The sequence below is a fragment of the Dermacentor variabilis genome, chromosome 3 (genome assembly GCF_050947875.1).
Source record: "Dermacentor variabilis isolate Ectoservices chromosome 3, ASM5094787v1, whole genome shotgun sequence".
NCBI classification, from domain to species: Eukaryota; Metazoa; Arthropoda; class Arachnida; order Ixodida; family Ixodidae; genus Dermacentor; species Dermacentor variabilis.
Window position 1 is genome coordinate 104,435,400 of NC_134570.1, and position 144,179 is coordinate 104,579,578.

Sequence of the window (144,179 nt, forward strand, 5' to 3'; positions counted from 1 at the left end):
GTGACATAACCGCTTTCCACGTCTTGCGTTCGAGATCGGCGTACATTGCTAACATGTCGGCGAGCGTCTTGTTCAGTCGTTCGGTTGGGCCATTCGTCTGCAGGTCGTAGACAGTGGTCCTACGGTGATTTGTCTAGCAGTAAAGCAGGATGGCTTGAGTAAGCTGAGCAGTAAAATCAATTCCTTTGTCAGTAGCGAGAATCTCTGGCGTATCACATCGCAGCACTATGTGCTAAAGAAAATTTTTGGCTACCTCGGCCGTACTACCCTTTAGGCAGAGTTTTCTTTTCGGCTTAGCGGGTAGGGCAATCTGTGGCTACGACGATCCACTTATTTCCAGGTATCGACGTCGGAAAGAGCCCCTGCAAATCCATCCCGATCTGCTGAAATGGTCTGCAAGGAGGCTCGATCGGCTGTAGCAATCCCGCCAGCTTTGTCGGTGGTGTCTTGCGTCGCTCGCGGTCTCGACATGTCTAGACGTAACGACCGACGTTAGCGGTCAGGCGCGGCCAGTAATGCCTTCCCTGTATCCTCGACAGCGTCCGGTAGAAACCGAGTTACTCAGCAGTCGGATCGTCATGTAGGGCATGCAGTACTTGAGGACGTAGTGCTGAGGAAACAACAACGAAGTTGACGCGGACTGGTGAGTTATTCTTTACGAGTAGCTCATTTTAAAGCTAAAACGAAGACAACCCTCGCCTAAATGGCCTAGGGAGAGCGTCGGTATTCCTTTCCGCATTCTCGACAAGGCTCTTTAGCACCGGGTCTGCTCGTTGCTGCTCAGTGAAGTCTTCCTCGCTAATTACTACAAGGAAGCCGCCGTCATTATCGTTGCCTTCCGGCGGCGGGTCAATGGGGGCGCGTGCAACGCAATCGGCATCAGATTGTTTTTGTCCGGACATGTAAATTACAGTCATGTCGTATTCTTGCAGTTCGAGGTCCACCGCGTCAGACGTCCTCAAAGGTCCTTTAATTTCGCTAACCAATAACACGCGTGATGGTCGCTGACGACCTTGAACGGCCTGCCGTATACGTAAGGGCGGCATTTCGCTGTTGCCCAAATGATGGCGAGGCATTCCGTTTCGGGCGTAGAATAATTGCATTGCGCTTTCTACAGCGACCGGCTAGCATAAGCTATCCCCCGTTCAAGTCCGTCTTTCCTCTGGACTAGGACGGCCCCGAGCCATGGGCTACTGGCGTCCGTGTGGATTTCGGTATAGGCGTCCTCGTCGAAGTGTGCAATTACCGGTGGCGACTGCATGCGTAGTTTGAGTTCCTGAAATGCGTCGGCCTGCGGCGTTTCCCACTGCTATTCGACATTGCATTTAGTTAGATACGCCTATGCCTCAGCGATGCGTGAATGGACTTTGATAAAACCTCTGTAGTAGGCACACATGCCAAGAAATCTACTCACTGCCTTCTTGTCGATCGGCTGCTGGAACTTTGCGATGGCAGATTTCGTCTGCGGGTCAGGGCGGACTCCTTATTTGATGATGACATGGCACAAGCACAGAAGCTCATCGTAAGCGAAGCGGCACTTCTGCGGCTTCAGAGTGAGCCCCGATAACTTGATTGCTTCCTGTTCTCTCGCAAGCCGTCTAAGGTGATCATCGAAATTTCCCCACGAAGACAACGACATCGTCCAAGTAAAAAAGAAAGGTCTGTCACTTCAATACTGCTATCACCGTGTCCATCACGCGCTGATACGTTGCAGGCGAAGAGCACCACCCGAGTGGCATGACCTTGAATTCGTAGAGGCCGTCTGGCGTGATGAAGGTGGTATTTTCGTGATCTCTCTCGCCGACTTCTATTTGTCAGTATCCGAAGTTGAGATCCTTCGACGAGAAGTATTTAGCGTTGTAGAGCCGACCAAATGCGTCGTCCATCCATCGGAGGGAGTATACGTCCTCAAGGATCTTGTTTAGTCAATGATCATCAACGCAGAAACGTAGGGTTCCTTGCATTTTCTTCACCAAGAGAACAGGAGATGCCCGCGGGTTTTTCGACAGCTGGATGATGTCGTCGCGCAGCATTTCGTTGGCTTGTTGGATCATAGCTTCAGGTTCTCGTGTCGGAACGCGGTAAGGCCTCTGGCGGAGTGGTGTTGCACACTCTTCGATTATTATGCGATGATTTTCCACTGATGTTTGCGAATCCTCGATGACGTCGAAAACAAGTCCTTGTATCGTCAGAGAAGACTTCCGAGCTGTTGCTGCTTACCCACGGGGAGACTTGAACTTTTGTCGAAATCTCATTCGGGAGCTATGGTCGTCAGGGTGAATGGGGCAGAATCCGAGAGGACAAACGCATTGCCGGTTTACACACTTTCCTCGATGTATGCGATCGTTGTGCCATTGTTGACGTGCATGAACCCCTGGCTGAGGTCTTCAGCACGACTTTCGCTTTTCCTCCATGCAGTTGAGTGATTCCTTTCGCGACGCAAATTTTACGATCTAGCAGTAGACGTTGACCACCCTCGATGAAACCTTCTTCTATGTCTCCGAGCGTTTCGCTGCCGACAGAAATAACAATGCTGGAGCGAGGCGGGATGCTCACTCGATCTTCGGGCACTCTAAAGGCGTGGGGACTATCAGAGCTGTCCGGTCGTATCGCTTGACCTTCTGACAGCGTTATCGACTTCTACTTCAGGTCGATGATTGCGCCGTGCTGGTTAACGAAATCCATGTCGAGAATGACGCCTAGTGAACACTGTTCTAGGATAACGAAGGTGGCAAAGTAAGCCCGGTCATGAACGGCAATTATTGCCGTGCACATTCTAGTCGGCGTTATTAGGTGTCCTCCAACGGTCCAAATTTGAGGGCCTTCCCAGGCAATATTAACTTCAGCTGGCTGGCGATGGGTCCTCTCAGGATGGAATAATCACTTCCTGTGTCTAGCAAGGTGGCGACTGCGTGGCCATCGAGAAGCACGTCGAGGAAGGCGGTTCTTTGAATTTCATTGCAGTTAGGCCTTAGCTTCGGATAACGCTGCATCGTGTTGACCTGAAGCTGTAACGTCATGTCGTCAGGTCGTCTTTCGTTGGCGCATTCTCTGCTTCCAGACTTCATCGTAATGGCGGCGTCTGGTTGATATGTCGTCGAAGCAGGCTTTTCGGCGTCTTCGTCGGCGGCGAAGAATTTTCGTCAGTTCGACGAACAGCAGCCGCACCTCCATCGGCTGCTACATTTAGTTTTCTGGATATGGGCTTGCGGACCGGCCCCCGGCTGCGCTACTGTACGATCGGCTTTGCATAGACAGGTAGCGGCTTAGTGAAGGCGAATGAGACGGTCGTCGTAGTCTCCACTGCGTGGCGGCGAGGTAGTCAACGACATCGCGAGGCCGTTCCCCTTCCTGCGGGCATGGCGTTGACGGCGAACCCTCGCAGTCTCTAGTCACGGTATTGGCATCGGCGGTAGCCGCGGCCTGCTTCCGCCGCGGCCTGCTTCCGCCGCAGTGACCACCGCCCGTCGCACAACGGGCGTTGGTCGGGGGCACGCCACGCATTTTTCTTCGTTGTGTAGCGGCACATGGCACCTGGCACCATACTTAAATTGAGGACGACGCAACGAGCTATGAAAAGAAGAATGATTTGTGTAACGTTAAGGGATAAGAAAACAGCAGATTGGATGAGGGAACGAACGCGAGTTAATGACATCTTAGTTGAAGTCAGGAAAAAGAAATGGGCATGGGCAGGAGATGTAATGAGGAGGGAAGATAACCGATGGTCATTAAGGGTTACGGACTGGATCCCAAGGGAAGGGAAGCGTAGCAGGGGGCGGCAGAAAGTTAGATGGGCGGATGAGATTGAGAAGTTTGCAGAGACGACATGGCCACAATTAGTACATGTGGCCGGGGTAGTTGGAGAAGTATGGGAGAGGCCTTTGCCCTGCAGTGGGCTTAACCAGGCTGATGATGATGAAGATGATGATGATAGTGATGAGGATGATGACATGGCACCTGACGGGAGAGCTGGTGGTGGCGGCGGCGGACGGCAGAACCGTGGCGTTACAGATCCCTGGCGCGAGTGCGGAGGGGGACTTTGACGGTGGGCGACGGCGACGTAGGCTTTCGCTTCCGGCACTGAAGGGGGCAATTCGGGCTGCACTTCAGAAACGTCCAGTGACCAAGGACGCATGATGTTGCGACGACGGTAACATCTTGCGCAGTTCTTCGCCTACAATTGCCCTGATGGTGTATTGTAGGTCACCGGAGCCCAGTGACTGGATTGCGTACAGCTGCATGAGTAATTGGTGGTTATATTGCGTAGTGCGCATTTCCAGATTTCTCGCAATCGTTGTTGCCTCTGCCAATAAGTTAGCTATGGTCTTCGGTGAGTTGCAGATCAGTCCTGTGAAAAGTTTCTGCTTTAAGTCTTGCATCAAGAAGCGGGCTTTTCTCTCCTCGGACATTTCCGGGACGGGGTGCCGGAAAAGACGGGTCATCCCTTCCGTGAAGATGGCGAAGGTCTCATTGGCTAGTTACCTTGGACTTCCAGCAGAACTTGGGCCTTCTATTTTCGGACAACGCTCGTGAAGGTCCTCATGTAGTTATTGCGGAACAGGTCCCACGTTGTAAGCGTGGTCTCCCGGTTCTTGAACCAAGTCTTCTCGGTATCTTTGAAGGAGAAGTACGCATGGCGTAGCTTTTCCTCAGAGGCCCAGTTATTGAAGGTTGAGATCTCGAAGGTTTCGAGCCACGCTTTCGGATCCTTCGACGAAGCGGCACGGAAGGTAGGAGGCTCCCTGGGTTGCTTAAGCACGATGCGGGACGCTAGGACTGCCATTGTGGTTGTTGAGCCGGCCATGGTCTTCCTGGTCGTATCAGGCACAAGTCCGTATCTGGGCGCTGTCTTTGCAGTCTGCGGATAGCTTGCTGGTCTTGGGCGACGTTGGGAACCCGCCATGATTTCTTAGTGACTGTGGTGTTGGGCTGTGAAACCCGAGGTCACTGTATTCAATCCCGGCCGCGGCTGCTGCATTTCAATGGGGCGAAATGCGAAAATATCCGTGTACTTAGATCTAAGTGGATCTTAAAGAGCCCCAGGTTATCCAAAGCACTGGAATCCCCCCCCCCCCCTGCAGCGTGCCTCATCAACATATTGTGGTTTTGGCACATAAAAACACATAATTAAATTTTTTGGACGACGTTGGTGTTGTCTTCGGGGTTCGGGCTTCGTTCGCGGCTTTGCGGGGGTGTTCGGTACATGAACGCATTAGCACCTACACCAGGTGTAACGTCATAATGATGGTGAAGAAGGCAGCAAAATTGCAATTCACGAAACTGGCGTTTTATTGGGCGAACCTGTGCCCTCAAAAGCAGGCTACACTCAAAGAACAACGATAGCGGCGAACACGGACGGCGATCGTCGAAAATATGATCTTCGGTCAAACACGCCGACTTTTGCACATGCGTCATCGTAGGTTCCAAAGTAATTGCTGGTTTCCGCATTTCGTTCAGAAAATTCTACTGAACTCGCGTCGCACATGAAATTATATTGCACAAGCTTCGGTGACAACAGACAACGGGCCGAAACACCGATAACATTCGAAAAACTTCCGATACGTATGGGCCTTTGTAGCGCTGAGCGATAGCAGTTGTTAGACGAGCATACGCAGTCATCTGAAAAATATAAACAAGTACACCTGTCATCATTTTATGGCAAATAAACCGCGCCAACGCAAGTAAACTACGCCAAGCCCAAGTGACGACGAACAGAACGCATTAATATAACTATAAGATCTGCCAGGTCCACTCGTTCTTCAAATAAACCCCTATTAGAATCATACATGCAGCCCTGGTTTAGGTTCTCGAGAATTAACAAAATAAAGAAAACGAGACTTCAGTGCGTATATTACCCCGTCTTTTTTATTTCACTTCACGATAAACCCAAGGTTATTGTTATACTGAGAGCGTTTCAAGCGCAGCAATAATGGCGTTAATCACGAATTCAAACGAGTCAAACAAAACCCATTCGAAAAAAAGGGGACTATTGATAACATTTTCTATCACAAAGGGAATCAGATTACCTCCACGTGCTTTTCCAGATTAATAATGGTGTAGTTGTGATCTTTGGTTATGAACATGAGCCGGCGGTAATCGATAAAAGGCCTGGGGCTTTTCCTAAGAGCCACAAGCAGAATTGGCGGTGAGGTGTACTCAATCTCGCTGAGAACGATTAACCCTAGCTTAAATCTGCTATCGATCTCGGTTGTCAAAATTCGCCTCTACCTAGGTGAAAACCAGCACGGCCTCTACCATATTGGGCCATCCAATATCATGTTCTAGCAAGCAGGTTCCCACCTGGCCGACCGAAAAATCGACTTCGCTGTCACCAATGAGCTCTCGCAGCCCGCTTCGCTGGCGTGTATGTAAATCTGCGTCTGCACCTATGTCCGCGTGAACCTACGAAAATGGAAGTTCCGTTCGCGCCATTGGATAAGCAAATTCTGTTTACGCTTCGGGCTCACTTATTGCGATGAACAATGGCTTCGCGCTCTCGATACGGCTTCATTAGGCTTGTATGGTAGATCCTCAGTTCTTTACGTCTGTCCGATATTTTGATGCCATAGTTCCCGTCTGAAAGCATCTCCACGACCTACGCAGCTCCTTCCGAAACAAATTCTAGCTTGTGTTTTTTGAACGCCGTCAGCAAAAGCAGCTTAACGCCTACAGTGAAAGTTCGCTTCCGAGCGTTCCTATCTTAGCTTTAGCGTTCCTGATTCATAGATGAAATACCCAGCCGTTGCCATTCCCGTTCAAGGATCGAGCTGTGTATCTTGAGGGAAGAACGAGCTGATCGTACTGTACTCCCTTCGTGTGCTTGTAGTGTCGGTACGAAAGACCACCGCGGCGCTGAAAAGGGGTGTTCTTCCTGGCTATCCCCATTTTTCATGTTCTTTCATCTTACCGAGGGATACATCGCTCTTGTTTCGCCGTGATTCCCTGGTTGTCAGCCTTCAGTAGTCCTATAAAAGCTACTGAATTTGGCAGCACCAAATTAGTCTAATTTCTCTGCTAGCCCTTGGTGCGGTATTCCCACTGAACATAATTCCTTGTCGCTAGCGCTGTCTGCGCCGCTTTCACTAGCGATGTGCTGTGCTTCCTGAGTCTCTATGTCATAAGACATATGTTTGATTCGTTGCGGTTCTATATCTCCGCCGCCATCTCCCCAATCTTGGAACAAGTGAGAGCTTCGACTGTAGCTGGCCGAAACTCGGGACCTGCTTGTTCAACAGCATCTACGGGGCATTTGAAGATAAGCAAGGATAATATTTGGACAGATTTTGCGATACTGTGACTTCAGTCAGCAATAGTACGAACGGCCCCTCAATCTTCACGCTGCCTATGCGCAAGCAAACACTATTCTCCTCATCTATCTGCCGGATCCACGCACATATTCCGGTTAAATCCTCAGGTTTCAAAAACGCAGGGTGGACAATCTCTATTATCGCAGCTTAGTACCTAAGTACCTCACATGGCATTCCATTCACTGCTAGGTCGCGAAGGCAGGGTTCTAAGAGGGCGAAGTTGTCGTCGTCGCTATTCGCGAGAAAAAAAAATTCTTGGATTCCGACAGCTGATCGAAAGGTGTCCAGGTTCCTTGTAACGGAAAGAGGCGACCGGTTTTCTAGCTTCAAACGCTATTCTGTTTTTATTACGTATTTCGCTGCGGTGTTATTCTGGCTTGAATTATCTCTCGGCGCGTCCTTTGTCCCGCCTCCAGCTTTCTCGTTATGAAATGGGCGCCCGTTTTCCTCTTTGCTGAACTTAGTGAACGACAGTTTGCATGTTTTCTCGTATTCGCCACGTGCGGCGAATTCATCTGCTAGCATAGCAGCACGTTGGAAAGCTGTTTAATTCGACCTATCTTGAATCCATAGGTGTCTTCGCTCAAAGACGCATAGAGCTGCTCAATGCCAATTAGCTCAACAACCTTGTCCGGACAACCGAACGCGTCTTCTCCTTTTAGCCGCTCAATTGGCTTTCAATGTTAAAGTAAAACCTTGAGAAGACTCTCCTCGTGTTCAAGCTGCCTCCCGAGTACGACGCCGGAAAGCCTCTGCTGAGAGCCGATATTTCTTTCGCAACGCAGCTTTTTCTTTCCGATAGTCATCTGCATCGTCAATCGCTAGCTCTGCATTTAGTCGGTTGCATCGCCAGCAAGAGCGATCCGAATCTGTTATTGCCAACTTTCCAGTGCCAACCCGGTTTTTTGAAGGTTCGTTCAAAATAAAGGAGAACAATACCATGTCGTTGTTCACCTTTTACGAGGCATAAGGTCCCTTACTTTTACTTCTGCGCTTCCCGTGAACATCTTTAATTTACTGCGAGGTTATTTTCAGATTGCCTGACCAGATCCTACGCCACATCCAGTTCATTAAGCGTTACTTTTTGAAGTCTCTGTTCATCTTGTTCAATTCATTCCCCAGCTTTCTCTTCTTCATTTATTACGATATGATTTGAATTCTGTGAGCAAGGCAACATCACGTGATTGAACGAATCTATGGTAAATTTTATTTTTGCCTTTTATTCTTTTATGCGAGCTGTTTGTAATCCAAGGCTTGCGTGTTCTTTTGCTTCGTTTTGTGCTATGTATCAAAGGGAAATGTTTTTCATAGCAGGCTATGATTTTCTTTGGAAAGATACGGTAGGCCTGATCGGGATCACTTTCGGCGTAAGCATTGTCCCATGCTATCAGTTCAGTATCAGAATAAAAATTATTGAGCGAAGAGGAGTTAATTTTGCGATAACATGGGTTGCTATTTCTTGTGCTTTTTGGGAGCTACTGGTATAAACGTGAAAATCGGGAGATGATCACTGATATGAAGGGAAAAAACACCTGTTAAGTACTGGTCGCAAGGAAGGCTGGCGATACTGATATCAAGAAGTGTGGCGCTAGTTCTAGTAATACGCGTAGGTAACGTAATCAGATTTGCGCAGGCAAAAGTACGGAGGATGTTTTGAAAATGTTCACTCGATGCGTCACCACTGAGAATATTGATGTTCACATCGCCCATTAATAAAAAGGATGTGCGCATTGAGTGTAGAATAGGCAGCAAAGTTTCCATGAACTCAAAGAATTCGGACTTAAGTGCTAATGGTGGCCTATAATCTGCTGCAATAACAACATTCGTAAGTCTTACTGCTAGACACTCTACATTGGCTGTAATACAAGTTAGTTCATCAACAACATCACAAGCAATACAATTTTTATGTACAGAGATATACCTCCTCCACGGTTAGTGGACCGCGTAATTCCGTGATAATTATATCCTGGTATATTTGGTGGGTTTTCGTTTGCAGAAAGCCAGGATTCTGTGAACAATATGGCATCAAATTTTAGCGATAGGCTATTGAAAAACATGCATAAGCTGTTCATTTTATTTTTAATGCTACGAGCGTTTAAATGGAATGCACTGAAGCAAGTAGACGACACGTCAGTGTTGCAGTTTTCAATGTCATAGTATCTACATTCCGCCATGGCAGCCATGACTGTTAGGTTATACCCAACACACAAATGTTATATCAATGCCAACCTTAACGTTGCGTTTTATCCAGATCTTCTCGGCAGGCAATCTTTAACATGTCTAATGATTCTGATTTCCTTGCGAAGGTTTTTCCGCCATGCCTCCAAACGAATTTCCATCCTACTTCTTGCTTTTTTTTGCATTTGCGGCTCCCAGTAACTGCTTGTCCTGCCTTGTTAGGTGCTCGTTGACATATATAGGGCCAGTTGCCCTAAAGCCAAGTACTGTCGTAGACAGGCGTGCCTCCTTCGCCTTGGCCAGCATAGCATTTCGCTTGTCCCACCGCACAAAACGTACCACAATGTTCTTTGCGCCAGTCTTATTTGTTCCAACTCTGTGCAAATGTCAACCTCATCACGTGCCAACGGCTCACCCACGGCTACACAAATCTTTTGGACAGTGTCAAAAGGCTCTCCCTCATCAGGCACACCTTTAATTTCAAGGTTGTTCGCCCATGAGTACTGCTCCAATTCTTCAATTTTCGTCTGTAGTTGTTTATTTTCAGCAGCGAGTCTTTCGTTGCTGTTTTGCGTTGCGACAAGTTATTCACGTAAAGTCTTCATTTCCAAGGTGAGCGCATTGACACTGTCACAGCTTTCACTGCAATGTTCCACACTTTGTTTGAAGGAACGAAGTTCAGCACGGATTTCACCTTTGAAATCCTCGAATGCTTTACCCAGATCCCTCCCGCTTGCCATGACAAAATATTCAACGGAAACAATGTTACTCCTATTTGGCTGAAGTGCATGCAGCAACAATGGCAGGACTTGAAAAGGTAATACGATCTTACCTCTACAGAAAATTGACTGGTGAGTGTTGTTGAACCAACACGCACTGCTGCCAAGCTGGAGGAAATACGCAGGGCAGTCAGTATATGTAGGCAGCGTCCAGTAGCTTGGTGGGTCACAGCGCAGGCGCGGGGACGTCGATGTACACTAGCTGATACTGGGGGATAGCAGTGCAGAGATAGCGGACGAAAACGGCGCCTGCCCTCGTCAGGTAACTGCCTTCCTTGCCCAGTTTCAGCCACGCAAAAGCCAATGGATCGCACCGAGCAAGAGTGCACCTGTAAAGAAAATTGACTGGTGAGTGTTGTAGAACCCACACGCACTGCTGCCAAATCTTCTGCCTCATCAGCCTAGTATGAACGAGAGATAGAGAGAATATTTTTATTAGTTAGAAAAGAAACTTGTACATATAATTAAAGGCGACCCCTGTGGTTCTTCCAGCCAAGTGCCTAGATTAAGTTAATTGTTTCGCTACTTAATAAGTAGACCAACAAGATATCGTATAAGGCTTTACGGTGGGCAGGGGTTCCTCTTGGAAGGATCTAGTCGGTTAGTGCACCGACTAAGCTTTGTAGCCTGGCAAGGCAGATTCCACGCAGTGAGGATAGGCCAGAACATGTTCATAGCAGATGGCAGAGCTGTGGCTGGTTTACCCGTGTCGCAAATTCCGAATTCCAGCGGCTTCTAAAGTTATTGGGCTCTGAAAACAGCCGCGACTGCCGCACTGGTGCACACGCGGTGGAGCGCCGCGCATTCCCGGCTAGAAGCACAGGAGGGAGCTGCAGGTGAGTATGAACAGCGTCTAAACCTTCTGCCTATGGAGCTGCAACAGAAGTGCGGCAAGGAGAATGGGTGTGTGGGCAAATATGCTTCCCGTGCGAACGCGTCCGCTCGCTCATTCGCTACTGCGCCCATATGGTTCGGTGTGCAAGAAATGTACACCTCAATTCTAATGTGCCACATAACCGTCACTTCTTCGTCGATGGTGGTTGCCAGCTGGTGTGCGTCAATCTCGCTTAGTTCGCACACGGCGCTTTGCGCGTCTCTGTACACATGTAGGAGGCTGTGATGCTCGAGGTTACATTTTTTGGATGCTTCGACAACCTCTAGAATCACTTCTGCTGTGCACCGGTCGTTCTTAATAGCGTGCTATAGGCAGTTGTTGTCTTGTTGCTACCGTCGTGGTTCATTCAGGCAGTACTGGCGCAATTCTGTGAAACAGCAGCACTCATGTAAATGCAGTAATCTCTACTATCGTGAATGATGGCTCTGCAGAAACGGTAAAGCCTCGAACTATGTTCATTTTCTCCCACGCTGATTGTGAGGCGATGAACAATGGCTGCCATCACTGGCAGCCATGGCGCCGAAGTTGTTGGGAGAATAGGACCTTGTGGATTCTGACCAACCTGTGCTGTATTGTTTCTCCTCAATACGTATAGCAGCTAGTCGCCACACCGGGTTGCGTCCTGCGTCATCGCCCCAGTTCTTCAAGCGCGCTGAATTGTGCCTCGCAATAAAGTACGCAGTTTGGAACAAGCTCCGACAAACCGTACGCTATGCTTATATTTTGACAATGAGTTGTTTCGAGGTGCCAATGCATCGTTGCCGTGGTTCGTGTGTAATAGCAGAGTTCGTTGTGCACAAAGAAACCGATATGTGTACGTCATATAAACATAGCGATATGAATACGAAATGGATAATGAAAGCAGCTCCCATCCCATCATAGGTGATCATGAGTAGGGTATTTCGTGTGGACGCCCGCTTTTACTTGTGAATATGTAAAAAATCTTAATTTTATATTGTGTGCACAAATAATAAACTCTTTTTTGTGTATGAATAAAACCGAGTTGAAAGTTGGTGCTTGTCTTGTGACATTCTCCGTCTTTGTATCGTGCCTGTAGTACTGTTAAAGATGCTCTATTTATTAACCTATTTTAAAGCCACTTATAGATATTCAATAAGCTGGCTTTTGTAGGATTTGTAATATGAAGAAATGTCTTCATCTTCTCGAGGCTTAATCTATTATATAAGAACATGTATCGATGTTGTGAAATTATGAAACTATGGCTTGACTGTTATCAGTGACGGTCGTCCACCCGTTTGGTTACAATGAGTCCAAAGTGACAGGATGGTGCCTAGCAACAAGAACATCAACAGTATTTCTATCTCGTAAATATCCCACTCTAGAAGCGTCACACGAAAACGCCTTACATTTCAAGTCTAGCAATGCCTCATATCCAATGCCGTCGTCCATCATCACGATCTACGGTATTGTGGAAAATTTCCCTATTTCGGCATCGATGCCGTTGCAGTTGTGCGAGGGAGCAGCTCTCACTGAGACGCTCCTTTTGGACATCAAGACTTAAGCTTATTGATCTGCCCTGCCACACGTAAATAACAGCCTCCAATGTCGAACTACGTTTATATATCCAAGGCCGTGACGCATCAAGACGCGGTACGTTGTCATGCCGGTAATTAAAATAAAAGTGCGACATTTGTATTTGATTCACGCGTTATGCGTGAAGCCCAATACAACTGCCCTAGTCCAAGTACTCAGGTAATTGAGCGCAATCTTCACGCCGTGGCATAGTATTTGCGCATGGAGGCGCTGTTTTCTGAACACTCAAAACTCTGCCAACTTGCGAGCTGTTCATTTAAGGCCAGGAATAGAAGCTCGGCGTGGCAACTGTGTTTGAGATGGATAATGATTGGGTCCCTCAATAGTATAAATTCAAGGTTTTTAGGTGCCGAAACCGCGATTTGTTTTGTGGCACGCCGTAACAAAGTAATTTAGACCATCCGGGGTTCTTTAATGTGCACCTAAGTCTAAGTGCACGAGCGCTTTTTTGCATTGGTCCTTTATCGGACAACAACGCTGGGAACATCGCTTTCAACAACAGCAGCTGCGAGCGAACCCTCTACCTTTTAATGGGCAGCACAATATCTAGCCAGTGAGCTACTGCGGCGGCCCCTCTTGCCATTCAATATTACGTCCGCGACACGCGCACGATTCAACCCGCCTGCAACCCCTATGCGCCGCGACACAGCCACCGCATGATGATGATGATATTTACCTCTATTGGCATCCCCTTCGGAACGGGCACCGAGAAAAAGTCACCTCACCTGCTTGAGCTAACCAGCATTATACGTGCATAGCAGTCTAGCACTCTGCCTATCTCTCCTTGATCACTTCACTCACTCATTAAGGGCCCTGTATCTGTAGTGTTAGTATGGACGTAAGCATTCTTGTTCTATCAATCTCTTTCCTGCTTTTTTCCCACCAATATTCCAAATCCCTTTCATATCTGGACTCTTGATCAGTAAAAGCTTCCATGCGCTTCGAATCCCAGCACTTCAGGAAAGTGCACGTTTCTCATTGGTCTTGCTAGGTGAATATCTCGCATTCCATTACAATGTGCTAAATGGGTTGCAGAATTTTCCTGCTGCATACCCATACCCCACCCTGTTTCTATTATGTGCACCGGTACGATATTGTAGGTAGCCAGCTCAGGCCTCAAATAGCAAGACACTGCCCTTTGCGTCATCATGGAGATTTTCACTCCTGATTTCTGTCTTGCCGTTCTTGTAAATAACCATTAACTTTCCTGTCTTTCCTGTTTCCATCATTTGCATCCGGTTTACCGTATGGGCATGTCTCACTTTCGTTTTGATGGCTTCGGGCTGTATACTTCCACATTTAATTACCACGCTTTCGAGGTACATATATCTGTGCATTTAAGCCACTCATTTCTTTTCATCTATGCACATTATGCCTTCTCCACAATTGATTTTGTTCTGTGCTTATCTTATATTAGGGAAAGGGTAACCAATATCCCCTGCACTGCCTCATTTGTGGTTTAGGCTGGGCCCCCAAAGCCAATCGGCCAACCATCATTTGCTTAACTTCCAACCCCGACAATATCTCTGGTTTTAAGCACAAAATGTGCTCTTCCACTATTAGAGCTGACGCCATTGATGCTGCCCGAATTTTCCATCTCACATTTATCGTAGCCCTAGAGTGCTCCGGGTTTCCGTATTCATCCATGTTCATCCTCAGAGTATCTAGGCGGGAGTTTGAGTAGGAATTTCCTTTCTTAATGCACAAAACCAAGTGACTTCAATTGCTTGACTATGGGTATGACTAGCAGTTCAATTGCTACTGTGTCATTCTCGCTCGTGTTTTCACTGAAGCTTATAATTACTGGCTTCTCTGTGGCAAAAAAATATCGCCTCGTTGCCCCTCACGTCCTTAGCGCAAGCTTCAGTCCCCAAGTTAAATTTTAATGGGAATTTCATGACGAATAAAAAAAAAACCATTGAATGACTCTACTTCAGCGCATGAGGTCTATAGTACAGCACACACTGAATATGAGGAAACTGCGAAGGAAAGCTGCCACATCTGGAGTTCTTGTAGAGAGATAGAAGAGAGAGGAAAGGCAGGGAGGTCAAGGTGGGTGGCAGGTTCAGTTTCTACCCTACGGTGTGGGCGAATATTTAGTTTCACCCGTGCACGGGAGACATCAAGCACGAAACAGCTGTTTCTTACAGTTTCATACATGTTTCTACGTATTCAGTGGCGGTGTGCTAGGCTCAGCATTAGGTCCAGTCCCTTTTTGAGCAGCCGTAGTCAGTTTATGGTAATTTGTCCACTTGAGAAATCAACGCATAAAGAGAGAGGAACGCCATGCAGACAGATGTAAATATTACCTACCAAATTATCTTGAGAGCAAATTTATCACTAGGTCCCGCTCTTCATGTGTTCGTAGTAAACAGCGTCTCATTCTCTCAACATCGCAGCTCATGGCTCTTTCAGTTGATGGCGTGGTCTTTACCAGTCGCTGCATATCTTCTCAAATTACTGCGAGTAGTCGCGGTCCATATTGCCGTAGTTATAAAAAAATTACCGTGTGTTCAGACAACAGCAGTTAACTATCCACATTACAAACCCTGGATAGCATAATATCTTCAGGCTCCTTCATGGAATGGAAAACAGGCCCAGAAAAATGTCGCTGGCTGTTAGTTAATAGGTCCAACCAACCCAAGGCATACCGAAAAACACCGCTTTCTATACTCGGTTCAATGAAGCTTGCACTAGAGAAATCCATGACCTTGCATTTAGCCCACGGGGACAAAAACATTCATTACGGTTGACAAAAGAAGAGCGAACATGTTTTATCTTTTCATCTATCGCCGTCATTCTCCTGTTACCGCTTTCATGTTGGTTTCTTTTGCTTGTTGTCCGGCGCTTGGCTCTCACTTTTCCTTTTCCCCGCGTTCATTTCTTGTTTGGCGTAATTCCAGTTATGCATCCGTCATGTGGCTTCTCCACGAATAGAATAAACACAGCTTCACGAGGCACTTTAGACCAGCTTGATAATCCGATTTCGCGTTTGTTACCGGCAGCCGCCGTCGTATTACGTTGACGCAAGCAAAAGGAAGAATGGCTCAGGGTAGACAAGGCCTCATAGGCAAAAATAGGTCCACGCAGCGAAGCAGCGGTACGCCCCTTTGCCGTGTTTCATCTAGGCGAGACCTTGCAAACCTGTTTTGCCTCTCTTTAGGACGCGCGATAATTATAAACAGGAACAAACTAACACGGTTGTAATTTCTACGCACAAGATAAACATCGGCGTTTGAGAATTCTTTTATTCTTTGGGGGATTCGTACGAGCGGTTCTTGCTACTTCCGTAAATATTGTATACAATCTATGCAAACATGTTATCCACTGGATCGAATGCGCTAACTTTGGTACGATGCTAAGCACCTTTGTTTACTTGGTAATTTACTTTGTTGAAATTTACTTTTTTTGCTTGGTAATTACTTTGGTTACATGGCAATTCGCAACATCGACACTGTTTTTTTACGCGCAATTTAACATTTCACAGTTTACGTATGCGTGACGTAAAAGAGTTGAGCAGTCTGCCCTAACGTGCCTGTCTTGGAAGCGACCAGGAATGCTAAACACCCGACAGATTCATAAAATCTAGCCCCGCGTCTATACACCACAGCCATTTTTGCTTGATGGTAGGCGCAAGTTACAGCCAAATACCAGATGCTGTTTCTATGCTTTCCGACCCTTTATATAAATTGCTGGTTTGATGGCACCACCAAATTAATTGAACTGTTGAATATAGGGCACCATTAATGAAAAAGTACCAAACATTCATCAAATATTCCTGTCTAGCGTGATTCTCAATATAAGCACGGCTTCATTTAGTCCTTCAAAATGAAATGCATTGTGCAAACAGTAACAAATAATATTATCTGCAGTGAGCAGAACATGACAAATTTTTCTCACAGTAGATAACTGATGTAAAGGAAGGCTCACAATGCGTCCGAATGATTGATTATTATAAGCATGAAGGTGCATTGACGTACTAACTTCAAGCAGCGAGCAAACACAACATAACATCATAGTAGATCGCTAGAGGGGCCGAGGCGTACCCAAACGCCCAGGACTGGGCATTGTACTGCATTTTGTTAGCGGTGCTTGGCCATGCCCGGGCCTCTTCTACTCAAAGCTAATTTCCTGCGTTTTACGTGCCTGAAGTACGACCTGGTTATGAGGCATGTCGTAGTGGGGGCTCCGTTATGATTTCGACTGCGTGGCATTCTTTAAAGTGCAGCAAATGCACTATAAACCAGTATTTTGGTGTACCGCTCACGTGCGTCAGGAGTACGAACACATTGGAATGCGGCTCTCGTGGCCGGGATCAAAACCGTAAGCTCGAACCCAGGAGCACAACGCCATCAACACTAGACTCCCGCAGTGGGTGGCCTGATGGGCTGGAGCATGCGCCAGTGACGTGGTTTCATGCAATGAGGAGCCTGTCGAGACTTAGAGCACAGACGGACGTGCTTGATGTAGATCAAAGGTATTTTGTGCAGTTATAAAGGACAAGTGTGGAAAAACTGGCGCTAGAAAGCTAATAAAGTGAGGAAACAGTTATCTTGAGGCACTCATCTGCAACACTCATCCTGAGGCAATTCTGTGTAGCTTGTGACCTGAACGGGCACCGCTGTGCCAGGACTTGGGAGTGAGCGTCCCATTCACAGTGCGTACGAGCACGGACGCGTCGGGCGTTAGCCAGTGTCGTTGGACGCGCTTATGCTATCGTTCAAAATGTCCTTCCATCATCGTGGTATGCCTACCACAGAACCATGAGCATTATTATTTCCGTTACACTCCCAAGCTGCCGTGGCGCCTCCTGGCCAACGCGTTCATGCCTCATTGAACATCGCTGTATTCTGCAACCGGGAAACATCAAAGAACGCATCGTGTAGTTATGTTGACGCTGTTTTCTTCCGTGATGATAAGGGTGTGTACAACATATATATTGCGGGAAATTCGTAGCCGCATCACAGCATGACACAAAAAATGATGGAAAAAGTGGAGGTTGCTTTGGGGCAATTGAATGGCATCCTCTTGAGATGAAATCTCTAAGAAAATATATATTTAATACATTGGTGCACTTTTCAAACAAACACAAAACAAATCCTAAGTGGACATTTTCTTAAACGTCTCTCAGCTCGCAGTGTAGTGGCACTAACATTCTACAGCCACCAGTTTCCTGGGACCATGCCTTCTATGTGGTATCATGTGAAGAGCCCAGTACGAACATACATCCATCACTTGTGCCGCTGCCTTTCACATACAAGGTGAATGCTTCACTACATTGCTTGAATGTCCCAAGCTTATCATGTGGGGAACTCCAGAGAGGGTACCTTCGTTACCTGCTGAGTGAATGACCGCATTGCTGAAGTTCTTCATTGACTCACGCAGGCGACAGGCCCACTCGTTTCCATTTGAGTAATTTGCATAATCGAGGCAAGCAGAGGTTGAAACTCAAGCGTGCCAAGAAACAAACAAGCAACCAAACAATCTTAATTCTGTCATGGTCATATAATAATAATACCTGTTACAACCGAGGAACATTCTTGCGTTGTAAAATTCATCCCTTGATTAACCTACGGGACAGTTCAGCAATTTTCCTGCTAAATCTAAACATTCTAATATTTTACACCGCGTACGACCAAGAAAACTTCGAGCGTTGCAAAATTGCTCCCTTTGTTAACACACAACACTATCGAGAAACAGCCGCATTAAATTCAATTAAAGGAAGATAGAAATATATGCTCAACATATCAGAGAAATTTACCATTGATGAAAGAAATATCTGTACAACCACCTTTCTGCTCAACAATAAACAAATGAGTTAATGCTCAGGCCATGAATTGATGAGAGCCACTGTACTTTCAAAGCCAAGCCCCCGAAAGTTTCCACGAATCATAGCATCAGTTTCGAATGCCAGAAATGACACAATGGGCATCCCCACGCAGGAGCTCTTGATCCCTGGAAACTTTCAGAAACCCCGTAAAAATATGCCGTTCCTTTTAGATTTTATCCCACTTCTAACGTTTTATGGGTGCATTTAATGATTTATACTGCTTTTCTTTCTCCAACCTATAAGGTGAATTACATCTGCAGGAACTTCTTTATTAGTAGATAAGTTCAATGCCTACAATATGAGGAGAGGAAAAAAAACTCGTGTGCAGTCTTTACCATGACCCCAATGGGCTACACACCTGCCCAGTGAAGGTCATACCTTGAACAACGTTTGCAATGTCATTTCCATGTACGCAGGCGACAACGCTACATGTGTGAATGGACACATCGAGATGGGTTAAAATGTTGGATTAGAGGCAGGGATGATTCCTTTTTCATGGCGTTTTCTCTGTCATCGGTTCTTTTTGTGTTTGCCACGGGGAAAAGGCTGTTGCCTTAATCAGCACAATACAAGTCAGGCTAAAGTCATAGTGGCTACAGGCGTCATTTGTGACATGAAAAGACGTGTGTTTTATATAAACTTCCTAGTTCAACAGGTCAGTATTTAGTCTTCTTTATCGCACCGGAAGTACAATATTTTGTGTATTTTTATTGTCATCATCTACTACACAATAGAAAAGAAGGCGCAACATTACAGGTGCTCGAGAATCAGTTTAAAATAGGGTATGATACGTGTTCTCAAAGATATGGATCAATCATTGTCTTGTTTTGAGGGGAAAGTTTAGGCGAAGAGAAAGTTGCGCTCGCAGAGGTAGCTTGAGTCTGCACAAGGCCACTCTGTCTGGCAAAATGCCAAGAGGAAGTCAAGCACGGAGCCGTTGGTCGGATCAGGCTCTCGGATTTTTTCATGATGGCTTCATCGACTTGTTTAGCTTGTACCGAACCGCATTGTGTACAACCCCTAATTAGGTGTCGGGCCGTTGGAGAGCACGCCACTTGGCAGTCAGAATGTTCTTGAATATTTGGGTCTATACGTCGACTCGCTTATATTTATCGCCTGTGATCGTGGTGGGTTGCGAGGTGTTATTGTGGTCAGTTCTAGTCGTCGTTTTTTGCAACGAAGCTGTTTATGGCTAAGCTTCCTTGCATTTTTCTTCTCGCAGGCTCTCGCAGGCTCTCTACTCGCAGGCTCTCCGCGTGGCCAAGAGGAGTTAGTGAACTAATTGAATTTCTGAAAGTAAAATGCCTCATAAAATCCGTTAAGTACGACTTACACAAAACGTAGAGACATGATAGCGTCGCATTGTAATCTGAATATTTGAGAAACCATAATTCTGCTACGGGAAAACTCAAACACAAACCCCTTTTCCTGCTGAGGTTTGAGGTATGTCTTAATTTAAGAGCGTTGCGGCCCGCTCGGTTCCTTGAAACACCATAAAAAAAGAGCCACAGAGCTCGTCTACGTGCATAGCTCTTGCCGCCAGCATTCCACAAAAAATGTTATGGCTACATTCGCTGCAGTTCCCGGGAAACATCAGAAAGAGTCAGGTATATTTGGCTGTTATCGCGTTCCACTTTTAAAGGTGAAGCTTAAGCATTCTTCTATGTGAGCTTACCTTTCGTCACGATGACCACTGATGAAGACAATAAATGTGTTCGTACCTTTGTTTGTTGAAAATTCTGTTCACGTCGGTGTCGTGTGCTAGACAGCTTCACCTGGTCATCCACATTCGCAGAGTAGAATGGTTCCTGATTTTTAAAGCGAAGCTTTTTTTAGCTCTTCCTTCAACTTTTCAATTGTTGCGGCTGCTATTGTTGCCTTGCACGCCGCGTCGCGGTAGTTGAAAGCTTACGGTAGTTGTACAACCTGATCCCGTTTCGACGGAGTCGGGAAACGGGTGATTAACCTTACACCTCTGCGCTCGTGACTGTTCACCTAACATGTCACGGAAGAAAATGTGTCGTTAGAAAGCATTTCTTCCTCTCATCAGTAAGGGAATGAGTGAATGAATTACACGTCTCTCTGTGTTCTGTATATTACGTAGGCAAACACACGTGGTGCAGGCAAGGTAACGTTTTACATCAGATCACGACTTTCGCATGCGTCAACACCACCCCAAATACCATCTATGCACGCGAACACCACATAAAGGTTCGCTTACATCGATTCCCACAGTGCGTTGTATCTGGATGTATTTCTTTTGATTGACTTCTCTGATGATATTAGGAAGACTGGCCACGTTCATCACCGGTTTTTCTGGAAATATTACCTTTCTAATGCATATAGCGAAAGGACCAGGAGAATTGAGCAAATAATGCTATACGCACACACGTACAACAAATTACGGACACTTAGTGTCAGCGTGCTGAAATCGATTAAGAGTGTAGTGGGTCCAAGAAGACGATTGGCACATTGCACCTGCGATGTTCAGCCAAGAAAACGAGCACTTGAAGAAAACAAAGGATAGTACGTAGAAACCATAAACCTCAAATGTATAAAAATGGGGAAATGGGGTGCAAGTACAAGGCACAAATGCAAAAACATATGTATTGATTTGATTATCGACATATGTGTACATAACTTTCATTCGCCAGTTCTATCCGGCAAGAAATAAACCTCGGGCCTGAACTTGCGGCTGAAGTGAACCCTCTGCTTACCCATGCGACTCCTATTCACTTTGTGGCGTGGACTGTTGGTACACGTGACCACATGGCGAAAGCACTGCCATGTTTAACGCGACGTTCTCTAGCAGCAACAGCTTCATTTGCGCTAGTTGGTTCACCTTGAAGGTTTTTTGAAGCAGCGCAATCGGAAGATGTCAAGGAAACAAACACAACAAGACTAGAGCTAGTCTTGTTAGCAATGACGAAAGAAGCCTTTTAAACGCGAAGCTTTTGTTCACGAACTTCGTCGCGTTTTTGTGACCGTCGGTGCTGTGACGTGGCTGTTTAGCCGAATAGGCCAACCAATTACAACGGAGGACGCGCGCATTTCACGTCACTGCCGCTGGGTTCCTTGTGCCACCACCAGATGGTGCTCACTCCCACGCATCTGCCGCAACGGTTATGCGGGTAAAAAAAAACAAAACCGGAAAAACGCCGCGACTACCCGCGATCCACATAGTTTCATTTTTGACTAGAGGGAACTGTAGCGGCAGTGTATACGGAGCTGGAAGAACGCCAGTTAAGCCAGCGTTGGAATAATATATGTTGTATGGATTTGCCTAAACTTCGTCCTTCTGGCTTTAAATGGCTTCGTAACTTTACTAACTGACCACTTTTAGGAAAGCACCGCGTTAGAAGCAAATAAGCCATATTAAAATTTTGCGGCGGCAGGATTCCAACAGAGGACCTCAAGCATAGAATCACAATACGAAAACCATTACGCCACGGACGCGTGGGCAAGCACAACCACCGCTATTATCAGTGATCACGGGCGCTTGCAGTACCTCGTCACCTTCTGCATTAAAGAAATATAAATCGCTATGAAATTTAGTCCATTTTCGGTCCACATAAAGCCCAATAAACGAAACCACATGAACGTCTGAAGCTCCGGGTGTGAAGATCAGACAAATCCATATGCTACACATCATTCCCAGGGTGGCTGAACGATCGCAGCGCCACACTACTCTCTAGCACCTGCAGGAAACTCTATACGACAACCTGTATGGAGCTCGCGCCTCCAATTTGAAGGCCTACTCACTAAGCTGTTCGCCTGCGCCATCTATAGTGTGAGTCGGGGCTCTGCTTGCCAAGAGAGATGTGAATATGCTTGCCGTTCTATACAATGGGAGCACCCAAATTCGTGTTTCGGCTCTTTATTCGCTCGCACAAAGTGATATATATCCGTATAGGCTCCGCATAGCCGACTGTTAGGCTACTATGATGCCATCTTCCGTAGCGACGCGACTGCGCTAGAAAGTGGCTCTTCGGCTCGGCCAGCTCACCGCGTATTCCTTCACGCGCACTGTGCTATGTACTGTACTATAACGGCTGCGGCCGTTATTCAACCATCTCACGGTCCCTGGGCATCTGCTGTCGTTCTCGATGGCAATAACAACGGGTCTATTTGTTTCTGCGTTCACTACCGTCGATTAAACAAGGCAACGCGCAATGACGTCTGTCATCTGCCGCACATCGACAACCCCCTAGACAGCTTTCAAGGAGCAGAATACGTTTCGTCCTTAGGCATGCGTTCTTTCTTACTACTGGCAGGTCCCTATGGCTGAAGCTGATCGCCAGGAAACTCCATTTATGACACCTCACGGCCTATATGAATTCAACGAACTTGCTTTGCGATGCACCTGCCACGTTTGATCGACTCACGCACAATACGCTGCGTGAACTGAAGTATTGCATGTATTTATGTTATCTCGGACACTTCGTGGTTTTATTTCCTGATTTTCCTACCCACTTACTTCGCCTTAGACATTTTTGACATGTCTAATCAATGCTGGCTTGCAACTCAACCTAAAAAAAAAATGCCGTTTCGCCGTGCTCGCGCTCACCATCCCAGACCACATCGCGGCGTCGGCGTTCTAGCCGACCTCACGAAACTTCGTGCTGTCGCTGAGCTCTCGAAGCCTGCTAATATCAAAAGAACTTCGTAATTTCGTGGGCCTATGCTCATATTTCCGCCGCTTTGTTCACAATTTCGCATAAATCATGTCGTCCCTTGACCCCGCGCCTGCGCAGTAGCGCGGATCTCTTCTCGTGGTCTTCGTCTTTTTACTTTCCACCTATGCTTCACAATTTCGACCCGAAAACTGCAACTGAAGTACATACATACGCCAGTGAAGTTGCTCTTGACGCCGTCCTCGTGCAACGAAAGCCCGCCAACTCCGAATACGTCATCGCCTATGCGAGTCGCACGCTGACAGAACGAGAAGCCAACTACTGCTTTACTTAAAACCAGTGCTTGGCTAAAATATGGGCGCTTGGCAAGTTCCGTCCATGCCTATACGGCCACCCATTGGACTTCCTAACGGAACACCACGCGCTTTACTGGCTCGCCACGATGAAAGAACCGTGTGGCTGTCTAGCACTCTGAGCACTCCGCATCCAAGAGTGAGATATTCGTGTCGTCTACTACTGCGGAGGCAAGCGCTCTCACGCAGGCGTCCTGTCCCACTCGCTTCTACTTCTAGAGTCGGCCTGTGGAACCATTTCCCCTCCCTCTATGTCATCTTTATATCTTGACTCATCTGGCGCCGAACAACGCCGTGGCCCGAGGATCTCTTTCCTTTTGGCCTATCTCTTTTGAAAATCGACCATCCATGCATCGCGATCCCTCCGACGCCAAGCTCTTGATTTCGCCATTCGTCTTCGGCTACGCCGAGGACATTCTCTAGTGGCTACATTCTCGGTGAGGCCAGAACGCGTTATACGTAGGGCGATGCGAAAAGAATGAACTATGCAGACAGGTGTGCCAGACTTTATGAGGATAGAAAAACCAGCAACATATATACATATCATGGCTGTAATCGTTGCAGAAACTGCTTCTTTTTATTGCCGCAACGCTTTTGTCTCTGCGCTTACCTCGTGTAACTTGTTTTTCGATCTAACCGAGAAACAGCCAAATCATCACTAGAAGTTTTAACCGCCCTACACAAACTGCAAGCCGGTCAGGCGATACTTTTGAATTAATTAAAATCTATACCTACGAACCTAAGCCAAAACGACAAAGCCTTAGATGACATCACAAAAAGGCTAAATAAAATTGAATACAATTTCTCGACCCTAATTCCGCTTCAAAGCGAAGTAGGAAACATGCATGCATTAGCGTCGCAAAAAACGCAGTTAATCTCTTCGCTTACGGCTAGAATACATGATGCGGAAGATCTAACTCGCCGATCAAATCTGTTATTCTTCGGCCTAAAAGATTGCGTCACTGAGTCGTGGGCAGAATACAAAAAACTAGTAATTGTCGTTTGTCGGGAATACATGAACGTATCAATCGAGCCTAAAGAAGTCGGAAGAGCACATCGCCTAGATCGGTCCAAACCTAACGTAAACAGACCTATACTCGTTAGTTTTTCACATTTCAAAGACAAAGAGCGCGTTTTTTCAAACGCGGGCAAGCTAAAACAAACGAAGTTCCGTGTTAGCGAAGGCTTTTCACCCAACATACGCCTTGCGCGGGAAAAGCTATCCAAATTCGCAAGACCTCAGGGCAAGCTATTTAGACTACGTGCAACAGATTAATAATCGATGAAACCACATTTGTGCACGATCGCGGCTCACAAAAAGTCGTTTCTTCTCCGCATTAGCCATCGCCCTGTCGTCCTGTCTACACCTAGTTAAAGCCCACCCCTATTTCCGTCTCATATAGAAACGTCAGGACCATCATACCAGAGTGCGACTAACTTACAAGTACTATTGAATCTACTGAACGTAAACTTGTTCTCGCTGAAATGTGGCTAAACTCGACAGTTTATGATATTTAACTGTGGTCCTATTTTCCGGAGTTTGACATATTCCGCCGGGACCGCAAAGGCAGGCGTGGTGGTGGTGTGTTCATAGCTGCCCGCAGGAATTTACATTGCTCTATTATTAAAGTTCAGTCATCACGGAAGGTATCGTTTGTATTGTGCGGCGTGCTTCAGCCTCCAACGCTTGTCGGTGTCTGCTACCGGCCTCCTGACGCAGCGGCACATTGCGTCACATAATTTTACAATCGTCTGAATGCAATTTATACGCTCAAATCAATATTCTTGGGGATTAAGATTTTGCTAATATTTCCTGGGCTGATTTGGCGTTATTTTGTTGTCGCGTGCCTAACATTTGGACTAACACAACTTGTTTCAGCGCCTGCGAGAGTGACCGAACATTCGTCAAACATTCTTGATCTTCTACTTACATCCCACATTGATAGTTTATTGACCCTTTCATTCCTTAGCGGTTTAAGTGACCATTTATAGTTATAGGTTTAAGTGCATGCTTCGTGTATAGTTATGCGACCCAAAACTACAAAGGAAAAGAAAACGTTAATGCTTTACGACAAAGGGAATCCCGAAGTATCAATGACGAGCTTTCTACTTTTTCTGACTAGTTCTTGCTTGATGTTTCTCAGCGCAGTGTTGAAACTAACTGCTGCCTGTTTAAACACAAGCTAGACGACCTAATCAAAGCCCATATTCTTACCATAACCATTACAGCACGATCTCATTCCACGTGTTTTAATACAACATCAAAACGACTAAACAACAAAAAAACGTCAATTTTGGTACGCAGAACTGGTCGGCAAAACACGTGCTTGGGAAGCTTATCGCGACACCGAAAAGCTCTTCCTCTCACCCACTGCTGATGCACAACAATCATCTTTTACTTCAACTTTACCTTATATGATACGAAATAATCCAAACGAAGTTCTGGATTTGCATGAAACCTACCCCCTCTAACACTCTATACTTGCATGACGAGCAAGATCATGAAACTCCTGCGCACAACGTTGCGCATGTACTTAATACCGCTTTTGTTCAGTATGCACCCGTTAACCATCTGACACCTTGCGTCCCCTCTCCCAACAGATCATCCAATGATGCGAGAAATTACGTTCGACGCTCCTGGCATTTCTATATCGACTCTCTAAAACTCACATCTTCCGCAGGGATTTATGGCATAAAGTCGAACATATTGAAAAATACTAACCACGTTTCAAGCATTATCTTGTCGTACATATTTCAGCAGTCCCTCTCCTCTGGCATGGTCTCATTGGATTGCAATATGGACAAGATCATCCCGGTTCCGAAAGAAGGTAGGCCATCATCACCTAAAAATTACCGTCAAATATCCGTGACAAGTGTTTGTTTCAAACAGATAGAACACGTTCTTTATTCTCAACTTATAAATTTTCTCCTTTCCGTAATTTTTTTCACCCAAACCAGCATGGTTTCCCTAAGGTCTCTCGTGCGGCACACAACATGCGCTCTTTGTTAACGTTATCAGTTCTAGTCCCGAGACTAACACTCAGTCGATGCGTTGTTCCTTCACATCGACAACGTAACAAGCATGTGACGCCTCCTCGGGCATAATCTTCATTGGCCCGCAAGGCTCGCTGGCCTGCCAGGCTCGGTAGGCAACATTGGTCGCCGCACCCAATAAACACCGAGGAGCACAGGTGCTCGGCGGTCAGTCATCGTTCATCACCGCCACGCTGCGGAGCGTCTGTCTAACGGTGAGTGCCTCGAGCTTTCCCTCGTTCACGAATACGGGCGGCTTGTGAGACTGGTGACGAGTACCCACGGATTGTCTCACGCCGCCGCCAGCGGCGAAACACCGCCCCCCATTGCTGCCGCCATGCCGCTGTACGGAAGGGTCGAGCCGTCGAGGGAAATGTGTCCGTCTGGCCAATTTACGTGGTACAAGTACACGTGTTCTTCCGGGCAAACGACACACCCAAGGCCAAACAGCGGGACATTTTCCTGGCCAGCTGTGGTACCCGTGTCTTCAGTCTCCTGCTCGACCTTCTCAAGCCAGACACGCTGGGTGAGCTGCTCGCAATAGTGCGCTCGCATTTGAAACCAGCACCGTTCACACTAATGGAGGGCTTCCGCTTCAACAACCGGAGCCACCGGGAAGAAGAGACTCTCGGGCAGTTCGTTGCTGGGCTACAAGGGTTAGCGAGTGCCTGCGTTTTCGGGGACCAGCTGGACTCGCTGCTCCGGGACCGTTTCGTCTGCGGCACCAACAACCCCGCCATGGAGACGCCACTCCTGTAGCTTCCCGACCTTTCACTGGACGACGCCGTGAAGGCAGCGCTCGGAATGGAAGCTGCCGCCAAGGGCGCCGGAGAGATTGCCCATGTGACTGGCTCATCGTCGGTGGAAGCGGCGATCAACAAGTTCGCAACAAAAAGTTGTACCTGCGGCTGCACTAAAGTGTACTAGAATGTGTTGAGTGGCGCGACCGGCCGGCGCGGAGAGGGCCGGTGAGCGTGGAAGTTGGCGGTGGCGCTACAGTCATGTGCGCTTGAATGCGTCTTCGCGGTCAGCCTGCCGTTTGTTGCCACGTGCGGAAGTTTCTGCGTAAAGCTCGCGTGATGTTCAGATTAATGCATCGTTCCTCTTTAGTAAAATGAATTATGGAAATGCTTTGTGACCTCACGTACCCCATAGAAAGCTCCAAAACAATCGCGATCTTGTTTAGTTTGCACACGACGCTGCGACACGGAATTACGTAACAGCCTTGCGGAATGCAGTGACTGCGATGTTGTTGCCTTAATGCCATGACACACACTCACGACGGGGAATAGGCCAGGGTTCGGCGAGGAGCGTGCCTCGGTCGCATGGATGCTTTCGTTGTCTTTTAGCGCACGCAGTTCTTTAGAGGGGCTAGCTAGTGGACTTAATTCCATCATCAGTGCAAGTAGAGCCTTTGTAAAAAATTTAGAGCCGACGGAGTTTACTTCCGAGCCACACCGCATAGCTCGTAATGCATTTCCAGCGTTCCATATCTCCTGAAGGTAAGATTTTTGGTACCGTTACCTCTAATGGGCTGAACGCCCAAAGTTACTACAGGAGCCCCACTACACGGCCTAGAAGCAAACCCCGTGAGCTCTCAGCTTTTGACAATTGCTGTACCTAGTAAAAGTGCCGGTCTAGTTCATGTATCTAATACCAACTTTCCGCAAACTTGAGAGAAGCGCCAATAATAGGTCAGGCAAACTTTGTGCACGGCAACCCAGTCTTAAGACAGCAGTAGCCGCCCCCCTCCCCGCTTAAAAAATACATGAATATGCATGTCACAACTAATTTTATTTACATATACTGTGCCCCACTCAGTCCCAACAAAATCTTGCATCTCAATTTTCTACGCGCGGCTCAACTTCAAATGCTGCTGTGCTTTCCTTCGGGCGAAATCACGAGACATGTTGAGACCTTTGACCAAAAAACATGCATTCTGGTCACAAGATAAAACCCAATCAAATTTGAGGTGAGCTCCTCGAAGTGCTGATCGCATGCAATACGGTGCATACCTGTCTCGTTCAGAAGAGCAAACACAACCCCGATGCTGTCGTGATGCAGTTCTCCAGAGCTAAAACATCCTGTGAAAACGTCCTTAAGCGGACTGGTAAACTTGAAGAGGGTCAATGCAGGTTAGAGCAAGCCATCAAAATCTCATGCTTTTGTAAATGTGGCAGCATTGAAGTTTTTGCCATCGGGAGCTGGTAACAGAAGCTGATCCATGCACACACGACATATTGTTTTCAAGATACACTTTCTTGCAACATACCCTGCAATATAGTACGTAAACCTTGAGTCACTCCTCTCATTGTTATAAGAGTGTTCAGTCATAGCATCTTTTTTGTTAAGCGCTCTTTCAGCTTCATCAAGATTACCGATGTTGATCAGCATATCAATAAGTTTCTGCTGCTTGTGAGAACCTGCCGCTTGGTCCTTCACTGATAGAAGCGAGCTAACCATAACCTCAGGCACATTTGACCCAGCGACGCTCTCTGCCAGATTGTAATAATTGAGGCAGTTGACGGTAATTAGGAATTGCTGTGGGCTTGGGTGGGCATTACAACCTGACGACTGCCTTACTATACCGAATGTACTCTCAAGCTTGTCTTGGCTCAGGCGCGATGTCATCACATATGAAAAGCCAAGCTCTGAATGTGTATAAGTCAACAGCTCCAAGGTACTTGTAAGAGTGACTCTCAGTCCATCAGCTGTTGATTCACTCAGGAACTTCCCCTTCTTTGCATGAGCTTCCCACTTATTCAAGAAGTCCAGGAAATTAACAAGCTCCTGCACTGTAGGTAAGTCAGACTTCAAAGCTTTAGATGGGAAACGTGACGTCATTGTGGTGATCAGGCACGTCATTCTCCTGTAGAAAAGTAACCAAACTGGTTTCAAGTTAGCTGAAGTGACGGTATCAATCATGAAAAGTATGTGACATTGCAGATAAAGAAAATGCCAAAAACATCTAAGCACTGAAAAAAAGAAATGACAATAATACGTTGAATTATAGCCACAGTAGCTGCATTTCGACGAAGAACGTGAAATGCAAAATAGCCCATGTGCTGTACAGCACGAGCGCCCTTTAAAAATACCTAAGTGGGGATCTCATATAACCCATATAGCTTTTGGATCTTGGAATGTATAGGCCTATTACAAAGTGACAGGATAAGAATGCAAAAGGAAGTCCAAGGTGATAATAATTTCGAATATCAAGGGGAGCGCTGAATTAACAATACACACCGGAAAAACATATCTTTTGCTGCAATGTTTCCACAACCTTTTTCAAGCTGGGGCTTGTAAAGATGCAGGCCTCTTAGAGTGTCCGAGCTGAACAGCTGAAAAACATAGGACACTCTCATCTTCACGAAGTTGTTAGGCTCAAGATGCACTTTTGTCTGTGGGGGCATTGTCTTTAGTGTTATATTGTTTGCACCTAGATTGAGGGCTTCCTTGAGTGGCTCCAGGGATACCTATATGAAAAAGTCAAAACGAAGACGAACAGGAATGAGCTGTTACATCTCGTGTTGTGATGCAAATGCAAAATAAAGGAATGGTCTTGTTCATATGAACCACAAGTGCTCAACACACTTTATAGCCATATTATAGACAAACATGTTTGCGCCAGGGCATAAAACATATTGCACCAAAGCTATAGTCATGCCTACCATTGTTTATTACGAGAATAGAACTTACTGTTCCGTCTGGTGTGTCGAAGGTCGTTTGCAGAAGCCGATTGCGAAGGTTCTTCACCAGATGAGGGAAGTCGGAGAGGAAATGCAGGAAACGTTTGTTGTCCAATGGGTGGAGGCTCTTTGCTACATTTCCTTTACTGTTGCCTTCACACCCATCACTCGCCACATCTTCCGGTTCCATGGCGCAGCATCACATGTTACATAATCAACAAACAGACCTGCTTGCTCAGCGAGAGCTGTGGCGTTAAGGATAATCTCTGCAAGAAGATCTCCTTTGATGTTGGTATAGGTTGCAATTGTGCCCAAGATCTGAGTCCACTTTCGAACTAAAGGAACGAACATAACCACAAAGCCCATGATTTGACAGCAGGTGTACCTGCTCTTTCGGTGTGTAGGGGCCCAAGTCCGCGAAGCATGCAACTTTGCCAGCACTGTCAACGGAGAAGTGCTCGCACAGAAACATCGCGTCTACAATCAGCCCACCGTGACACCTGAAAGGATCCATTACAGAGGTTTTCTTCTTCAGTGCGTTGAGCATGTTCTGATTGAACTCAAAACTGCCCATGTAATTTGACAAATACTTTCTGATAGTACATCTGCTTGGAAGCACTAGGATCTTTTGTCTGCGGATGTATTCATAAAGCCACGGGCTTCGCATGTTCAGGAGAATGCACTCAAGCATCCACTCTTTGTCGTATGACATGCCTCGAGTGCTTTTTTTTGCAGCTTGAAAGCACTGCTTTACAGCCAGCTGTTGCTTAGGGGTCAAAGATTGAATTCTGACCTGCAGAATGCTCTCGGCGGTGGCTGCAACAGCTTTCTTCATGCTGGCGATAACACAACTTAGTGTTTTAACCTTTGATGCAAGTCTATTAGCTTTTTTGTTCGAAGCTTGGAGTTTGCACAAACTGCTGCAAGTAGGTTTCGTCCCTCGGCATTTCAGGCGTGACTTTCTCGTCTGCAGGGTCTTGCGGAGGTACTTGCAATGCATGCAAGGCAACCCTGTAAAAAAATAGAAAAAGAATTGGATTCTGCGAATGCCTTACCAAATGCGATACAGTACTCTAATATTTCTTGTCGCATGATAAAATTTACTGAAGCAGGTATGATCATATACGGAACTTATTTGCAGTAGTTTTAGTAAAGTGTATCTCCATGGAGTGCGCTACATTTCGTGAGACAATGAACATTTCTATCTTACCAGCATCTGGTGATCTCCCTGAGCAGTTCACACTGAAGAGGGCTCCTCTTCTTGACTCGATTTGTTCATGAAGAACTTTTGTGAGCTCACACGAAGTCACAAACGACGCTTCCATCGCTCCACAGCATACAGGAATGTTTGCAGCTCTTTGCAAGAGCTCTGTTGCTTGTTGCACGGTCATCAAACGACACTTATTTACGAGCTTTTCTGACACGAGCACTTTACACTCGACGATGTCCTGGTTTGAACAATCAAAAAACACGGCTCTGTCAATTGCGAGCTCGTTTCAGCGGGAGTCCAGTGTCCAGGCCACGTATGAAACTCCAGGAAAGTTTTGAAATTGATGTGGTGCCCATGACTTCGAAGGAAGCGCGAGGTTGCGAAGATCAGCTAGACCAACGCAGTCAGCTCAAGCATCGTTTCCTTCATGTCCCACTGTACCGCGATCAACGTCGTCTGATCGAGTAGGAGATAGAGCATCCGTGCGACAACGATTTATCTTCTTTTCAGCAGTCACTATTTGTCGTCGTTTCCTCTCCAGCCTCGGTGCCGGGGTTTTCACGCTCAGGTAGTTGGGCAAGTTGGGCAAGATTGTCGGCACCGCATCAAGGGAAAGAGTTGGTGATCCTCTAGGAATTCGTACTTCAGCACTATTCACAATGTTCACATAGTCTCTTATTATGAAACGCGACTCAAAATTCAGCTCGCACACTGCACAGTCGACGTCCAGTGGTTTCTCAGACCTGTGTAATTTCCGTTGCCAAACCAGTCGCCGTTCCTCGTCAGCTGGAGTTTTGAAAAGGGAAAGCTTGTGGTTATGTCCAGTTCGAGCATATCCCGTCTTGCACCCTGGCGCGTAGCAGTAATTTAGCCGTTGCTTGGGAGGCATCACAGATGAACAGCAGGCCAGCGGAGATTTCTCGATAGGAAGAACTGCCAAAACCAAGCACAACAACCATCCCTAGCAAGCAAAGCTCTTCAAGTGCGGTCGACGACAGCGCCGCCGCAACTTTCTACACAAGCTGGGGCCTCGGCTAACAAACCGGTCTCCGCTCCTTCCACTTAAAACGTTCTAGTACATTCTAGCTGCACTTACGAATGTCAATGAGCGCACCTTGTACAATTGTGTGCCCAAGAAGCGATCAAGAGATAGCGCCACTCGGCTAGTGACACGCTGGACAAGAGCTGCTTCTGCACTCTCCGCTTTCGCAGTCTCTTGAATCCACCTCGTCTTCAGCATCTCGAAATATCTTGAAGACGCGTGGTTTTTTTTTTCGCGTTAGAAAGCATACTGCAGCTATCGCAATAGCTGATAGCGCAGCGCAGCTACAGTCTTCGCAGGTGCTGCCACCGCGGGCGCTGCCTGTCTTGACGCTAGCAGTCGACATGGCGCAAAAGGGCACATTTAAGGTGTTTTAGCTAGCTTGATTAGTGGGAGAAGCCTGTAGCTTTCAGAGTGCTGCAGGCAACAACTAAAAACAGAGGAAGGAAGGAAGGATGGATGGATGGATGGATGGATGGATGGATGGATGGATGGATGGATGGATGGATGGATGGATGGATGGATGGATGGATGGATGGATGGATGGATGGATGGGCGGGCGGGCGGGCGGACGGACGGACGGATGGACGGACGGACGGATGGACGGACGGACGGATGGACGGACGGACGGACGGATGCCGCAAGGCACGTGAGGTATGTAAAGAGTGTTAATCGCATTAAAATTTTCTAATGGATATCTGATCAAGATCGGCCGAAGCACGGGATACTGAGTGAAACTGCGAGAGTGCTGCAAAGTTAGGAAATCGAATGCGCTCGCCGCTAAATTATTTATAACAGTACCCGCACCACTGCTTATAACATGTGGAGTTATGGTGAGCAGGAACAGTACTACCGTTCAGGCGCGATGGTAGGCAAGGACAAAGTGTTCTGCGCCATAGTGCGTCGCTTTCAATCCTATCTTTCCATTTGCTTTATTTCTCTGCGATTTATTTGTCTCAAAATACTGAAGGCGAATGCATGGCCGAAAAAAGAGTGATATCTTATTCATAAAAAATTAAAAGAATAAGAAACTGCAATAATAACAGCACTCAGGTAGAAAACACAATAATGATACATGAGAAACATACACAAAACATAATTTTACTAGGTAGACGTTCTAGTGCACCACTAAAATATGCTGAGATAAATACGGATAGCCGTAACGAATTCCAATCTTGCACTGTTCGAGGAAAAGAAACTGTGCTTAAAACTGTTAGTTTTGGCAAAAATTTGAGCCAGCCAATGTCCATGAACATTGCGAGTCCTCACTGGAGGATGCTTAATGCACTTCCGAAGTTAGATTTTTTTTACCCTTATATTCTATTATAAATCAATGTCAATCGACCACCCTTTCTGTGGGCTTCTGTATTTGAAGCTTGTGCAAATGCATTAAGTGTGACCTGGAGTCTTTTCTCCTATATTTACCGAATATAAACCTAACTGCATTTCTAATGACTTTTGCAAGCTGCATAATGTCGTTTTTCGTGTGCGGGCCTCATACTGGTGAAGCATATATTCGAGTAAAGACCGCACACCAGTACCAGAAGCCAATTTCTTTATGGGTGGCAGACAGTCCTTATTTTCTCCGGGAAACCCTTATGGAATACATGTGAGAATACATTATAGCTAGGTTAGGGTAGAACGTAAAGACTGCACACAGCTAGATGCGCGGGGCATTCCCATGACTATGTTTAAGCAGTGGCATAGGCATGCGGCCGTATTTGAGCACATTGCTGGTGTAACAATTACTTTTAAGCTGCTCGAATAGCTGGCAGCGCCAAATATTCGCTGAGATTCGGTAATAATCTGTCAGGACAAAGCAAATTTCAAGTTCCCGCGGCCAACAACTTCACGCACCCTAACTCTCCCCCAAAAAATTGGTAGGAAGTACACGCAATGGTGGCAGCCCAGTAAGGCATTCCCCACGCTCGAACACTGAATTGAATTGTTCTTGAATATAGACCAAGAAATGTGCAGGAGCTGAAGGCACACAATGCCTTGTACCTGTAGCATATATGTATATATCCGTAGGTGTAAATACTAAAGCGCAAGCTTCTCTATGTCGACGCACGTGTTTTTTGTGCGGTTAATACTCTTTGCATTGAAACTTTCTGCATTATGTTTATCCCCACACACTGCGACTCACGTGGTAACTCTTAGATGAGCCGTTGCTGTTCTCCAGAATCCAATGCGTGGTGTCTAATTTGTGAGGTCAACGAGAGAGAGAAAAAGCTTTAATCTTGAGAAATGTGTAGGAACCGGCCGGAAGAGTTTGCGTCTAGCTTGTTACTGCGCAGCTAAGAGTGAAGGGTTAGCAATAGACGATATAAGCAAGAGAGAAAAATGAGGCGACGATAACGGCCTACCGTGAATGCAAGTAATCAGTTAAACATACGGAACAGGCAACATGTACAGTGCTTACACATGCACTACAGGTGCCGTCTGTGGAGGCAATGCTTGCGCACGCCATATTATAAAAGATATAAAAGATGCGAAGGGCCAGAATAAGAGCAAAGGATGACGACAGTTTTTGGCACGGTGTACAGCAGGAGTCAATACGTCGGCGACACAAGGAAATAACCGTCACAGAAATGCAAGGGGAACACGAATACAAGTAACAAACACCGTCACGTGCCAGAACACGAGGGCCAAGGGTAAGCACGAGGGTTTTACGTTCAGCACCACAAATAGCAAGACTGCCCTCACTCAGCCCTTCCCATCCTGATTTGTTTTTATTACTCGCCATTCCGTATTCGGTCGTCATTCAGACCTCTCGGTCGCTTTCTGATGCGTCTTTACAGGCTGAGCCCGAATGATCATGCACCTCGTGGGCAGTTCAAAAGTCCAAACGTAGTTCAGCATTCCTGCGCCTAAGGCAAAGGTATGTTGTAGTGTTCCACCCCACATAGCTATTTGATTGTTTCATGCAGTGCAGTTCATTGAAAAGTGCTATTTTCTCCTCCTGATAAATTTAAGCTAGCGGCCACGAAGAGTGCCGTTTACATAGTCTGCTTTCCTATAGTTTCCTTATTTTTTTTATCTTATCGCTGCAAAGCGCTATTATTGTTTGACTACTGCGAATGTCTCACCGCATCTTGCATACGGTCTTTGTAAGGGATGCTTCTGCAACGGTGAATCACTTTGCATAGCGCTGGTCCCGTCGTTTCCCTTTTGCGTGTGTTTTGTTTTTCGCGATGTGTTTGACTACGTAGGACATGTCTGAAATATCGAGAGATACAAATGGCTGTATTACATGTTACACGATTATTAGCCTGTAACATTTCTGTGTAATGGGTTTGCTTGTTTGTTATTAATCTACACGGGTTTAATAACGATACTTTACTTTCTTCCCCTCCTCCTTCTTTCTGCAGTTTTTGTATGAGTGCTGTGTTTTTACAATCACTATTTCTGTATCTATGCCCTCACGCAGTGCCCTTCTGTACATTTAAGTTATTTTGAAACAAATAAACCAACAATAAACAAATGAATAAATAATACAAAGTCGCGAAGTTCACCCTTTCATACGGACTTCCTTTTATCAGGTCTCTTTTGGTGCTTCTTGGTAACCATGTTCAATGACTGTTGCATTTCAGTTATTTTCTCTTTAAGGGCCCGATGGCATTGCATAAGAGAACGAAAAAGGGGAGTTATTGCCAATGTGAGAATGGCAATAACGTAGAAAATACAAGTGGAATACAAAGATACACATTTTAATGGGAAAGCAAGGCGTTATACTGAAGTAATTGGGCGAAGAATTACGAAGAACGTAAAATAATACAAAAAGCAACATGGTAGTGCGCTCACATTAATGGTGCCCTTGGTTGAACTTATTTCTGTTCATTTTAGAATGGTCCACAATTTATACTCTCTATATTTGGGAACGGAATTGTCACTGTACCTAGCTGCTCTTGCAAATTTGTGAGAACAGTCAGGCGAATACCAGCTCTGCCTTAGTAAAAATATGAAGTCCATCAACATGTGCTCGTTTCAGGTTTCTTTATCTTTTAAATTTGATTTAGACGCCCACAGCACTGCAAAGCTTTGGACAAAAGGTGCGCTTTCATAGTTTAACTCGACGTTAGAAAGGCCCTTAAATTGGAAAATATCTTGCCGGAGTGTATCGATTCCATAGAAGTAATACGCAAAACAAAAGGAGGGAGGAGGGAGGAGGGCATGAGGAAAATGTATTGAAAGGGCAGAATAACAATTAGCACACTGAACAAAACACAGCACATAACGTTATATTAGCCAAGTAAATGCACTACCGAAATACTGGAGTAGTTCTTGATCGGCAATTTATTGATGCATAGCTATCAGTAGAAGGACGCAGGGAAATAAATAAACAAGTTATCTATTAAAGAAGCCAGGAAGAGCGCCTAAATATCTAGAACTCCTGGCTCCTTCGTCTGCGTGCGTGTTATTGTGCACTACATTTCTAACGGCTGCGGAATCACTCTTAAATGAGTTAATTGCTGCCGTGCATGTTTTGTTAAAGGAAAAAACGCAGAAATTCACTTTACTATTCAAGGTATTCGGCCGCCATGTCCTCCGTGACGCCGCCAAGACGCGGAGGTGGCCGGCCATTGGTGAAGGGGCGGACACTTGCCACTGCGGCGTTCTTCTTGCTGCCGTTGCTGACTCAAGGCTCACATGCAGAAAGCTTTCAGAACGCTTCGGGCAGCGCTTCTTCGGGAGCGACTGTGTTTACAGCCACGACGATGGCCACTAGTGTGGACCAGGCGGATGCATCCGATTTCCTGCGAGAGCTTCGAGAAACGGTTGCGCGTGGTTTCGCCAGCATGCCGGCCTCCCTCAGGAGGAAGATGCTGGAGGCCGAAGTGCGGCCGGAGTGCAGTATTGCCCTTCTAAGGTTCATGCGGGCCTTCCTCAACTTCGAGCCGTGGGCACTCAGACGTGAGCGAAACCGCTTGCTTTCTTCTTCGCCTTTCTCTCCCATCATTCTCTCGCTCTTGCACTATTGCCTCGCTGTGGGAACCCACAAAGACAAAGAAAATGCGGTATTGAACAAGGCTGGGTGCCTATAATTCTACAGTGAAGGGGTGCTGCGAATATAATAATAATAATAATAATAATAATAATAATAATAATAATAATAATAATAATAATAATAATAATAATAATAATAATAATAATAATAATAATAATAATAATAATTTCATTTCCATCAATGCAACGTTGATGATGAAAATGAGAAGGAAACTCTTTACCCGCTTGAGGGCATTACACCTGCAGCTGCCATGTTTTCATGCGAAATTATTAAAGTTAGGTTGTACAGCCCATGGTTTGCCTAGCGGCGCATCGTAGATCACTGCCATACTACGGACTAGTCGTTCTCGTTACATAATTGCTGTATGATGTCATTGCTCATTATATACTGATTATGCATGGACAAGTGTGCTCAGTGTAATTTACAATGCCCCACAATCTTCGGAACTTTCTTTTGTAGAATGTATCCAGAGCAGAGTTTTCATACTCTTGCGGCTTATTATGTTTGAATCCCGCTTGCCTAGAGGGGCAGTCATGGATTTTGTCGTCACTTTTCGCGAAAAAAGAAAAAAAACAACATTAAAGCAGAAATCATCTTTGATGATTATCTATGTCATGCTTGCATTTCTTGAAGCCCTGTATGACACAAATATGTGTAAGCGTTCCATTTCTTAAGCTCTATGATTAACTTCTATTTTATTTTCTTTGATTCCTTGTTAGCCTAGTGGTTGTCATCCAGTATAGATAGGAGCAGCCTATGGGTACTGAAGTATGAGACGTACTTGCAAGTGGTTAGACAGATCCCGATGTCGAATACATGCTGTAGGACACCGCCACCTTGCGAAGTGGACGCGTGGTTCCAGGTGCTTAGGGTGACGCCACGCACTTTTCTCATGCAATGTGGGAACCACTGTTTGGCCGGGTTCGAGAGGTCCCCGTTGGAACCGATTTTCATTAAAAACCGCGCTTCAATGTTGAATATTCTAGTGAACTGAGGAATTTTATTTTTGTATCGCACGTGTGAGGCTGACGATGGAGCCGTGCCAGCTGATAACGTGGGACAAGCTTTACTATTCCTATTCAAGCTCCGCACCATTCACGATTAGATAAGGCTGATTATTCCCCAGCGGTCTTCTAGCTGCATGGAATTCTTATCAATATTAAGAATACGTTTTCCTTGTTCAGTTGCATTGGGGTCCGTGATGACCAAATCATCATCGCACTACTACTAATCAATTCTTGGCCGTGCTAGGTGCGTAGCAGTGCCGTGCACTGTACTCGTCTGAGCGACATCGTCTAGCGTGATAGGCTCGTTTCGGTCGTCAATTCCCGAATCCGATATATGGTCGAACAGCGCTAAATTTATCAAACCCCCAAACCTAAAATATAACAGATTCCTCTCAGTGTTACTCCCAGTTTCTGAACGAGCCTCTGTTATATGCAATACTAGCACACTACCTCGACAACACATCGTTTCTTCATTCGCCGGTATCGTAGACTCGAGCATACTTGCCGCCCGCAAAGGCTGCACCAGTCACGCACGTGGTGCGGTGGCGTCCTTTCTTCGTCTGCGCGAACGCAGTAAGAGTCATCCGAATCGTGGTGCCAGTTAATCTACGAGGAACGACGTGGACGAAGAGCGCATCAGCGATCGTGAGTTGCTCAGTAGTTGAAATCCTGAAAACCTTACGGCATTAAATTCACAGCTGGCACTCGGAGCGGCGCGAAGGAACACGAGTGGAAGCCACATACGCGAAACCTGACACAACTAAATCGTCACTTATATAGCGTGGAGTAATGCATTCGTCAAACTGTAATATACACCACTCACGCGTCACGTGACGTAAAGGACACTTTCGAAGAGTTGCATTCATCACACTCAAGAAGTAGCGAAAAAGAGCTTCCGTAAATGAAAATATATGCTGCTGCTATCGGTACTTCTTGCCTGAAAGGCGCCATCGAAAGAAACCGGCGGTGGTGCGAGGTCCGCCCTGACGTCCGCAAACCACGTGCGCGCTTCAGGCTGCCGGCAGTAATGGAAGCCGCGCAGGCAACACGTGACCTCATGGCGAGAACCAATAGTACAGTGGCTAGAATTCTAGCCACTATGCCAATAGTGTGCAAGGGCGTCCGGCGGTTTCGCGCGACGGGAAACGGCGCGTTTGCTCTCCTCTTTCTCCTTCGCCTGCGCCACATTCAGCCGCGAGCGTAGGGTTGGTAGAGTCGATGAATTATTAATCGATTAAATGTATCTGACAAAACCATGAATCTTCAGTCCATGTATACGTCTCATTTAATCAACTCAATTGATTGTACTTGTTCGCTTAGTAGTTTTCGAGGGTTTGACAGGAGTTGCGCGAAAATTTTGAAATCTCACTGGAGCACTGGCGTACTGGCGGCGCACGAACAGTGACTTTGCGGCCTTGTTCTAGCGACTGCCGACTGTTTTTCCGAGTCCCATAGTGGCGACGAGTGCTTCCTATCTCCAACACCGCGCCCGACAGCACGCCGCCCTAAGCCAGAGACGTGAAATGCCCTCGCGATCCAAGGCATACCATAGCGAACCCAGCCGTTGATCGTCGTGCCACTCAAAGTGCGCTAAAGACGCGCCACAGCACGCACTGGTTTAGATCATGTATGTTAATATAGCGATGGAGTTCATGTCGATACCAGCAAATATGTAGCGTCAGAGCACATATTCTCGCATGCTGCCGTTGTGCGACCATTCAAAGAAGGTTTCGGTTTCACTCAAACATCCCAGTCAATTGACTTTACTTTGCTCTGTAGAAGAAAGCATATATGCTTTAAGATCCTAAACCAGCAATTTTCTTGTCCCTTGTGCATATTGGAGATTGACGGAAAATAAGCGTACTGGAAAACACACACAACTGCTGAGAAAGACACAGGACACACATATTGTAATTGACATACAGGAATATTGTAATTTTTTGCCTATTTCAGAGGGACTTCACGTCTCACTTCTGCGTTTTTCTCCTTGTTTAACTGTACTGTGTAAGGAATCAATAGTGTCATGCATCTTATTTATTTCTGCACTAAACGCCCATTTTATAATATATACTTTTTATATTTTCTGAAGCCACCAGTGTGAACTATACTATGATTTAGTGTTTAACAAGTCAAAGATTATACTTTATCAAATGTTTATACACTTGTATTTCGAACTTGGTTCCACCTCTCAAACATTAAAATAGCGCCCTTCAAATGCAGATAACTGGTTTTCAACCCTTTTAAAAGGGCCCTGCAAGAATTTTCATTAATAAAATATTTGATCAGAAACCCTGCATCGAAACCGATTAACTAATTAAAGGCTGGAATGCTGAATGATCAATCGTTATTTGAATAAAAAAATTATTCGAATGTCGCTTTGCGTACGTCGGCTTCCTTCGCCTGCTTTTGCTCGCACATGCAGCATACGACGCGCGGCAACTGTATTGTCGCCCTTGGTCTTTATCATCATCATAATCATCATAATCGGCCTGGTTACGCCCACTGCAGGGCAAACGCCTCTCTCATACTATTCCAATTACCCCGTTCATGTACTAATTCTGGCCATGTTGTCCATACACACTTCTCAATCTCATCCACCCACCTAACTTTCTGCCGCCCCCTGCTACGCTTCCCTTCCCTTGGAAACCTGTCCGTAACCCTTAATGACCATCAGTTATCTTCCCTCCTCATTACATGTTGTCCTCATGCCCATTTCTTTTTCTTTATATCAACTAAGATGTCATTAACTCGAGTTTGTTCCCTCCCCCAATCTGCTCTTTTCTTATCCCTTAACGTTACACCCGTCATTCTTCTTTCCATACCTCGTTGCGTCGTCCTCAATTTAAGTAGAATCCTTTTCGTAAGCCTCCAGGTTTCTGCCCCATACTTGAGTACTGGTAAGACACAGCTGTTATAAACTTTTCTCTTGAGGGATAATGACAACCTGTTGTTCATGATCTGAGAATGCCTGCCAAGCGCACCCCAGCCCATTTTTATTCTTCTGATTATTTCGGTCTCATGATCTGGATCCGCGGTCACTACCTGTCCTAAGTAGATGTATTCCCTTACTACTTCCAGTACCTCGCTACCTATCGTAAACTGCTGTTCTCTTCCGAGACTGTTAAACATTACTTTAGTTTTCTGCAAATTAATTTTTAGACCCACCCTTCTGCTTAGCCTCTCCAGGTCAGTGAGCATGCATTGCAATTTGTCCCCTGAGTTACTAAGCAAGGCAATATCATCAACGCATCGCAAGTTACTACGGTATTCTCCATTAACTCTTATCCCCAATTCTTCCCAATCCAGGTCTCTGAATACCTCCTGTAAACACGCTGTGAATGGCATCGGAGAGATCGTTTCTCCCTGCCTGACATCTTTCTTTATTGGGTATTTGTTGCTTTCTTTATGGAGGACTACGGTGGCTGTGGAACCGCTATAGATATCTTTCAGTATTTTTACATATGGCGCGTCTACACCCTGATTATGTGATGCCTCCATAGTGCGCTAAAGGCGCGCCACAGCATGCACTGGTTTAGATCATGTATGTTAATATAGCAATGGAGTTCATGTCGATACCAGCAAATATGTAGCATCAAAGCATATATTCTCGCATGCTGCCGTTGTGCGACCATTCAAAGAAGGTTTCGGTTTCACTCAAACATCCCAGTCAATTGACTTTACTTTGCTCTGTAGAAGAAAGCATATATGCTTTAAGATCCTAAACCAGCAATTTTCTTGTCCCTTGTGCATATTGGAGATTGACGGAAAATAAGCGTGAGGGCCCGACGAAAGTGAGGTTCCGACTGAATCAAATGCTTTCTCGCTATAATTGAAAGCTATATATAAGGGTTGGTCATATTCAGCCCATTTCTTTATCACCTGATTGATAGTCTGAATATGGCCTATTGTTGAGTAGCCTTTACGGAATCCTGCCTGGTCCTTTGGTTGACAGAATTCTAAGATGTTCCTGATTCTATTTGCAACTACCTTAGTAAATACTTTGTAGGCAACGGACAGGACTTTATACGGCACATCAAGTAGATGGCGACGCCCACGGCGAAAATGCGCCTTGAGTGTCCATGTAAATGCTATCACAATAAAAAGAAAATATTGGGTTAGTGCCGCTATAGTACCACCCATAGTCATGCCGCATGCTCGGGCCATGCGCTATGCAACGAACAGATCTATAACCAGTGATTCGGATGTTCGCGGACTCCGGAGGCAGCCGCTTCACCACTCGAGAATTGTTAGGCCCCCGTGCGGTGTCATGTTGCTACTAAAGAAAATTATTTTATCTTCGGGCGCAAAACGCGTCCACTGAGACTAGGTGGACGCTCAATACATCTACAGCTATAACAACGGACAATTTGCAGAAGCATTCTGTGAGGAAAGTACTTTCCAACCAAAGGTGATTATCTGGGGGTAATGCCATTTTCTAAGAAAAGGAATGAGTGTTCCTAGAGTGACACCAATGCGCTTGTTTCTTTTTTTGTCTTCGTTTTTACCTTGGCGACAGTATAAGCGATTGACGAATGGGACTAGCGCACGTTCGAGGCCGCATTATCACTAAGTCGTGAAACGCAAGAGACTCAGCCCTATTCAGCGAGCACAGAAACAATCAAATGTCGATAATGTCGCAGACAATGAAAAGTCGCAAAATGCATCGTCTACAAACATTGTATAACATAGTTAACAACCACACAAAAATGAGATTTCACAACTACATGCAATTTAATAAATCGCGGCTGACTAGACGAGGTAAGCCCAATCAAACAATATTATTGCCGCGTGCTAGAACAAACGCATATCTTTCTTCCTTCCTGCCCAAGACAATTCGCGAATGGAACGCCCTTCCGCAAAGCGTGGTCAACTCAGCCACTCCCGATTCCTTCTTATCTGCAGTACAGACGTGCTTTTAATGTCATGCATTCATTGTATCTTTTGCTTGTGTTACATATTCTGATATCTCTTTTATTACGCCTTTCCTATTGGCAGCAATGTGACGGCATCATCGTCTTTATTTTGAGTATTTGCATGTTTGCTGTGCCTATTAAACTGTCGTTTTATTATTTTTTATTTCCCCTTGAGGAAAAAGTTTGAAATCGCGTGATGTTTGCGCCACTCTTGCCTGGCCTTCCAAATGGAAGCCGGCAGTATTGTGAAACAAAAAATAAAATAAAAATGTAACCTACAGCATTCGCCAGGCTGCGCCTTTGCCAACCTAATCCTGTAGTGCGGCCGCTGCACTAAAGAGGGCGCGAACTATTTTTCAAGTTGTGAAATTTAATGTCTGTCGAAGTCGTCGCTCACGCATGTCTCGTAACTACCCGTTGCTGCTAAACCTCAACTGAAGATTACGCAAGGAAGGTTACAGAATAACGTTGAGAAATACACAACTGATCTCCATGGCTTACTGTATAGGCCCAAACGATCGCTGGGTACGTCGTACACCTCAGTGGCAACGAAAACTCTGGTGATGTCGAGCTATGTCACTTCAGTACGTCTCACCGAACCATTTCCAGCGTAGACGCTATGTCATACGAACTAGACCGGCCAGCTTGAAAACCAGTGCTAGCAACTGCCACCGAGCATACACCTAACATCAACCCAAACTGTTCTTTCATGACAGCGGGGCAACCGCTCATAGATGGTGCGACGGCCTACGCAATATGGCCGCACCTGTGAAAGATAGGTCCATACAATCCGGGTAATTAAGAAATCCACTAGTTTTCTTTCTCTTTCCTCTGGTAAATACATATTTTTTTTCCTGTAAATACTTCGCACTTTGCTTTCGCACTGTTCTTCACTCCACTAAAACGAAGTACAGTGAGGAATCACTAACTCTGTACGCAGTGTTCGACGCGACCGGAAAGTACCCGACCGGCCTCTTCCAGGGATCTCATGCTGACCCTGGAGCTTTCGACCAGTGTCTAGAGACGGTAGTGCATGACAGTTACGGAAACGTGCTGACACGTGGCCAGTACTGCAACCTGCTTGTCTACTCCAAGAATGGAACTGCCACCGAGGCTGCGATTCTGGCCGTGTCAGACGTCCTTCACCCGAGGGTAAGTGACGACGGTGTAGCAGCTATGTCTCTGAAATAAACCACTAGGGTAAATAAAAAATTAAAGGATCCCGGTAGCACCCTGAATTCATAGACAGTGTTTATTTTAAAGGTAATGCATACTTTTTTTATAGATAGCACCTTTAACAGAGCGCACTTCTAATCCTTGAATAGAGTGCTCGAGGAGGCGGGCATTGTTTGCAAATCGAAATACATAATTGTGTAATGACCGAAATTTCACTTGTTCATTTTTTTAACTCCTTCATGATAAATATTGCAATGTACGAATTGCAGCCGGCCTCATTGCGTGACATGCCCGCTTCGAACTAATTCATTAGATAGCAGCGGTTTCAATGTAAGGGTCGTGAAACTAGCAGTAAAGGGGTGCTGTTTTTCCAACCGCCGTTTGAATTAACTGCCGTTTTCTGCATCGAATTACAAAAATATCTGAAATACCAATGTATTTCGTCGCCCGCTATGCGTGTGAGTAACTTGAAACGGTTGCCATCCTGAGAATTAGGAGACTTGGCAGGTATTATTTTAACAACGAGTGCAGGGGCCACTGTGGATTCTCGCCTGCCTTGCCTACCCTACCTAAGGGAGCTTCTCAGGAAGACACGTGGCCACAACACGAGTATAGAACGTCAAATTGACTTTCATTTATTTTTCAATTTCAATTGCGTTTCTTCTTTCTCAGTCATTCTCTGAAATTTCTTACTTTGCATAAAGGTTACACTTCTTTCACAAATAATAAATAAAAAAGAGCTTCCATAGTGATAACTGTATAGGGGCGACCTGTCAAGGTTAAGTGATGGAAGGACTACCCAGAAATAAGAAAAATAAGAAAACTGAAAGCACTACAACACTGTTATTGTGACAGCATAAAAATAAAGGTTAGAACAAGTTAAGTCCATTCGTTCACGAAATAATTAAAAAAGAAGGCATATAGCAATAAAAATAAAATACAAATATGAAGGTACCAAGCATAACAAGAAGCATATCAAGAAAATAAAATCAAAGTACATATATGCACTTTGGTATAGGAACACCTCAAACGATAAAAAAATAAAAAAAATAGAAATTTGACAGATCCCACGGGCTTTGGGAGTCTAGTATGTTAGGTGAAGCGTCTTGCAGGTTCCTCGCTTTCCAGCATTGCTTGGCGTTCCGCAAGACGATACCAGGTGGACCAGCCTGTTCCCACGGTTCACTTAGCTGAATAACTGACACTTTCATAGAGCTGCAATAGACACGGAACGCTACTGCTACCGCTCATCTGGCCACTGAATTTCGCTGCTAACAATTTGCGCATGGGAAACAGTCGGGATTTGACATTCACTAAGGCCGCGGAGGATGGCCTTTCTGTTTCCCTTGTGAGTTTGATTTTCGGGCGCGCACTTATGCGTGTTCTGTAGCAAAGTGCCCACATCCAAATTCCAAGAAAATCTTTGTTTGCACCAAGCAGTTCATGTAATGGCTGCTTTCGGTACACTGAAGATTACTTTTGTAAGCAATGATTTTTCGCTTTGATTTGCATTATCGTACTATGTTCGTCACCCATAGCAAGATTTAATTCTAAACGAAGTAATCTGGAGTTTTCAATCTTAAATCTTTCACAAGCGAACTGCGGTGTTAAGAAATCTATTAGGTCGACAGACGTACGCAAACGTCAGAAATATCACACAAGTTCTGTTTTCAAACGCTCACGTAAGGTATTTGCATAATCACAGGGACAATATGCAGTTATCCTGTAATTTTGTGTGACAGTTTATAAATAGATTTAATCTCAAGATACTGAACCCTAACCCTAACCCTAACCTGGTCGTCAAGAATAAAATTAATCCGGACTGCGGGGTTTCAATCTTTTGTAGTAAGTGTGGGGGTTTACTCGATTTAGAATACATGCTTTGGCGCTGCTTGGCGTTGGCCGGTGATGGTTCTCAAGGTGAACAGTGGTGGCAGTGGATGCTAAACAGTGAGGTGCTGCCGGACCAACTCAGGGCAGTCTAGAGGGCCCGTGTGATGGCAGACGGGCTCGGGCTCTCGGTCCCGACGAGGGAGCCGCCCGCAGCGGTCCCAGACTGATACCTCAGGACCTAAATACCATACAAGACACTGAATATACACAGACGAGAAATGAGTGTTGTTTTATTTCATACACCATTCAGAGCTTATTTATGTCTCGGAAAGGTAGACATTATTTCGTGCGTAGGTATTGACGTGCAGCAAGGGCCGGAAACAGAGCCAGCATGTGGCAGCAGCGACAAATTAATAAGCGGACTGCAACATATCAGTCACCCAGAATCTGCGCATGTTTTATTGGACGTATCAGTGCTTTTTGCGTGTCGGTCGCTGTGTTGCAGTACGATCACTTGCGATCATGCCTGGCAAACGTCGTGTTGGGAACACCCTTTCCTCTTCCTTAAACATACACAAAGAAACACACAATTTGCGTGAATAGATAAACATTCTAAAAACCATTAGAGTATAAAATTAGCTTCTTATAGCATGGTGAATTTCATTTTAAACGCAGCAGTGGCGTAGCTACTGAAGGCATAGAAATGTCACACTAGATGCTTCACGAAGTGAAAGCCAAGCTTCAAACGGGCAACGCCTTATTTTACGTTGAGATGTTCCAGGAATTTAGTAGCTTATGCCGCGCAACTGCAATTTTTTTTGTGATACGCCTTCTCGCAAAGCGCTAAAGACACGACTACATGACGCGTTTCGCACTAATTCAAAAGACAATGAAAAAACGGTTGTCGGCTTGTCGGTCGGCGGTAAGCGTAATTTTCGACTGCGGCGCCATCTTAGGCAGGGACACGAACTGGCCCTAAGGGTCCGGTCCCTGGTTTTTCTGCATATTGAATAGTTGTGTGTGTATGTGCGTGTGTTTGACTGTGTGGGACTACGAGATGCTGGCCGTTCAACGCTAGCCTAGGATACGCTGATGTGGTGCACGAACCTAAGCGAGAGAAACATGGATTGTGACGTCATAAGCAACTACGTGTTATACAGTCACTCGTGAATATGGCTATTTTTTGTTATGTATGGGTAAAACGAAGATGATATTTGTACTTCGGCAAAAAATTGTTGAAGCTCGATTAACTGTACAACGTCACACAGTTTGTACGTAGCGTAAGCTCCTATAAGCCAGGTGCTGGGCAAAGCCGGAAAGTCCCGGAGATAGCTCGATCTAACAGGGTGGGGCATCAACGCGTGAGTGGTCACTAGGAAAGAAGACCAGCGGCATGGGATTCCAATACGTGTGATTCAAAGAGCTCGCTGGTTTTGGAACGACAAAAGCATGCGTTCGATCGTGGCCTAATGCACTTCTACAATGTTAACACCGCTTTCAATACAATATTACCTTCCGGGCCGGGCGTCTACATCTGTAATACAAACCGCCATCTTCCAAGCGGGGAAACTGCACTTGTTGTCTTTGTTGAATGACCTCGCAAAACTAATCTCCTGTTAGTACTGTGCAGCCAGATCTGTGCAGGAATCTCATCTATTTACATGACTAATTTCTGTTTGAATGTTACATTCGCTCGAAGAAGGAAATAAAGGGAGTAAAAAGACATCGAGGCCTGATGGTTACACAACCCAGTTATAGAACAGCAGATGTTCCATTCCCACATCGTTCACTAATACTTTACATTTGTTAAAGGAAAGACTTCGCTTTCATAATTAGCAGATTTGACGGTAGGCGATGAACTGAATGCATGAACCGACGGTGAACTGAAGGATGAGGAAAAGGAGCAGGACGCATTCAGCAGCGTTGGAGGCGTCGCTGAATACATCATGTCTCAATGATGCACTAGACGGTACCGATGGAAAACCATCGGCGTTCTTCCACGCCTTGGGAAATGATTAGATATGTATTAACTCTGATTCTATAGGTTCGTTCAGACCAATGCATGCGCCATGGTGCGGTTTGTACACACACCTGCTCAACAGGTATGCTAACTTGTGTGCCAGAATCTTCAAGCCAGCAGCGGAACCCAGAATGCTGCCTTGGCTCCAGCTGAACTGAATGAGTGCATGATGCCGCCAAACGCGCTTGCGTCTCTAGAGACCTTCGACGGGCAATTCCAGATTCCGTTACTTGGGCTGGCAACGTTGTCCACATAAACAAAGATGACTGCGATATCTAAGCTCAAGGAAGCCAACATGGCGGCTTTTGTGCTCGGTGCTGTGCTCACGTTCCTCTTGTGTAGCATCGATCGAGATGTTTAGTCGAAGCCTAAAGGGTCCTTGCTGCTGATCACCTTATTCTGATTCATCTCAAGGATTTCATCGACGAAGCCGCGGAAATGTTTGCGCTGTGCGTGCAAACTTGCGCGCTACCCAGCGATCTGCGTCATGTATTGTGTAAAAATAAAGAGTATTTCAAACAAAGTACAGCTTAAAAAATAAAGGGATGTGCCTGAGAGTAGCAAGCATCTCCGAAGTATACAAGCACTTCTTAGCGGCGCTGCTCCCCTGGTACAGGTGCGATACTTGACTATTTTCGACTTTCGTAGGCAACTCCACCCGGGGACTCGTGTTGTAGTATATCACACATAGCATCTCGCAATATACAGGCAGTTACGTCTGCCGGGCTTTGAGGGATAGATACGGATATTGTGCTAAATATGATATTACGATAAAGAGGAGAAATAATCTAATGTTACCTGATCATTGTGTCTTGAGATAAAAACAAACGAGAGTTCCGTGTGCGAGTCGGTGTCCACCTTTTTTTATAATAGTTAGCTGATACGTGTGATAAGATTGTCTTGGTCCCATGACTAGCCGCCCTTGTTCGTACTTGCAGTAACCAGTGTTCAAGATAGGGCTCGGCTCAGGAACACAGCAGACATCTGCCGCCCGCAGGAATTCCCTAACTTCGGTGAAACGTGAGAAATGAATAACTACCAATCGGACCAAGTTGAGTTTCTTCCAACATGTTTCCAAAATTTAGCAATGGCTTTCTTTTAGCTAAAGTCGCTTGTATTACTGTAAATGCTGGACTTCGAAATGAATCGACACTATACTAATAGAATTTAGCCGTGTGTGCAGTGTCGGAGAGCAAACTAGCGGCGCTGTGGGCTGTTTGCAGTTGTCTCGAAATTTCTTGTGAGCATTTAAACTGACAACTCATCGCGCGGAATAAAAAAAAAATCAGCATCTTGCATTTGCACAGCTAAGCTAAAGCAACTATGAAAATATCTTGCCTTGTGGTATACATAACCTGTGCCATGATCACTTTCAGGCCTTCCAAGTAGTATCATTCCTGCTACTGTGCCTGCAGACAAAGTACATTAGCGAGAATATTCCTCCTGCCTAATTTATCAGTAATACTCATGCTATGGTCCAAATTTTAAGCATTCATCACCATTGTTGTGTATAGGGGGCGCTGTCAATTATATCAAGTGTATATAAACGATTGCCATCATTATAAAGTCAGTTCCGTGGTTCCCCGCCAATGCATAGTCTTTTCTTATCAGTTGGCCCTTCGCGTCACAACAATCTGGCGCAGTCGGCGAAGCTAGCGAGCTAGCGACGAACTGTTTTCCCTTACCTGGCTCCGTGCTGTTCCAAGGGGCGTCACCTACGTGACGGCAGCGTACGGACTGCCGCCATTACCACCTTTCCTGGAGACCGACAATTCCATGGGAGCAGTGGCGCGATGATTTCACAAATTTTCTTGAAGCGACAGGGACGGACGCGCAACCGCCACTACGGAAAAAGGCCATTCTGCTGCAATGTCTTGGGGTCGAGGGACGCCGTGTTTTTCGCACATTGGGCCCAGAGCCGGCACGAACGTCAGACACGACAAAAGCCGGGCCGGAGACAAGCAAACCAGCAGTAAAAGACATGACGGAGGCAAGTGAAGGGGATAGTTACACGGAGGCGTTGGGCCTATTGGAGCGGCGGTTCTCAAGCACCGTCAACGTACTGGTCGAGCGACGTCGATTCACGTTACGTCGGCAACTGCCGAATGAGCCGATACGAGAGTACGTCAGTGCTCTCCGACAGTTAGCAAAGACGTGCGACTCCGGGCAATTCTTGGAAGCGGCTCTACGAGACAGGGCTGTTGACGGAGTACGGAGCACTGACTTGCGACAGAACTTGCTCGTGAAGGAGTCACAACTTACGCTCGCAGAGGCAGTGGAAATGCTACAGACGTACGAGCAGGCAGCGGAGGGGGCTGCGATCTATGACCAAGGGTCGTCACAAACGGACATAGTGCAGTATGTATCTCAAGGCAGAAGCCCAGACAGCGACGCGGCAATGACGCCGGTGCGCAAGTGTTACCGTTGCGGCTCTACAAGGCACCTAGCTAATTCACAGGAATGCAAAGCACGGGGGAAACGTTGCTCCCAGTGCCACAGAATGGGACATTTTCGAGCGGTCTGTGGCAGGTCGGCGGAGTGGGACGTGCGGACGGTCCGAAACGACGGCGCTAGCGAGGAGGACGTGCTCACTGTGCTGGCGGTCAGACAAGTAGAACGAAGGACTTTGGTCCTTGACGTCGTTACTGAGAACGAGCCACTTCAGTTGCTGGTAGATACTGGGTCGTCGGTTTCTATTTTGCCAGACCACGTTTATCGAGCCAAGTTCGCCAACAGCTATCCTTTGACTGCGGCTTCAGCGACGCTGCGGGATTTTTCACAGAAGAAAATTCCGGTCTAGGGATGGTTCATAGACAGAGTTGTACGCGGGAACAACTCGGCTTGCCTTCGATTTTACGTTGTTCCCCAAGGCATTGCATTACTAGGACTGGATGGGGTCCACCAGCTACAGTTGCACATCATTGGTTCTACACTGGAGTGTTTGCAAATCACGGTCAGCCCCCAGTCGCTTCCTCCCGAATTATGTGAGTTTTCCTTTCTTTTCGCTGATAAGTTGGGATTAGCGAAAAACTTCGTGCATTCTGTGAAGCGGCGTGCAGATGTAAAACCAGTAGCAGCGAAGGTTCGACGTTTGCCCCTGACGTTGCGAGAGAAGGTAGCGGCTGAACTGGCAAGATTATTGGATGCAGGCATTATAGAAAAGGTCAGTGCTGCAGAATGGGTGTCTCCTATAGTGGTTGTGCAGAAGAAGGATGGAACTATTCGTCTATGCGTCGATTTGCGCGAGCCGAACAAAGCAGTAGTCATTGATGGATTTCCTTTGCCGCACACGGAGGAACTGTTGCATGCGCTGAGCGGAGCAGCATCGTGCTGGATCTTGCTGCAGCCTACCATCAAGTGGAATTAGCCGAAGAGAGTCGCGAATTAACGACGTTTATTACGCACGAAGGCTTATTTAGGTTCCGCAGAGTGTGTTTTGGCCTCGCATCGGCACCAGCCGCGTTTCAGCGAATGATGCAAGAAATCTTGAAAGGCTGCAAGGGCGTGTTGATTTATATCGACGACATCATAGTCTTTGGAAAGACTAAGAACGAGCACAACCGTAATCTTCGCGAGGTATTGCATCGGATCGCTGAGGCGGGGCTGCAGCTAAGTCAGAAATGCTTGTTCGCTGTCAAGGAACTCTCCTTTTTGGGTTATCGTGTGAGTGCAAGTGGTCTTGCCCTACTCAAGTCAAAGGTGGATGCTGTGATTAAAGCACAAACGCCTGCCGATGTAGTCTCACTGCGGTCTTTCCTTGGGCTCGTAGGCTATTACTCACATTTTCTTCCCAATTATACAGAGGTGGCGGAGCCGCTGCAACGACTTCTTCGTAAAGGACAGAAGTTCGTGTGGGATCAGAGCACCGAGGAGATCTTTTGCAGGATCAAGGAGATGCTGTCATCATGCGGGGTGGTGGCTATGTTCAACGAGTCTTTGCCTGTACAAGTGACCACTGACGCCTCGGCACATGGACTGGGAGCTGTGCTACAGCAGGTAGTCAACGGAGAAGTACGTACAGTGGCATTCGCTTCGAGGACACTAACTCCTACAGAACGCAAGTACTCTACCGGGGAACGAAAGGCGCTGGCATGTTTATGGGCTTGCGAACATTGGCCCGATTATCTGTGGGGCCGCAGGTTTGTCTTACGAACTGATCATCAGGCTTTGGTGACACTGCTGTCCACAAATGGGCTTGGAAGACTCCCACTGCGTATTGAACGCTGGTGTGCTAGACTTTTGAGATACAACTTCACTGGGCAGTACACAAAGGGGAACACCAAAGTCGTTGCGGATGCACTTTCTAGGTTACCTTTGACCTCTGCAGAGGACGAACCGGTGGAGGTAGTAGTTGCTGTGGTTTCCAGCATGATCACTAAGAGTGAGTTGCAAGCAGAAACAGCTGAGGATTCATTACTAAATGAGGTGGCGCAGCATGTTACGTCCAGATGGCCGGAAAAGGGCTGTTTAGCAGGAAAATTAAGGTTGTTTTTTCGTATAAAAGAAGAGCTGTCGGTGATAGACGGGCTACTGTTTCGGGCGGAACGGGTCGTTCCCCCATCGACACTCACTTCCAGGCTGGTCATGATGGCACATGAATCGTATCCAGGCATTGTAAGGACCAAACAACGGTTAAGGGAACAGTACTGGTGGCCCGGAATGGACAGGGATGTTGAATCGCTGGTTAGGAATTCTGCTATCTGCAAAGCATCAGATAAATCTGCAAAAACCGTAATGGCCCCATTGGAGCCAGTAAAGTTGCCCGAGAAGCCGTGGGAAAAGCTGGGAATCGTCATCATTGGGCCGATGGAGCGAGCCCCTCCGGAGTGCAGGTTTGCAATCCCTATTATTGATTACCACAGCAAGTGGCCCGAGGTGGCATCTGTGTCCACAATCACTGCACAGGCAGTAGTGAAAGTGCTTTTGGAACTTTTTTCGAGAGAAGGGTACACGAAAAGCATTGTGACTGACAATGGGCGTCAGTTTATGTCGACATGTTTTGAGCAGTTTTTACGAGATCGGGGAATCCAGCATTGCGTTACCACATTGTATTACCCGGAATGCAATGTTCAGATTGAGAGGTTCAACCGCGTTCTCAAGGAATATATTCAGGTTGTGGCATTGGAACGAAGATCACTGAAGGAGGCAATCTGGGACTACCTGGTTGTTTACAGGGCCACCCCACATGCAATTACAGGAGCTTCACCGGCTTACCTACTGCATGGAAGAAGACCCAGAACAAGATTGGATGTTGTTGGCCTCCCAGAAAGGGAATTTTTCGAGGAGCCGCGTGCCGCCATGGAAAAGTTGAAACAGCGCGTTAAGGAGCAGCAACAACGTACAAAAAAGTACACCGATGAAAAACGAGGTGCCAGAGCGTCCACCATTGAGCCAGGAGATTTCGTAAAAGTAAAGCAAGGCGGACCAAAGACGAAACACAAGTTTTCTTTGCCGATCCAGGTGAAGAGACGAGTGGGCACGAATTCGTTTTTGCTGGCAAACGGTACGAAATGGAACGCATCAAAATTAACAGTAATTGGTAAAGTTGGGACAGGACAGGCACAAGCACTAGCTGACGTGGTTACAGCGCAACGCAGTGCGGCCTCGGGGTTTTCCTGCGACCTTGATCTTCACATAGGGAAGATGGCGGAGCAAAATACCCCTACTACCGTCGAGAATCAATCTGAAATGGTGCCATCAGAAGACATCCAGAGAAGCGCCAGCCATTCTGACGGCGCACAGCCCACAGTAACGGAGTCTATTCTAGAGATTCCCTATCAGCAGGACAATTCTCGATCGCAATTGGCCACAAGCACAGCACCATCTCGCACCAGGCCGGAACCAACAAGAAGAGTGCCAGCGCGATATCAAGACTACGAGCTTACCTGACACTAAGAACGTCGTTCGTGTCATGTGAAGTGAGTGCGCGAAAGTGGATTGATTTTATTTCCTTTCTTTCTTTTAATGCGGGGGACTGTGTTGTGTATAGGGGGCGCTGTCAATTATATCGAATGTATATAAGCGATTGCCATCAGAATAAAGTCAGTTCCGTGGTTCCCCGCCAATGCATAGTCTTGTCTTATCAGTTGGCGCTTCGCGTCACAACAACCATAATTTATAAAAGTGCCTAACGATATACGCAGCACAGTTCCCTATTTCAAACCACAGAAACATGTTTAAAATGAATAACAATAAAGCGATGGTATACTCATCGGGAAGAAAGAAGTCATTGCGATTGAAGAGTTTGAACCAACCAGAGTAGGGCGTCACCTTTTCCCAAAACGGAAGTTTCTTCTCCAAATCGCTGTCTAATGCGCGCCTTCCGCTTCCTTTGTTAAAAATATGAAATCACAAATTGCTCTCGTTTCACCAGAATGAGGCGCATAATGGCACAAATAAAAATCTTTCGATGTCCGTCTTTACACATTTTCGGACTTGTGCGAAGCGTCTTCGTGACTGTTTGAACACTACAGGCATTCAGCACATGGCGTGACAGGAGACCCCCTTTCGCTTGGTCTGAACCTAGATGGGCAGTGTCTCATCGCGGCCGCTAGGTGGCGAGTCCTACCTGGAGTTGCGAATAGCCTTCCATTCGCGGGCTGCATTACTCGTTTTTGCTATTAGAGCAGGAAAATTCCAAGTACAGCGCCAATGCCGATGACCCTCCCGAGTGAATGTGTATGTGTGTGTGTGTGTGCGTGCCAGAGAGACAGAGAAGGCGCACGAAGGCTAGAAAAAGGAATGTTGCTTTCACTGTGTGAATGCATGCTGTGCGTAATTAGAATACATTAGGACATCTGTTGCGCCGTAATCACTTTCGTTCATTTACAATTCATTTTTTTTTCATATGATGTATCAAAGCTGCCTAACTGTTGCTAAGCTAAATGCAACTTCCCCATGAACAAATTTCTCACAACTTTTCTTCCTATTTCAGATAAAATATTTCAGCAATTACTTCACTGCCAAAGATTATCCTCTTCTCCGCATGGCGATATGCTTTACAGAGGACTGCAACCAACAAGACTTGCAAGCCTTAGTAAACGTTGGTATGTCATGTACAGAAATTATCTTGCGTTTTTAGATGCACATAGGCACGAATTTTTTGCATGCGATATAAAACACAGACCAACCAGGAAACCTGTTTACAACAATATCAAGCTATAGCGAAACTTCGAAACCTTTGTAGCGCGTAAGTGTAAGATGCACAAAGAAAGGCAGAAGACCCTACATTGCGTCAATTGTGGCTGAACTGTTGCACAGAATTTTGGGCATAACATTTTTTAAGCTTCGTGAGCCCCGTTATTATCTCATCAATATTGTCCTCTCCTCCCAGCCAGCAAGAACTCGATTTCTTGACCTGATAGATCAGCCGACGTGGCGCTGAAATGTGCAGCTTGATTTCTCCTTTTCCTGGATTTCTCCTGGATTTCAACCCGCAACCACGCGCTTCGCAGTCCGACACCCAACATTAAAGCAACCACGGCGGGTCGATTTTACCCTGATAATTAATGGCCGAAGTGAATTTTATCAGAAGATGGAATCTGCATGTGCCATTGTCCCTTCTCTGGTTTTGGGCATGTTACATGTTTGCTTCTTGAGGAGGAAAGAGGTAATTTCTAAGCTCGCTATAATATGCGTGCACTATGTGTGCCCTTAGATACAGCGTGCCAAATTACTACCAGTGGCTTGAATTTCGCGATTAATCTACCATATATGGGTACTAAATCAAGCGTAATAAAAGGTGTGAATTGTGAATGTGAACTGCTCAACACAAACAGGAATTGTATATGTACACAAAAATTGGGGCTAAAATAGCGGCCGCAGATTTCACCTGCAGTATCTGGATACCATCGATGTTACTACTAGTGCTGTTATCCAATCTTCTACTCATCGACAAAACCTCAGTTGATATCACACTGCTACTCACTTTGTTATGCTAAAGAAACAGCTACATCTCACGACGCTGTGTCAGTAACCACATTCATGGGAGAATTGCTTAAAGCGGCGGCCAAATGTGTGTCGGAAAGTGGCTTACAATTAAAGCTGTCTCGGCCTTACTGAAATGATTGCTCTAATATTTTGTTTTGTTTGCAGTGAATCTACCTCTAGTACGTCTGAAAGTGTCCGGTTGCGTAACTGCAGACCCTGAGCCGTGGACCAATGCACAGATTGGCATAGTGTACGTTGATGCATCAGCTCTAAGCATGCTCACCAATAGGTCACACGCAAGCTCAGTCTTCTTTTAGTACTACTGCTACCTTAAGCAGTCGTCTAGGACTCCTTGGTGAATATTTTTTTGCGTGCAGGTGTAGTTAATTCGTTCAATCAATCAATCAATCAATCAATCAATCAATCAATCGATCGATCGATCATCAATACATCAGTCAACGGACAAATGAATCAACCAGGCAATCGATCAAACAATAAATAAACCATGTATGCAATACATTTATTCCAGCTTTACCGACTTTTTTTTCGATTCCCATTAGTTTGGGCCGACCTTTTCGCAACGTTTCAGGCTCTTGCGTTCATGATCAGAGCACTTGACGTAGAGTGCAGCAGGTCCCATGCTTATCAAACCTTAAAGAGCTCCCGATTGAAGGAACACTTCTTACCAACCTCACAACACAGTAGCAACAAGCGTACACCAGTTGCTTAACGTAGTTTCATACGAATAGTTGGACAAAACACTGCTATTGTGAAAAATTTACGTTGATGGAATATTTAGAATGTGCATCGCTTTTGCTGGTGGCATTTTTCGTTATGATTGCCAGATGTATGGAAGAGATTCTGTTCCTTTATTTGTTCTTACAAAGCAAACATTCTCAATTTCAATTTACTTTTTAATAATGAGTAAACGTGACCACCGCCGGCTATCGTACCTGCATGTTTCTTTAAGATTACTGTATTTGGTTATTACGTGAAATGCTTGATATGGCAGGTCAGCGCCACCCTTCAAGAAGAGTAGCAAGTATGCAGTTAAGTTCCTCCTGTATTCTTGGACAGTTTTTATTTTGTCCCTGTCCACTCGAAAATAGTGGAGTTCCGTAATGTTCGTGAAACAACTCGTCATCTACTTAGTCGCGGAGCCCATTATTGACAGAGAATGACTATTCCAGCCAAGTCGGAGCGCGACTCGCCTACCCCGTGAGCCGAGATGGCGCTTCAGATGTAGCAGAATTGTTACACAAGCAATGAATAGAATAATCATTGTTATTTTTCTATGTTTTGCTTTACAGCATCTTCCTATGCATCCTCCTAGTCATCGTGATGGTGGCAACCTTGGTGGACTATATTATGGATCAAGTGCCAAAGAAAAAGCAAGAATACAGTACGTGCGCCCTGTTACCATCTTTTTTTGGTTCATAATTTCCACTTCCCCACCACGGGTCATCACACCGCGGTCTTCGATGTTGTGACTTATCTTTTCATATACACTTCTTCATACAGGCGCAAGTTGAAGTCCGCCAGACAAAACAAAACAAGTACACGAACGCACTTGTCTCAACTTAAGCGGTTGTTTCCCACACTTGTGTAAGTCGCCGATTAGGTTGGTAAAACCTCGTGATCCGATGTGTTCTGTCTGAAGAACACCTCGTTCATTTCGCTTTCTCCTCTCACCAACCACCAGAGTTCTTTGAGCGCTTCAGACTTCAAATTTTGCCAGCCAAATTAGAAACGGACGAAAGAAGAGAGGATGGCACCTACTTTTTCTAGCTTTCTTCCACTAAAAGAATGCATTGTTACAACCACCGTTTTATTCTTAAACGGAATGACTTATTGAAGAGAGCGTTACGTTGGAGAAAAGGTGAAGAATAGAACCCGGCTAAAACTGCGAATGAGGAAACGAGCTTCTTTGCAGTAAGCCTGTGCTCTAAAAACAACGTACACTCATACCACAAGAATAATGGCGAGCGAAGTCGTCGCTCATCGAATTTAAAGTCCTGGTTTAGTCTGTTCGTTACAAAGCGTGTGCGAAAAGTAACTGTGCAGTGAAAAAGTCAGCATACTACATGATGGTAATTGCGAATTACGTCGCCGTTTCACGGGCTTTGTGAAGCGCAGGACCTGGAGTTTGCCTGCTAACGTCTGCGTTGCACTCAAACGATGGGTCCACGAAGACAACCTCTACACACTGCATCCGCTATAGAGACGGCCTTTACCAAGCACATTGTATAAGTAACTTCAGCAGCCCTTCATAGAGTGTTTAACAATACACAGCTTCGTGCGGAGACGTATCTTCACACCAGCTAGGGTTGGATATTTTCGGCTTCGCCAGTATTGATCAGCGCACTACCATAGGTAAACCTTCGTATTTTAAGACCACGGCAATTGTCTCAAATTATCAAGAATGGACACAGTGGCAGAAAAGGATGCAAAGCCCATTGTTTCAGGACCAACTAAGGGCCGTCCAGAAGGCCCATGATGTCGCTGAAAGGCTTGGCCTGACAGTGCAGGCGTGACAGTGACACACACACACACACACACACACACACACACACACACGCACGCACACACGCACACACGCGCACACACACGCACACGCGCACACGCACACACACACACACACACACACACACACACGCACACACGCACGCACGCACGCACACGCGCACACGCGCACACACACACATGCACACACACACACACACACACATGCACGCACGCACGCACGCGCACACGCGCACACGCACACACACACACACACACACACACACGCGCGCGCGCGCACGCACTCACGCAGTCTAATTGTCTCACTCTTTGTTCCAGAGTAATCGCTGGCGCTCGTGTACATTATAGTGCGTACAATACTATTCAATTGCTTGCAATCTGGCTTTTCTGGTCGATTCTGGTATAGAATTACCATCTCATTCAACAAAATTCCAGTGCTGTAGGCGTGCCTAGTGCTGACCGGCAGAATGTTAACAGTGATAACCCGGTGAAAAGCTCAATTCCAGAACTTTAGAAGAATTGCAAAGGAAAGCGAATGCTTTACTTTTCAGCTTTTTCCTCAGTTAATAGATACCGCAAACAGTTACTCCATGTAGATGACACTGTTTCATTAAGAACTTAAACATAGCATACCAAAAGCAGGCAAATACACGTTTAGCATGACAGGTCTACGTCTCCAAATATTAGCTAGCCTGTCTGAGCGATATAACCCTCGTAACTGCAACGTTTATCCTACAGTATGTCTTCATCTGTGAACCCTCATCTTTACTTAGGACTAAATATACAATACAAATACTTGTATTTCGCTCGGGTTACGTAGAACGCGTAGGCTCTACAACAAACGTGCATACGTCCCAGGAGCATTGATCAATGTGGCCAAGGCATTCTCCGTGACGTCCAATACACGGATGCTGCTCACGGTGGCTGATAAGAATAATGCCAACCACTACGCCCTGCAGTTTCTACACGGCATGCGGTTCCTCTGCATCGGCCATATTGTGGTTTGCCACTGCGGTCAGACCATCTCGGATAATTGGTGTGAGTATTTCAAACGTCTTTTTTTATTTGTTAACAATGGACATAACGGAACGTCGTGAGGATCCATACTTGAACGGCACCACTTATATCAGAGCTATGCCGAGAGCACACAGGAGACGTCCTGCCTGCCTATTGAGCTTGTTAGGTTTATTATAACAGCTATCGCCTGTTTCTTTAGCTCGTCTCTGCTGTAAGCGCTACTCTTGCTGTACCGGTGGTTGCAGAGCGCTGCTCTTAGGCGCCCGTTACTGCAGCGAGCGTACAGTAGCACAACGCAACGAGTAGCACAGGAAAGGATCACAGAGGGAACGCGGAGCTTAGCGGGAGATCAAATACGCGAGGAGAAAAGCGGAGGAGGAGCATGCAGCGGAATTATGAGCCGGAAAGCGGACGAGAAAGGTATGGCGAAAGCACGAGGAGAAAAGCGTAGTGGGTCGACGATGGCTACCAGAAGGCACCAGAATACCGCTCGTCGTCTGGGAGGTCTTTGTGCAGCGACTTCCCTGAATCGCGCCTGCGGGTTACCCACGCGCTTTCTTCGCGATCTCCAGATTAGGCTGGGGATACATGGAGCGAAAAAGCCGAGGGTGCCGCCTCAGTGTGGCCATACAAGGCAAAATTGCTTTAGTCGACTTGAAATGCACAAATAAAGTTTATACACATTTGCTCTTTCATTACAACAACAAAATGTAAAAGAAAACCCCTAAAGCTTTCTCTAAAGTTCCTTCATTTGCTATTAATTATATATCAGTACATTTTGCGCCTGTTTAGCGGAGAGATTGCGTTGCAAATAGGCGGTATGGCCACGCTGCGCGTAATCTGAAAAGATTGACGTGCAGACGTGTCTCCGCCTTTATCATCTTTATAATCAATGTTTCCACTATTCCACAATATGGGACACTTCTGCACCATGCAGATGAGCTTATCGGTAAATTCCACACGAGCTGCCTTTGATGTCATGGACGTGTCGCTAACACGAAGAGCCAAGCCCGCGAACATAGAAGTGCGCAAGCGAAATGCGTGTGCCGGCGAGGAAGACGGAAGTGACGGTGGTCGGCCAGTGAACAATGATTGGCTGCCCTTGCTGGCTGCTTCCGGTAGCGTCCAACGAAGCGCGTCAAACATCTGGCGTGTCGTGATCTTCGGCGGCGGGCGTTTTTGTCGACTCCGGGCGTCGAATGCGCGCCGTCGGGCAAAAATTGCAGACTTGCCGCCGGAAAAACGCTCGATGTGTACCGGCCTTTAGCGAGGCAGTTGTGCTACACCTCGCTCCGTTTTCGTGACGTGCCGCACGAGGCAGATGGTCCGCGCCAGCCAATATATCGCGAAATCGAAACACGTGTAGAGCTTTGCTCAAATTTTGCATTAAGAAATATTGTAATCGTCGGCAAACTTTCTCTAAGAAAATTTGTGTGACATGAAGCGTCGGACGCGCTTCTAACGTTCTAAGCTTAGTATGTAGATTATACTCCACCGTGCTATCTCGATTGATAGTCCGAACAACACGTAACTAAAAGCAATGATAGAAAAAAACAGGACAGTTATGTGTAGCAACACCATGGCGTTGCAGAAAAAAATATTGCAAATGATAAACACGTTCAAAGGAAGAAAGCGTTTATGCATACACACGTACACATCCGATGACTATGGCATGTTGAATATTAGTACTGTCAACCGCATCTCCGCACTTTCATTTCCGCAGTTAGCCGTGAACACCTGGGCGAGGAAACGCGCTCAGAAAAAAATACATATGCATTTTAAATACAGCAAAATAGCGCTGTTTCCTTGGCAGAATGGCTGACATATGCCTTAGCAAATGTAAGCTGCGTCCCTAATCCACGAAGAGAAAACAAGAAAACTGGTTGCTTGTTTTTATAGCTTAGAATCAGAAGCCAGTGCTGTTACCTTTGAATGTTTACAGAACCTGTAAGCTTCAATGTACTTCACCAAGCTGCAGACAAAGCAGCGCTGTTGCGAACGTCAGGGATTGTTTGTTTGGCACGACTTTCGCCTTCTTGTCCAGATTATTGCGTACGCATGTTGACACCTATGGAGGTAATGCCCATATTGTTATCCCTGGGATGGACTTGGTTATTGAAAGTCTGACATGCGATGTCACGTAGCTGTCAATGATTATCAATGATTCATACTTTCACCTTGATAACTCTTTCTTATGACATCATAAGTAATCCTTGAGAAAAGAATATTTTAGTGCTCGGAGTTCACAATGCCTGCCATTTATACAAAATGTAGTTTAAGTCAAATTAATTTAAATATCAAAGCGTATTGTTTCCAGCCTCTCGGTGGGGTTCGTGACGACGGTGTAACAGCAGGCGGGGTTAGCCTGGCATGCTTTTTCGGCGATAGTTCCGCCTCAACACCTCTCACATTTTAGAAAGTGCATGTCACCAAACTTTGTTCAGATCCGTGTCCCAAAGAAAGGCAAGAAATAGTCGTACCACTTTCTTCCTGACTTCTGCGGGCCCGTCAGGGAACACTACCTTTTTATAGCTTGCGTGGTAAGAACTTTCTTTTGCAGATGGCGCCGCAACGTCTTTCTTTTCCCGTAAGACGGTGGGCAAAACAAGATAATGTGTTCCGCATCGGCCATCTCACCACATAAGTCACAAAACGAGGAAATAGATCTTTCAGCCACCAACAACCAAGAGTTGATGTAAGCGGAGTTAGTTCAAATGCTTTACATCGGGGTAGCGTTCGGGCGAGCAAGTCCTTCAGCCAGGTTTGTTCCACCGGGAGATCTCTTTTTAGTTGCGCCCGGAAATTGCTGACAATTGCATTCTTAGTTTTCAGGAAATTCTTTTGAGCTGTACTATTTTATGGTACATGATAGCGTTTCGCGCACAAGAATGTCAGATTTCTTATTACCACCGATACCAACATGTAATTGGATTTAATCAAATTTCACTTTGAATATCATACTCCTAAGGTTTACATGAAGCGCCAGAGATCGCCTAGTATTCTCTACTGAGGCTGACCATGTTAAAATCGTTATAGCGCTTACTTTGAGTCGGTGAGAATAATGACATATTGTGCAGAGTAGGCACCCAGTTTTCGCAACTCACGTCTGCGAAAAAGAGAAAATACGACTCAGTATGCATCCACAGAATATACTCAACAGACATAGGACTCAGAACATCAGCTCTGCTAGTCAAATGTTCACTCTATGTACTGTTGCCCATGAATTATCAGGTTACGTATGCCACCTTTTTGTCTCTGAGGTCATTAATAAGGTCTTTATACTTCCGCTTTCTACTTCTGGGTTTCCAGGAATTTAGCCAAAGTCATGCTCACGTGGCGGATCTCTTGGTATACGATTCTGTGCGACGCATAGATATCAAATGTCTTCTCCCAAAGGACGCGTAAAGCCTGCTTTACGGGCAAGCACCTTTGGCCGGGAAACGGCACTGCAGCCGTCGCAAGAGCCAACCTCCTCGCCCAGAACCTGTTTTCTGAGCGGCGCGCGCCGCTACGACAGAGATCGAAATGTATGAAAATATTTGCAAGCGGCAAGAGCGGCGACAATGCCGGAGCGTCGGTGAGCAGTCACGCGAGGAGCTCGTGACAGGGGTGGCATTGGCGCGTGGAGGACGTCGCGACGCTTTTCTAGCAGATGACAGGCTGGATTGCGCAACATTTTGACGAGACACACAGCAGAGAAATACACACTTTTTCAACCTTGGCAATTTTCTACCAGCCTACAGCCAGTTACGAAAGAAGTGGCGGTAACTTGCACTCGAGCTTTAAATAAGGCGTGCGTGCTTACGCTTTCCTTATCTTTGATTTTTCTGCGTGTCGTGAGACCCATATGGACTCACATACAGGGGACAAAGTGGCAGTCCATGGTTCTCGTTCGTGGAACACGCAGCTGTATTTCTTCTCGTTGACTGTATCGGTGTGTGGGCACAGCGTTTGGCTCTGGGCTTCTTCTGTTAGAACCGATCTGATATCTGCTATAATCATGAAGCCCCTCCTTTTCTGCTAGAATGCGTTGAGGCGAAAGAGAGCCTAGAGATTGGTTTAGAAAGCAGACAAGGCCTAGTCACAAGTCTGCTGACATGTTTGTGGCCTGGAAGGTATTCATGGAATGTATAGTGGCATTCGAGAACGACGGCCGCTTACAGAGCCGCTTTTTGCTCGTTTCACGCCAAATCTTGATATTAACGTCTCCGCCTGCAGTTCGAGATGCCTGTAGTTGGGAGTGTCTTGAAAAAAGCATCTGACAGCCAAATTATATGGGCAAAACTGCAATGTATTTTTACACAAACAAGTCAAGAACTGATGTCGCTCTTGGGGAATAACGAACTCTCCATTTCACACGCGTTAAAACAAGGAAAATTGAAGATCCAGCACCAATTCTGGGGACCGCAGACGCCCACTGCTCACGGGTGCTCGCTAGCGCCGTGTGTCGCGTTAACAGGGCGCTTGTAGCAGGAAGCTGCGTCTGTAAGCTGCGGTGCCGCTAAGCAGCCGCGACCGTTCCCGTGCAGTCGCTTGCATATGAACAGGCTTAACGCTGTAAGACTCCAGCGACAGCTTATCTCAGTTCAAGTGCAAGAGCCATGACCACGTCACTTTTTTGCTTTCGGCGCCAAACAATATCTTTTCCCCTCGGCAAATATGACTGCGCAAAACAATTAGAGAAAAATTGTATGCAGGTCAGTAGGCCGGCGATTAAAGGGAGCAGATATCAACTTTACGACATTGAGCATACAATCGGTAAGTACTAATTCCCGAGCCCGAAGTTCAATATTTAATGAGGAACTTTCATAGCATATACTTCAGAAGTGCGGTCCAACCGGGTGCACTCGGCTCACAATAAGCATCACTGACGCCAAACTTCGGGAGCACCAATCGTGTAAATAATTAGGATGATAGCAGGAAACCGTGGATTTGTTGTATTAGTACGGACAAGCTCTAAGAAAATTTAACCCAATTTTAAGGTTGTTCTTGACACATCTGAAACTGAAAACATCGTAAAAATTGCTTTTCAAATAAGAGTGTATAAACGCTATATTGCAACCATTGTGGAGCGCACTATTTTAATGGTTTTCTGAAGATGAATCAGTTCTGGCAAGCAAGACTTTTCCCGTTTTTCATAAGTATGCAGTAACAACTATTTGACAGCGGAACTGTTCTTCAAATACGAATGGGCATCTGTTTTGAGGTATCTATGCATTAAAATATTGTCCTTTATATTTCAGCCCGTTTCTTAAATATGCTCATTTTATCTGAAGAATGGCCGTACATGCTTCTATCTGCGGGGTTCAGCAGCGTTGACACCTTCTTTTTTCAGAGGTAAGTTAAGGCTAACGTAGGCGATTGTTGTGATAATTGGTTTGGATGGAGTCGTGCTAGGAAACCTTTCTAGGTGGCTGAGCGACTATGGCGTTCTGCGGGTAAACTTGCGCGCGCTTACTCACCAACCGCAGAAGCAGATTTTCCGTGGTGATCAAATCCAAAAGCAGTTGTGTAAAGTCTAGGTGAGCATTAATAACGAACCTATAAGACATTCTGTTGCTTTGCTATTTTACGAGTCCACGAGACTTCATTGAACCAGTGTTCTTAACGATGAAAAATCTGCGAAATCTAATTGCCTATCTTGAGGTGTTTATTGCTTAAAATATGACATCAGGATATTGCACCAATTTACAGTTGTGCGAATAATTGTATAAGCGTAAGTGCGGTGATTAAAAGATAGACCTTTTCTGATATTACTTAGGTTGGTAGGAACTTCCGATTTCATTCGAGCTTTCATGCAAATTTCTCCAACTCTCTTTCAGCGGCTTCTTTTTGTGCTTGTCTGTGAGCAAACAGAAGAATAATGGGCCATATGCATTCGTCGTTGGTTTGGTGAGACGCTACATCAGGTAGGACGCACTCGGCTTCGTTTCTTTTTCTTATGGCACAGTAGCCCAATGAAATCACTGCTACAACGAAGTGCTAATAAAAACACGTCAGTCATATTTTATGATGGCAGCAATGATCACTTTGCTGAGTTGCTGTTATTGATGACCAATGTCTGCATCTAAAGCAATTCTTTTTATTTTATTAGTAATAACGTATTATGCAGTTGCTTTGTATGTCAATGTGAAAACGGAAATGTGCCATTCAGCAGCCTAATTCAAACCTTCTAGAGATGAATTTTTATTTCATGGCGAGAGCAAACAGAAGAATAATATGCCATTTGCATTCGTCGTTGGTTTGGTGAGACGCTGCATCAGGTTGGATTCACTCGGCTTCGTTTCTCTTTATTATGGCATGGTTGCCCAATGAAATCACTGCTACAACGAAGTGCAGAAAAGAAACGTCATTGATAATTGATGACGGCAGTGACAATAACTTAGATATGTTGATGTTAGCTGTACGAAATTTCTCTACCTAAAGCCGCTGTATTTGCTTCATCTATAAAGACGTACCACACAGCTGCTGTATATACCTCTGTAAACATTCAGACACGTGAAGACGACGAAGTGTTTATCCTGTGGATGGCTGCTTTTTCGGTCTCCTCAGTTTTTGTGAATTTTGTGTATTCCGGGGTTATCGCTTTGCTACGGATGGCGATGGATCCTGACCCCGTTGTGCGTAGTCCCGGCATGGCATTGCCTTCAACGGCGGCCTCAACGAAGCGGAACAGCCAAGATGTTGACGCCGCCAGTGACAGCACTGAACTGCACACGGCCAGTAGCGATGACAGTGACGAATGGCGAAGTACAAGGCGAAGAGGAGGATCCCCAGCGGGTCTTCTCCAGCGATTGCATCAACAGTTAAGGCTTCTTTTGGTCCACTGCGCCACATTATATTATTTGTTCCTGTTGATTCTTCGGACATCCTGAGAAACATGAATCGGCAAGATATGTCGGCACGACATGAAGCTCTTGTGCCGTATGACATAAAGCACATTCGACTTAAGCTATATAAGAACGTCCTGGTCATAGACCTCGAGCCCTCGACTGCCTTACGTATATTGCGAACGGTTACGGAGCTTGGCGGCATCAGAGTCCGTGCTGTCATCCCGCAAGACAGAGGCGCGCCAACGGGCGTCATATATGATGTCGACGTCTCTATGCGGAATGGTGACTGACCCTTCCTGTCCTAGCCAAACCAGTTACTGACGCTTCGGACGCACTGGAAGTTTGCCTAGTGGGCAACTGCCGTTGTGTAACGGTGATCTTCAAGGGCGACTGTCTTCCTTCCCATGTGAAGGCTTGTTTTTTTTCTACATGGCATTCCAGCCTATATTCAGAGGCCCCTTGAATGGCCCAAGTGTCTGAAAATGCGCCCCGTCAATGGCGTATGTAACAACAAGCCAGCTTGCGAGGGGACTGCCTTGAAATGCAGGGACTGCAATGGAAATCATGATGGGGGTCTCATCTAAAAACTGCGCACTAATCAAAAAGGGGAGGAGCATTTTGAGACAAATGGTGAAAGATGGCTCGTCGTGAAAGAAAGCGATAACGACTCTTAAAAGACGACGTTTTCGTCGACGGCGCGCTTTCAAGAAAGAAAAAAAAAGTGTGGTTTTGCCTCCGGAGCGTTCTTTCACGCCGCCGCAACCGTCATCACCGCCATGCACCCAACACCTACATGGTCAGAAGAATACCGATGCTCAGAAAAAAATATCTGACGCTTCTCTGTGGAGCGACAGCATCGACTGCCGTCAAGTGCTACTTCGACAACAGATAATGGAGCTGCGAAGATGTCCAGATCGTTGCTATGCTGATGTCGCTGGTGAATATTATCCGCACACTCCTCAATATTATGCAAGCGCCATCCGCTGAATGCGCTCTGCAAGTCATGGATTCTCGTGAACCAGTACTTGCGGGCCTACAATAACAAAATGGCTCGCCATCCACAAGGACTGCGGCCTTCCGGGAGCAAGTCAACTATGCTTCCATATTTCAATGGAACGCCATATGTCTGCAGTCACGCAGGTAAGAATTTCGGCACTTGGGTTTTGAGAACAAGTTCCCCTTTATCGTAATTTGTGAAACTGACCAATCAGAGACAATACGACTGTGGGACAACGAATCATTTGTTTCTTCATCATGCACTTACCGTAGTCAAGTTGCTGTGTATATCCGCAAGGAGATCCCTTATGTTAATCAAATAGTGCTGCTTCACAATGATAATCAATAGGCCTGTTTCCATGTTAAAAAGAACAAAGGTCCATTCACACTGATAGGTGCCTTACATATCCCCATCACGTCGACTTTATCGACAGACGCCAAACGACAGGGTCACAATAACTCCAAGCCCTTGGATAATAATTTGTGACTTCAGTGCCCATCATTCTCTCTGGCTAAGCTGCAGGACAAATCAACGAGACTTGAGTCTGGTTGATCTCACTACTGAGCATGGACTAAGAGTTTTAAACGATGACAGCCTGACTTATCGCCGAGGAGTGACTTGCCGCAGCTTCTTGGACTTGACATTAGTGCCACATAGTTTAGGTTCCAAAGTTCAACGGTTGACAGACATTGAAACTCATGGCAATGACCATATTCCTACGTACATGACTATCAAAGGCCTTGACAATTCTCGCTACCCTATGCGCTCAAGACAGATAGACTGGCAAGCGTACCGAATTTCGATCGAGGAAAAGTGCAAAGATGAACATCCCGAGTTCCTTGAAGACATGATCGTAAAAGGTCTGCAGCCTTCTATGCGAACGTAGGCAACATCTACAAGCGCACAGGTTTCGAGCAAGAATTGAAGAGGGTTCGGTTGATTCGCCGGTGGGCGGAGAGACGATGCAGGCCTACTAAGTCAATTTCTGACCTGATGGAATGTGAAGGGAATGCCGTCCCTTCACAGCGTTGGCTCTTTATCAAAGTCGTCTACAGCTTGAGGTCGTGGGAGAATTTCGTGGGGAAGTTACTGGCGACTTCGTTCTGCTGGCTGACATCTCGTTAAATGACGTTCCCGTGGCGAAAGATGAATGCATGAAAGTGCCTTTCTTTATGGAAGAACTGTAAGCAGCCTTGGCTGCGTGCAGGCAGTCGTCATCACCCGGTGCCGATGGGGTGACCTACTTAAGGCGCGTAGGCTCCACAGCACAACGCTGTCTTCTGCATAACTTCAATCCATCTTGGCGTGATGGTGGGTGGAAGTGTAGCCACAGTCCCCGACGGTCGGAAGTGTAGCCGACTGTTGTGTCAACTGAAGCCAGGGTAGTCTCAGCTGAACCTTACATCGCACTGGTCGACTACACTTGCGAATTGCATCGGTAGGTCATGAAGAGGATGTTGAGGATACGTATGGAATGGTACCTCGAATAGTAAATATTTGCCTTGAGGCAATGGCATGTTTTCGACGTGGGTGGTCTTCAGTTCATGGCGTCATTGATCTCGTCACCTCCGTGCAACAACAAAAAGTTATGAAGCGTCCCTCTGTGGCAATCTTCTTAGACGTGGACGGTGCCTACGACAATGTAACCCATGAAGGCATTTTCAAAGCTCTTGAGGTTGCAGAACTTGGAGGCCACGTCTTTAGGTGGATTATAATTGAGCTATCTCTCACGGAGATCTGTGCTTGTCATTACAGAACACGACCAGACAAATAGACAAATAGATCTACAGTCATGGCGCCCAACAAGACCGTTGAGCCCCACTTCTACCATTAAGCCCCACTTTTTTCTTCTAGTGGCGCTCGCCGAAACGCTAAGAGAAACTGCTAATGTCTCGCTATACGCTGACGATATTTGAATTTGGGCGTGCGGCGTGACAAGACCACAAATGCGTGCTAGAACACAGAAAGTGGCAACCCTCACAGCAGCATACCTTTGTCGACAAGGTCTCACGATTTCTACAGAACAAATATGCACTAGTGGCATTTACACGAAAATCAATGTATTTCTACCCGGTGTGTATCGAGGGCCAGGCAGTTGCATACAAGAAAGCTCACACGTTCTTAGGCGTTACTGTAGATCGTGACCTAACCTGGACTCCCGATGTCTCATACACAAAGAAAAACGCATTGGTATTGCGAATATGATCAAATTCACAGCTGGAAAATCGTGGGGCCCGACCATGTGCTCAACGTTACAGCTATACACGGCACTTTTTCTCGGACGTTTGTGATAGAATCTCCGTGTTTTGTACAACGCATGCAAGACTAATCTCCTTGCACTACAGAGCGTACAAGCCCAAGCTATTCGGACATGTCCTGCCGGAATGTTCTTTGACAGCTGCGACGATTGTCATTGCATAGGAGCACCAGATCACCCCTCATATAAAGGAGACGATAAAAGAGCACACTCGACACCTTTCACGGCTACCACCCACAATTTATCCAATTTGACCGTGCGAAGACCACAGGCTACATTCTCTGGTATTGTGAGGAGACACAATGACTCGATGCCATGTGGCTTCAAGCCTGCGAAACGCCCAACATCGGTATAGTGGTGTCTCTGGCAAATTGACGTCCACCACTCAATTCTTGAGATTGCTAAGAAGGTAGACTTGTCACCGCTAGCCCCGAAGAAGTTGTCTCTGCTTGTACTGAACGAGTCTTGTTTTCACTTCATACACATTTACAGCGACGGTTCCGCCAATTCCAACAGCAGCGGTTGTTCCATCTGACGCCGTCACTTTGCAATTTCAATATTCACACAATACCACGTCTACAGCAGCAGAACTTGCGGCTCTTCAAGGTGGATTAAAGTACTTGCTCCAGCAACCAAAAAACCTTTCACTCATTTCCCGCGATTCTAAAGCATCCCTACAAACTCTTAAGTTTGCCCTACGTCATGGGTTACACAAGCAACTCGTGCTAACAAGGTAAACAAGCAGCTAGCTAGAAAGGACACGACATTGTATCTCATTCGTTGCCGAGCCACTGTGGAAGTGGTGGCAGTGATAGTGTACACTCTAAGAAAAAAGAGAGTAAAAAGTGAGTCACGGCAACTTGACTCTCTTTTTTCTCACGAAGACCCGTTTTCGCGCGGGTAGAGTCACAAAACAAGAGTCAACATTTGTGTATGGGTCGTTTGACTCTTAATAGCACGCGAAGAGTCATCGTGGAAGATCGCGGCTCCTCTGATATTCGAGATGAGTCTGGCGAGAGAAAGATTAAAATGCTGGAGAAGAAATACCAGATAACGTCTTCTGTTTTAGGCAGGCCCTCGGGTTCCTGTCCTAGTTGTAATGCGGTGTATCATTCTTTCGTCCTTGTCATGTTCAGCAATTACATCGAACTCTAAATATCGGTTTTGCTCGAACATGTTTGTTAATATCTCACACGCTTAAGCGATAGCTGGCTTCCTATGCTAAGGAAGACCCGGATTTGGCACACTGTATTCTGCACATAAGTAAATCTAAAAAAAAAAGCATTGGCTACTAAAGAGATCACAGCAACGAGATAAGTTCATTAGGTGCACTCAACAGTGTCGATTGTAAATGTAATTGCGCTACGTAAAATTAAATGTTGATGATTTAGGTTCCAAAATCAAGATCTTGTTATGAGGCGCACGGTAATGGAAAACTGCAGATTTATTTTCAGTAGCTCGAGTTATTTAACGTGCACGGTATGCACAGTATAGGCGCGTTTTCGCATTCTGCCCCCATTGGAATGCGACTGCTGTGGTTGTGAGATTGGACCCATGACCTCGAGCTCAGCAGCGCAACACCAAAGCCGCTGGGCTACCGCAGTGCGTTGCGTTCCGCGACCAGAAACAAATATTAGCGTACGCAGCACTGCTTTTGAACCCCCTAGAAATGTAAAAACAAAAATGTAGCAGTTTCCCCCCAATGCTGCATGAACCACTGCACGAACAACTGCACGAACCTAGGTTCGTAGTTTCATCGCCTGAATAAACTGTAGTAAACAATGGCTTACTCCGTAAATTAGCAAGCACGGGGTCGCGCGCGCACGTGACAGCGGCGAACACTGTGACAGCGGTGAACACTCGCTGTCACAGCGTCGGCGTGATGAAGGGCGCGAACAGAGCGGACAGAACACTTCTGCTGCCTCGTCCTTCAAAGCGTCTCCGAAACTTGAAATGGCGCTATAGAAGCGCCCTCCCTCCCCCCCCCCCCCCCCTTGCTTTGCACCCATCGGAAATTATCTCCAAGACAGAACGAGAGTGACGCCAGACCGGGCTAGAGCAACGGCCAGAGGAGGAGCGTGCTAAACCAGCGCCTCCTTTCCCCGGCTTGCGCGCGTTTTATCACGTGACCACCTATAGCTACTTCGGACACCCATCCAGGCACTATACGTCTCGGCTCACCCTCGTACACTTCCTTTAACGCGCACAGCCAACGGCGCAGGATAGGATCTTATCGCACTTGACTATATACGTAAGCTCACGGCAACACCGACAGATATATTTCGGCGGTTGTGTCCATATAATTGCTATCGCAAAATTCGCAATAAATAGAAAATTTTACTAAGCACCAACCACGCTGCTTCTCCATATGTCGTGATAGAGCGGTGAACTATAGTTCTAGAGAATGTGTTGCTAAATCTCCGTCAAATGATTACGCTCGCATTTGGTGACAGCGGCACACAGTCGCAAGGACTTGTGGAGGAAATACCGGAGTTCTGGCAGCTTCAGGTGCACTAGATCATTCAGTAACATGGGCGGCTTTGTAGTTCTACCTTACATTAGAGCAAACTGCACTCGACAGAAATCAAGGGCAGCCGCACCGTTATATCTAAGCAAATTAAGGACAATTACGCCGCGTCTTCACACTTCGAGCACGCTCCGACAGCCCAACGATAGATATTTCAAACGCACCCACACTCGGACGAGCAAATCTTGCTTCTGCCAAGTGAACGTAGCGGGTATTTCAAGACGCTTGTTAAATTCATGGCTGTTTCATTCGTGAACATTACTTAAGTGACGTAAAATTATCAGTGCGCAAACAGTTTTTATCTCAACGCGAGGAAACAAAACCGAAACTAGCGCAACTGTTTTGCTCAGTTGTGCAGATACAAAATGATCCAAAGCCGAAGCCGTCAATAGCATGACGCCATTTTACAGTTGCGCTGCATCACGCGCGAGTGCGTTGTCGTTGAGTGGTTCTGAAATCGCTGCGTTAGGGGCGACTGCAACCAGGCGTTGCGGCAAGTTACGGTGGGAGCTTCTGTCCGTGCTGTGTGAGTGCGACGAGGGGGACAGCCGCCAGCAGCAGCGTGTCGCCGATGTCGTCTTTGCCGACATCGAGCAAGTGCAGCTCGCCGGACCGTCACAAGCGCCCGAAGTGCTGCGGTTTGCACTGCATCTTTCGTTGTGATATGGGAGATCGCAACGGACAGAGACGACCAGATGCATACGAACGACTACCAGCGGGGAGTGACCTGTGCCATATTTCTCTTAACGTCTCAGGTAAGCATATCAGCTTTTGTTCCGAGTTTACAAACGGCGCGTACTCGGCCCTTCCGGTATGGCTACATTTTTCGCCACGTTTCTCTTGGCAGTTCACAGACGTTTCTTAGGCATGCGTGCGCGTATGTATGCGAAAATGCTACTGGCAGACGGAAGCCTCAGGAGAGCGTCTGAAATTATTGCAAAGCTGTACTGCCAGGAGAAACACCCTTAACGACTCTAGTGACGAGTGGCCTGTCGCATCGAAAAATCCGCAGAATATCAAGTACTGCGTAACTTGAAGTGTAGATACAATACTCGCACCAATGTGACTTTCGCTGGCGAACACAGGTAGTGGAAAAGACAGCTTGTGTATTCTGAAGATTTACTAGCGCTTTAGGTATCTTACGGCGAATAATAAAAGCGCTACAACGCTGTATGGCAGTGTCAGGCGATGTGGGAGCAGATATTTTTAAGAGCGGTAAAGCGGCTGCCTGCTCAAGCGAACAGACAGCGTTTTAAAAGCGCTGAAACAGAACAAATTTTATGTGCATTTGGCTGTAAGTAGAAAACACATTAGCTCCCAATCTAAGCCTATATATAATGTATTATTTTTACGTAATCTTTATTTTCCCGGTTGTAAATATTTAAAAGCATGAACTTGCTGCAACATTTATATAGTAAATCCTACTAGGCTTACAAAACCTGGCTGTGTTATGTGATTAAATTGTAATATTGCTACTGGATTCTGATTCTGGATAATGTCCGGTGTTTTATGAAAAAAAAAAAGGATCCTTTTATTTGTAGTTTTATGTTAGTGCGCATATTTGCCAAGCAGAAATGAGTTGATTGCAAAGTTGTACCTTCCAGTGAGCTGCATATGAACCCAAGTTTATCTTGTCTTGGCTATTCTAATGTGCATACAACAATTTTAAGTATATACAGCTGTAGTTGGCTTAGTCGCTGCAACATATTTTGTAAAAGTAGAAGGCCATTTATTATTTTGCTGCTTCCATGCAGAAATACCTTTTTTTCTTGTACCAAGAAATGCTGACAGTATTAAATGAAATGAAGTGTGGTGTATTTTTCTGCTAACTTAATAAAGGAAATTTCGTCTGCCGTGTATCAGAGATTAGTTTACCTTCTTGTACTAAACAATGCATTATGTCCTCGGCTACTGCTGTTGTCCTGTGTATATTTATAATTTTGATATGTATTTTATTTTAGGTATTCAAGAATGGCAACAGCCAGAAGTCACCATCTTATCCAGCACGTTATGGGTGAGACAAATTGTAGCAGGCACTTTTGCATATCTCATTAGCATATGATGCTATCTGTTGTAATTTTTGTGTCCACTTTCCTGTCTTTATGCATTTTAGTATTGTGCAAAGGGTAATAGTTTTACATTGAGACAGAGTAATCGACCGAAGGGGACACATGGTTGGAGAAGACAACACACACAAGCCTCCTTTGTCCGTATCTCTATGTTGCGTAGTTACTCTGTCGTTATCTACCAACAAGCCCAAATTCCTCATCAGCTACATTTACTAATGATCTGTTATTACAATTTCATTGACATAACATTGAAAGTACAGAGGTACACAGGAAGACAGAGATTTGACATGATGAAGAGCCATAGAACAAGGAGCATCGCTGGAGCCAATGTTTCGACAAAGAGGAGATTTTTCTCAAAACGTTGGCTCCAGTGAATTTTCTTGTTCTATCACTATTTACGGTTAAAAGAAAGCAGTATTGCTCTTGCTCAAGTATTATGCATTATGGAATAGAAATTAGCAGGGTGAAATATCAGGAATGTCAAAATTCTTGTATATTCCAACGCTAGAGCAAAAGCCAGAAAAACAAGATGTAGAGAACCACGTTGTTATTTTTCACTGCCCAGTTTGGCCAGCTTCATTCCGAGCTTGCACTTTGTTGCATTAACTTCCACTGGAATTCGTTAATTGAATTAGCTTGGTGATTTACTTATGTTAAGAGATTTTGAACTTGTATTAATGCAGCTTACATAATGCATGTAAAGAAATTTACAATGACATTTTAAGGTGGCAGGCTTGCAGTTTACTAGCAGATCACTTGATGGTATGAGCTCAGGTTTCAACCGAGCTTCCATGCACAAATCGGTTGCACATTTGTTTTTTCATTGTTTGGATTTTCATAAACTTAAAGGGACACTAAAGTGAAAGATGATTTCTTCTGCATCAGTAAATTGCCATTCTACAACACCAAAAACACCACTCTTACAACGATAAGACGTTTGGCAAGCCACGAAAAGCGCAGGAACGAAATACGGATGGCGACGCCTACTTAAGTTCCCGCACCTGGGGGCTGTGATGTCTTGGATTTTGATGGCATCTTCTAGGGCCTACTAATTATATATACCGGTACAGATTGACAACATTGTGTTCTAAAGGAACCAAATAATAAACATGCGAAGTTTCGGGAACCGTTATTCAGCCAACACAGCCCAAATGCGAAAACATACTTTAGAATCCCTGATGTCACGCTGACGTACCGGCGCTGGGGTTTCGGCGCGAAATTCAAATACTGATACTTGGACCTTCATTTTCTCATCTAATAATCAAACTATTTTTTTGAAATGACTGCCTGCAGGGTTCTCAAACAATGCTTCATTAGTCTAAACTGATTTATTGTTTCACTGTAGTGTCCCTTTAAGTACCGTTTCTTTTTTGTCAGGGTTATAGTTGTGTAGTAGGACCTAACTGTTTGCCTTTATTTGTATTGGTAGCCATGTTACACAGACAGCTCAATTTTTATTGTAAATCGTGAGGTGGTAGAACTAAGAACATTTGTGCAAATTTGTTGCAGGTACACTCTGGCGGCTCCTACCCCTGCATCCTACCACCACTCTCCAGACTACGTCCACTAGAGAGTTGGGAGCCTTTGGCGGCTTCTGCCACTGCATCCTGCCACCACTATATCCCGACCACGTCCACTAGGGAGTTGGCAGCCTTAGTGATGACGCCAAGCAGGCTTACAGCAGGCAGAAATATTCAGGTAAATACCTGTAATTAAGCGGCGTCTTTTTGAGTGAAGTGGGTTGTAGCCACTCGGCAATGAAAGAAGTAACTTCGAAGCAGTTTATACTCCCTTCTGTCTGTGCAGGGATGCTCAAGTCTATGCATTTTGTCTTAGCTTCCAAGAGGCTGTGTGTATTAGACGAAACGCGATGCAAATTTTGAAACTACAAGAGACCAATTGTAAAATTATTTTCTTGCGTAACACAAAAACTAGTTTGATAAAGCTTTACCAATTTAAGAACAATACAGTGTTCTCTCATACATGGTATTTGGCATAAATTTACTAGGGCTGCCTGATTGGTAAGTAGGCCGATAAACGTACATCAAAACTGACTTCTTTTTCAAATTCATCCTCCTCTCTCTGCTCTGCTGCATAATGTATCTTTCTGAAACCAGTTCTTGCACACAGCACAAGTCCTAAACACATGGATTACATAAATTTACAGCTTTTGCTGTAGGTCACTTTTGTGAAAATAAAGTTAATAAGCCATTTGGTCCATTTTTAATCGGCCATAATAAAGTGAGCAGTGGCTAATAAGCAGTTAAGTTTTTGGTGTAAGGCCTCTCTTCATTGTCGTTAAAAATTTGGCCCTCTTAATGAAGGAACCAATTTTTTTGGCTATGCCATTCTATGATGCATAGTTTGGTGCGTTACACAAAATGTGACATAGTGTTTACGCGAGTAAAATTTTTCTTTGCTTTAAGTATTGCGTGAACTTGAGATTTGTTCTATATTGAAGGGCCCCCAGTTTTCAAAAAGAAATTCCAAGTGGTCATGTGCCAGGTTGGAACAGCTGGCATGGAATAGCCTACTGACACAAATAGGGAGGGTCGTGTACACTTGACTTTATGTTAAGATACTATTATTGATCTAGAAAAGACAAAATGGAGGATTCCATCCTACAAGCAGCTCTTCACATTCATTTACACTTTTGCACGTTTATATACCTTGAGTCTGGTGACTTGTGCCTGTTTTCATCATCTGCTATGTGCAGATGGTAAACTTCAGATTTGCCCTATGGTGCAGAATATTTTGGTGCTTATATATTTGGATCTGTGTTTTTCAGGTTGCCTTGAAATTTTACCCAAGCCATGCCACATACTCTGGCCAGGCCTCTTGCGAACTACGTATGACCAGGCTCAACACATCAGTGTCGACCGAGTCCGGAGATCAAGGAAACCTGCTGTGCAACCAGCGCGCAACACTTGGTGACCCCTCTACGTGTTCCATCTATTTCACAGCTGTACCTTAGTTTCCATCTATCCAAACAGCATCACCAGCTGTTTCTTATCTTATCGATCACTTATCGAACCATGGATGAATGTTGTGGTGGAGTGATTTTAACAGACATTCTATTTGTCTCTTCAAATTCTTTGCAAATATTTCTATTAATATAATTCCTATGTTTCTTTAGTACCTAGTTTTTAATAGTTCCTTTCTCGTAAAGTTCTTACCATCAACTCCTGCTATTATAATGTATACCTGTCTTTATGCCCCGTTTCTCATAGTTCTTTTGTACTTGTGGATGTAATTGATAGGTTCTTAATTCTTGTTGTACGGAAGGCTAAAATGCAAACTTACGGTATTTTGTCTTCGTTTGATAAACTACAGCACTGCAATGTGTTCAAGAAATTTAACATAACACGGGCTCTGGTGCAGGATAAATTTAAGAGCAATATAGAGTACTTATTTCAAGCACCCGTTATTTTTGAAAAACTCGAGGATATAAGAGCACAAGAAAGAAAATATTAAACTAGAGAAACATGGGTTCCCCTCATAAGCCTGGTAATAATGTGACTTTTTTTCGCTGCAAAGATACCAGTGGTACTCGCATACAAGGTTTGAGACGTAAAAGCTATGATACCCTTGGCATTTCTCAGTGCTTATTTGCCACACTGACGAATGTCAAAGGCAGCATAGGTTTCATGCACACATTGGTTAAATTACACCTTTTGAGTATTGCATTTCTGAAACATACAGGTTTACAGCAGTGCTTTAAATAGCAGATGTATTTCCTAATTTTCAGAATTTGTTAATGCGAGATTAACGTTACAGGTCATGTATAAATAATTTTACAGACTATATGTCCATGGATGCATGCTTCTTCTGATGACGAAGCAGTGCCATGTGGTCGGGGGATAAATGTCTTTCAGATTTAAACATTGGCTTCCAGGTCTGGGTTAGTCTCCTACACTGAGTATTCTAGGTCAGAGCCCATTTACTAGAGGAAAGTGAATTAAACTAGGAATTGTAAACACCAAAAGATCTTGTTCGGGACAATAATGTGACAATCAGCAAGGTTCTTTGTGCATTCATTTCCAAATTTGTGAGATTATATTTTGACTGGTTTCACTAACGCGAGAACAAATATTTGTTTGTTCTCACACTAGAGTTGGCTGCCCCCATTGCCACACAACCCCTTTACAGGCTAAAAATTCAGTGTATTAATAGGCTGTTTTTTGGTTTTACGCACTCAGTGTTAAGGGATCCAAACGGTGACATACAACAGAATGCAGAAAAATGACTAAGGAATACAAGCAGGGCGTGGGGCTTTTTAGGCAGATGCATGCATGTGCTACTTATAAAACTCCCTATGGTATGCCTGAAGGCATTTTCTAACCCTTTTGTAGAAACACTAACACCCACTTATTAAGGGGAAATGCTTCTCGAAACAACTTCTTTTAATTATTTGTGCTAGAGGTTTGAATATACTGCCATTCATAGGGAGTTTTATGTAGATTTGAATTGTCATTGGTTTTTGTATAGCTGGTGTTTTTTAGTTATAAAATATTTTTATGCACACTTGTAAATATTTCCCAATTATTTTTTCAGGCTACAATTTTTGGTAATAATGGTATTCGTTGCAGAAAGGGCTAGTACATGGCATTTAATAAAAAAGGTATTGATCTGTAGATTTTCTGTCTTCAGCATTTGTTCTGTTCCGCAGCTGTTTCTTGAAATCTGAAATGATGTACCCATCTCCTTGTTAGCGATAAACAGGGAAATCTGTCAGTATGTTTTGTTTAAAATGGAGCTGACCAAACCAATAGTTAGGCTATTTGCTAATTATAAATTACAACAATAATAGTACAGGACCATAAAAACAGATTGATGCTGATGTGCCCAGCTACATCCACATAGCTGTGCCACACAATGTGCATGTGTTCAGAAGAGCCAAATGCCCCAGATAGAAAGCAAGAGTAACTTATTGTTTGTCATCTTGTACAAGCAGATTATGTGCCAGATGTAATTTATGCTCAGTAAATACTTAAATCAGTCATGTGAGGTGTCTCACCTCAGGTTGCAAGTTCGAACTTCTTGTTTTTATTTTGTTTCCTTTGTGAGCATGAATGACTTAGTTGCCTTGGCACATATTGTCAAAACTGTTTCTTCACTGGGAATCGCAAAATTTTAATTACACATAATATTCCCAGTTACTGATATGGTAGACTTCGAGCTTAATTCTCTTATCTTTCATATGTTTATCTACCAAATAGTTTTATCATTCATTGAAACATATCCATGCAATGCACAGTGGGAACCCAAATTATAAATATCTGTTCTTGCTTTCTACCCTGCTCTACAACATAATGAAGATACAAAGCAAAACTATAAGTTTCCAGTTGTCCCCCATAACCAGAGTTTCGCTTAGAATTTGAAAAACAAAATTGACATCCTGCTATGGTGTGAGAGTTCCTTTGGGCACCAAGTGAACTGCGTAGCACCTGTGCTAGAGTACACAACAAAGCAGAAAATCGCACCAGATTTTTAAAAAAATAATTAAATTAAATTATGGGGTTTTACGTGCCAAAACCACTTTCTGATTATGAGGCACGCCGTAGCGGACGACTGCGGAAATTTTTACTACCTGGGGTTCTTGAACGTGCACCTAAATCTAAGTACACGGGTGTTTTCGCATTTCGCCGCCATCGAAATGCGGCCGCTGTGGCCGGGATTCGATCCCGCGAATGGCAGTGGTAAGTTAAGAACAGATGTTTTATTTCGCGCACCATTAATGTGGCTTATCATCTGCTCCTGTTTTGTTTTGTGGGAACGCATACATTGGGAAGACAATTTTTCGCACCAATCTTACCTTAGCGGGACACCAGAGAAAGGTAGAAATCAAGAACAGGTATTCACACTTTGTTGCCCACAGTGTATTATCTGGATGTGTTTCACTCTGCAAAAGACTACTGTGGTAGATAATCATAAAGACAAAGACAAAAGAATTAAAAGAGGTATGTGTCAGTCATCCTTACATGACCTCCAGTGTTTATAGAAACACTTCTTTCTGTATATGTGCCAAGCCGTTGGGAGGCTTTACGTAACTCAGTCATGCTTTCCAAGTTAAAAATCGGAATAAGGACAATCAAAAGAACATCATATGAGTGATTTGTAAATGTGGCACCTAATGTAACTTATTTACGTATGTGCTGAGGGTAGATTACAGCCAGTGCATAATCTGCTCTTACAGGATAACTTGTGATGAGTAAAAAAAGCCTTCCTCACATCTTCCTCTTCGTTTCTTTTGGATCTTGGTGCACCATGTGCATTGTTACAGCTGCTTGCATGCAGCTGGGTATAGTTTGTTTATGTGTCCTGCTTCCTCCCTTGTCCTCATTGTTCATGTGCTATCTTTGCCGTAACAAAATACAGCTACCTGTGCTACATATTTTGTCAGCGTGTTTGCATTATGGCAAGTTTTGTATTAGTGGTTATTGCAATCTGTGAAATTGTCTGTGTCAGCTAATATGCTTCGTCTTGAAGAAGTATGTTTGTCAACATAAATAAACAATTAGTATAAATGTTGCTGTATTTATTTTTGTAATATTATCTGTTGTGAAGCTTTTATACACTGTTGCATGTTGTATGACAGAATAAAATTGATGCACAACTTTTTAATGTGGTATTTTCAGATCAATTTTCAACTGACGCTAACACGCACAAGTTGTGGGGGAAAAGTGGCAACAAGAGTACCATAAGGTAAGACAGCTGTTTTTACTGTTAGATTGGATTATCAATTGCCAACCAGTTGTTTTCAGCAAGCATAGTTTAATGCATAGATATGTAATCTGAGTTGGAATATTGTTTTTATTGCACTTGATGATCTGGCTCTCCTTTGTACATAAGTGCAGCCTTTTTTATTTGTTATGTGTAGCTTACTTGCTTAAAATGTTAAATCGTAAGTTCTAAATAAAAACACGTCTCGAAGAACAGTGAAATAGGTTTAACGTATAAATGTTTTGACATTAGAGACTTGTGCAGTGCTGAATTGAACTTCTACACGAGTTCCATAATATTTTGGGGTCTCATTATGGTTCTGAGTTGCATTGCAGTGTCATGCATATGCGCCTGCAGGCTACATATTGGATGTTTATTTAAGACTGTTTTGCATGGTTGGCTATTGATCCCAGTTTAATAGTAATGAGAGCTGTCTTGCTGTCATGGTGATTCTGTGCTGACTAATACGTTTGAATTTTCCAGAAGACGACAAAGGGTGATGAAATGTTAACTTTTTGTTGCTAACCTGCCATGTCCTTTTTGGCAAGTTTGCTATGGGTTCTTTCTTATATGTTGTCTTTTTACAGTATTCATCTTAAGAACTAGCCATAGTCGTGTGTACTTACAGCAAAAGTTGGTGACACATTTTGAAAAGCAGCTCGACACTGCCATCTGAGAGTCAAACGACTTACATGGATTAGTTATTTTACTCTATCTGCAAGAGTCCTGCACCACGCACTAAGGGTAACTTGACACACACTGCTGGAGTCATCAGACTCATCAAGAATAGTTACCCGAATCCTTCAGCAGTGGTCATGTGACCCTTTATCTTGAGTCGTCTGACTCATGCAGAATAGTTAACGGACTCCCTCAGCACTAGTCGTGTAACCCTTTTGAGAGGGTTAGGAGACTACTACAAGAGAGTGTGCATGACTATTGGGTGTGGAGTCACGTAACCACCTTGTATCGAGCACAGATAGTCTCGGGACTCTCTTCCGAAAGAGAGTTCGGGTGTCTCCCACAAAGTGTGTCGTATACGTGGCGAGTCCAGACTCTCCGAAAAGAGTAAGAGATACTCCTTTTTTTCTTAGTGTGTAGGTGAAGTGAAGCTGCGCGTTCGGCTCATCAGAAACATCACCGGATTCCTGTACCACTTACAAGAACTGATGCTCCGAAGCAACTTCAACCTCTTGCTTGCCACACCACACTTCTACGACGGAATTCACCATGTTTCACCAACTAACGCTTTGCATTCGCTCGACCCTAACTTGCGACTTCGCCTGTCACATGGACTCGCCCATCGCGAAACAGCTTTACTGTGTCGCATGTGGACCGATGGTCATTAAGGGTTACGGACTGGATTCCAAGGGAAGCGAAGCGTAGCAGGGGGCGGCATAAAGTTAGGTGGGCGGATGAGATTAAGAAGTTTGCAGGGATGACATGGCCACAATTAGAACATGACCGGGGTAGTTGGAGAAGTATGGGAGGGCCTTTGCCCTGCAGTGGGCGTAACCAGGCTGATGATGATGGTGATGATGTGGTTGGGTGTCGTATTTACCAATGTCTGTTCATTCCTAAAAAGAACGGCCAAAATTGCGGTGTGCAACTTATGCGGGTGAGCACAAGTTGCACACCGCAAGTTGAGCACCTTCTGTGTTGCTGCTCACATTCGGACACTAAATGAAGTGCTCTACAAACTAAACTCAATCTGCTAGATAACAGAGCATTCGCAGGAGATATCCTTGACCATGGACTATGCAGGCTTGCATGCAAAAGGCCACAAAAGCACTTCTGCACTTTATTTTACAGCATATTTTACTGCACTTTTACAGCATACTCTATGGTACCGCTTACGATTGTTGAGACAATGACGTGAGAAGTAATATTGCAGGTGTTGAGTCCTTTTCGGATCTGTTTGTACAAGTGATACTTCTTCGTAATATTTTCTCGAATCACCACAAAATAATACAGAGTAAACCTTAAACGCTAAGAAAAACATGCCTTTATCAGTTACCGCGTATATATACGAACTATGGTAAAAAGTGTCGAGAAGATTACGTTCCTTTTTATTTTAACCAGTTGCCGAAAGAAATAATTCAACAGCATTCCCAAAAAGAGGCCAAACAACAAATTAAAGCATGGTTACTTAGACCTCAAAATACTTGAAAGGGATTGTGTGCTTATGTTTTTTAAACAGTTCTTATCATTATTTACACTTTTGTCTTGTAAACAAAAAGATTGTGATCTTTTTTATTTATGTGTTTCCCAAAGAAATAGAGGGAAATTTTATTTTTCAAATTAGTTTTTTTTTCTCATGCTACTAACACAGTAAAATATTCCTGTTCAGTGTTCTCTTCAAGCTGTTGAGATATGTAACATATGCGTCATACTTCTTTTGCTAGCAGCGAGCTAGCACCTCATGTCTGCCGTGACCCGCCCACAAGCGACTTGCGCTTATGCGGGCACGATATGTGTAACAAGCTGTGAACTGCTGAAATAAAGATGTACGTATGTATGTATGTATGTATGTATGTATGTATGTATGTATGTATGTATGTATGTATGTATGTATGTATGTATGTATGTATGTATGTATGTATGTATGTATGTATGTATGTATGTATGTATTAAGAATACTGGATTATATGAACGCTTGTGACAGCGGAGATTCTTCTGCCATTGACTGTGAATGATTGGGTTCTTTTCTTTCCTTATCTATTCCTTCCTTTCCGCCTCGCGAAGTGTAGGGTAGCCAACTGGGCACGCCCTTGGTTAACCTCCCTACCTTTTCCTTTTCGTCTCTCTCTCTGTCTCCCTCTCTCAGATACGCCATTCACCAGCACAATTAAGTTGGTTTAGAGAGGAATTTTTATTTTGCGCTTAGATTTTTAAAGATAATATTGATAAGGACTGACCAATATGTAACACCCCCAAACACTTGGCTTTTTTATTGCCCTAATCGTTCTCACCTGACTTCTGGCTTCAAATATGCGGAGCTTAACCGTGGCGCACCAAGGTATAGACCACGTCAAAAAGTGTGCGTGTTTTGCTGAGATCTCACCTACACTAACAACAAGAAGATATTAGTGTGATTAGGGTTTCGCACGAACTTCAGGCGCATCGAGCGTATCTTTATGCTTAGCGTCTTACGGCAGCTTAGCGGCTCAAGGTTAGTACTAGCTTGTGTGACTTCGTATGCGCTCGTGGTCATGGTGCCGTCATGGGCGCTGCATGGTGATCATTCCAGTTTCATGAGCGAACTCTCGTCCAGACGTCGTCGTCACATCCCTTATGCCCAACAAGAGTCTAATGTGTTGTACAATGGCTGGGACCGCTAGGTCAGTGCTCGTGGTCGTTGCATCATCATCATACTGTCTCGGTAATGCAAGTCCCGTCTTGCAGTTGTCGCCTTGCAGGTTAACACACTAGTTATGCGCTCCTGGCCTTGATGCGGTCGTGGTCGTTGCGCCACTGTCGTTCCACTTTCATCATTGGACTCTCTTCATACTGTCATCGTGACGCCACTCTTTTCCCGCAGTCATAGTTATCTCATGTTTGTCATGTCGTCGTCGTCACGCAGTTGCCTTGCAATCGTCATTTCAGAGACGTCATCCGTTCGTCGCCATACCATCACCGTCATACAACCTCCGTCATTTCATAGACATAATTCCGTCTTTGTCATTTTATTGCACTTATGGTGTCGCCATTTAATCGAGATTATGCCACATTTGTCATCCTATTGCCCTCATTACATCGTCGTCATACTCTCTTCGTTACGCATCTATTACCCTACTCCGTCTTCATGCCATCGAGGTCATTCCATGGTCGTCGTTCCATCTTCATCTACCGATTGTCTTAATGTCATCGCAGTGACACCGTCGTCATGACACAGCTACAGCCACGCAGTAGATGCAGTAGATGACCACTGCAACGACATGCAATAGTAATCCACCAATTGCCCTCATTCTATTGTCGTCGTGCTACCGTCATTACACATCGCGATCACTTGAGAATCATGAACCCTTTGTCGTCATACCCCCTTTGTCGTTCCATCGTGCTCACTGCTTCGTCGCCATGCAGTCGTCGTCAGGCAGTCATATTCAAGGCCCATTCTGGCAAATAAGTGCCATAGAAAAGTGGATCTGTACCAGAGATAGTGCATCTCGCATATGGAGGAAGCCATAGAAATTTCAGAATGATAGCTGTAGATTGTAATGAACGTGTTCTCGGCACTGCGGTTTTTCTCTGCATTGCTCGAATGCTCACACTATTAAAGTGGCTAGCCACGTTAATAGTGTATACTACTAGTATCGTAAGATGGACTATGCCTCAATGTTTTTGTTCAGTGATTTCAAGCCATAGAAGAATCATTGTCGTGTAGTGTAAATGTCATATGTGTCAAATTTGTGTACCACGTAGTAGTAATAGGCCAATCTTGCGATGACGTTCACGGTGTGTCTAGGACGTGCGCGGTTTTACTGTTCCAACTACTGAATCTTCATGGTATTGTGTTGTAAAATGTATGTTTCGATGACTTGCGGATTAAAAAAACCGTAGTCTTTAAAGACGAAATGAAGGTGTGTGCGCCTATTGGTGGCTCGTTTCTCCTGTTACATTTGTGAACGTATCGTGAGCAGAGTACCTGGGAGCCGTAAGTAGTCTACCCGATCGACGTACAGCGCCATCAAACGAGGTCTATAGTAATTGTTTGTCAGCTACTGTAACAATAATTCGTTCCGGAGTTCCAGGGGGCTGCTTGGTACATATCGCATAGATGATGGGGATGGCCATTTATTAGCAAACTTTAAGAGAAGCTTCGAAGCACCAGAAATGAATATCTGCGAAGGCACGTCGGCTAATACTAATCTTATGTTCAATCAGATAAACAAGATTCGGCATTTAAAACGTGAAACGCTTTAACACTCGTCTTAGCTGTTCCCAATCCTTCTCTATAAGGCCTTCATATAGTCTGTTTATGAAGACATGTCAGCTGCATGACTGTTCACTCATGTATCTGTGATGGTGTGAAAATTAATACAGTGAGCCGACTCCGATGCGTAGGTAGTGACGCCCGCTGAATGTGATGTGCAGAAGCTATTGTAGGAAAGTATTAGAAAAATTTTCAAATCTTTCAGAGAATTCGGTAGAAGTGTAGCCAAGTAATGACATCAAAATATGGCACATATTTTGAATGTTTCCTTTCCGCTGATCTACTTCAAAGCACTACATCGATGTTGAAATAGCATTTTAGTTCTTGGAAAACAATCATAACTGATCATTTACGGCATCAGTTTTCACAAGATTTTCATGGTCATGCGCTCCTCATATAATTGTAAATATAGTTGCACTTGTAAGGGAGAAATAATGTTTTCTTTTCCCTGTCCAATACTTATGCAGCAATATTACGTGTTCGACGTTCACAATGGCGATGGCGATGAAGGCGTAGGTGATGCAAGCGCTGCTTTTTTTTTTCATTTATACGTTATGTTCTCCAATGAAGAAAGAGCTAGAGTATTTAACCGAACGAATCAAAAAGCGAGCGCTCCCCACTCTTTTTAATTTCTCCTGTTGTAGCTCACAGTGACTTGCGGGCGCAGAGATGTAAAACTTTCAAAATTTTCATCAGCGTAATTAGGGGTTCTCATGGCGAGCATTTACAATTAGCCTCAATGATTTTGTCTCCCTCCTGCCTGGAAAACGAGGCACCAATGCATTACCCACGTTTTTATTTCTCTCACATGGAGTGAATAGAGAAGGCATAAATGGCAGCCAAAGAAAGAAGCAGCACAACGGCTGCTGGATAAAAAGAAATATATTATTTATTTATTTATTTATTTATTTATTTATTTATTTATTTATTTATTTATTTATTTATTTATTTCACTACCCTGAGGGCCCGAGGACATTACAGAGCGGAGTGGGTACATTCGATAAAGTGGAAAACGAAAAAACATTCAGTAGTTTCCATATTAAAGATAAACTGGTACCTCTACTGTCTTTCACTTTTTTGACCATAATTTTTTTCCATGTATACCTATGAACAAGATTGAAGAGCTAAATTGTACTCAGGTTAATTTTTATTTAAACTTAGTGTTCCCTCGCACAAGTTACATTTCAACAGTCAACCCCGCGGAGTTGTTGCTTCCGTTTGTCTGAAGAGCGATTTCGCATACTTTTGGCATACACCTGTTACGCTTACGCTTTGTAGTAAGCATAATGACACGTATTTGTTATATTGTGCGTCATGCTCAACTCTTTCACTGGTATAGTGAGATTCTAGAGCTTCTTGAGCTGTACTTCCTATATAATGCTGTGCGTGTCGCGAAACATGTAGAAATAATAAACATCAGTAATAAAACGTCTTCAGGTTCTGATATAAAAAATAACAGTCACCTTTTTTCCTTCGCAGAACGGCAATTCCTTTGTTCTTCATCATCATGTGCTTGTATGTCCTGCCACGTCTCGTATCTGGACCAGATACCAAGGCCTTCTTTCTGGAGTTGTACAGTGGCATGGGTCGCTATTGGTTGCACCTGCTCCTTATGATCAGGAACTACGCTGACACAACCGCTTTGGTGAGCTCGATGCCTATGTATGATTATCCTAAGGTAGTCCTAAGGCATAATCACAGGTGGCGCCCTTAGATACCGCAACGGTTTCGGAAAATTGAACGATTCCCTAAAGCAGTGCAATCTTCCCCTTTCGTAATTTTCACGCGTGCATGACATAGATAGAGGTTTGAGAGAAGACAGCGGGTGGTCAGAGCATTCATTGCCATTCCTAAGTAAGGAACAGTGCAAATTTCCGTTAATTCCCACCTCACAAGACGGCCAGCCTTAATGTCATTAGCATTAAATTAACTTAGCCGCACACTATATTGCTACCGCAGACACACGAAGGGGCCATCTTGATGCCAGTCAAAATGCCAAATTACACCACCATAAGTGTGTCACTTCGTAATCGGCGCACCTGATTTGAAACTACGCAGCGCCTCAGAATCCTGGGGGCTTCGTCACTGCAATGGACTGCATGAAGTAGCCCCACTGGACGCGGAGGTGTCTATTGTGGGCGGGACGCTACAAGGGTAATACATGAGGCTGCGTGTCTCTTGGGCCACCCTGGCACATTCACTGTGGGGGATTGTCGAAGAATGCAGAGGTACCAATATCTCATTCACCATGCCAAAGTTGTCTCTTTGGGCAAATATATTGCGACACATACTCAGGGACCAAAGTTGTACGCTAGGTCAGATCAAGGTAGCACCAAGTTTTCTATTCTGCCCTAGCAACCCACATTGCTTCCTCGCCAAAAGTGCAGCCAACACATACCTAGTGGCCTAAGCTAGTAGATAAATGGCGTCACTTGGTTTGTGAAAGAGGCTAGATGCAAACATACCGCATAGCAGGTAATGTTATCAAGGGATGTTAGTCGCATTAAAATCATCTTTGGCGTCTATATCAAGCATGCATTAAAAGAGAAGCCACATTGTAAGGATACTCCAAGTGTGCAATACACAATGAATATTTAGGCCTATTGGTGGTGCCTACAGCATGAAACATTGTCTTCAGGAGAGTGCTTGCGCCTATACTTTGAAGATAAACACAAAATTAATTTACAGTACTTCATTATTCCTTCCGAACTATATGTGTCTCGTTCAGTGGAAACAATTTAGTAATAAAATTTCTGATAAAATGTCCACTACATTTCATTTCGTTTACTTATTTCCCACGAAATGCAGGACACTAAAGAGAAAAACCGAAGAAACGGCTTCATAGTTTCTTAACCACTTTTCAGCCATTTTGCCAGTTAGGAACGTGTGAAACACCTTCTGCACTGCTACAACTTTGTGTCTTCGCAGGATGTGCTCCCCCACGTCTGGTATTTATCAACTGACTTCCAGCTCTTTGCAATCTCCCTCCTGACGTTGCTACTATTCAAAAGGTGAGAAAGGCCCAGGAAAACTAACAGAGGATTCATGATATACAAATATTGAGCACATTTTTTCCTAATATGTGCTTCATGGACAGAGTGCTCATGATCTTTAGTGGCAAGTGACGTATGCAGAGCTTTTAATGATGTTCGCACCGCAGACTCGTGAAACTAAAGATTGCTGCTATTAACAATTAGCAAGTCCCCGCAATTCTGAGGCCAGTTTGTTATGCTAACTTTCTCTGATCACTGCAAAGTCGATAAGCGCCTATGTAAAGGTGGACACTCTATTGAGACATATGCACCGAGCGTACTGAAAAACGTTGCATGACCAACAAATATGAAAAAGAAGGCTCCCAATATGACTTTGGCCCTAAAACTTCGGACGATGAGGGACGCTTTATTATTTTAATTTACTAAGCTCACATATTCATATTAAGGTTCACTTTCGCCAACTCTATAGTACCGACGGTTATTATCCACATCCAATTTGCCGTTGTTTTGGGGCGCTATCAATAAGCCTGCCTAGGCACCTAACCAGGAGCGACCAGGAGCAAGCGCGCACTGGCAAGCGTGCGTGTGGTCTGATCTGAAGTTCCGCGTGGTTTGAGGCTAGTTGAGCGTTCAAAACTAGTTTAAAACAGCGAGACCCGACGGCTATGAGTCTGATGAGCAAGGTGGCGAAAGTTTCATTCCTAGGGTGGTAACTGAGGCTGAGCCTGAGCAGACAGTCGTAGGCTTCTTTCGGATGTATGTAATTCTTATATGAATTTGAATGGATATTTTAGTTTGCTTCAATCTGTTTACTAAACTTCTTCAATGAATATACACAGTAACACTGGGATGAACCACACTGATCCAAACGCCTTTCTTGATTGACGTCAGAGATTGGTCAATAGGAGGCATGTGTTTGAATCCGCTATATGCGTATTACGAAATAAAGCGTCTTGAAAGGAATGAGTAGCAGGCTATTGTTGAAAGTAGAATATTTCAGAGAACGGTGACATCGCGCTCCACTTGCGAGCTCCATGCGTAGCGTACGAGTGCAAAACTAAGCTGAGATATTCATACCAGCTTATGCTATCCGCGCACTATGTTTTTAGACAAAGTCGGAGGACCGCTTTAATCCGTTCAGTTCGTTCAGGACCACTTTAATCCTTATGGATGCTAAACATTTCACAGTGTGTGCATTTTACTTCAGTTAGTAGATAGTATCTATCTTTAGAACTATGCAATTTTACTGCCACGGGCATGACTGGCGGGAGCTCGAAACGTCTTATCGTTTGTTTTAGCACTTGTGAGAACATCTGATTGTCCTTGGTCTGATAGAAGCACCGCGCATCTTCAAGGGTCAGACTGATACAGTGCCTTCAAAGTTGGCGTCAAAAGCCGGCGCAGCGTTTCCAAAAGATTTTATGGCAGTTTAATATAAATGAGAGCAGAAAGCAATCAAAACGTGTGTATATAAAGCCTCACACAACTTCTGTGGACACTCCGTAACACGTTTTATTCCTTTTCAATGCGTTTGTCAGTAGAACTTGCGTACGTATTACCTCAAATTGCAGTATAACGTATTATCCGAAAACTTTCTTCATACGGATAGCTGGCACATCGGCGCACAAGAATAGTATGATGAACCAGAGCAGCCAAATATTTTCAGAGAATATGAATGTACTCGTTTACACATAAAGACCTCAGAGCGAGGCAAGTCTTCCCTAAGTCCTTGCTTCTAGACATCTTGTGCCTGGGTAATTTGGAAGCGAGGTGTTGAATCCCGGACTTTAGAGGGAACTATCGCAAAACGCATATAAATATGGTATTGTAGATTATGCATACCCGGAAACTGGTCAGTAGCATTTTTAATTCATTTTGCAATGCACCAGTGTACCGTGTGTAACTACTTCACAGGCGGAGAATGCTAGCCATCGGAGTATTCATCGCCATCTCCTTACTGGGCTGCGCCATCGCAACTTGGTCAGTGGGCGGTTCTGTGCTGCTGCCATTTATGGCCTTTCCAGCACCCAATTTACAGTGAGTAATATTATAATCACCCTTTATCTACATAAGTGGAAATTGTCAAAGTCCAATAGGCAGAGAGAGATAAAAATTTTTATAGAAAGGAAGAAAGCTTCACCAGAGACAGCTGTGGTTGACTACGCTGCATAGGGAGGCGGAGTGGTGCGCATATATGACAGTAAACTGAGGAAGCAAAACATAAAAGTGAGCAAGACCAAAGAACGCAAGCCACATGCACCATACACCGCTAGGAATGGAGAAGTTCACTGACCACAGTCCAGAAAACATCGCCGTCGGATCTCCACGCGATCTTCTGTTTGGTCTAAGTACTGACCTACTGCGTTTCCAACTATAAATTTGTATGACCAGACTGTATTCTATTGAACGACGTCCTAGAAATCTACCTTGGAGGCCCATACACCTCAGAAGCTTGAGATGCACAAATATAGCGTTCCACGCTGAGGTCTCTTGGTGGCGCTCCATGAATTCAGTTTTGCTCAGGGCAAGACGAGAATTCATTGTTTCTGTACCGAATTCCCAAAAAACAAAGTAAACTTCAGGTATGTTCTGGAACTCACTGCTGTGTCAGCTTAAGGATATAGTGTGCCATATAGCGCTCTGGAAGTTATTGCGATAGTGGAGATTCTTTTTGACTTGGTACTAAAAAAGATCCGTATTGTAGCTTCAGGGAAGTCAGATGCCGCGAAGAAACATTTTCATGGAGGCGAAGTCGGTCATTTCGGCTCACCCTGCGGTGGTTTGATTTTCGCCCCTGCGGAAGTGATCTTGCTCCGAACACTCACGTGATTTTACGTGAGAAGCTCTGTGGAAGAAGTGCACAAATGAGTGACACGATCGCTGCACTAATTTTATACGTCGAATTATAAGCTAGTCCAATTCGTAACCCATGAACCCTTCTGGAACATTGAACATGCCTGAAAATGAAAACAAATTTGTTTTACGTTACCTATAGGTAAGGATGCTTACGCTTCAGCAAGTACACCACTTTAACCTTATCCCCTTCGCCCAGTGCAGACTAATGCACCCAATTGTTACATCGGTTAATCTCTGAACTTTCACCTCCTATTTCTTTTATTACGCTCTCTCCAAGGGATAGAGAAACAGAGACGGAGGAGAACTACACATTAGCCTTTGCCGACGGGTGACATCAAATGACAGTTGCACTTCGGCTTTCCATATTTGAGCAGTTCCGTTAGATGTTACCTGCTGCCTGAAAAATCATCGTGTAAGGTACCACAGCTCTTCTCAGTCTTGCATGCCCCAGCATTTATTTCCGGAGTGTCCCCAGTTGACAACGCAAGGTGCATTCATACTTTAAAGTAGCTTAGAAGTCACAAAAATATTTAATCTTGTGTAGACCTCTTTTCAATCTTTGCAATTTTGTACATATTGAGTGTTGCTTCGATTAGTCGTCAAGAGCTGTTTTCAACAGATACGCGTACTATGCCTCGTTGGTACTGCAGGGATCGAGGTGGCTGATAGAATGGATAATGGAGAGCGCGCATTCAGTGCTTTTACTTTCGCTGGATTTACTTTAACAGGCATCAAGTCTTAGCTTTACGCTGTGCGACTCAACTATTTAAGCTCAAATGGTTCCATAAGCAGCGTGTGATATCACTCCTATACAGAATCTTTTGGTTCTTAGCAAAGTGAAAAAATTGGCCACTCGTTTCATATGCTGCTCCATTGTCTAGATTGGATCTAGCCTCCGAGGCACATTGTTTCCCATTATAAGGACGCTCCAAACTAGTTTATGCGACAAGCTGAACGCTTCAGTGAAGCATAATCTCACGGAATGCCGACAATATGACCAACAGTGAGTTTAACTTTGTGACCGCTTGTACCTTCGTTAAGGGCGCATTCTTTCATTTAGAGGAGTGTTGAAACCATTGTCGTGGTCAAGTTGATGCATGCCATCATTGTCTTTCACAATTCCTTAGCTAGAGGGCACCACCTTCCTCAATTGTCTCTGAGTGATGGTTCAGTATTATGCATTCTTCTTACTCTGTGCAAGTTTGGATGTTTGTATAACGCTCCTTACTTACGCTGTCTGTTTATTAAGCTTATGTACGAGTTTCAGTGTCAGTTATATTTGAAGAAAGTATGTACGAAGTGATGACTACACTAAGTAATTATACCCTGCATTCTTCACAAATGACAGTGGCGACAGAAACTGTGATCTTCTAACTTTAATGAGGTCGCGTTTCACTGTAATTAGTTCCGCTTTGATTTTTTTCTCAACAGAGTATAAATTTTTGAATAACCAGCGGAATACGAAGGCCTACATTTAGTTTTTGTACCTCTTATGAAAAAAAAAATACTGCGGTCAAAAAATTTCTATCACTCAGCATATTTCATGGTCAAGCGATCCACAAGTAGTGGTGGGTAGAAACCTATTCATAGTTTTGAATGCATGGCTTGAAGTTAATGTTACGCCAAATCACTTCACGCTTCCAAACTCTTGTGCTTCTATACAACAGGCCTTTTCTGATGCTTCTTTTTGTCACGAAATCCAGTCATGAAAAAAGGCGTTCTTACTTAGATGACGATGGGAGAAGGTTGAGCAGCGCAACGACCCTCAAATTTCTATCCTCTTCTTTTGCACAATACGAGTATATATAGATAGCCATCATGGCCACATTACATACAGATGTACTGTGCATACAGCCAAGTAACGCTGTCAATAATATTATTCTGTATTCATGTGTCTCTTTTCTCACTCTTTGGCAGTGTAATGGACAAAACGATGAATGATTACTACGTCCGACCATACTATCACGCCGTCTGCTACTTCAGCGGTTGCATAACGTACCTCCTGATGGAAGACTTCAGAAATCGAAAAATCACCAAGGTATCCCACATGGCTTTAACCACATTGTTTAGCAGTGAAAGATAAGAAGTTGTAGGTGAACTGTTAACAGCAATGTGCACTACATTGTCCCTTCTTGCTCAATAAAACTGTGCAGCTTCATGCAACGCCTTGGAGAGCCGCCATATGCTTATTAAGTTGTAAAGCCTCGCAACCACCTGAAGAAACGACCTGACAGCAAAGAGTATTATGCGCAAATAAATGTGTTAATGGAGTTATATCAACTTACAAAGAAAAAAGAAGGAGTGAGCCTCTTATGGAGAACTGAAGCAATTTGCCTTGCGCACGCCTAGCCTGGTTCTTTGCTTGGAAACGATTATAAATAAAATGATACGCGCAAGGACGTGAGAAAACACAAAGCTAGCACCGCCCGCAGTAATAAAGTACCTTGTTAATAACACTTTTTCGCAGAAAAGTTTAAATTATGGGGCTTTAGGTGCCAAAACCACTTTTTGATTATGAGGCACGCCGTAGTGGAGGACTCCGGAAATTTCGACCACCTGATCTTCCTTAGCGTGCACCTAAACCTAAGTACCTGGCTATTTTCGCATTTCGCCCCCATCGAAATACGGCCGCCGTCGCGGGGATTCGATCTCGTGATTCATAGAAAACTTGATAGCGCCTTCGCATCAAAGAATGCATCGGCAGCAGTATGCATGATCGACATGCAAGCTGTATCTGAAGGTGCGAACACTGAGGTAGACTTAGGATAGTACATGAAGGGTACTTTAGGACGCATAGAGGTGGCACAGAAAGTGTCTTGTGTCCTAACGCGCAGTGCACATTTGATTCAGTTGCGATCCTACTCACTTAAATTTCGCAATAGTATTTGGTACAGGCAAAAATTGGTCGAATTCGATGCGGACACGCACAATGAGGCCGCCGATTCTAAATGACATGCGAAAGTTTCACATAATAGTAGCATGTATATACTGCTGCTCCACGTTGGTGTAGATGGACAGCGCTGTTAGCGCCAAGCAAAAGAATGCGATGGACCAGAACTATCTCCCTTAGAAAATAAATCGGGACTTTCTGAAAGAAGGTTCTCTGTGATGAATCAGCAGCTGAGCTAGCGGGAGCTTTGCCCACCAGCTTGCAATGAGCGGGGATCACTGTAGTACAAGGCTGTCCAATAACGCACACGTCTTTGTGCGTGAAGAACTGGTGTCATTGAATGAATAGTCGTTAGCGCTTTGTGACTTCAGACTCTTATCAGTGATACGCCTGTGGGGCTGTGCGGCAATGAATATCAATTCCTAGACTAAAAGCTAGGCTAAGGGCGTCCTTTTGGAAATTTTATTTTCAGCGCTATGTGGTCTGCTTGTAATGCAGCAATATGTATGCATGCGCTGGAACCTTCCCTAAAATGTGAGCCAGTCTTTCTAGACCAAACTCTTGTGCGAGTGATAATAAGCTTTCTAGTGCGGCCGTTTCTGTTTTCCTTCTATTACATTAAAACAGTTATGAACCGACTAATCCAGTAAAGCGTTGTGAGCCGTACGCTGCATATAATTGCAGCTCTCGTATAAAATACTCTTCAACTCACCCCCTCTCCCCCTTAACTATTATTCTGGCACAAATCTAGCTTTCTTACTTCAGCGACTGGAAACTAGGTACAAGCTTTGTTTAGGACGAGGAAGATAATGAACTGTGTGTATGAGCTTCTGCGGAAAATTTTGAAACCCTCCCCACGTGTAGGGTAGCAAACTGGACTCAGTCTGATTAACCTCCCTGCCTTTCCGTCTTCCCTTCTCTCTCTCTCTCTCTGAAACTATGAAATATACCATCGGAAACAAAAATTATATTTAAAGAATGGCCAAGAACGCGTGATAAAAAGCGGTCAGATCGTGTCACCCGACGCCTTCGTATATACCAGGTCAGGGCAGTTCATGTTCGCAGTCTTTTCTTCCATAATATTACTGTTATTTGGTTACGTGGTGGAAAGTAGGTACTGACGTCACATGTTGCCTGCGGATATGGGTAGCCATGTTTCCGGTCGTAGTCAAAAAGAAATCACCAGCTACATTAGTTCAAAAACATTTCGCTTTGTATCCAAGTACAGATATATTTTAGAAAGGAAATAGAAATGATGCAGGATAATATTGATAACGAAATTGATACAACTGTAATGACCCCCTTCGTGGTTAATATTCCTAAAGTTATGCGAATTCTTTCGAGCGTGCTACACCTTCTTTTGCCCGTGCTAACCAAGACAAGGAACGTAAGTATGAACGCACTTTATAGAGCCATTGTCGCTTGGAACAAACGCTTTTAAAACTTTTTTCGCGCTGTCAATTGCAGAGTGTTTAGAGGACGCGTATCTTACAAAACTGCAAATGCGAACCGGATTTTGTCCAGTAGGCTCAGTGAAGGCAACTTTGGCGTTTCCGTCTTCGAACTCAGGCAGACGATTACATTTATTGAGTGCTGTAAATGGTAAAGTAGCATACCAAGCGGCATAATTGACATGTATCGCTGCATTTTATTTTCTTTTAAGAGCCCTTTCGCCTACTGAAATGGTCCTTCATCAGAGAGTGCCCAGGATGCGGGCAAAGAATGACTTACGTTTGATTGACTGAAAAAAAAGTGCTTTCAGATTCCACTGACTATCTTAATTAACTTTATCTTTGAAAAATAGCGAGAAACTGGTATCATTCTACATAAATATTTTGTACGTCTATTTTTTGCTCTTCAGGCAACGCAGATTGCTGGCTGGTGCATATCCCTCAGCTGCGGCTTGTGCTGCGTATTCATGAAGCTCCCCTGGTACAGGAGCCCTAATCCGTCCACAGAAACCGTCAAACTGATTGCGGCGTTCTTCGATCGCCTTCTTTGGTCGGTCTTGCTCATGTGGGTTACGCTGGCTTGTTCCTCGGGTCGTGGCGGTGAGGTTTATTGATAACACTGCTTTTTGCTTGTTGCGCGCTTTTTCGTGTCAATTGCTTGTTTTCACAATCGAGTGTTCAGTCGATTGCATTTAACATGCCAAAGCAACACCTATGCCGTAGAAGACGCCGTAGTGCGAGACTTTGGATAATTCTGACCACATGGGCTGATTTATGATGAAATGCTTATTAGGAGACCACATTGCTTACAGATGTCGGTTCCTTCATGCTGCGAACCGTGATAGAATGTGACTCATACATGACTGTGTTGTAGTCACGTGTTAAATGTCACTACAACTACAGTCATTAGGTTAGGTTAGGTTAAGCTAAATAGTTGTATTTTTGTCGTAACCAGCTTTAGTTGCGACGACCTAGTAACAATGAGCCTAATAGCTTACGTGCGACCAGTAAATGCGTGGTGAAGGTTTAAGTGACTGGCCGAGCTCGTTGTCTGTTTCTTTTATTTCTGTTTACTTATTCTCACTAGCTATCTTTCTACATTTGCGTACGGTAGCAAAACGGGAACAAGCTTGATTATACGCTGAGCTTTTCTTCTATGTTTATCTCCGTCGCCCATATTTCTCTCCCTCTCCCACCTGTTTCATTGCCACTCTATCATGCGAGCTGTTTTGTGAACACGGGCACGGAATTGCAGTAATTCAGTTTAGGTGAACCGTTATGCATATCTTAAGTTTCACTGTGCACGACGTTGCTGCGCTTCAATGCAGGGTTAGTAAACAAGCTGCTGTCATGGAATGTATTTGTGGCACCGAGCAAGCTTTCGTTCGGAGTCTACCTCATCCACCTGCCTTTCATCCGGCTCTACCTGCAGGCTTCTAGGGAGCGTCTATTCTGGTCAACGTTCAACATGGTAGGGGGAGTACATTTCGCACTCTCCAGCATAGGGATCGCTAAAGTGAACTCGGCTTTTCCACTGGAAATGACTGTAAATTATGGTGACAAGTTTAACGCTTTTGTCGGCACTGTCAAAATCAATGCGTACGGCAGATCTGAACTGCCACGATGATGAACGTAATTCCTGTATGTATCAACATCACTGGTTATATATTTTTATCCTTTGTGGCATTAAATTACACATGCATATTGACTTCACACCGAAGGAGTTTGCACCTTTAAGGCTATTTTGGTGTGTTCTAAAGGACATCCTTTTTTTCCCATAAAAAGGAGGTTTTAGCAAACTAACACACTCCAATAAAATATTGTTGTTTAGATGACATCATTTTTCCCTACGGAGTTTTGCCGGAAGTGCACTATATATTTTTTAATGCAATACGTTTTATGCCGACATTCACCTAGTGGTTCAGATGTCCGCCACTGGCGCCGGTGTCCACCGCACGAATTGCAGTATGCTTTGCTAGGGCTCTGGGAGAAAATGAAAAGAAAACATAATTTGGGCTGCCTCGCCCTAGATTCGAACTTCGGCCCCACAGACTGGCAGACGTAAGTTTTACTCTCTTAAGCCCCTCTGCTGATGCTGCAGGCTAGAGGAAAATTTAGCCTGGAGAGCCCCGTCACGTGGCTATAGCTACTATAATAGGCTGGCGGCACGCTGTGCAGCGTATCTATTAGCCATCACATATATTCAAACTTCTAAACGAAGGCTGTCAGAAAATTTTAGGCAAGACATGAAAGGGGAAGAAGAAATAGTCGTAGGTCTCCACTTCACGATCGAAGAATGGCACGTCCACAGTGAAGCATGTGTTGTTCTTATCGGCAGGAGATAACTTTGGATCCAACTGTCAGTGTTTGTCATGACACACAATGATCCAACTGTCAATACGGCACGAAACGGTGCAAGACTAACTGCGAATAACATTGCGTCGCTTCTGATGCGTTACCAGAAAGACTATGCGTCGGGAGAGCCCTATTCATCTGAAGCTTGGCAGCTCTTCTGAAAACCATCGAACCAAGCTCAAAGAATTTAAACGAAGCCGGTGGCAAAAAGAAAAAGACAGGATATGAAATACAAGGCTGTAACATAGGCGTCTCCCTGCATTAGCACCAGAGACGCCACCTATGTGATCACATGCCGTGTAACCACTGTGACCACGTGCCGTGTTTCAAGAATGACTTAGCGCAGACTCCTGCGAGGGAAGCTCGTGTAATTTTTTTACGTGCTAGAAGCGTTGAAGCGCCAGAGCACCCTTAAACTCTTCAAGGTGTACTTCTCACAGCTAACGCACTTTTAGCACTCCGAAATAAAGCGGCACTAAAATTATCCTACTAACATGAGCACCTCTTCTTTGAAATTGCAAATAAACCCCCAAGAATGCTTTTGATGCACAACGCACCCATGATGGTGCATTCTTACAGCGAAGCTTTATATGGCTAGCCGATTCATCCGTCCGTCCGTCTGTCGGTAGCCTGTACGCTCAAAACTCCATCCGTACGCAGTTTTGGGCGGTGTTTTTTTGAGTGTGTACCGTACACATGCACTTATTTATATGAAATTTATTTATCTAAAAGAGAAGATTGTGATTCCAGTGTTGTTTGCCGCGAAATATTTAAAGTAGTTTTCTGACAAGTATTGTCATAGATTGGAGGCACTTCAGAAAAAAAAAACAAGGTTAAGCCATCAAGTACACGATTTCTTAATATAGGCCCAAAGACTAATATTGCAAAACAGGGGCCCCAAAGCTTGAAACCGCGAAGGTCAGCCTGTTGCCCTAATCTCTAATATGAGGTTTGGCCAGCGGACTTAAGCCGCATTAACTCTTATCTGCGAGATACACGACATCGCCAGTAAAGATATACGCTAAAAAACATAATTTTTGAGTCCATGTATTACTTTCAGGCACGAGAAGCTCCGAAATTTCAGTAGCTTTTAAGAGATCTTTGTTACATTGTTTGGCCGCCATTAGCTTTGCGCATGCTATGTTTTCTCGGCACTCATTTTGCGTTGAGGTGATACACAGCACGAATATGACTTCGCTCGCTGCTACTGCCGTGTTTTCTCACGCCAGCGTTTTGACAGCGAGTTTCCGCGGTAATCGAGTCATATGCGTTCATGTTAGCTTGTGCGTCCGTGACACAATGGTTGTTAATTTAGTTAGTTTGCCTATACTTACAAGTTTATAGGGTTTATACTATTACGATCCTTACTTCGTATAGCTGTCCACTAATTTTGCATCGCTGTTGATGCTGTGGCTTTCGGATGAAACTGCAATTTAAAAAATTTTCCGGCGGAACACTTATCAGCGGCGCGTCAATCTACAATAAACACACGAATGAGGCGGAGGAAACCGCAATAGCCTTGGCTCTTCAAGCCGTAAGAGGCCCCGACGGCCTTTATCTCCGACTCGCGCACGGCGGTCGGGGCTTTCTCGTCCGCTCTAGTTTCTAAACACGCAGCCGGCATAGTCAACAGATCATTTCGTATTACTACGGCAGAAGAAACTAGAGGTCACACCATAGCGTGGTTCCCGGCCCACGTGAACGATCTAACCAACCAAGCCGGCAACTGCCTGGCGCGTGAATTCACGGGCCGCGCCCGAGCTAACGGTCCTGCTCTCGCACAGGATTGCCCCTTCAAAGAGAATCTTACCATCTTTCACGAAATTACGTCGCATTGCAGACAAAGCAGGAGGAAATTTCCTCCCCGCAGCCCGAAACTGAACAGGGCTCAGGTCGTAACTTTCAGGCTCCTACAGACCAGGCCCTACCTCACCCCCAGAGCCCTTAGTTGGGTAGACCCGAACTTCCCGCAGTCGTGCTCCAAATGCGGTCACGTATACTGCTCATTCAACCACATGCTCTGGCTGTGCCCGTACAACGCGGGCTCCGACTTTCAGTAACAGTCCAAGTAGGACGCCTTGCTGAAGAGCTCGGATTTCACGAACCAACTACAGGCCGTCCAGAGGGCCCGCGACGTCGCGGAGAGTCACCACATTCTTGTCCGGTCGTAGGCGGAGCAACCCACTTGATTGGGGAGCCTTCTGTTCCCCGCAATCAAATTGCTCAGGACACCCTAATACAGTTCTTGTCACGGTCACTGTCATTCGTTTACGCTTGCGCGTACAGTGATGCCAACTTACTGCAGTGCACTCCTAGATATAAGTTACGAACGTGCCGTATTGCAACGCAAGAATGCCGATTCCCTGTGGAACTAGGACAATGCAGGAGTACTAGAGCGTGTTTCCTCAAATAAAATCTAACCGCTATTTCTCTCTATCTATCTCCTAATACATAGAAATACTGCCTTTGTGCAACTTCTTAACTGATTTTCACCTCCTGTAGGGTATTGAAAAGAACCGGCAAGCTACCACCAGCGACAGAACGGAAATTCGCATTTATCAACCGCAATATTTTACTAATAATAAATTCAAATAAACGACCAAAGTATTCAAAAAAGCTTTTTGCTGACGTACATATCGAGAGCACAAATTAATAAAATCAAATGAACCTTAGCGTTTGCAATACTTTCGTCACTTCGATATCTGAAATATTCATACGGAACGTCAACAGATTGGGGGCGCCTCAGCGTGCTACAATTGATGACGACGTCAAAGACAAGTTCGTCCCGATTCACGTGAAACGTTATTTTAGTTGCGCTTGCACCAGCACTGTACACCGTGTGTCTCTGTTAACATTAGGCAAGGTGTTCAAAGAAAAATAAAGAGATTTAGAAAACATGGTGCAAGATACAGTTGTCAAGGCCCATAGTGTCGCCTGTCAGACCACTGAGAAACTGGTACTGTAGGTCCTATCATTGCACCTCTCACTGTGTGGTTTTTAAAACATTTCTTTTTTGTTGAAGAGCTTGGCTAACGTTAGCTGGGACACGCTGTACATACCATGTAAATAATTATCTGCTAGTTTTTCACGTAACCATTCCAAACCATAGCTGCGAGGAAATTTGAAGCGACAAAAAATGTTAACTGGCTTAATTACCTTTTTTTAGAGCCGTCATCTTATTTATTGCTCTGTTATATATCGGTGCTGTAAATATATTCAGGTAGAGAGTGCCTCGGCAGCTCTGTTCCACTGTTTTACGGCAAGAAAGCAGAACTAAATATAAATAGAAACTTAAAGATCGGACAACGAAGCGAATAAAGATAGCATCGCTGCATGGGAGACTCCGCTCGGCGTATAACGTTCGTCCCAGTCACTAGTGAAATTACATGTACACTTAATAGTGTTCATCCCTGGATGGTCTGTTTTATATTGGCATTATTATTATCTCTCTATTATTGAAAACCGTTTTTGCTTAATTGAAGCACACTGTTTTTACCATTGATGATTTTTTTTTCTTTCAGGCCTCAATGTACTTCGCTGTCCTTGCTTGGAGCTACGTGCTGGCCTACTTCGTCTATCTTGCGTGCGAGGCTCCGACGGCCGCACTGGACAAAAGTGCTTTCACGAGCATCATACAGGGAAGCGAAAATGCGCGCACACTGGAGAATAAGCGGCACCTGCACGGGATAGACGTGCAACACGGGAAAAAAACCGAAGACGGCATAATTTCTCGCTTATAAGGGAGGCGTGACCGGACACATTCTACTTTTAGGAATAGCAAAGCTGCACGAAACACATGGATGAACACGAAGACCCACAGATGCATCTAAGTGCTGTGTGTTTGCACCGCTTCTACGTGTTTCGAGTCTCGCATTTCGCCAATGTCTTAGTGCTGCCTCGCTGTGCCAGCATCGAACTAACCAACCGAAGCATCCGACCTTGCGAGCTGAATTATCTTGCTTTGGCATTCAACCATCTGCGTCTGGAACAGCCACCAGCGGCACAAAGAGGACACCTCAAGCGTCTTTACAACCGCGTCGCTCATTGCTCAGTGACATACCGCAGGAGTGACGCGTGCTGTGCACAATTGGCTCCACGATCACAAAAATTCCGCGCAAACACAACGGACAAAGAACGAAATCCACGCTGATTTTCTGTAATCATGAATCAGACATTCCAACTAGACCAATTATCTATAGTTGGCTCACGCATACATGTGCTCAGGGATGTCTAAACCTTTTTCTTGCGAAATGTACATCTGCACGTTCACCATGTTGTGCCTTCATATGTGCTTTTGTTTATATATGACTCAGTAAACGCCAGCGAGTGTCATACGTAACAGGCTGGGCTATTCATTCCTTGTGAACTCTCAAGGCAATAGAAATTCATATCTATGAACCGATGGAAAGTTCATTTCGTTATCTCATGCTAGAGGTTGTGTACAGAATGGAAGACCTCACTTATAATTCAAACACGTTCCAGGATTTCAGGAACATTTTTCACAATATATTTAGTTCTTAAGAAGCACTTCACGGCTACTTTAAATTGGCTAAATGTAAGTATTTATAATATAGGAAGGTACGGAAACAGCCCTTTCGGATTGCTCTGGCGTTCTAGCTGTTTTTTTGTATGTGAGAATAGGTACTGCTTATTTTATTTTTTCGTAAAGGAAGCAGGTCGTCACGCAGGTACAAACATTTCTCGAAGCCGAGCTTTTACGACAACATTAACGGTGGGGAACTATTTGTAGCAGAATCAAGTTTACTCCGATCGTTTAATGAAATCTATAGCCGTGGAGTTTGTAGAGCTTACTACCGAATATAAAGAGCCGGTTGAGAACAGAGTGAATGTTTGCCCCACGAAGGACGCGTCGCATTTTCACAATATATTTTCACAACATAAAAACATGATATCTTTGAATTCTAACGAGCATTTGCACGTTCTACGATGACAGCGCTTAGTGACCACTGAGATTGTACTTATGAAACGTCTATTGAAAATAAACGCTAACAAGTGGAGCATGTGTGAGTGCTCTTTTTTTAACGATGTGTCAAGTTGAGATTATGGTGCAATGTATTTTTCGCTGTTTCGTGCGAAGATATACAACCACCCGGCGATGTGTTGAACCGCTTTAAGGAAAGAATATTAGCTCGTACTTCCCAGCGTCTTTATAGGTTGCCCATTTGTATTATTTTCGATGTTATTGCACTGTGGCGAAGCAAGGGTTCAAAAAAAGGCAATAAAAATTGATGGTGCGTAGCAGAACCACTGTCCTTCAAAAAGGCAGGCTGTTAGAACGCAAGGACGTTTCTGAAACATTCGTTTATTTCCAAGCATAGGCGCACTTCCCTCTCTGTGTGCGCGCCTCTCTCTCTCTCTCTCTCTCTCTCTCTTTCTCTCTCTCTCTTTCTCTCTCTCTCTCTCATTTCTAGCTCTCAATTTTAAGAAATTTAAGTACCCTGTGTGGTGCTTAGTTCACTTGCCGAGAGGTATATTATACTGCAAAGATATATAAAAATTTTGATAACGACAGTGTTCTTTTCATTGCATTCGCTGCATCTAAGAAGAAGCCTAGGCGCTGTTTCTTTTAATGTCTTGTGTCTTTACGGCAGAAATATCCGCTTATTAAGGTTGTACTATTTTGCGCACCGAACACAACTCATTCATTGGTCGAGTGAGCAAGCGGCTTCTCGATTCTCGCGTTCACCGTGTTTGTACGCATATGAGAATTAAAATGGCCGCGCACCAATATCAATAGGGAGATACCTCCAATAATAATTAAGCTCTCATAGCAGCCAAGATAGGCAATTAGATTCAGCAAAAAAAACCATTTCGCTAAGATATATGCATTTTATGGCTCGTGTAATGCCAATAGTGCTTTGACCGTGATTTGAAAGTAATGGTTAAAATACACTCGCTTGAATGTTGACGATGTTTTTCTCCTCAAATCGATCGACCCTTTACATACATTCTCTTCGTCTTTTTCTTTGTGTCAGTCCGAAAGAAGTACTTTTTGCTTCATTTCACGTACTGAAGGTGCTTTAATACAGAGCAAGGAGGCATTATCAAGGAATTTTGCATTTCTCTAGAACGTGCAAGTGGGAGAAGTACGCCATTAAATGCACCTACTGAGACTTCAGAAGAGCGACACGCTTCTGGTTAAGCGCCTTTCTTATCCTCTCCTTTTGCATTACTTTCTCTTCCTGCTTGCTCGCTTGCTTTATTATGGGATATCCTCGACATTGGTTATGGAAAAACACTAAATCACTCAAGGTTCTTATCTTGCCTCAAAGGGTGTGTTTCTAGGACTGCACCTTTATAAATGCTTCCGATGAGATTACAATGTTGATGGAGTGTCTTTTTACTTGTGTTATTGCATACTGCTACGAAACGCGTGCAATTGTACTGTGATTAGTTTAATTTTTGTTTCTTTCACTTTGTATTCGATACGTCCATGACAGGACTAGCCTTCTCCCTATGTTAATTTTTCGCGATGATATGTTGCTAATAACCGTCGAAGGATAGAAACATTGCTCTCTTGGTAATTGGAGGCGAGACAGCCAGAAAGACGTCCTGAGACGACGGTTGATGTCTGCATCGGCGCTGGTTGGCGAAACTCTGTGAGAGTCGGAGCAGCAGCAGCCGATTCATGCCGCTTGACGAGCTCCATTACGGGCGCTACGCGAACAACAGGATGAGGGGTTGGATGTGAGAGACCATCAGGAATGACCTCGCGGTATGATGGTGTCAGCGAATCTTTTCTATCCGCATCGCTCGACGACTGTTCACTGTCTTCCATGCCTCACTTGGTCAGAGCTGTCGTCAGAGGTGCGTGCAGGCAAGTCGACCGAAAGTGTGAGCGGACAGCGTAGGGAAGAGGCGGACAGCGTTGCTGCAGCTGCGTCATTGTCGCTGGCTTGTAGGTGCTGCAGTATAGCGTCAGAGTACTCGTGTGAAATGGAGTGGGTTGGCATGGTCGGAGGCATTGGAGTCGGCCAGGCGCATAGCTGGCGCGCCTACTCCGATGTTCGCTCAGCGGCCGGGGTGGACGGATCAGGTGGAAGGTTGGTCGGGATCGGAGTGGCAGGTGCGACGTTGGTTGACACATATCGGATACCAGCGTAGACCCGATGCCAGCGGTAGCCAGCGTCGGGTCAGCGATGCCACCACTGGCACGTGCCATCGTAACGTGGCGAGAAAGACGATGAAGCGGCCGGTATGATTGTCGTGCCGATATCCTTGACTAGAAAATCGAGCGCACACTTGCACGAAAAAGACCCCTGACGAAAGCCCGAGGCCGTGGACCATGTGCTAACGCACCTTTCGTTCGACAAGACGGTATCGTGGCTGCTCGAGGGAAGAAGACTGGCCTGATTAGCATGGCTTATGGCCACATTAGAGACATGCTGTCTGCTGCCTTTGAGGATGTTGGCAGAGATGTGTCACGTACCGGGAGGTCAACGCCGTTCGGAGGGCATCACTTAGCGCCGTAGAAGTGCTGCAGCCTCTCGTAGCTCGTCGTAGGAGCACGGGCGAGGCGATGGAGCGCTGAGGCGGAGTCGTAGTACAAGTGGCAGGACGGAGCGGAGTACCTCGAACTTGAACTGCTGAATCGTGATATAGTTCAGACCTATAACCCCCTAAAACTGCGCGAACGATGGGAAAACGTAGCGGGACGAAAATGCCGGTAGCGGTGGGCTGAACTGAGGTTCCGGACAGTTAACCGGACAACATGTCGCTCGGTGTGATTCGCGTTCTCCTGCGTCACCAGTGCAAGAAGTCGGCACGGCGGCCCGCGAGCCGTGACGTCATTCCTACATTTATTTCGGCAGAAGGACGAGGGCAGCGAGCGGAGCGGTGGTCGCGGCGAAAAATACGTTGTTGCGTTCCAGAAAAACAGGCTTCCAGGCTTCCAGAAAAACACTGCGCATGCCGAGCTGAGAGAGCTGAGAGCTTCACTAAAACATAAATATCTATATTGTTAAAACTCGGTAACGACTATCGTTCTGTCAATGTCTTTCCTGCTTTTTTTCCACAATTTTCCAAACGTACCTTGCATGTCTCGACTGTTGACCAGTTAATGCAGGCGTGCGCTTAATTGGTCTGCGTTTTTATTCTCAGCGCTCCTGGAAGGTGAATATGTTCTACGCGTCTGGCTGGGTGAATACCTTGACATTCATTCAGGATTTGCTGAGTCGTTTTCGTAGTTTGTGCTCCTGCAGACACATAGGTGATGTTCTTGCGAAGGTTTCCTCCAGAACAATTTTTTTTCTCAGGTAGCAAACGTTACGTTTCTGTAATCTTCATTGTCTTTTTCTTTCTATCCCTTGTATCCAATTAACCGTACTCGTTTCTATCACTTTGTTTTTTATGAATCCGGGTTGTATATTTGCACATTTATTACCCTGTACCTGGTTGCCACCTTCTTTTTAGCTTTTCTTCTCGCGCGATCGTGTCCACTTTCTTGAGGCACATATATTTGTGCGCTTTGGTCACCCATTACTTTTCCCTCATGATCCTTAGTGTTTCTTCACAACTAATTTTATTCTGCGCTTATCTGACTTCAAAAGCAGACCAACCCGTGCCACACCGCAGTGCCTCATTTGTGGTTTAACCTGGGCTCCGGAAGCGAATCTGGCCACCAACCTTTAATTAACCTCAAATCTCCATAAGATTCTTCGTGTTAAGCACGAAATGAGATTTGCGAACACTAGCTCTGACACATTTCATCTTGTCGGAATTCTTCGCCCCATGTCGTATTTTTTGTAGCCCCAAAGTGCTCCGTGTTTCGTTATTGCTACATTCTGCTTCCAGATGATTGAGTAGCAATTTCCTTTATTTAAGTACTGTTGCGTATCAAAACGGCAATGGACATTCTTTGCATGTTTCCCATGAAGCGACCACTTGAGCTGCGCTCGCCTAGACGCTGATTCAGACCCGGCGCCGACTGTTGTCGGGTCAACAAAGAAGCTCCTTTCAATGACGATGACCACCATCATCTGCAGACGTGGTAACAATCGTGAAGGTCAGGCTTCCCAGGTTGCTGCAAGCTAACTATCGCGGAAAGCCCACTAATTTATGCAAGGGGCCAACGTCGAGGACTTCCGTGCGAATTGCGCCGACATAAGGTTCCCAAATCGCCACGTGGTTGCGTCGCATGCGCGGGCGATTACAACGTCCTCGAAGGCCATGCTTCCCAGGTCATGACGGTTGAAGGTTAGCGCCATGGAGAACCTACTAATTGATGCAAGGCGCCAACGTCGAGGGCTTCCGTGGGAACTACGTTGACTTCAGACGTGGGTGCGTTGTACGCGGGGGCGATCGCGCAACATTGGACGCGCAGCCCGGCGGAGCGGTACGACGTCATGCGTGGGACTTTTTGAACGGTTCGACAATTATGACTGGCAGAGATACAAGCATAATCTACTAGGGAGTACTAGGGAGTACAGTCACAAAAGCGGACACCTTTGATGCAGTGAGTGTGTGCTGGCCTGTATGCTCAGCCTTTTGAAGTGCTCCTACATCGAGTGCGCTCGCACATCTGGAGTCAGTTGGGTAAACATGTAACTTCAAACGATTGCTCGCTTATTTCAACCTCCCGACCTCATCTCCTTGCCAACAGGCAACTCTCGGCGACAGATACGGACGACGGTGTGGGGCCAGCTTAGTGCCACGTCCCAGTATTGCGCAGGTCGGCTACGATGTTTCAGGCCCCCCGGCTGCGCAGACAAGCGACCCTCACAGCAATGCCCGGGTCCGAACGACGGACCCCAGTACCAGATCGCAACAGTATAAAACAAAGTAGCTTATATTGCTTGACTATGGGTATGACTTGGAGTGGAATCGATAAAATGTGGTCATTTGAGATTATAAAATCCTATTTCTCTGTGCCAAAATAAGGCGTAATTATGTCGGATGGATGGATTGATGCTACGAGCGTGCCGTTTGGAATGAAGCGGTGGATTGCGCCACCAAGCTCTTGCTACTATATTGGCTACCGTCCTACGTATCTTAAATAAAATAAAAAACGAAAGCAAACAAAAATAAGAATAATTCCCATCAACAAACTTTCTGAACCCCTACTGAGAACTTTGTTTTTGTACACCTCCGTTGTTTGTCATTTAACATATTTTCTTCCATCAATCCTTCAATCACCTCTAACTTATCTCTCTTCCGGACATGTTTACGTTCCCCATGCTCTCGCTTAACCCAACGGCTGCTTCAAGGAGTCCAGAGGTGTTTAGTTCGAACGCTGGGTATATATCTGCACATTCAACATAAAACATTCCCCATTGTTTCCCTAGCTTTACCGCAGCAAAAATGGGCTTCTTCTTCCATATTGTATCTAACTTTATATTTGCATGTTCTAAGACATCCTGACGTCACTTCGTTAAGTAATGAGCTTTCCTTTGAGTTATATAATGATTTTTCTGATTTCATTTTTTCCTCTTAAGATCGAGTTACTCATAGTAGGTTTCGTTTTCATTGCGCCACTCATGAGATTATCTCACCTTCTCTGACCTAGCTTCAATGCCTCTCATGCCCCTTGCGGCAGCTTCTGTTCCTAACTTAAGCTTCGGTTTGAATTTTATGACGAATAAATGTATCGAATGGTTGCTTCAGCACACGAGGTCTATGCTACAGCACACGGTGAATATAAGGAAACTGTGAAGGAAAGCTGAAACTTCAGGAGTGCTTCTAAATATTACACCCATAGACGCGAGATATCTGGCATGCAGCAGTTGTTTCCTACAGGTTGATAGATGTTTATACCTATTGAGTCACGGTGTACCAGGCAAAGCGCCTTCCGTCCGCCTCCTTTGCGAGCAGTAGTAGTCAGTGTATGGCAATTTGCCCGCTTGTGAAATAAATGCATAAAACAACAGAAAAGCCATGTAGACAGATGTAAATATTACCTCCTAATTTATCTTTAGGGCCAATTCAGCACTTGGTCCCTCTGGGAATGTGTTCGTAGTAAACCAAGCGGCATTCTTTCAAGCCTGTAGCTTATCGCTCCTACAGTCGATGGCATAGCTTTCACCGAATGCGCCATAACTTTTCAAACTACTGAGAGCAATCACGGTCTATATTGCCACATCTACAAAAATATTACCCTGTATTGAAAGAACAACAATCAGCTATCAAAATTACAAACCGTGGAAGGCATATCTTCACTCGTGTTGATAGCAACGAAAACACACCGACAATAATGTCGATGGCTCTTGGTTAATAATCCAACGAGCCCAAGGGATACCAAAAAGAGAGCTTTCTATTCTCGATCCAATGAAGCTGCAAGAAACGATCGCCCGCCACGAATATGGTGAGCTGTGGCGCCAAGTTCGCATGCTTAACGATCTTCTCCGCACCGCCTGTCATACACAATATCCTGCCTGGCTGGCTGATAGGAACATTCGGTATATCGAGAGGTTGGCTTCCCGGATGACAGAACAACTCTGGATGTGCAGGCTGAACAGTCTGCTCAGGGAAGCGGGAAAGGACAAGAAAAATGTAGAAGTGATTGGTTTGTGGAGGGATATTGATGTGCGACAGAAAGTGATGTCTGTTCTCCAGAAAGGACCCAAGTTTGTTATAGAACCAAAAGTTGCGCCGCATGGGCTCATTGCCGTTAGTCGTGGAATTGCAAGGAAGGCCGATCCAGAAGAATAAGAAAAGTGCCTTCTTGAGAGAGTTGACTTCCTGCTCAAATCTAGCTACCCGTGGCCTACACGGCGCATAGATATGTCAACCGGAACAACTGTGTCTTTCTTTAGCAAGAATGACCTAACGCTTCTGCAAGCGGATAAGGAAGGCGGGTTTGTAGTCATGTCGGATGATAACTTCTCGATAAGGGCAGCTCAGCTGATCAAAAAGAATGTTTTACCTATTCTAGTAAAATCGACAAAAGTCAAAGCCGCCGCTGTGGGAATATGTGCGCGTCTGGGGTTGGCCAAGCCTTGCCAAAGAAATTAACAAAAGCAAAAGTAACGCGCTGAAAGTGTTCCTCTCGGTCAAAACGCACAAGCAACACCTGCCTTTCAGAACAATAGTGACGGTAAAAGGGTCATGGCAGAAGCAACTTAGCTCTTACTTGTTGAAGAATTTGCGTAAACTAGATGTATACGATCCGTTTTTAATAATAATAATAATAATATTTGGGGTTTTACGTGCCAAAACCACTTTCTGATTATGAGGCACGCCGTAGTGGAGGACTCCGGAAATTTTGACCACCTGGGGTTCTTTAACGTGCACCTGAATCTAAGCACACGGTGTTTTCGCATTTCGCCCCCATCGAAATGCGGCCGCCGTGGCCGGGATTCGATCCCGCGAACTCGTGCTCAGCAGCCCAACACCATAGCCACTGAGCAACCACGGCGGGTGATCCGTTTTTAACGAAAAGATTGGATGCAGTATGTGAAATCCTAAGAACTGAAGGTAATGTGGGCTTTGCTTTTTCTGTGGATATTGCTGATTTATTTTATTCTGTTCCCCATGATGCTCTGTTCTTTGCAGTGAGGGAGTACATCCTATTTCTATTCAGAACTCTTCAGGTGTGTCTATTGATGACAATTTCAGTATATTACAGTTTTACATGGAGTCTACTTTCATAATGTTTGACCAGCGGTTTTTTCTGCAGAAGGCTGGTATATGCATCGGATCCTGTGTCGGCCATGTGTTATGTAAAATTTTTGTTTCACAAATGGGCCAAGTATTGCACCAGGTTTTAGCAGCTAACAAGATTTTTAAAATTTTTAGGTAGTAGATGATTTCTTTAATTATTTCACGTAAGGACGGGAGTCTATACTTTGTAGAAGTTGTGCCTAATGTTTTATGTGGTTCTAGACAACATGGAAAATGCTTGGATTTTACACATCAACTGCCGCAAGGAAATCTTCTACAGTTCTTAGATCTTAACATTGAGTTCGGTAAGGAGCAGATCTGTTCTTACTATGCCCTACGTGCAAAGAAAGCGCTTCTGCCATTTCACTCAGCGCATTCAAAATTAGTGAAGAGAGGGATTGCGTCACTCCGCCTTCAGTCCGCGCTCAGGAAGTCGTGTGTTCGCAAAATGGCATCGAGTTTTGACGATCAATTAGCTAGGCTGGCTTCAGCTGGGTTCCCTTGTTCTCTCGTAACAAGAGTAGTCGAAAGCCTCTTACAAAAAATGAAGAGAAAGGCGATGAGAGCTAGAGCAGAGGCCCCTCGGCAAGTGGTGAGACCACTGGCCGTGCTGTATGTGCACAACCTGGCCCACAATCTCAAGAAGGTATCGAGCAGACATGGCGTCCCGCTTGTGTTTTCAGCCCCAAGGAAGATCGGAAGCCTTTGCTCTCAAATCGCAAAAAGAAAAAAAAAAGGAGCTGGAAAAGGCTGTGGGATCAAACATGGGCGACCTTTTTTGAAGTGTGCCGAAGGGGTTGTCAACGAGATCCCCCTCTCGTGCGGTCGTTCCTATATATGTCAGACCGGGCGCTGTATTAATGAGCGTGTCAGGGAGCATGAAAGAAATGTTGAGCAAATGAAAGAGGGCCCAAATTTGCCTAAGCACATCGGGACCTGTCCCTGACGCTGTTGTGAACCACGTTTTTCAGATGTGCGGATTCTTGCCCGAAGTACTGATACTAGAGCAAGGGAACTGGTTGAAGCCTATCACACAGGCAAGAAAGGCAGCTTGTGCGTTAGTGCAACTTCGTTATCATAATATAAGGCCGAGAATAGGTTTCTTGGGCCTTGTGTATCATGAATGTTTGATTGGATGCTTGAATGAAAGTTTGCTCTGTGCGCGCGTGTTGACCGACAGTATATATCTGCCTGCGTTCTGTGAATGAAGCAGTTGCGAGTCACGCCCCGTCCAATTTTCTTCTCTTGTGTGTGTCCGTTTTTTGGCGTCTTTATGTTTTATAATGGCCACCAATTACACCTGAAAAATACACCTCATTGTATTTAGCATATGGCGGCAAAACATTCATTTCTGGTGACAACAGAAGAATTAACTGGCCTCCATCTTTCCATCTCTGTCGTCTTCGTTGTCCTTTTGCCACTCGAAGTCACTCACTCACTGTTTATGCAGTATAGGCTAATGCATGTGGCATTGAATGGGACGTCCGCGAAGGACGTTGAACTTGGCTGCTTGTAATCCTTGCGACAACTTGGAGATATCGGTGGCACAAGTTTGCACGATGTCGGTTCTACGACAAAGCTGCATTCGCACATAGGCCCTTGCGTGGACAGAATTTAGTGGCAAAATTCCTGTTGGCCACACACATGTAACAAAAGCACATTCTAATTCCGAGCACGGTGCCCGATTCGCGGCTCAAAAGGGCTTCTTGAAAACCTGAGCAGCTAGGAAACGACTATCGGTGCTCAAATGATTCCTTTCATAAGTGTGTGCATGTGTGTGCGTGTGCATGTGTGCGTGTGTGTGCGTGTGCGTGTGTGTGTGTGCGTCTACTTTAAACTTGCATTTCGATGGGGGCGAAATACGAAAACACCCGTGTGCTTAGATTTAGGTGCACGTTAAAGAACCCCAGGTGGTCAAAATTTCCGGAGTCCTCCACTACGGCGTGCCTCATAATCAGAAAGTGGTTTTGGCACGTAAAACCCCAAATAATATTTATATTATTTAAAGTAACCTGCCGCGGTAGCTCAGCGGCTATGGCATGCGCTGCTAATCACGAGGTCACGGGATCGAATCACGGCCTTAGAGGCGAAATGTAAGAACGCCCGTTTCACGGGAGTTCGGAGCCCGTTAAAGATCCCCTGCTGGTCAAAATTAATCCGGAGTCCCCCACTACGTCGTGTCTCATAATCAAATCGGTGTTTCGGCAAGTAAAACCCAACATTTAAGTTAAATAAATTAAATTATTAATTAAAGTGTTCGTATAAACAGCAGGTATATGATGCTGGTACCATGAGGAAAAAATGTTAAGCTTCTTTTTCTCATTGATGAATGCCACATACCCCGTGGCTCATACCCAGTGCCAAACTTGTCGAGAGAATGGTGGACAGAGAGACAGACACTGTTTCAGTAGTTCCTTGCAGCAGAGTCAAACGTACGCGGCCTACGAGCGCAGATTCTCGCGCAACGAGATCTACATCAACATTTCGGAACCTGTTAAGCGACTAAGTGGCCTCTACAAGTGGCCTTGCATTCAGATGTTCACTTGAAACCTTCTCTGCAGGTCGCACGGTGGTTTATTGCGGGGATTTTGCTTGGTTTCTTTAAAAACAAAATATTTCTTGAAGTTCTATGATACTGAAGATAGAGTTCTCTTATTCGAATGAAAACATACAACCAAGACAAAGTTTATGCAGTCTTGCCGTATAAAGATTAATTCGCATTTGAATAGTAAGAACAAGTAATTCCTTTCGCAAAGGCTAACTTCATACGGGTAGTCTGCACAGCAACAACAAGGGATGGCGCCTATCGGCCAGTGGCACGCTGGCCGAGTCCTTCTGCTAAACTCTCCGCTTCCACAGTCGCTGGGAAAAATATCTTGAAGACGCACGTCTTTGGTGCATGCTCGAGCGAATGCTGCTATCACAACAGCTGATCTCGCTGTGCAGTATACGTGTGGGCCTGGCAGTTTTCATAGTTATGTGGATGCTCTTCTTTTGTCGCGCCTTGGGTTTGGCATGATTTATCTCCAGATAGATAGATAGATAGATAGATAGATAGATAGATAGATAGATAGATAGATAGATAGATAGATAGATAGATAGATAGATAGATAGATAGATAGATAGATAGATAGATAGATAGCAGAAAGTTCTTGAGGTGTCTAAAACGTGGTAATCGTATAAAATTTTTTAATCGACAGTCTTGTCAATATAAGCCACGACATGGCATATTTAGCCTACCTGCAAGTATGCTGCAAAGGTACGGAATGGAATGATCTTGCCACGATATCTTTTTTATTACTTCACACGCACCGCTGCTTATAGCCTGAGGAGTTATGCCGAATTTGAGCAGTACTACCATTGAGGCGTGATGGTGGGCGGGCAAGGACAAAGTGTTCTGCGCCGTAGTTTGTCGCTTTCAATCCTATGTTTCTATTAATGTGAACTCGTTATAAGGCTCATGACGCGGAAAATGCGGCGGCGTAGCCGGAGATCGTCCAGCAAGTCACGTGTTCACGGAGACGCGCTGATGCCACTTCTCGCGCGGTCGTCGTCGGCGTCTTGCACAGCTGGCTCCGATACCGCTCTGCATGCCATAGTTCCCGTACTGTCCTTCCCTCTGCGAAGTCGTTGACGGCAATAGCCCACTGTCGGAGAGTTTTGTCGTTCGCTTCGAGTGACGAACTTTCGACGGAGATGACACAAAAGGCCGCGTGGCCACAAAAGCAGACCGCGCCAGTGGCCGGTCCATATAAAGCGTCGCGCGTTGCGGCGCTGGCAGTCAGTGCAGTGATTTCGGTGACTTACTTCATGCGCTCTGATGGGCGAACCTTTGACTTATCAGTCATTAGCAGCACCCGACTCCTTTGGGCGTCAACGCCAGTACCTGAACGATGCCGAAGTATGTGATGCGACAAATGGCAGAAGAAAACGTGAAAAACAATACCAACACGTTTTGTAAAGCGAGTCGTCATCTCGAACGCGTCGTAATGCTTTCGCATTCATACACGTAGAGATACCTAAGTCCCCTTGAACTTATTGCTTTATTTACCTGTTATAGAATGCATGTGAGGAGGGAGGCATTGTTGCAGGGTTACGGTAGAATGGGATGTCCACGCACAGATGTGTTGTGTGCCCCGTGACCGTCTTCCAGCCGAGGTATAGTCATGGAGCCTTATGACAACATATTTCTGGTGTCGCAGTAACGTTTAGGCTGCTAAAATAGATAACAGCCTCAAGTTTTCTTTGACATGCTCTAATAATCTCTCGGGGAGAAGTTAATATTCAATTCCTGTGGTGAACAACTTCTAGCATGCAGCCTAAGTCTCCCTAGGAAAATCGGTAAGAAGTACAGTCAGTGTGCCAGCCCAGTCAGCAGTGGGCCATGTTCAAACGTCGAATTGAAGGAAATTAAGCTATATTCTTTTCTTGAATATAAGTCAAGAAATGCGCAGGAGTTAAACGCACGCAACGCCTGACAAATGCTCTTGTACCTGTAACATATGAGTATACATTCGATGTTATGAAACCTAAATCATGAGCTTTTCTCTGTCGCTCCACGTGTGTTCAGTTGCCTGCCTTTTATCCGCATTCCACTGAAACTCTCTCCCCTGTGCTTATCTTAACACGCTCCAGTTCACCTGTTCGCACTTAGATGGGTCGTTGCGGTTCTCTACAATGTATTCCGCGGAGTACTTACATATGCACGACAGCTGCCGTCTGTCGAGTCATTGCTTACGCATGATACATTTTGAAAGGTATGAAGGACCAGAAAAACAGAACAGGATGACGACAACAATTTTATGGCATAGTGCCCAGCAGTAGTCGATGCGTCGGCGATACAAGGAAATAACCGTGAGAAAAATGCAAGTGGACCACAAATACAAATCACAGACAACGTCTTGTGCCTGAACAAGAGTGTTGAGGGTGAGGGCGAGGGTTTCATGTTCAGCACCGCGTATAACAAGACCTCGTTACCTAGCCCTTCTTATTAGGATTTGTTTTATTACACGGCTTTGTGCATTCGGTCGTCTTTGGTGCGTCTAGACGGGCTTAGCCCGAGTGATCATGCACCTTGTGGGCAGCATAACAGTCCAAGCGTAGTTCAACATTCCTGCGCCTAAGAAAAAGGTATCTTGTAGTTCTTCGTTCTTATCTATCTTATTCCATTGTTGACTACTGCGTATGTCTCGCTGTGTATTTAGCAGGAATGTCCATACAACGGTGACTAGCTTTGCACCGCGCTCGTCGCTTCGTTTCCTTTTCACCTGTATCTTGTTGTTCACTACTTTTTTGGCTACGTACGACATGTCTCAGATGTCGAGATATACATGTCTGTGTCACATGTTGCACGCTTATTCTCCTGTAACACTTGCGTGTAATGGCTTTGCATCTTTACTATAATAGAGTCTAGTATATTACTGAGTTATTACTGATAACCTTATCGTCGTTCTTTTTGTAGTGTTTGTATACTGACTGTATAATTAGTGAGTTCATAAAACCAGAATTTCTGTATGTACCATCTTACGCAATTCCGGTTTGCGCATTTAAGGTATTTTGCAACAAATTTATATAAATAAATAAGTAAATGAATAAATAATACCAACTCTCGAAAATATTATTTCCTTAACGACTTCGTTTTCTCAAGTCTATTGAGGTGCTTCCTAGCCACCACGTTCAATTACAGTTTCATTTCAATTATTGCTTCCTGAATGGCCCAAAGGCAGTACATAACAGAAGGGGCGGGGAGGATTGTCGATGTGAGGATGAGAACAAGGTAGTAAAGTACAAAAGGAATACAAGAACACACCTTTTCATGGGACAAGCTAGGCGTAATACAAAGGTTATAGGGCGAATAACAAAGAACATAAAACAGAATAAAAAAACATCTGAATCTTTAGAGTGCTCAAAATAGTAGTTCACTTGGTGGAATATATTTATTTTCATTTTGAATAGTACACACTTTATATTCCGTACATTTGGTCGCCTGGTTGCAGCTTTACACAGCTGCTCCTGCAAATTTGTGTGAACAGACAGCTGGATATAGATCTACTTTATAAAGAATATAAAGTCAATCACCGTGTCTTGATTTCTCGTTTTTTCATCTTCTAAATTTGATTAAAAACGAAAAACATCAATGATTCCGACTCAAGGTGCGCCTTCATGTTAAACTGGATATTTGAACTGCCCTTAAATAGCAATATATCTTGGAAGAGTGTATCGATTCTATAGAAATAATACGCAAAAAGAAAAGCAGAATTAAAATGTATTGAACAGGCACTATAACAATTGAATAACCAATTCAATAATCGATAGTACAAAACATTTCCTGAGCTAAGCAAACGCATTACCGAAATACAAGAGTACTTCTTGCTGGGCTAGTTCGCGATGCATATCTATTAGATGATGGGGCGAAATGAAAACGTACACATACGAAGGAGACAGGACGAGTGCCTAAACGCCTAGAACTCCTGCCTCCTTCGTCTGCATACGTGTTAATGTGCACCCCATATCTAACGGCTGTCGGATCACTCTTAAATCCGTTAATTGCTGTCGTACATGTTTTGTTAAAGGAATAAAAACACAGATATTTACTTTCCTCTTCAAGGTATTAGCTCTCCATGTCCTCCACGACGCCACCAGTTCGCGGAGGTTGCCGGCCATCGGTGAAGGGGCGAACACTTGCCACTGCTGTGTTCTTCTTGCTGCCTTTGCTGACTCATGGCTCACATGCAGAAAGATTTCAGAACGCTTCGGGCAGCGCTTCTTCGGGCGCGACTCTGTTCACAACCACGACGATGGCCACTGGTGTGGACCAGGCCGATGCGTCCAATTTCCTGCGAGAGCTTCGAGAAACGGTTGCGCGTGGCTTCGCAAGCATGCCGGCCTCTCTGAGGAGGAAGATGCTGGAGGCCGAGGTGCGGCCAGAGTGCAGCGTGGCCCTTCTGAAATTCGTGCGGGCCTTCCTCAACTTCGAGCCGTGGGCCCTCAGACGTGAGCGAAACAGCTTGCTTTCCCCCTCGCCTTTCCCTCCCTACATTCACATGCTCTAGCACCATCCTCTTGCAGTGGAAGTTTACAATGTTAAAGAAAACGCGATATCGAAGCAGGCTACATGGCTATAGTCGTACGGCGAACGGGCGCTGAGAACAACGAAATTCAAATAATAATAATAATAATAATAATAATAATAATAATAATAATAATAATAATAATAATAATAATAATAATAATAATAATAATAATAATAATAATAATAATAATAATAATAATAATCTTTATTCAGTGTAGTTAAAACAGCATACAAAACGGAAGCGCCGAAGCCACAAGAGGGCCTGTGCGGCGACAACCGGCAGCCGCGGCAATCTACGCGCCACACCAGAACTCCATCAGAAGCTGGTTGTGCATTTGGCACAACCATCACACATTATCAAAGATGCACTGATAACATCAGTACATATTAAAGGTTCTCTAACGCTTGAACAGCAACTCTCAGTGTTTTGCGGGTGGACAAAGAAAATACATCGTCCGGTAGTTCATTGAAGATAGCAGGAACATAATAGCGTCTTGTTGCTTTACCGTAGTGAGTGCGCACTCTCGGTTTAAGATAACGAGGAACATGTCTCAACGGTACCGGTTTCGTATTTATGTGCCTGTATGCACTGCTCCAAAAATATTTAAGTACTACGATTTGTTTAAAAAGATTCTCAAAAGAAGGCAAACCGGCTGTTCTAAAGACACTTCTGGGCAAATTCTCCTGTGGCATGTAGAGGACGCTTGTAGCGATGTTTTTCAACATCCTATTAACTCGACATTTCCATGTGAAAGAGCAGTTAAAAAAACAACACATACCGTATCTTAAAACACTATACCCCAGAGCCTGGGCGATTAGTTTTCTGATAGAAAAAGGCATCGTGGTTATTAAATTAAACAACAAACATGCAACACTTCTAAGTTTCTTACAAATGTGGGTCAAATGAGTACTCCACGTCAGATCACTGTCTATGTGCACACCAAGATACTTAACCGACTGGACGCTAGCTATAGGTTGACAAGAGCGCAAAGAGCAATATGAAGGGTGTAAATATATGGAAGCGAGGCTTGGTACATCTTTGTGCGGGTTACGAAAACAGACAAGTCTGGATTTGGTGCTATTTATTTGCATTAAGTTTGAGGCAAACCAATCACTAACTTTAATAGCGTCCTCTTGAAAGTTAGCCAGGGCACATGAAAACTCAGGGTTGCTTGACACTAGTAAAGTGTCATCGGCATAAAGGAATACCGTGGATGCTTTCACGTGGTCACATATATCATTCACATATAAGTTGAACAACAAAGGAGATAAGATAGACCCTTGCGGGACACCGGACACCAGACTTACCGCGTCACTGCAGATAGGCCCAAACATGACTACTTGTGAGCGATTGTGAAGATAGTTTTTAATTAGTGACAAAAAAGGACCCCTAAAACAATATGAATACAGTTGAGAGATTAAAATTTGATGATTTACTGTGTTGAAAGGTTTTTTTACGTCCAAGAAAGCCCTAATGCCACCTCATTGTTTTCCAGGCTTTGGTGCAGTAAATCAGAGAGATTTTCTAATAGCACCTGTGTTCCAGATCCACTAACAAATCCGTGCTGATTCACACTCATTAGGTCATGTTTAGCAACAAATGCATTGATCACAGAAAGTGCGTGTTTTTCTAAAATCTGGGATATGCAGGAAAGAACAGAAATAGGGCGGTAGTTGGCAATATCATTCTTTTTCCCACTTTTGTACAGGGGAACAACGCGAGCACTCTTCAGTGAATCTGGCCATGTACCAGTTGCAATTATGCCGTTTAAAATAAATAGCAGAGCATGTTTCAGAGCTGTAATGTTTCTTATCAGATCAGCTATGAAAATGTTGTCAAGTCCGGCGGATTTATTACGTTTCAGACTAGACAAAATGCTGAAAAGATCAGATTCTGTCATAAGAGGAAGGAAGGCTGATGGCGATACACTGTTTTTAATCTTTGTCGAGCTCAAAGTTTGGACTGCGACCCGTTGCTCAGCCGAAAATACGTTATTGAACTCATTAGCCAAAATAGGCGACACTACACCGAAACTATGCTCCACTGCTTCTTGGACGGACAAGCGTATGTTACCACGTAACTGGTTTATCAGGGACCAAGTGTTCCTTACGTCGCGACGAGTGTTGTGAAACTGCTGTGCAAAGAACTTCCTTTTTGATAAGCGGATAAGCGCAGTTACCTTATTTCTGATGCAACGATATTCTGCTCAAGTTTGTCATTTTTTGGCGCCCTGCGGCATCGAGACCAGAAAGTGTCCTTTTCTTTGATAGCAGCCAGGATTTCCGCAGTCAGCCACTGACAGTCAATTTTACGTTTCTTCACAACCAAAGTTTTTTTGCACACTTTCTTTATTTCGCCTAATATCCTGACCAAGCTATCGTACGCAGTGTCGTTAGTGTTATGATGAGTAAATGAATCCCAATCATATTCAGTGACATGAATATCGAACTTTTTTTGGTCTAGAATGGTCACAACACACTTGGTAGAGTTAGCGTGCTGCATAGAGTCTGTTTTCATAATGCGACACGCAATGTAATAGTGATCTGCCAGTTTCTGTCTGATTACAGCTCCGGTCACTGAAGAAATGTCCGACGCACGGACGTTAGCGTGGTCAATGCAAGTAGTTGTAATGCGATTATTAAGAAATTCTTCTCTAGTAGGATCGGCGACATGTGGTTCAATGCCAAATTCTGCGAGTACTGTTAAGTAACTTTCAGTGCCATGGCGATCACCCTTCATCAAATCGATATTGATGTCCCCTATCATGCACACGTTTTTAGCAACAAAGTTGGTTTTCAGTATAGTTTGTAATTCGTCAATAAATCCCAACACATTTTGACTAGGAGGTCGGTACATAGCAAGAAGATAAAATGAAATACCACGACAGGATACTTCAAAGGCCATGACCTCCGCTGTGCCGAAGGAAACGGTAACCTCGGAGATCATCAATGATTCCCTGAAGTATACCGCAATGCCACCACCCCTGCTGATAATAATAATAATAATAATATTAATAATAATAATAATAATAATAATAATAATAATAATAATAATAATAATAATAATAACTTCATTTGCATCAACAGAAGGTTCATGACGACCATGAACATAAAAGCCTTTTTCCGCTTGAGTGCATTACACATGCAGATGCCATGTTTTCATGTCAAATTATCAAAATTAGGTTGGGCAGCATAGGGTTTGCCTATGGGCGTATTGTAGATCAATGCCCTAGTACGGATAAGTCCTTCTCGTTACATAATTCCTGTATGTTGTCATTGCTCATTATGTACTATTTATGTATGGACAAGTGTGCTTAGTGTAATATGCAATGTTCAATGATCTTCGGAATTTTATTTTGTAGAATCTAGCTAGAGCGCAAGGGAACGGGAGACCTAGATACAAGGATTGATTTATCGATTTTTAAATTTCGTGTCAAAATGTGTACTAAAATATAAGGTCAGAAGTTAATAGGCTCTCTGTATGGAGCATCTCTGAAGACCAATTTCAGCGCTTCACAGAGAACCGATCGAACAAGACAGGAAAAAAAAACCGTTTTCATACTCTCGTAGCTTATGAAGATGGAATCCCGCTCGCCTAGAGCCAGTTCGGCCAATTTTTGTCGCCTATCATGAAAAAAAAAACGTTAACTCAAAAATCATCTTTGATTATTATCTATGTCATGCTAGCATTTCTGGAAGGTGTGTATGACGCAAATTTGTGTAGAATTTCCATTTCTTAAGCGCTATGATTAACTTCTATTTTATTTACTTTGATTCCTCTTCAGCCTAGTCGATCTTATGAAGCATAAATAGGAGCGTCCTATGTGTACTGAAGTATGAAACGTACTTGCAAGTGACTAGATTGACTCCTCTGGCGAACTAGTCGTGTAGGACACTGCCACGATGCATAGAAGGCACTCGGTTCGTGGTGTTTAGGGTGACGCCAGAAATTTTCCCCGTGTAATGTAGTAACCACTGGCTGGCTGGGTTGGAGAGGTCCACGTTGAAATTCCCCGTTAGTATCACGGAGAGCTTCCTCTCTCTCTAGGAGCTCAATTCTGCCACACCTGACCCTCTAGAACGCCCGAGAACCAGGGCGTCTTCTTGAATACGCCCTCTTCTCGTGGCACCTAGCGGGTGACCGAGCTCCCCAAGCGCCAAGCCGAGCTGTCTATTTCTGGCACGCACACCCGTACGGCTAGCAGAGCAAGGCGAGCGACTGCGCAATCTACGGGATCGGCGCACATCTTAAACCGAAGCTCTCAGGCACCCAATCCTCCGTTGAGTATCGGCCTCGGCGTCGCTCGGCGTAACCCAGCGAACGAGCACAGTGAAGGATCAAAGAGCGAACGCGGAGCGCAGTGGCGAATGAAAGACGGCGATACTCAAGAGAGCGCAAGGAGGAAAGCGCAAAAGGAATCGACAGTGAAAGCATGTGGCAAAAAGCGGAGGAGGAGAGTATTGCGAATGAGTGAGGAGGAAAGCAGTGTGCCGCACGAGACTACGAGATCGCACCATAGCAGTGTGCGTCGTAGTGCGCCAATGACGTCATTACTAAGGCGCGCAGCGAGTGCTGGGGTAGCGCGTCCAGCGATACCATATATGGAAACAAAGTTCTGACGTTTGCTGTGGAGCCACATCGCTGGCGCTACTCTGCCCGCGCCACTGCCGCTAGAGAAAGCGCGCGAGAATGCGCTCCGCGCGAGACAGGCGTTCTGTGTCCGCGCTTTCTTGCTGAACAATTAGCTGAGCAACCGGTGAAAATCAAAACACCTGGGGTGGCATTCACTAAGCTGCGCGGTTCGTACGCACTTTCATAGCTAAAATGTTATTCGCTGATATAGTGGTGCCACCAAAGTGGCAGCGCATGCACCTCATGGCGTCGTATGAGAGCGAGGAGAAAGTAAAGGTCGGAATAAACAAAAAGAAGTGAAACAAATGCGTTCAACCGATAGCATGATCGAACAGCATGCATATCTATAGTTGGCTGTATCGTTAAGGCAAATCACTGCGCACTCCTATTCTACATCTTCCGTTTCCGGGCGTCTGCTAGAGTGCCGACAAGCGCGACCATTCTCTCCTGTTCCCCGCAGTGCCTTCAAAAGGCTTGTAGAGGATGTGTTATGCACTATGTGTTATGTATTATGTCATGCGAGTTTGAAAACAACTACCAGCAACTGCCCCCAAGAATATACCTGACATCAACAGGAACCATTCATTTAGGCTATCATGGCGACATCTCTTCGATAGCGCCACTGCTAGTGCGATCTGGCGGTGTCTCTGAAATCTCAAAAAAATCTATACATTCCTGGTAACTCCAATATCCACCACCTTTTCTCCCTTTCCCGTCTTAAATACACATTTTTTTCCTCTGAAAACGTAGCATTGTTTCTTACAACACAGCGAAGTATGGTGACGAGCACCAACTCTGTACGCAGTGTTCGACGCGTCCGGAAAGTACCCAACCGGCCTCTTCCAGGGGTCTCGTGTTGACCTTGGTGCTTTCGACGAGTGTCTAGAGACGGTGGTGCATGACAATTACGGAAACGTACTGACACGTGGCCAGTACTGTAACCTGCTTATCTACTCCAAGAATGGAACTGCCACAGAGGCTGCGATTCTGGCCGTAACAGACGTCCTTCACCCGAGGGTAAGTGACGACAGTGTAGCAGCTTTGTTTTGGAGATTGAACCGCTACAGTAAATAAAAGCTTAGATGACCCCTAAACTACCTTGTGCTCGTAAATTACGTTCTTTTTTAAACACTATGCAGTTTTTTTGTCTTTCCTGTAATTGTTCCTTTGGCAGATAGCCCCCTTCTAATCCTTGGACTACAGTGCTCGAGGAGTGGAGCATTGTTTGCAAATCGATGTGCATAATTAAATAATTGCGAGGATTTCACGCAATAATTTTGAACTCTTTCGCGATTATTAGTGCAATTGAAATATTTATTCCGCCTTCTTATTCCACCCACGGGCACTCTGTCCCCTTCGTGGAGTGCTTCTCGAGAAGACACGCAGACACGACACCACTATTGAACGTCTCATTGACACCCTTTTCTTTTGCATTTCAATTCCGTTAAATTTTTCTAATTTATTTGTAACTTTATTACTTCTCACAATGATTACAGTTTTTTCACACATAATAAATACAAAAAAGGTTCCAGAGCCATGAATTTATTGCGACCTACTGTCAAGGTTAAACGTTGGCGCTCTTTGGACATTCCTGGCCCTGGCGCCAAAAAAAAATGCATATATCATCATCATTAAGGTTAAACGATGGAAGGAGGAGCGATAGAACCGCAATATGAAAAAAAAATCAAAGCACTACTATAGTTTTATTACAACAGTAGAAGAAAGACCGCAGAAAACAAGTTAAGCCCAAGTGTACTCAAGAGGATGAAAAAAAAAGACACAGGAATAAAAAAAAACAAATCCAAATATGAAAATATCGGGCATAACAAGAGCCGTAACACACAAATAACTAGAAGAGCGTGCATACATGCATTTTGGTATAGCAGCCGAGGTTCGATTCCCACATCGGTAAAACATTATTTCTTGCTTCTTAAAGCGAGGCGAGACCGGAACCTATGTACCTACCCCATAGTGCCAAGACTGAGGCAAAGACATCGCTTTAAGACTTGACAGCTTTGACAGTAGGTGATGAATTGAAGGCGACTGCAATATTTACTGCCTGACTGATGTCATTCATGAAAGCTGGCATGATGAGGAGCCGAGCACATACAACGGCGCTGGATGCGTCGCATCTCAATGGTGCACGAGATGAGACCGAAAGAATACCATCTGCATTCTTGAAAAAGGATTACACAGATTTTACCGTTATGTAAACTGTCCGGTCCGCTCCGACCAGTGTATGCACGATGGTGCGCTTTTCATGCTGCTCCTAAGCAGGTGTTCTAACTTGTGCGTACAACTTTCAAGCCAGCGGTGGAAGCCAGATTGTTGCCTTGGCTCCATCGGAACCGAATGAGGGTTGGGTGATGGTGCGTCCAGTTGGCTTTGTGACTTTTGCAGCCAAACGCGCTTGCCGTCTCTAGAGAGCTTCGATTGGTAACACCAGATCCCGTTACTTGTGCTGGCAACACTGTTTAGATAAACAAAGATGGCTACGACATCCAGGTTCAAGAGGGCTACGATGGCTCATGTTTCTTTTTTGTGGCATTGATCGAGGTGTTTCGTCGAAGCCTAGATGGTCCTTGCTGATGATCACCTTATTCTGATTGGTCTCAAGGATTTCAGAGACGGAACCGCCGAAATGCTTGCCCTGTGCTTGCTAAAGTCCAGGTTGTCCAGCGATCTGCGTCAGGTATTTGCAAAAACGAAGGGCCTTTCATGCAGACTGCAGGGTAAAAGGAAGTGCTTGGGCGTAGGGAGCTCCTCCGAAGTGTACAAGTTAGTGGCGTTGCTCCCTTAGTACAGGTACGATACTTGCCTGTTTTCCACCTCCGTAGGCACCTCCGTCCCAGACCTCGTGTTAAAGCATGTCACATACAGCATCTCGCAATATATAGGCAGTAACGCCTGCCGAGCTTTAAAAGGATAAATATGAATATTGTTCACTGGTCGAGCGAGGCTAAAAACTGCAATGTTATCTGGTCAGTGTGTCATGAGATAAAAATCAATGTTAATTCTGCTTGTGAGTCGTGGGGCATCTTTCTTTTTATAGTTAGCTGATACGTGGGAAACTTATCTGGACCTCATTACCAGTGCTTCTTCGTGCTTGCAGTACGCAATGGCAGGATCTAGGCTTAGGAACACAGCAGACACCTGACGCCCGCAGAAATTCTTAGACCTCATTGAAACGAGAGAAATCGATAAAAACCAATCGGTCGAGGTGGAGTTCCTTCCAACGAGCTTCCAAAATTTAGCCAGGTTTCTCTCTTGGCTAAAGTCACTTGTAATACTGTAAGTGCAAAACTTGGAAACGAATTGAAGTAGCTGTAATGGAATTTAGCTGTGCGTACAGTGTTTTAATTAGAACTAGCAGCGCTGTGAACAAGTAGAAAGCTCCAAAGCTGGAACGAGTGCCGTTTTTTCTTGCTCGCAAATTTCTTGTGAGCAAATCAACTGACAGGTCCCCACGCTGAACGAAAAAACAGCATCCTCATTTTGCACAACTAAATTAAAGAAATCTATGAAAGCGATGTCTCCCCTCGCGGCATAACATTTATTAGGATTAACTTTAGGCCTGCTGAGATATCCTTCATGCCACCGTGTCTGCATGCAAAAGTACATTGGCCCCGATATTCCTGCTGCTTAAAGCATTAGTAACATTTATGCTGTGGCAGAAAACTATAGACGGACAAAACCAAACAAAGCTGAAGCGTACGTAACTGCAATTTATTGCAGTGCCAGCAGACAAACAAAGTACTACACTTCGCTATTTGAAACGCCAGGAAGATATTTAAAATAAGCGAATATAAAACAGTGTTCCTCTCGCCGGGAAGAAAGAAGTCCCGAGTGAGGTGTTTAGAACAAACCAGCATAGTGTGTCACCTTTTCCCAATAGGGAAATTTCTTGTCCAAATCGCCCAGGAATGCGTGTCGTCTGCTTCCTTTGGGAAAAGATGAAATCATATATTGCTGTCTTTTCAGCGCGATCGCACGCATAATTCCATACAACAAAAGACTCTGTGTATCCTTTTTTTTACATTTTTGGGCGTGTACGCGGTTGCATCATGATGAGTTGCGAACAAGGCTGTCAGCGCATGCTGCGATAGGAGACCCTCTTTCGCTTTAAGCCTGGACCTGGATCGGCAGTTTCTCAGCGCGGCAACTAGGTGGCGAGCGTTTACATGAAGTTGCGATTAGCCTACAATGCGTGCGCAGTGCTTGCGCGTCGTTACCGCAAGATCACGAAAATGCCAACGAGAGCTGCGACGAAGCTAGTACACTCACTTGCGTGTATGTGTGTGTTTTAAAGAGAGCGCGCACAAAAGCTAGAAAAATGAAAGCTGCTTTCACCGCGCGAACGCAGGCTGTGCATAATAATTCGGTGCTGCATAGATGGGTTTTGACGTGATCAATTTTCTTCAATTGCGAGTCATTTTTGTTTATCTGATCTGTCAAAACTACCTTACGGTTGTTAAGTGAAATGCATCTTTTACCATCAATAAATTTCTGATAATTTTCTTTCTTTTTCAGATGAAATACTTCAGCAATTACTTCACCGCCAAAGATATTCCGCTGGTTCGCATGGCAATATGCTTTACAGAGGACTGCAACCAGCAAGACTTGCAAGCTTTAGTGAATGTGGGTACGTCTTGACGATAAAATAATTTGGCGATTTCAGATGCGCATAAGTATGAATTTCTTGCATGTGATATAAAACACAGACGAATCAGGACACCTCGTTACAACGATGTCCAGCTATAGCGAATGATAAAAGAAGAAAATGATTTAATGAACGGATAGCCTCCTGGCGGTCATTCTACTCCAGTGGTTTTGTACTGATTTATTATTTTTCTATTTTCATTATTAGTAGTTATAAGAGGTTGCGTGATTGCATAGCGAAAGTCAGACGGCCGTCCACCTCTAAGGCGCAGACATTATTGTGATAGCAACGTTTACGAGCACCTTTTGGCTCGAAATGACTTCCTTCTCTGCATGAACGCGTGTGCGGTTTGCGTTCTCGAAATGGTGCTGGAGAAAGCAGTATGGAGCCTGGGTCTGTAAACAAGGCAATCTTAACTGTAACTGTATGCACTGCATAGAATTACCGGCTTTCTGCGCACTCCTAAACTAAGGTCATCCCCAAGTGCCCCCCCCCCCCTAGTATTCAGACACAAATTTTCTGACTGCTTCGATATATACAGAACATTCTGTAATACTAAATGAGGCAGATAGCGTCACATAAGCGCACGCCAATCAGTCTGTCAATCAATTTCGTCTACTTCACAAACAGACATAGGAGCGGCGAATAAAATGTGCCATTGAGCAGTTTGATTATCCCGCTGCCCTCATTTAAAAGGTTCGCAGCAGCAAAAACCTAATCAGAAATCACATCAATATAAACACATAATTAGAGACCCCATTGCTAAAGCAATAAGGTACCAAATATAACCACACAATGCACAAAGTATCTATAGAACGAAATTATGTTCTTCCATTTACGACCTTCAAGCCTAACTTGCACTGCAAGAAAGCAAATGAAAACCTAATAATAATTGTGAAGTCAGGGCAAAATACACGATAAGCGTTGCATTCCAGCATTGAAGAGCGCTGTTGATACCATCCATATTTCGGCTTGACTTGTATCATAACCCAGTTTTTTTCATTGCTAAACAAGAAATTGCTGTCAGTTACTTCAGGTTGTGTTTATATCACATTTAAATCATACCACTTATTGTATAGTGGTACAACTGGTGGATCCTAACGCGAATCACTGATAAATGGATTCGCAGTTGGTGTCCCTAAATGGCTATTATAAGCAGAACGAATGAACCTCTTTTGCATTATATGTACCTTTTTTACAGGTTAGAAAATTTCGTTTTACCCTGGACTAGTAGATAGTAGCTTAAGTGAGAGTATAACAAGGAATTATAGATAAGTAACTTCCCCTACGCAGAAATAAGGTCTTTGAGGCGACGAAGTATTCCTGTTATGTGAGCAATCTTTTGGGCAGAAGCAGATTTACGTGGATACTCCATGACACAATTGCAGAAAGTACTACGCCTTGGCACCTAAATTGATCGATCAAAAAAATCAATACTACGGCATTTTAAAACAATGTATACCAGTTGGGGGGATTTCTTTGTTCTTGTTATTTGGGATAAAAAGTTATCCCCTTTTTCTTGCTCTAAATAATTTTCATACTATTAGATAACGATTATACTGCATATCTTTTACTGTGTGTATGTGTAAAGTGATTTATGCTAATAAGAGAAAAGAAAATGCTAGTGTAGTTGGCATATATAAGAAACATTGCACTACAATTATTACGTAACACGTCCTTTACATACAAAATAAAACATAATATTTAATGTACTTTTCTGTGGAGCTCCGCAAACTACGTTCGTAATCTGTGACCTTCAGTTATTGATTTCGACGATTTGTTGCCGGTTACATTAATAACGTTTGATTTGTTCCAATATGCATACCTGTATGCCACACTGACTACGCTATATTTAATAAAGGTTCGTGGTTAAGTAAAGAAAATACCGTAATATATCCAAAGAATAGTGCAACCGTATTATATTTTTTTTCAAAGTTTCTTACAATGTATTTTTTTCGTAAAAGTAATGCGGCGAGCTCTGCAGATCTACTTTTGCGAATACCGAATGGGCACTCTGTGTCCAGTTTGAATTTTTCAGTGGAGAATGATATTATGATGTGCATTACCTTCTTAAATGCGCTCAAAAGATTGACAGGTGAGATGCAAGTCAGATACAGGTATACAATGCCATAATTCATGGCAATCGCCCTTCCTATACAACATTAATGCTTTAGCAATCTGTATCTTACTCGGTGAAACGAACGTAGCTAGCAAATTGAACGAAGGAAACATGCGTGCGACCGTGGCGATACGTTTATCACAAACAGTAACATTATGTGTCACGATGCAGTGTCAATAGCCACATTTATTAGAAAATTGTTGAAAGCCTAGGCCTAGTGAATAGCACCGGAAAGCTGCTTACGATTAACATTTACGATTAAAGTTTAGTCTTTGCCCTGCTGAACACATTGATCTACCGTTTTATTTTGTTTGCAGTGAATCCACCTCTAGTACGCCTGAAAGTGTCCAACTGCGTAACTGCAGACCCTGAGCCGTGGACCAACGCGCAGATTGGCATAGTGTACGTTAATGTATACGTTCTCTACATTCTGATTATTAGGTCACAACCAAGCTGAATCTTCTTTTAGTATTGCTGCTACCGAAAGTAGTAGTAGACTGGGACTCCTTGGTTGGTAGTTTTCTGCATGCGTGCTTGGTTCGCCCGATCAATGAACCAATCAATCAACGAATCAATTAATTAATCAATGAACTAGTCAGCCAATCAAATAACCAATGAAACAGTAAATAAATAATCATTCAATCACCCAGGTTATTCAAGCTTAACCCAGTTTTATTTATTTTGTTTGCTGATCCCACCTTATCAGGCAGAACTTTTCGCAAGAAGCTCAAAGCTTCTTGCGCTCTTGATTCGATCACTTGACAGGGAGTGCAGCGGGCCCTTACTTCTTAAACCCTAAATAGCTCCCCATTGTAAGAACTCTTGTTGCCACCCAAACAATAGTTAGCAACAGATATCCATCAGCTCCACAAAGTAGTTGCAGATCAATACTTGGAGAAAACACTGCCATTGCGAAAAATTCATATTGATGTAACATTTCGTACATGCATTGCTGTTGCTGGTGGAATTTTCGATATGACCGCCAAGGTTACGTAAGAAATCTTATTGTGTAGTTTGTTCTTATAAATCAAACATGCGTAATTCCAAAGCACGTTTTCAATGAAAATCAAACGTGACCACTGCTGGCCACTTGACCAGCATGTTTTTCAGCGTTTCCGCCCTTGGTCGTAAACGTAAATGCTTGACGTGAAGCTCAGCGCCACACTTAAAGAAAAGTAGGAACAGCGCAGTTAGTGTACCCCGTGTATTCTTCAGCTCTAACACTTTTGTCAAATTTTGCCCTCTCCACTCGAAAACCGCGGAGTTCAGTTATGTTCTTGAAACGATTCCTCATCGACTTTGTTCCCGCCGACCGTTAATGATACACAATGACTATTCCAGTCGAGTGGGAGCACAGCTTTCCAACGCCGTGAGCCGAGATAGCGGCTCATTTGTAGCAGAATGCCTACACAAGCAAACTCTAAGATAATTCTTTTTATATTTGTTTTTTTTTGTTTTCAGCATCTTTCTATGCGTCCTCCTAGTCGTCGTGATGGCCGCCACCTTGGTGGACTATTCTGTGGATCGCTTGCCGAAGAAAATGCAAGAATACCGTACGTACGCCCTGTTACAACCTTTTTTTCCTCGTTGCGAATTGCCGTTTACCGGCCGGTCATAACACCACGGTGTTAGATGTTGTGACATATTTTCATATACGCATCTTTATACGTGCGCAAATTGAAGTCCGCCTGATAAAACAAATGGGGAAGACGAACGCACTTGTTTCAACTTCAGATATACTTTCGCACACTTCACAGTGAATCACTCTCTGACCAATTACGGGCAGTCCAGAAGGCCCGCGATGTGGCTGAAGGGCTCGGCCTGACAGTCCCAACGTGGGAGCGGCCCGCGTCAACGTATGGTTGACCTTCAGGACCCAATAAAGTTCTCCATACCATACCATACTTCTATATGCAGCTCATTAGGTTGATCAAACCTTGTGGCCAGACTTCCACTGTCTGAAGAACTCCTCCTTGGTTTCGTTTTCTCCTCCCACCAGCCATCAAACTATTTTGAATGCTTCAGACTTCAGATGTTGCTAGCCGAATCAGAAACTGAGGAACGGAAGAGGGTAACAACTTCTTTTTCTTGCTTTTTTCCCTAAAACAATCCATTGCTACAACCACATCTTTAGGGCGAAATGCGATAACACCCGTATACTTAGATTTAGGTGCACGTTAAAGAACCCCAGGTGGTCCAAATTTCCGGAGTCCTCCTCTACGGCGTGCCTCATGTTCAGAAAGTGGTTTCGGCACGTAAAACCCCATAATTTTTTTTACCACATCTTTATTTCTAATGAGTAATCGAACTTTTTTCAGTAAAGCTGTTCTAAAAAAACAATGTGCACTCATATCACAACATTTGCGACGAACACAGTCGTCGCTCTTAAAATGTAAACTCAGGGGGGAGTCTGTTTGCTACACAGGGTGTGCGAAAAGTAATTCTGCAGTGAAAAACTCCACCTGCTATGTGATAATAATTGTGCATAACAAGCCAGCTTGACATGCTGTATGAAGTGCAATACCTGGGGGCGGGCGAGGGGTATTCTGCAAAAATATACCTAGTGGACTGTCTATTTCAGCCGCTGCTGATTCCCTAGGGCCGCTCCTCTCCGCCTCTCTCGTAGAGCTGCATCCAATCAGCAGCGGCAGAGATGGACAGTCCACTAGGTGGGCTCTTGCAGAATACCTTCCTGTACTTCGTTTGGTGAGGTCTGTGGGTTAAACTCAAAGGACAGGTGCACGTATACAATCCTCGCTCACTGCAGCCGCTATACAGACAGCCATTCCTCAGCAAATCACATAGATAAGTTCAGAAACCCTCCATCGAGTGTTTAACAATATGCAGCGTCGTGTAGAGACATGTCTTCCCTCCTTTGGTGGAAATTTTCGGCATCTCCTGTGCTCATCACTGCAGTGCCGTAAGCAATACTTCAGATTGCAAGACCACCATTTCCATTGCAGAGTTACTTTTCAGACACCCAATAAATAGTTGTCTCACAGTTTGTTCCGCAGGGACGGGTGGCGCTCATGTACGTTGAATGTGTGCAATACTATTACCTTATTGCGTTAAATCTGACTATAACGAGTAAATTTTGCTATAAAATTAGCGTCAAGTTCCACAAGATTTCAAGCGCTGTAGGCGCGTCTTGTGCTGGGCGAACAATTGCTAAAAATGATAACCCGATAAAAAACTATCACCGGCTAAAGTAAAAATAAAATGTACGCGTGACAATTCCAGAACATTAGGTATGAGCAAATGAAAACGAGTGCTTTTCTTTTCAGCTTTTTTTAGTAAATAGCCGCCGGAACCAGTGACACCACGCACATGACACAATGGCATTAGGAACTTAAATCTTGCATGTCTAAAGGGACAACGCAACCTTTGGCAGCTATAGGTCCACCTTTCCAAATTTTCGCCAGCCTTTCTGAAGGATGTTATAGCATGTTTCTATCCGTCGGCCCTCATCTTCAATTTGGTCTAAATATAATATAAAAAGCCTTGTATTTCGCTCTAGTTACGTAGAACATGTACGCTGTATAACAAACATACACACGATCCAGGAGCACTGATGAATGTGGCCAAGGCTTTCTCCATGACGTCCAATACACGGATACTGTTCACGGTGGCCGATAAGAGCAACGTCAACCAATACGCCCTGCAGTTTCTACACGGCATGCGGTTCCTCTGCCTCGGCCATATTATGATTTGCCACTGCGGTCAGACCATATCGGATAATTGGTGTGAGTATTTAAAGCATGACTCTTGTATTTGTTAATATTTCAAATAGCGGAGGCACGTAATGGTTCATATTTGAACGGCGCCAATTATAACAGAGGCGTGCCAAGAGAACACAGGAAACGTGCTGCCTACCAACTGAGTTTATTAAATTCAATTATAGCAGCTATACTGCCTGTTCCTTGCACATCTCTGCTGCAGGCGGTGCCTTTGCTGTACTGGTGTCTTTCTTGAAGAAAATTTGCATGGCATGAAGTGCTTCATGCGCTTTTATCGTCTCGGTATAGCTTAGTGTGTGGATTCGTCTCCATAAAACTCTTCCGTTTGGTAGTCCAAGGAAACACGGAACTAAATGCAGTGATGCAACAAAAACAGAACAAATATGTGTAGCGGCACTACGGCTTTGCAGAAAAATGACACAGTGAGGTGAACTACTTCTTGAACGTGGGTGACGGGCAGGCGTATGGGTGCTATAGCGCACGAGATGCTATAGGCCCTCGGTGCGCCTAGATGCCTGCACTGTCCGCGACGCAGATCGTCTTTAAGACAGGGCTCGCGCGGCCGCGCCATACGCTGCAGCCACCGGGGTAGAACGCCTCGTTGTAAGCATTCGCTTAACATCTAAATTACCCAGCACGGCGTCAGCGCGCACAGGATAACATGAACATTTCACACTCGATGACAGCGGATGCTCGCTGTCAAAACGCTGGCATGAAGAATCGCGGCAGCAGCAGCGAGGGAAATGACCTTCGTGCTGTCTATCACTTCAACACAACTTGAGCGGCGAGTACACAGCCCACGCAAAGCTAAGAGTCATCGTCCCACCTAGACCGCCCCCGAAGCCGATTGCTTTCGAGATAAAGCCCGCGCGAACACGCACGGCCGAAATACAACGCCCCCTCCACCCCCATTTCCTCCCCGGGTGCCATGCGCGCGACGGAATACAGCGCGCTTCCGCCCCTTGCGCACGCGAGATTGAGCCGACATCGTCGGCTCACCGTCGCACGCTTTCACTCGCACACACAGCACACGGCGCGCGACGACGATGTTATCAGTAGACGAGCCCGGTACGTATGCATCACAAAGGCAAGCTGCAGCAACTGCCAGAGGAGGTCAACCCAGCGCGCTTCCGCCTACCTTCCTTCTCTGCGATGCTTCGTCGCGTTTCTACATCCCTACTTCGCACAACGATACCTACACATTCCTCTAGATGGGATTGTTTTCCCATCCGACGCGCTCAGTTCATATGTTCCGCGCGCGCGATTCTCTTCACCTCCAGGCGCCTTCCTGGTTCGCTTGCTTCGCGGCTTCAGACAGACACCGCCGAGTTGCCGAGCTAGCGAGTTATGCTTGCGCGTAATAGCTACGCCATGTGAGGACACTATGGCGGTACCGCTGGCAGGGTAGTACCATTCGGTACACCATGATGACATGATGGTAACGGGAGTGTTTTCCTTCCTCGTTATAGCTAGCACTTTCAGACGCTGTCATTGTGACGCTGCGCCTTTGGTTGCAGCGTTCGCGATCAGAGGCCGCGGCAGGCGCTCGACGTGGTTCCGAATGCATTGTTTGAGGAAGTGGTGCTCGAAGTACCTGTTGGCTTTGGCGTACGGGTAAGGCACGGTGGTAAGGGGAGCGCCCCGCACAACAGAGTGCAGTATACACTGTAAACAAAAAAACACCCAGATGGGCATTTTTTGCTTGTCCTCTAGCGCATGCCCTTTTGTACATCTTTTTGCTCCCATTGAAAGGGCGTACGATAAAACTCCCATTGATGGGCATTATTTGGGCACACAACGGGGGTACCGTAATACGCCCACTTCACCCCCATTTGATTGGGAGGGAGGTAAAATGGGAGTTTTGTGAAGGAATTAAAGGCATTTTAGTTTAGGTGCGGCAAGCACGTAGCGAAATGCTTGGTGGCGCGGGTCGCGCGCTTAAGCAGCACGAGACGGAACACCGCAGGCCGAAATGTCGAACGCTGGCAATCAAGGCTCAAGGGAACTCGGCCGTCCGTGAGCTACCACCCGAGCAGGCGTCGCACCTGCTCGGAGCGAACGCCGGCGTCCGACACTTTGGCCTGCGGTATTCCGTCTGCTGCTGCATAGGCGCGGCGTACCGCCACGAAGCATTTCGCCGCGGGCTCGCCACACGTGGTCCAATTGACGGCACAGGGCCACCGCTGAATCGACCAAGTCACGCGCACACGTGGTCCAATGGCGAATGAACCAGTCACCGCACGTCTTCATTTCTTTCCTTTCGCTGATCACAGGCCCCCTCCTTGCAAAGCTTTTATACAGTCGTCCTAGCTTATCGGCAGTGCCTCCGAGGCCAGCAAACGCCTTCGAGAGCAGTTGCTACTTACTGAAAGGAAAAATGCACGAGACACACACTGACAGTGAAGAAAATTTATTAGACATCAAATGTAAGAAACATAGTATGTTTACTTCCGGGCCCAAAAGAAAGCACATTTCTGCCCCAGTAAAACAATTTTCTGGATTTTAAAAAAGAACAATGTACATTGTAAGCATGCCAGTTACTAGTATTCTACATGTCCTAACAAAATGAAATTAGTAAATGAAAGAAATGCTAAGAAATCTTACCTCGTTTCATACTGAACTGTAACTACAGAGCCATGTGTTTGAATTGTTACTTTGTACTGACACTCCACACTTTTGCACAGACTACATATTGAGCTTGCTTGACTAACAGTAAAACTTCATAATTCAACAACATAATTCTGAACTTAAACTTACAGCGCAAACACCTAAGACAGACCACAAAAGCCAGATACGACACACACTGGCGCTAACTGGCTTCTTTATTTCTTCATCGTCTATGCATATATAAACCCTAGGCCACACAACTGCACAGGCGCCCAGATTACATTACAGAGATCTACCAAATTATCACATATGCAAACGTAGCAAGTCAAATTCAGATGGGTGCAGGGACAAAGATATGTCATTGATGCAATTATCACCTTGACTTTTTATGTGGTAGGCTTCTAAGGCAAGCCGCACATGCTCATTCTTGCTTTTGCCAAGAATCGACGTGCCATCAAGTCGTGTCTCACAACTGTTGCAAGGGTTTATATGCGCAACAAGGTGCACTCCTCCATCTACATTTTTGTTTACTTCTTGCGCATGTTCCCTGCGTGGTCCCTTAAACACATAAGGTCATCTATCAACTCAAGACAGTTGCTTGCAGGCAGAGTGTTCCTTTGGCATTTTCTGCGCCGAACAAGCTTTTAGAGCTATGCTTCCACATCTGCAGAGAGAGCAGAGGAGGATGCCAAATTCGGCATGCTGCTTTATACGTGTCGCGCGCTGTCGGCGTGGTTTATACCATTCCACTCTCATGTGGTAAGACATAGCTTGGCTAGATAGGGCATTGTGTCAATGAACGACTCGAGGAACATGCGCAAAAGTAAACAGAAATGTAGATAGAGGAGCGCACCTTGGTGCGCATATAAACTCTTGCACAATTGTGAGGCACAACTTGATGGGACGTCAATTCTTGGCAAAAGCAAGAATGAGCATGCGTGGCTTGCCTTAGAGGCCTACCACATAAAAAGGCAAGGCGATAATTGCATCAGTGAGATATCTTTGTCCCTGCACCCATCTGAATTTGACTTCCTACGTTTGCGTACGTGATAATTTGGCAGATCTCTGTAATGTAATCTGAGTGCCTGCGCGGTTGTGTGGCCTAGGGTTTATATTGCATCGACAACGAAGAAATAAAGAAGTTAGCGCCAGTGTGTGTCGTATCTTCCTTTTGTGGTCCGTCTTAGGTGTTTGTGCTGTAAGTTTAAGTTGCTTGAATAAGCCATTCCAAATTAACAGTCGCTTGTATAATGAGGCCGATCAGCGGCATTTTGCATGGACTAGCACACAAATATGATAAATGTCAAAGTACTAAATTAAGAAATTGGGACTCATCACACAAACAAGCTACATAATTTAGTGTAGTTATTGGGATGTATTTCAGAGCAAGCTATTAAAAATTATCGTATTTTACGAACCAGAACCCACCTTCTGATCATGAGACATGCCGTAGCAAGTAACCCCAGATTAATTTGGACAACCTGAGGTTCTTTAACATGCACCTAAGCCTAAGTACACGGGTGCTTTTGCATTTCGCTCCCACTGAAATGCGGTTTTGTTTGCGACTAGATTTGCGAAACTTCCAAACAGGATCCCCCCTATATTTTTACAGTGGGCGCTCTTTAAATGGAGCCTCAAGGGGCCAGGGAAATTGGTTCCATTTACCAGGTGTTCTATTTCTGAGAGACATTCCAGAGAGCCAACCAACTACCAGGATGGTGTCCTGTTTAAGCGGCAGTTTCGCTTAAGCGATTTTTGTTTATCGAGATTCCACTGTAGACCATAATAGTGGATGAGTTGTGTTCTGCATGGACGCTTTGGCATGGCTACAATGTTTAGTTGAATATTGTGCAAGCAGCAACATTTCACTGTACCCAGTGCAATATATAAAGCCAGCAATGTAACATGTTGCAAATGCAGCCACGAACAAGTACCTTCCCTGATCATATCTAATAGCAGCATCTTTAAGGAAATTAGTCATGCTTTCTCACGTTTAAGAGCCTTGCTTTCAGAAATCAAATCCTCCTTATCACATTGGCCTCCAATTGTGTCATCCCCCGAGCTGAGGTCATTTGGGATTGCATTTAATTGCACTTCAAATAGTATATTGGTCTTATTTAAAAAGCACATGGCATCACAGTCACCACCTAGACATAAAATTGAGGCTGCAACGCAGTAGCAGACATTCTGAGGTAGAAGTGTAACTATTCTTTAAGTGGGATGCATACTCAAAACACTGCAATGCAATTTCAGACAGGGCTGATAGTATAGCAACCAGGACGGATTTAACGGACATAAAGGAGCAAAATTGTGTGAGCTACGAATTATTATTCTCCCTGAGGATCCATGCTGTCCAATTATAAAATGGGGATCAAAATAAAGTAATTGGATAGCAAACCTGCATTTCATTAAGTAAATAAATTACTGTTCATGCTACTTTCCAGGGTGCACACTACCTTCTCTTTGAATGTGAATTTGTTACCTTGCCATGGGTTGCCAAATGTATAGGTGTATTGTTGGTCGAGGGTGGTGGAACGGATATAGGTCTCAGGCTAGAGGAAATACTTCGACAAGGAGACTTGCCAGGTTGAACAACGAATGTCTCGGGCTGGAGCCATTTGGTTCCCTTGCAAAGATGTTGGCTCCAGCGTGAGACTTCCTTTGTTGGACAACTGTTGATGACTAATGTCGCCATTGTTTTCATTTACCCTCGCCTTATTCAACCTATTGCTCCACGCAGGTGTTGCACTTTCTTTCAAAAATAAAGATATTAATGAGCTCAAAGGCTTTGTGCATGGCTGCGTCCCCAAGTGCAAAAATTTCTTTTCAATGAATGAGAGTTGGTACCTTTTTTGGGGAATTCAATAGGAAGAACCAAAAATTAAGCTAACAGACTGGCTATGACGACAAGTAAACATGAATTGATGTGGAGTGCCACTTCATTTCACACCAGGCTTGGGGCCAGCCGGACTTCTTCCTAAAATTGAGAAAATTTTTCTCATGAAATACATATTAAGAGTATTCTCTTCATAATCTGAAAATTAAAAAATGGTTATCTGGTTATTCATATTTAGTTGCGAACAGTGCGAAGGACACTGGCAAAGTAAGGGCTTATACAGTAATGACACATAGTACTGGCAGACAACAGATTTAATTTTAGAACAGACAAACAGTTACGTACCTTAAAATGCTTCCTAAAAGCCATAAAAAAACCAACGCAGGAAGCAGTTGTATGTATGTAATAATGTATGTGCATGAAAAATACATCTGATCATTGGTTTGCAGATTTACTTGTCAGTTAGCAAAACGTGTTGCACTGAAACATTTCTCTTACAATTTGTCAATTCTGTGGGCTTTGATTATTGCTCGGGTCAGTTTATTGCTGTTGTTACTGCTATTAGGGTACGGTGAAGTGTAATGAAGATGGGCTAGTGTTACTGACAACTATGAAAATTGGCAAATTTCGCTGCACCAGGATAATGCACGCATTGTCCTGCTGCAGTGAAACTTTCCAGTAAACTTTCAGTTGTCTGTAGCACTTTCCTGCCTGTCTCGCCTCACACTGTTCCATCTATTGCTTCACCATACTGTAATATGCACCCCGAACTGACACAAAATTCTGCCCTTCTGAAGTACTTACTGCTACTTTGAACTCGTCACATTGAGGCCGCCAGCCGTACTGAGCCCAATGTAGTATAAATGCATGGACTGGCAGCTCCTGCCATGGATTTATTCTGGTGTAATGACACCACAGAAGCAAACGAAGACAAAGACATGCAGGGCACAAGCGCCTATCCTCAACTCTGGCTTTAATAACAAAACAGACATCACATACAACACGTAGTGACATGAAGTGACGTCATTATTTCAAAAACAAATTCTTCGTGCAATGTAACTCAGAATGACTGATGCATTTGTCCTATTTGTGCTAATGTTCCAAAGCTTAATTATCTTATGTACGTCTGCTCATAATTTCTGGCTACGAGTTTTGAAGAACACAGGAACGAACCAATCTATTTTGCAGTGCATCACAATGTGCGGATGAGAGTTGTTGCACACAAACTTTATTAGCCTCAATCTCAAATTATTACAATGTGTGTCTATGCAATGCAAGCATGACTGGATGGGAATGGCAGACTGTACATAACCTCCGTTGCACAGTGCACCGCCTGCAAATTGTGCTGCATGCAACAAACAAATTGATTTGTTTTCCTGGCTTCAGTCTTTTTTTCTCATCAGAGCAAATCTCTCCACGTCTCATACATAAAAAAAAATTTGTACGTAGGAACCAGCTACACAATTACCCATGAAAATTACAAATGCATACGAAACAACTGCAACCACTTTTTTACTTCATCATCTCATTCATTATATTCCATATTCATGCCTAATTTAGTTGCACAAATCATTGTTTTCTCAGGCCCTTGCTAGGAGAGTTTTGTGCTGTAACAAAAGGCAGAAGCCAAAAAAAGGAAAAGGTTGGCTGTGGCTTGAAGCACAATATGCATCTAGTGAGCTAGGCCGCAAGCGTTGTGTAGTCTGCTGCCATCATAAAGCCGTGCCTACATCGGACAGATGGGATGCTCTATTAATGCGAAATGAGGGAGATTGAGGGAGTATGAGTCATCTGTGTGAAACAACCCTCCCTCACACGATGTTAGATACTGCAAAGAATGGGACTGCAGTCCTGTGTTCCACAAAACTTGCGTTGTAGCCAGGTATTACGACCTGACAACATGAAAGGTAATTGTGGCTTGCAACATTTAAAAAGAAGGACAAATGTATCACTGATCCATTAGTTGCACTGCATAAAGAATTTCTTTTAACAGGTATTATCACATCATGTCTCCATCTTTTATTAAATATTGCCTGCTTCCTTATTTTAAAGCTTGAAGTGAGATCCGGTGCTTGTGTCATTTGCATACATATCTTTCTTCGTTTACTTTTTGTGGTGTCATTACACCAGAATTTGCACAACCAATAGCCACACACTGCTTTTGTCACGTTATAGTGGTGCTTGCAAAGCCTCACAAACAGCAGCCTATTTGGTCCAAACATGCTTTTGTACATATGCTTTTCCAAAAAGAAAGCTGCCAAGAAGGTAACAAGAATCAAGAGCATTAAGTTAGATCCACTGCAATGCTTTGCTTTTTTGCCTTTATTCCTTACACCTAAGTGGATAAGCCAGAGTGAATGTTACAGAAATGCCCCAAATAAGTTGTTGAAATTATGCGAAAATGTTAACGCAACTAAGCGTAGATTTATGTGCAATAATAGACACCAGTCTCAGTTTCTTTCCTTCTGACACAAACATAGTATATCTTATTCCTTTGGCATGAAGAAAAGCATATGTAGAGCAGACACGTCTATATATGAATGAGCCTTCGCGATTAAGCACCACTATAATGTGACCATTAGGGTACATACACTGTAAAGAGTGCAGATGACGGCCCGAATTTCACAAGTGCAACATGTTAGCGAAAGCAGTAACCATTAACCCAGAAACTAACCAAATCCCACAAAATAACAACAGCAAAAAAAGACGAATGCGTCAGTACAGCACCTGTTTTTTGAAGTTACAGGAGAGTGGCATGCTTGTTAACAAACCTACAACCATGGCACATTTGCATGTGACCACCCCCTGCCTCTTTATGTGCTTTCGTGCCTTTGACAAGGCGTTACTGGATATTTATTTGCTTGTCTGTTGCAAAAACATATCAATTATCAGTCAGTGCACAGTGCACCATGCCATTTATCTATGTTGACTCACTTTGTGTCCTTAGCACTGCTCTTACCTGTTCAGAACTAAGAATCGCAAAAAGACTTGTTCTGCAGTTGAAGTAGGGTAACTATAAGTAAAGCGAATGACATGTTCTGATGAACTTTGTTTTCATAATCTAATTGTTTATTTGGGCACATAACCAGTCAGATCATTCATACTAAAACAAGAAAACAAATTCAATACACTGGTTTATACTGGTTGGTGCTCTATTGACTTTAGTACACACATTGAACAAACGACAGGCAGTGAGAAATGCCAGCCACCACTTACTTCCAGACGGCATTATTGGTCACATGTGCACATGATATAGCTACAAAAACCCAAACAAAAGTAAACAAAGAAAAAAGTACATTTTAACAGAAAAAGAACAAGACAAAACAAAGAAAACTTCTTTGGGAAGCTAAGTCACAATCAAGGTGCAAATGACAGCTATAGTTTGCCAAGCACACATTTCGTTATTTTGCTCAGTCTCTCGATATCACAATTTCTTGTTTGACAGCAACACCAACGGGACATCTACGCATATCTTTATTGCACATGCCATTTTTGCTCGCTCCAAAATCCTTTTGTGGTTATTCATTTAGTACCTGCTTCGCCTGTCCTGGCATTGCAGGGGGGTATACATTCTGTGTAATGTAACTTACATTCAAATCAAGCAGACAAAGCAGGGAGGGAATTATCTTTGAGAACTATGCAAACATTTGCAGGCGGAAAAACCTTGCAGTCACTTTGGTCTAGGGAAAAAACAAATGTGAGGCATCACCTATAAGTAAAAGGAAATTAATAAACCTGTTTAGTCTAATCTCTCTCTTGTGAGGTATGATGATAGCATGATATGAATTTCTCTATCTCTACATGTTTGGAACAGTATATGCTGTGAAATAACTTTAACTGAAGAGATTTCCTAGTCTTTTAAATCCTGCCACTGCAGCTTACTCTTACTATCAGTAATACAAAGCCTTTTAGTATGACTTCCTATTACCAATCTAACTGCCATATTTTGAAAATTTTCAAGCGTACCAGCTAACTCAATATTATGGGGATCATAGCAAACACATACTTATTTGATTAGTGAATGCACATAAGCAAAATACAGTTGTCCTTTGAGGTTTTCGGGTCGCCGACAAAATATGTATGGGTGGACACATGACAGCTACTACACCGATAAGCATTGTGGCCAACCAAAATTAAGTTTATTCCTACACGGGCGGGCACGGCGGAGTGTGAGCAGACGATGGTCGGCTTTTTCTGGAGGCATGTACAAAGGAACCCCAACATAACGAATCCACTAAAATCAGCAATTTGGTTTGTTGTACTGTGATTCCACCTTTTCGTCAAATAAGTACATTTGCAAATGGATTGTTTTCCCACGAAAAGGGCCGCAGTCAGAAAAATCAAATCTGAATGAGAAAAAAAAATTTTGAATTTGAGAGTCTGCGACCAAAGATATGGTTTCACGGTGTGTCAACGATACCTTCGCATAGGTAGTATGAAGCAAACCTAGCCTTGCTTTTGCATCCACTCTGTCCTCTTTGATACTGCCACGCGCAGTGGGACGACACCATCATGAAAAGTGCTGGCAGTGGAGGCGAACGCTTTGTCTGTCTCTCACTTCAATGCATCTCCGAAACTACAGATTATGCAACCCCCAGTACTAAACACGTGGGAAGACTGTGCACATAATACCACGCCATATCAACACGTCCACCCTTTCCACACGCAGCAGTTCACCTATAGAACAGGGTGCGCAGGCTGCAGATGTGCTCAGCTGTACTCACAGCCATGTGCAGCGACGGCTGCGCTAGAAAAGAAGAAACGCACGGACTAGGCTCCTCTGAGGGCCCCCTTAAAAGCTGTTCGTCATTTTTGTTTCTGTAATAGGCTAGTGCAAAAAGTGAATTTGCTTCATTCCTATTAAGAAATTTTGTACACATGGTAGAAAAATTATGAAAGTAGAACATTTTATTACTTTTCACCCCTCTCAGATGGAATATCGTACAAATGCATAAGCAGCCATTTTTGCCTTGTTTCATCTAAGATGTTTTTTGATGCTGAAAGAAAGGCATTTGTTTAAAAAATAAGCTTGGTTGCAATATGTAAAGAAATTCTGTAATGTCACAAGGGTTGCTGAAATGAAAATATA

The 144,179-nt window shown here is 44.7% G+C and overlaps 2 protein-coding genes across 2 annotated transcripts; both read left to right on the forward strand.

Moving 5' to 3' along the window:
- Positions 1–35,048: 35,048 nt before the first annotated feature.
- On the forward strand, positions 35,049–103,826 carry LOC142576127 (nose resistant to fluoxetine protein 6-like). Its single transcript, XM_075686087.1, has 16 exons — positions 35,049–35,382; positions 37,030–37,415; positions 44,370–44,581; positions 55,393–55,504; positions 56,553–56,637; positions 57,698–57,789; positions 59,769–59,948; positions 65,171–65,264; positions 65,750–65,836; positions 87,743–87,908; positions 89,192–89,274; positions 91,171–91,293; positions 94,030–94,150; positions 96,864–97,053; positions 97,782–97,924; positions 102,330–103,826. The coding sequence occupies exons 2-16, from the start codon at positions 37,043–37,045 to the stop codon at positions 102,546–102,548; spliced, it is 2,280 nt and encodes a 759-aa protein (XP_075542202.1). The 5' UTR covers positions 35,049–35,382; positions 37,030–37,042; the 3' UTR covers positions 102,549–103,826.
- Positions 103,827–116,319: 12,493 nt separating this feature from the next.
- On the forward strand, positions 116,320–133,902 carry LOC142574665 (nose resistant to fluoxetine protein 6-like). The gene is made up of 8 exons (XM_075683702.1): positions 116,320–116,556; positions 118,034–118,419; positions 123,937–124,148; positions 127,662–127,773; positions 130,228–130,312; positions 131,372–131,463; positions 133,474–133,653; positions 133,850–133,902. The coding sequence occupies exons 2-8, from the start codon at positions 118,047–118,049 to the stop codon at positions 133,900–133,902; spliced, it is 1,107 nt and encodes a 368-aa protein (XP_075539817.1). The 5' UTR covers positions 116,320–116,556; positions 118,034–118,046.
- The last annotated feature ends 10,277 nt before the right edge of the window (positions 133,903–144,179 follow it).

What these genes read in the sequence shown, in the direction of transcription:
- LOC142576127 (XM_075686087.1), top strand. Translation starts at nt 37,043, where the DNA reads ATGTCCTCCGTGACGCCGCCAAGACGCGGAGGTGGCCGGCCATTGGTG. An exon ending in AATGCACAGATTGGCATAGT is followed by an intron (nt 56,638 to 57,697) that starts GTACGTTGATGC and finishes TTTGCTTTACAG; the next exon opens with CATCTTCCTATGCATCCTCC. An exon ending in TTTCCAGCACCCAATTTACA is followed by an intron (nt 91,294 to 94,029) that starts GTGAGTAATATT and finishes ACTCTTTGGCAG; the next exon opens with TGTAATGGACAAAACGATGA.
- LOC142574665 (XM_075683702.1), top strand. Translation starts at nt 118,047, where the DNA reads ATGTCCTCCACGACGCCACCAGTTCGCGGAGGTTGCCGGCCATCGGTG. An exon ending in CAGACGTCCTTCACCCGAGG is followed by an intron (nt 124,149 to 127,661) that starts GTAAGTGACGAC and finishes TTTCTTTTTCAG; the next exon opens with ATGAAATACTTCAGCAATTA. An exon ending in GAAGAAAATGCAAGAATACC is followed by an intron (nt 131,464 to 133,473) that starts GTACGTACGCCC and finishes CACACGATCCAG; the next exon opens with GAGCACTGATGAATGTGGCC.